Below are 121,896 nucleotides of genomic sequence, written 5' to 3' on the forward strand. Positions count from 1 at the left end.
CAGTGCCTACACTCGCTGCTGCAGTTTGTATGCTGAGTCAGCAGTGCTACTCTCCTGTGCTTTCTCGGTAAAGGTGATCTGCTGGAGTCCCAGTTGTTGAGCCCCCACAGATCTAATATTGATGGCCTAATCTAAGGACAAACGGACCGCTAAAATATTGGACACATATGCAGCCTGACAAAGTCCATTGACTTTAATGGTATCCATTGGGTGTCTTTTCTTTTTAAACTGAAAACCCTGGACAAAAAAGTTGCATGCTCAGGACTTTTTTGTCTAGGGATTTTAGGCAGACACTGCCTAAGAAGAAGCATATGTGAAAACAGGTGACATGTACACGGCCATGATTGAATAGCACAGACAGCACACAGGTGTCATCCATGTGCCGCCTGTGCTTCTGCGTCCCCATTCACAGGGACAAGTGAGCATGGTCCTCAAAATGGACAGGAATAGGACCTATCCTGAGTTTTGCTCATGGTCCCATACACAGAACTGTGAAAATACACTTTCTTATGTATCTCCATAGAATCCCCATAGAAATGAATGTGTCAGTTTGCTAGCTGTGCGTGTGAGACCTAAGTCTGTCCCAGGTCTAAAATCCAGGACCATGTCTATGTGAGTCAGGCCTCCTTATAGTTGAACCACAAACTAAGGATTTCTTTGACCTAAAGCTTCTATAGCATTTTTCTATACGTACATAATTTATTGGAATATACAGTTGTATTTAAAGGGCTCCTATCATTTAGAAGGTATTTTTTCTCCCTAACACATCAGAATAGCCTTAAGAAAGGCTATTCTTCTCCTACCTTTAGATGTCTTCTCCGGGCCACCGTTCGGTAGAAATACCGGTTTTTACCGTATGCAAATTTGTTCTCTCGCAGCACTGGGGGTGGGCCTCAGCACTCAAACAGCACTGGGGGCGTCCCCAATGCTGCCAGAGAACTCTCTCCAGCGCCGCCTCCATCATCGTCAGGAACATCCTCTTCTTGTGTCTTCTTCCAGCGTAGGCGGTGAAACTTGTAGGCCTCGGACCTGGGCAGAGCCGACTGCGCATTCCCACAGGCCACAAGAAAATGGCCACTTACTTACTGTGTAAGCAGCCATTTTTCTTGTGGCCGCGGGCATGCGCACTCGCCTCTGCCCAGGCCTACAAGTTTCACTGCCTACGCCGGAAGAAGACACAAGAAGAGGATGTTCCTGACAAAGATGGATGTTGCGCTGGAGAGAGTACTCTGGCAGCATTGGGGATGCCCCCAGTGCTGTTTGAGCGCTGGGGCCTGCCCCCAGTGCTGCAAGAGAACTCATTTGCATACCGGTAAAAACCGGTATTTGTACCGAACGGCGGCCCAAAGAAAACATCTAAAGGTAGGAGACAATAGCCTTTCTTAAGGCTATTCTGACGTGTTAAGGAGAAATAACACCTTCTAAATGATAGGATCCCTTTAAATATGGTAATAATACATACATACATACACACACACACACACACACACACACACACACACATATATATATATATATATATATATATATATATATATTATATTTTTATTTAAGCACATAGTGTAGTGGTTAGTATGTTAGGCTGCTAAGCGGCCCTTTCACAAGTACAATGTCACCAATCACCGGACCCCCTGGAGACTGAAGAAGAAGCAGGAGCATGAGTCCTATTGTGTCTGAATTCCTCCCCATTGCTTGGTTTCTGCTTGCTGTCAGTGAACAAACAAATTGTAGTTTGCATTCATAAACTGAAAAATCTGGATCTAGTCCTGCTCAAAGCTGAGAATTTATATTCAATGTATGGTAGGTGATACCTGGAGTCCAAGAAAGGAGAGAGATTTGTGCTGCTTCTGTGTTTAGCTCATAAAGAATTACATACTCTGATACAATTTACTTATTACTTCTTTTCATTACTTATGTGGCTCCATCGTATTCCACAGCACTTTACCGAGATAATGTAGCAAAGTTGCTATAAAGAGAGAAAATGGAGAAGCATTGAAGCGAAGACTATTAGAAATAGGAGACGTTTTTATTACATAATGATGAGGCTGTCATAGTCTAATACCCCACTAATGGTCCTATTTCTGTTTCATGCTATTATCTTTGGGATCTGCAAACATTTGCCATATTTCAGTTTGGATTTACTAGGGACAGACTCATTCTCACAGTTAGTCTGAGCTATTCAGAGAAAGCGTCAAGATATTGGGATGTCCATGAGAAGTAAAGTCTGGAGGTCAGACAGGAAGATGGAACACTAACTTTATCCCATTTGGGACTGATGTATAGCTGTAGATATTCTTCTCCCAGAGGTTAGTTTGACGCAAAAGAATATTTTCCCACTCTTTCCTTATCATTAGCTGCTCACCCCAGCAAACCCTTCCCAGCTCTGCAAGCTATGACAGACTTCAATGTATGTGATCTCGAAGACAAAAATAGAACAACAGACACCGAGCAAACCGTAGTGTAGTATTTTCAAAAGGAGAAGATGTTTAAACAAAGGAATGACGCTCATCTTAAAGAGTTGTGAACCTAAGTCACAACTCTGTGCATGCGGTGACAATGTAGTTGAATGGAGCAGCAATATTCCTACCACCTCACAGGCGTACCAACCAAAAGGACCAACAACTCAGATTTAGTGATAAATCTGAAAATCAGGAAATGCGCTCTCCTCAAAGGTTGGAAAATATGGTTTTATTGACGAAATTAAAACTCGCACAACGCGTTTTGGGCGTCTGACCACACCCTTCCTCAGGTGCAACAGTTTCAAGATTAACCCAGATATGAGTGATGATGTTCCTGTAAGAGCAACGTAGAATTTTGGAGTCAGTGTGTTAATGAATCCAGTCACGGTCACTACAGCCTCGTACAGCTGGAGCGCCGCTCTGAAGTGATAAAGCAGGAGCAGCCCTGTCACAAAGAGCAGCAGCCACACGTACACCCAGTATCTGCACAGCCGGCCCTTCACCCGAGTCAGGAGAGAAGGCCCTGAGCATTTTTCAGGGCCTTCTCTCCTGACTCGGGTGAAGGGCCGGTTGTGCAGATACTGGGTGTACGTGTGGCTGCTGCTCTTTGTGACAGGGCTGCTCCTGCTTTATCACTTCAGAGCGGCGCTCCAGCTGTACGAGCCTGTAGTGACCGTGACTGGATTCATTAACACACTGACTACAAAATTCTACATTGCTCTTACAGGAACATCATCACTCATATCTGGGTTAATCTTGAAACTGTTGCACCTGAGGAAGGGCGTGGTCAGACGCCCGTAACGCGTTGTGCGTGTTTTAATTTCGTCAATAAAACCGTATTTTCCAACCTTTGAGGAGAGCGCATTTCCTGATTATCAGATTTATTGCTAAATCTGAGTTGTTAGTCCTTTTACTTCAATGTATGTGAGGCTCTGCATGAATGTCATTATTTTTAGGTCTAAATTCAGAGTTAATACATTTTATAATATATCTTTAGAGCTTTTGAAGCTGTATTTTTCATATACAAAGTTGTAATACCAAACACATACTTGTTTCTTCAGACACGGCACCTTTATTGTCAATGGACTTTGTCCAGTATTGCAGTTCAGCCCTTTGTCAGTAGCTGGTCTTATGTAACAATGCCTTCACACCAGGAATCGCAATTATTTTTCTTTGAAAGTATTCCAATTTCTTACACGCAATGAACACACCTCATACTCACCTGAAGATACATTCTGCTCTGTCATTATGTGTATTCTGCATGTTCAGTACTGTATAAGATTTGAAAATGGCAGAACAATTGTATCTAGAATTTCATTCATGTAGGACAAACTTTGTTCACTGCCTTGACAGAGTGACTTGTCGGCAGCCCTTCATTTCTCCTGGGACATGCTCTATTCCTTGACAAAATGCAACATGCAAAGAAAGAAATCTAGTATTACTGCTTTCTAGTGAAGTTAGAAGCAGTTCCCCCTTAGGCCAAGGCCCCATGTGATTTTACAGTTGCTGGGAAGTGGCGGGGTTCTAGTAAATCCCACCCACACATTGCAGAACAATATGCACAGTGGAAATGCTGCAATTTCTAAAACCATTGCATTTTTGGAAATAGCAGTGTGTCAATTATAATTGAGGCAGAAAGCCTTTTTTATTTTTTTGTATTTTTTGTAACTTTTTATTTTACTGTAATTTTTAGACCTCCTAGTGGTCTTAAACCCCAGAGGGGTCTGATCACTGTTACAATCCACTGCAATGCTAATATAGAGTAGCCTGTAATAGAATACATACAATGACAAGCCTGGGGTCAGCGAATCGCCACAAAATGGCAGGTACCAGGAAAATGACGCCTCAGTCAGCTTTGACCAAGGCATCGGGGGGTTAATGCCCACAGGTAGCAGAGACTCAGCAGCTACGGAGCCTAAGCAGCTATCATCTTTAAATATCTGACATCTGTCGTAATAATACAGAGAATGTCAGTAAAGGGTTAAAACAAATTCAAAGACAAAGTAATCAGTGTGTCATGTGATAACTGTAAGGATATTGAGCTCTACATGAAAGTCATATAACACAATCCATATTGGCAGCCAATGAATTAGTGGATTAAATGGACATTTCAATGTGATCCTTCAGTGTGATAGGATTGGATTTCTTACAGGACCCAGAGCGGACTTCACACACTAGGGGTTGATCTTTACACAGCCCGATTTTTATGTTGAATAAATTCATACAAACCTGTCCAGCCTTGCTGAAATGAACATACGCCCACTTCAGGGTGTTCTGCTGCCATACGGTTGCTTCAGGTTATAAAAAACAATTGCTGCCCTGTGAGCAGGCTAGGTCATGCCCAATATCACACCTCATGCTTCCCTACTTACTACCTCCCTCCTCGGGAGCAACACAGCTGAGAGAGACTTGTGCCAGGTAGATATGCCTCCAGTGCTGACTCTGGCATTGGTGTTGGAGGTTGCTGACCCCTGATCTAGACTTTTGAGATCTGTCCTTTATTGATGGGTAACAGCTCCATTATATATACTGAGGCTAGTCAGTGATTTACTTATGTTTGCACTATGTACAGCTCTCTTGTTTTGCATCAAACAATATACATATATAAATACAATATGGGGTGAGGAGGCAGGGGGATGCAGTCTCTGTGTAGATAATGTCAGACTGAGAGGTGTGAGCATTCCTAAGTGCTCATACCTGGGGAGGGTAAGAGTAAGTTCACATGAATGGGCCTAGTGAGGAGGAGGGAGTGTCTTCTGGCCGAATCGTGAGGCGACTCGGCCTGAAGAATGAGCACCTCGCTTCTTTTTTCTGGGAACCGCAAGAAACGGCTTCTGGAAAAAACTCCTGAGCGGCTCCTATTGATTTCAATGGGAGACGTCGTTTTGGTCAGGATTTTGAGGCAGATACGGCCTTAAAATCTTGACCAAAAAACTATGTGTGAACTTACCCTAATGGTGGGTTTGATCTGGGCTGTTATGTACCAGTTCTCCAGCGACCCAGGAGAAGCTACCGTCATGGTTCTAGTTGATTATACTGTATAATTGTGGCTGCATGTGGCTTTCACTATGTGAGTAGAGACCATGGAGCTCATGACAATGAAAGCCTAATGACTTGATAGATAGTCATAGATAGCCGTAGGGATATTTGGGCCCATGTGAGGCATCCCTGGAGTCTATAACCAGGGTAAAACATATTAAATCAGTAGCACACCTGAATGTAATTCTTTTTTCTCCATAAAAATTCCTGCCTACATTGCAGAGATATTCATTTATTTCAGAATATGTAAGTTAGAAATCTGGAATACAGAGAGTGGCTCCATTGCTCCAAACTGCTACTCCCCACACTGCTCTTTCCTTCCCCCTCCTTTCTTTGTGTGACAGGGTCATGCAAGATTTCAGCTTAGCTCTCTGGTTTTGTCACTCAAAGAAGTAAGGGGGGAACAAGGGCACTCCAAGGCATTGTGGAGCGCAGCAGTTTGAGCAATGGTGATGCCCTTGGTACTCCAGACTGCTCATTTGAATGACATAAATTAATATCTCTACAATGAAGCACTAATTTTCAAGGAGAAATAAGTGTTACATTCAGGTGAGCCTGAGCTATCTAACAGCATTACTGGTTTAATATGCTTCACCCTTGTGACAGACTCTCTTTAAGGCCGGGTTCACACGGAGTTACGTGCCGCGAGATTTGGCACGTAGACGCCGCGTGACCCTTTGCGTGCCGTACACGCTCCCATTCATTTCAATGGGAGCGGGGAGCGTATGCGCCGCGCTAGTTTGCGGCCGTGAATAAATGCACGGCCGCAAACTAGCGCGGCGCATACGCTCCCCGCTCCCATTGAAATGAATGGGAGCGTGTACGGCACGCAAAGGGTCACGCGGCGTCTACGTGCCAAATCTCGCGGCACGTAACTCCGTGTGAACCCGGCCTAAGGCTAAGGCCCCATGTTGCAGAAACGCAGCTTTTTTTTTTATTGCAAATTTTGTTGCGTTTTTTTGAGCCAAATCCAGGAGTGGATTGTTTTCTCTGTAGTACCCGAACTGAATTATTACAGCTTAGCTCCCATTCAAAGGAATGAGAATTTATCTGCACCACCTAGTCTGGCCACTACACAGAGAACAGAGCTCTTTGCTTTCTGTCCCATTCTCTATTTATCAGCTGTTAAGAATAGCTAATAGGTGTCATACCCTCTGTGATCTATTATTAAAGACCTATACTTAGCATATGCCATGAATATATTTAACCTGGAAAACCCCTTTGACCGCTTCCCGACACCGGCTGTACTATTACGAGCGGCTTTCATAGCCAATGGGTCTCCGCTGTTCTATACAGTAGAGTCCCAGCACTAATGCCCATGTTGAGAGTTCTCTCTGATTGCAGGCATTTTATCTTTTTATGGCTCCTGATCCCCCTGTGTGGCCGCACTGCCCCCGTTCCTTTTCTATTGTGAACTTGCTGTGCGGGAGCTGTACTGTTTCTATGGCAGCCAGGAACCTTATCAAGGCTCCCAGGCCAGTCATAGATATATAACTATTGAGGCTTGCCTGTACCTGGCCTTAATAGTTACACTGCGAAACAGTTGTATGACAGTCTATTGGACAGGTAATCTAATAATTGTATAGAGTAAATATAAATATAATAGTAAAAATAAAGTAAACATATACAAATTAGTTATCCCTGTGTTTAAAAAATGCCTGAACTACAAACGGCATAGTGGGAACAAAATCAATATGGCAAAACCACAAAATTTTTCTTCTTACAAGAAATTTAGAAAAAACTCTTTTTTTTATTTTTTAAATTGAATACAGTTACGGGAAGAATCGAGTATCATAATTGTACTCCAGAGCTGGAATAGTTCCTCTAGGATCCAGCAGCTCATGTAGTTCTTGTCCCAGCAGGACCAGAGGTGGAAGCCAGATCATGGTGGTTGAGTTCTGTGTACACAGCATCGGGAAGGCAGAGACGGTAATAAACCATCTCAGTCTTCCATATAGGAACCTTCGGCTGTGGTAACAGCTGGCTCACTGTTTCTGCAAGTGCATGATTTTGTGCAACTTCTTAACACTGCAGTGACGTATAGGTACATTTTTTTACAGGGTCAGGCCCCGTTCCCACGGAAAAACGTGCTGTTCATTTAGACACGTATACACGTCAGAGCGAGGCACTTCAAAACCGATCCCATTGACTTCAATGGGTGCCGGCTTACGCGCACTACACATTGAAATCAATGGGAGGCTTTATAACCATTGATTTCAATGTGTAGCCCGCGTAAGCCGGCACCCATTGAAGTCAATGGGATCTGTTTTGAAGCGCCTCGCTCTGACACGTGTATACATGTCTAAATACGTTACTCCGTGGGAACGGGGCCTTAAGGGTGGACTGCCCAGACCTACTGTATATAGCCTATGAGTGGTCTGGAAGCAGGGGCAAAGTGCACATAACTTATAAAGGCACATCTAAACCAACTAACACATGCATAACTTTTAACTAGGAAGTGTGCCTATATCATAAATAGACACATACAGAAAAGCACTTGAGAAAAATACAACCAAAAAAAGTGGAGGATGAAAAATAACCCCACAAGAATATTAATGTAACTGCAATTATAAAGAACCACTGTACTAGTTTTGAATCTACTGTCATGTTCAGTAAAGATGAATTGCTTTATTTAATCTGGACTTCTCTTGTGTTCCTTTTAAATTGACTCACTTAAGTGACAATACCCTACCAATAGGTTACAATAAAACAAACCCCCAGCAGTGAAAACTATTTGATATGTATTAGATTTCTGCAGCTTTGTGTAAATTAGAGTACATCAATTGACAGCAAGCAGAGATGTTAAAGCAGTCATAAACTGAAATAAAATCATATATACAGTTACAGAAGTATACAAGGCAGCATGTGTCCACCTGTAGTAGGCAGGACTATCTATATGTAATGAATACTGTAGGTAAGGCTGAGACTGATGTCAAGATTAATTTAATTTACTTACCGTAATTAAAGTAGGCATGAAATGTGTGATATCATCCAGCAATATGCCACCTGTTGACTGAAGAGTAAATAGAGAATGACAATACACACCAAAGCAAACAACTGTAAATGTCACAAGTAGTATCTGTCACATACATTCCACATGGTTTATTCTGCATTGTAATCGCCATATGCTGCTGACAGATCACATCAACCTTTGGTCTAGTATTAAACGTTTGGAATTTTTCTCACAGGGATTATTGCTAAACGCATTTACTGTAAACTTTGTGCCTCAGAGCTGTTCTTCCTATTGTAACTGATCGCAGGAAGGTGTAATAATATTTGCAAGTTAGGGCTTGTTCACATCTGCACCCGGTCTCCGTTCTGCAGGTTTCCGTTTCCTGCACAAAACAGAGGCAGGAGACGGAAACCTGCAGGACTCTTTCATACCCATTCATTTGAATGGGTTTGAAAGCTGTCCGGCCGTGAGCGGCGGTGCGCGTTTTATGCACTCCGCCACGAAACCGTTTTTTTAAGTCGGACATGCAGTACTCTGTGTCCAGTTTAAAAAATCCGGTTTCGCGGCGGAGAGCATAAAACACTCACCGCTGCTCACGGCTGGACCTGGTCTGTGGTTTCCATCTTCTTGCATGCAGAAGACGGAAACCACAGAACGGAGTGCCGAACGCAGGTGTGAACCTACCGTTATGGGTATGAATGGTTGGATATACTAGGTTCACACTGGTGTTCGGATTTTCATTTGTGGCGTCCACTTGGGGACCCCACGAACGGAAACCTAATCTGCTTAAAAAAGCAGTTACCTGCAGAAACTATATTATAAACTGTAATGGGGTTCGACAGTTTTCTGAAAAACTGAAAAAGGTGGAAAAATGTCCTTCTTGCAGGACTTTTTTCTCCACATTTTTAAAACAGCATTGGCCTAATGGCCTAATCTGATCAACTAGGAACATGGCTGTACAAAGAGCAGAGGTAGTAGTAACACCTAACACGTGGAACACATAGAAGGTAGATTCTTGCTTATATATTTCTTATTGTTTTTTAGGATCTTCAGGTTATACATCTGTGCCAACCAAACGTCATCACAAAACAATGAATCCCTGATCTCTTTCCCATCTCATTCTTCCATACTTTTGTATCTATGATGATGTTACTTCATCCCTTTTTCCTTGTTTGCTTACACAGATAAGTTTGCAAGCTGAAGAACTTCCAACAGTGAAGGAAATACAACCACGTGACAACCCACAATTCCCATGAAAGGTAAAAGTATAAACTTCTCCTTAGGAGGACATAGCCTGCCATTTTTTTTCAATAATAAATGAAAAGTCTTGTGTTGCCTTAAGAACATCTTCACAATTTTTTGGTAACATTAGAGCATGTATTTAGATTGAAGCATGTAATATATCTATATTTTCTGTACCTGCATAGGTAATTGTTGCTATAAATGCAGTGCTATTCACAGAAAGTCCGCAGAGTTTTCCTCTACCGACTTTCTGCTTCAATTACTCCTATAGGGAAACCACCAGCATTTCCATAGATACTGTATAACTGACATGCTATGATTTCCAAAAACGCAACAGTTTTGTAAATCTCAGTATTTCCACTGCACATGTTTTTCTGCAGAGACTGTAAAACGCTGATGTTTTCACATGGCGTTTCTGCCATGGGGCACTGGCCTTAAAGTGATTTGCTGCATTTCTAATATAAACATACCATAGTAATGTTTTTTTTGCCTCCATGTCTTCTCCTTGGTGTGCAGACTCTGGACAGAATCTATCACCTTCCCCTTCTGGGAGCTCACAATGTAGATTCTTTTTTTTACTTCCCATACAGAGTTATAATCAGCATAATTTAAAGACATTTTCCGTTTCCTGATAAGCCAAGGCAGAATGGTATTTATGTTGGCTTCTTTGTAGTGAACAGATCACTGTGCAGAGACCTGGACTTTGTGAGAGTAACTGAGCATGTGTGTCACTGGCATACCTAAAGTCTTGTGGACCCTGGTGCTATCTTTTGTCCAGGGCCCCCTACCTCATCCCTACAGTGAATTCTTGATAGTGATGGTTATAGGTACTAAGGAGCTTAATCAACCTTAGTGTGGTTATGGTAATCTGTGGGTCACCTTGGTTTATGGACCAGATGGAATCTGAAGTCTCAATACTGGGCCCCCTAAGACTTCTGGGCGCTGGTGGGACTGAACCCTCTGCACCCATCAAGTTACGCCCCCGATGTGTGTCCAACAGCAACGAGCTCAGTACACTATATATGTTGAACACTAGGTGGGGCCATACTATTTAAGTAAATGTCAAAACTCCCTTTTCATAGAAGCATATAAATGCTATATGTTCTTCACTTTTATGATTCATACAATGAATTGAGGTGTAATGGTGCAGCAAACAATTTAGACAGAATCGTTGCATGGGATTGACAGGGGTTAATTGTAAATCATTCCGAAAATTAATAATCCAGCAAATTATGTTTTCCTTAGGCAGCTTTAACTGAGGTTATACTCTGTTGGTTTTCACAGTCCCACTGTGACAGTGCTGTTTTATTGTGTTATTAAATGGCTCCACCATGGGACTCTAGATAAAAATAAACATTGTTTGAAATGTAGAGCGAAATACAGAAATGACTTCAGGTGTAATTAGAGACTATGGCAATAGTTATACAGCATGCTTACACAGATCACCATTGGTATAGGCTTTTTTTTTGGTGCTGACTGCTGATTGCTAAAACCAGTTGTGAGAATTAGCATGTTCACATTCAGACAATGGTTAGGTCTCTAAACAGATATTATAGGATTGAGTAGGATGTCACCAGTCAGCACATAGCTGTTGTCCTTCTGAGTGTTACTGTTACATTCTGCTGTATAGACAGATGCCACTGGTTACAGAGACTAGAATGTGAAGAAGTCAAAAATGAAAATGGTTCTGTTATCTGCAATACAAAAATAACTGAATAAGTCAAGATCACAGGCATTGGCTAGACTAGTTATTGTGGTTATTTCTAGAACATGACATAAATGTAGTTCATCTTACACTAGGTTCACACCTGCAAAACATACGGCACCGATATCTCCAGCACTGTGGCACATACCGGAGAAAGTCAACAGTGTACTGAATTCAGCACACTGTCGGCTTTCTAGTGGTATACAAAGCCGCACTTTTATGAGGACATTAAAGGTACTCTTTAAAGAAGGTGCTGCTCATGGCCAGAAGAATATTTGTACGTTTCAGCCATTCTTATGTGGGTACAATTACCTTACTTGACTTGCAGCAATGAAACAATCTCCTTTTGCACTGCCTTATCTGCAACTCTCCATTGAATTCTACTGTGTGTCTCAGTGAGCAGCTGAAGGCGGTGAATGGTTATTACTTGCAACAGACTATGGGGATGATGCATTATTTAGAGATCCGCCATTGTAGCTTCATGAGGTAAGTGTTCCACCTTCTCAAGCCCTTTGTAGAAGCTACCAAATTTGACAGCAGGGACAATTGCAACATCAGCAATGGCAACTCTTTTTAATATCTTACAGCACACACATGCAGCAAGGGACAGAAAAGGAACACTTTCTACCTCTTGGTTGTCATCGCCCTGGGTTGATGCAAGGCGAACTGGAGAAGGATAAAGATCTGAGTCAATATGGTGGAGGAACTTTGACTCCTAGACTGGAAGAGAAGGAGGAAAACTCTCCTTTGGGGGCAGAGGGGGCCCTTGAAATGTTACATGCACAGCCATGGAAGGAGGCTGACCCTCATTTCTTTCAAGATGATGACTGTGACCACACTGACCAAGAACACCAACAATGGCAGGCTCCTGGGTCCATGCACCCACTTGCAAGCATGGCAGGCTGTATGATCTGCTGCTTACACTGATTCAGCATGTTATTAACAACGAGCACAGAGATGAGCACTGGATCGTTGTGCTCTTTAGACCTTTGATATGAAGCCAAAATAGGGGAATTCTTCCTTGCCTCTCAAAGGGAAACAAAATTGGCATATTGTCAGGATAGGCTGTATACCCAGCTTGCTGCAGCTTTTTCGGAGAATGCTGCAAGTCAGCCCTCCAGCCCCTATGCCATATCAGCATCAGCAGCCAATACACCTGGAACATGATGAAAGACTATATAGCTAAACTAGGAGTTTTATCGACTGCCTAGCATCTGTTTTTCCATAGACACACATGTCACTTTCACTTTAATGTAACTTCAACTGAGTTTGCATTAAACAGCTAGAAATTGGATAGTTAGGTTCCTAGGAGCCCTGAGAGTGTAACTCTATGTTTTAAGACAAATTATTTGCCCCAAAATGAATCTTTGGACCGAACCACTCAAACCTGAAATGAATTGAATCTTGAGAGGTTTACCCATCTCTAGTTACAAGAAAAGTTTTGGGTAAGAAATAATTTGGACTATATATCATGAAATGGTGAAATATGAATGAATTAAATAATTCAGAAGCAGTCCATTAACTTCCCCCAAATGTCAGTAATTTATTTCATGTTGCGGTCTGGATTCTTAGGACTCGGATGTTTAGACATTGGATAAATAGGAAAATTGGAAGACACAATAAGCAGTTGCTGGATTCCTGTTTAAACATTAGACAAACATAGATGCTTTCTTCCAGAGACCTATGACAGTTTATTGCAGCTAAGCCCTATACAAGTGAAGAGTATAAAATCATACAAAACCTATAGTCAAGGATGGCACTGTTTTTAATAGTGGGAGCTCCATGTTCTTGTAGACTAAGGTGGCCTGTATTACAGAAAAATGGGTTTTGCGTATTAAGGATGTCTTTTCCAGGCTTGCTGTAGAGGTGTATTCAAAGTTAGGTGCTGGTCTTTATTGCCAAGGGTTAGGATTTACACAAGTCATATTCTGGGGATAGGTTATCCTATGTCTCACCTAAGTAAGTGGATGAACGGCTGAGAATTACTCTTAGCTATTAGATAGCATATAGTTGACTAATACATTTAATGTCTCACTATTGCTAAATAAATAACTAGGCTCTATGGATGTTCTTGTATAGGGCCATCTCCTGTTTTCAAATTGACAGATCTTTTACGTCAAGTTGTTTTCTTTTGACATCATTATGACATGTATGTTGACATCCAGTGTTCTAAGGCAGAAATGATATGTTAACTACTGAAATATGTAAAGCAGCTGTGATAAACAAATGAGATGATAAAATTATTTTTTCATCCACTAGGGGGACCTCCCTGCACACAGAAATATAATCTAATATTAAAAGGATTGTTCAGTTTCCGGAAATAAATGTTATTGTTCGTATAATGAAAAGTTATTACATTTTCCAACATACTTTCTGTATCAATCCATCAGAGCTCTGTGTTGTAATGAGTCATGTAACTGTGTGCCCATCACATGGCCATGGACTGTCCATCACACCAGTGGGGAGGAAGAAGAGAAGTGACTGAGAAGCAGAGAGAAACAGGCGTTGTGGAGCAGATTAGTGTAAGTTATTTCTCGGACCCCGTTATAGTCTATGGGGTTTGTGTGGTTTCATTAGGTAACCACTTTTTAATGCGTATAGGTTCTCCGAATGGACCCCAAATGCAGATGCGAACCGGGCCAACCAGTGGTGTAACTAGGAATGGCTGGGCCCCAAGGCGAACATTTGACCTTGTCCATTCAAACGATGATCAGATGGGACCCCTGGTGTTGGAACTCCAAGGATTTCTAACTAGCAGGGAAATGGAATAACCCTTTAAAAGGGTTATCCACTGAGGGGTCTTTATTCAAAACCATGACACCAGTCAGGGAAAGCCTGCTACCCTGACCGCTGTCTATATTGCATTACTAGCAGCAGAGACTGTGACTTCTACTTGCAGCAGAGATGGGTACTGAGTCTAGTATCTTTTGAAGGGGGGCAGTGGTTGGGGATTCAGGATATCCCTGACTGCTGTCATGATACTGCAGGCCCCCTGTTCCTTGGGCCTGGCACGCTCGCACTCCCTGCTTCTAAATATTATACTGGCTATTATTAATTCTCCAATTGTTTATATTTGACTAATGCACCTTTCTTTATATTCTGGAGTATTAGCTACTGTGCCTTGTCTGATATTTGCTGCTTGTTTAGTCAACCATATAGCAGCTCCTTACATTGATACCTGCTTATAGACAGGACTTAGGGGAGAGGAATGCTTAATAGAGATGAGCGAACAGTAAAATATTCAATATTCGTTTCGAATAACCCCTCCATATTAGACTATTCGAACGAATATCGAACCCCATTATAGTCTATGGGGAAAAAATGAAAACCAAAAGCAAAAACCCAGCAAAATACAACGCACTGGCCTCAAAACAAATACAAGAATATAGTTCAAACAACTTGAGACACTAAACGTAAAAAATATATATAATTTTATTAATAAATATCACACAGAACAATACAATACATAAACAAACAGGGGAGACATATGGGGAAAAAGATAAATTTCCCCATTGAATAGCAGAGGAGTACCATAACCCTCCCACCAGCAATCACACTGAGTATAACCCCAACTATAAAAGATAATAAAGAGATACTAGGAAATAAGTCAAAAGATGACAAAAGAAGGAATATAATCCCCAGTATAAACTAAATACCTAGTATTACACACCAAACATAGATGAGAGGACTTGATATCAAATGTCCACTAACCATAATAGTATGACCAATAAGAGTAGAAGGTGGTAAATAAGTAAAAAAGTGTACCCAAATAGAGTCACTTTAATACATACCCGTAGGTACCGACATATTTCCTGTGATCCAAAGTAGCAATAAAGATAACAGCAGGGGGAACTCAGTCTGAGGCCGATGGGACTGTAAGAAACGCCTGACGCGCGTTTCGCCTGCACTCGGCTTCGTCAGGAGGCTAATGACTATAGACCAAGATGCGGTATATATAACCCAAATCAATATAATAATAAATTTCACCTGCTCATAAGTAGTTCCATTGCGTCCTTCTCTCAGTCCGGCAAATTGTCCACTGCGCATGACCGCGAGTCACAAGTGACGTCATCACGTACGCGTAGCGTGACGACGTCATTGTGCTCAACAAATGTATTAATAAAGTTTGGCCGGTCGCGCACGCGTACACGCGCCGGCCACATATATCATGATATAAGCGGCCACAGGGACGGACCGCCATATACATGAACAGCTAAGGTACGACAGACACTGAAAAACTGAACAAAACTGAATGTGGGGCTAATGAAATAATAAAAATAATAATAACAATATTGTGGCCCCACTCAATACATAATAATGTCTAATGAAAGTGCATGATATATAAAGGTATAAATAAATAAATAATTTACACAACAAACAGAAATAGATACATAATACACTGATAATATTTAATAAAGTAAACTAGTGTATGCAAGTAAATATAATTTAATAAGATATGTCAAGTGATAGATATACAATTAATCTGTGAATTATAATAAGAATAAATAATAAATATGTGAAAAAAGAGTGAAATAAAGTGCTCAAAAATACTCAAAAAATGTGAAAAATACTGTGTAAATATTTAATAATAATTGTGTATAAAAAATGTATAAAAAGTGCAATAATTCATATATTGTGAAAAATACTAAAATAAAAAGTGGTAAGAAGAATATAGCTACTATTAATAATAATAAATACATTAATAATTAATAATAAAATAATTAGTACATTTGTTGAGCACAATGACGTTGTCACGCTACGCGTACGTGATGACGTCACTTGTGACTCGCGGTCATGCGCAGTGGACAATTTGCCGGACTGAGAGAAGGACGCAATGGAACTACTTATGAGCAGGTGAAATTTATTATTATATTGATTTGGGTTATATATACCGCATCTTGGTCTATAGTCATTAGCCTCCTGACGAAGCCGAGTGCAGGCGAAACGCGCGTCAGGCGTTTCTTACAGTCCCATCGGCCTCAGACTGAGTTCCCCCTGCTGTTATCTTTATTGCTACTTTGGATCACAGGAAATATGTCGGTACCTACGGGTATGTATTAAAGTGACTCTATTTGGGTACACTTTTTTACTTATTTACCACCTTCTACTCTTATTGGTCATACTATTATGGTTAGTGGACATTTGATATCAAGTCCTCTCACCTATGTTTGGTGTGTAATACTAGGTATTTAGTTTATACTGGGGATTATATTCCTTCTTTTGTCATCTTTTGACTTATTTCCTAGTATCTCTTTATTATCTTTTATAGTTGGGGTTATACTCAGTGTGATTGCCGGTGGGAGGGTTATGGTACTCCTCTGCTATTCAATGGGGAAATTTATCTTTTTCCCCATATGTCTCCCCTGTTTGTTTATGTATTGTATTGTTCTGTGTGATATTTATTAATAAAATTATATATATTTTTTACGTTTAGTGTCTCAAGTTGTTTGAACTATGGGGAAAAAATGCTCGTTTCAGGGGATCCCACTTTTCGACTCAGGAGAGTCACCAAGTCCACTATGACACCCCAGGAAATGATGCCAACACCCTGGAATGCAACTGGGACAGCAGGGGAACCATGCCTGGGGGCGTCTAACATGTCCAAGTCACTGTATTACGTCGGGATCCCTGTCAGCTTGCGATATGCGGGAGCTGACTTTTTCCCATAGGAATGCATTGACCAGCGTTGATTGGCTGAATGCCATGCAGAGTACAGCATTCGGCCAATCAACGCTGGTTCTGCCGGAGGCTCGTCTGTGAGGAGACGGAGTCTAAGATCGGATCAGAATGGAGAATGCTGTGGACCGATCTTAGACTCCGCCTCCTCCAGCAGAACCAGCGTCGATTGGCTGAATGCTGTACTCTGTATGGCATTCGGCCAATCAACCCTGGTCAATGCATTCCTATGCTGAACTGTAGCTACACCGGAGATGCAGCCGAGCTGAGCACATGGCCAGCACTGCTACAACGGAGATGTGAACCCTGCTGCACACTCAGCTTTACTGCATCAGAGATGTAGCAGATCTGAGTGTGCGCTGAACCCTGCTGCACACTCAGCTCTGCTGCATCTCTGATGCAGCAGAGCTGAGTGTGCAGCAGGGTTCAGTGCACACTCAGCTCTGCTACATCTCTGATGCAGCAAAGCTGAGTGTGCAGCAGGGTTCAGGGCACACTCAGCTTTGCTACATCTCTGGTTCAGCGGCTCTCCAGTGTAGCAGTGGTTCTCTGGTGTGGTAGTGCTGGCCGTGCGCTTAGCTCGGCTGCATTTCCGGAGTAGCGAGCTGAGCGCACGGCCAGCTCTGTTTCATCTCCAGTGTAGCAGTGTTGGCTGTGCGCTCAGCTCGGCTGCATCTCCAGTGTAACCGAGCTGAGCGCACGGCCAGGACTGCTACATGTTGACATAGGAATGCATTAACCAGCGTTGATTGGCCGAATGCCATACAGAGTACAGCATTTGGCCAATCAATGCTGGTTCTGCTGGAGGAGGCGGAGTCTAAGATCGATCCACAGCAGTCTCCATTCCGATATTAGACTCCGCCTCCTCACAGACGAGCCTCCGGCAGAACCAGTGTTGATTGGCCGAATGCTGTACTCTGTATGGCATTCGGCCAATCAACACTGGTAAAAGCATTCCTATGGGAAAAAGTCAGCTCGCACATATCGCAAGCTGACAGGGATCCCGACCAGAGAGAGCCTCAAAGAGCTGGGTGAGTAACATTCCCACCTAAATAAAGGTAATCCCTAGTTAACCCTGCCAGTACATCTATCCCTGTCTCACAGTCACATAGTTCACAGTCTCAAATTAACCGAATGTTAAATCCACCATTCGTATAAATTGGAGGTCACCTGATTTAGCCAGCCAATTACTTTTTCTGATTTTTTTTTTTTCGATGCCTGCGTTGTCGTAGTTCCTGTCCCACCTCCCCTGCGCAGTTATTGGTCCAAAAAAAGCGCCAAGGAAGGTGGGAGGGGATACGAATTTTTTGTGCGTTTGCCTCGCGGTATGCAATTGGTATCGAATACCTCGAACGGCCTGATATTCGATCGAATATCTATTCGATCGAACAGTGTTCGCCCATCTCTAATGCTTAAAGAGGACCTTTCATCAGATCGGGCACAGGCCGTTTTATATACTGCTGGAAAGCCGACTGTGCTCTGAATTCAGCGCACTATCGGCTTTCCCGATCTGTGCCCCGGGTAAAGCACTATCGGTTCTGGTAATGTAGCGCTTTACAGTCAGAAGGGCGTTTCTGACAATCAGTCAGGAACGTCCTTCTCCACAGCAGCGCCTATAGCACTGTACAGTGTGAGCGGGGAGGAACGCCTCCCTCCCTCTGCTCACAGTGTGTTATGACCCGGTCTCAGCAGTCTCGGCCTGTTAGGTTCAGGCGCAGAGTGTCCGGACGGCATTCAGCGCGTGAATCACCTGATGCACGGCAGGGGAATGTTCACACCAGACATGCGGTTTCTGCTCTGGCACTCGGGCGTGGCTCACGTGGTGAGTGGCCTGGTGGATCAGTGCCTGGTGTGTCTTGGCCTCTGAAGGGGTTAAGTTCCCTGCAGTGCTGAATACTTGACAGGCCATGGGCGAGGCCTTCTCTTACTATATAAGGCTGTTGTACATGCTATCTGATGCCGGTCTTAAACGTCTGTTCCTGTTCTCAGTGAATGTCGGTTGTCTGAAGTTGCTACCATCTGCATCCTGGCCCATCCAGTTCTTGCTCCTGTTCACACAGGACTGGTTCGCTAAGTATTGAGCTTGTATCCAGACACAGTGTTCCGGGCGCAGCGAGCCCTAGGTATTTTTCTGTTTGGAAGTTTGGAATTTTGGTAGGGGTTTTTTGTGTGTGATCCTAAGTTCTGTTTTTCCCTATCCCTTGCTTAGTTCAGTTATTCTGTGTTTCACATTTATTCTCTTCCTATGCTTTTGTGTACTCACGTTCACCGTTAGTCCGCGTCTGGACATCCGTGGGGGGCTTTTTCTGTATCTGCCTCTCCTTCGTAAACGTGAAGCTAGACAGGGGCTCTATTTCCCTTTGCAGGTTAGCCACTTCTCCGGCTGTGCTCGTGCCCATTCAGGCAAGTTAGTCGGGCCCACGGCTACTTCTAGTTGTGCGAGGCAGGGTGTAGGAGGATCCACACTAGAAGTCCAAACTGCTCATACTTATTATTGTTTGTTTTTATATATGTTTTTCCTGTACCGTACTGAGAAGTTATCAGTCCGGGGCCAGTCCGTGGTCAGGGATCCCCAGACCATAACACAGTGCTCGTCCAAAGACGAGTATTATCAGGAGGGGAGGGGGCGTTGCTCCCCGCTCACACTGCTGTGGAGAAGGACGTTCCTGACTGACTGTCAGAAACGCCCTTCTGACTGTAAAGAACTACGGTGCTGGGACCGATAGCGCTTTACCCGGGGCACAGATCAGGAAAGCCGACTGTGCGCTGAATTCAGTGCACTGTCGGCTTTCCAGCAGTATATAGAACTGCCTGTGCCCAATCTGATGAAAGGTCCTCTTTAATATTCACTTTACAATGTAGGAAGTTAAAGAGGCCAGCAATAGATTGGAACCATGTGGACCACCCAATACATCACAGGAGATGAATCATTTTGATTTACAGATAATTAGGTTTGTTCTGTTTTCTTGGTTTTTAGCTGTATTAAGATGACAAGGAATTTTAAAATTAGTTTTGTAATCCTGCAAATGTATTCTTTAATACGTAACTAGACAGACCATATGTTAGCTTCATGAACATGCAAAACGAACAATAAAAAGTAAAAAATGGTTTTCAATCTACCAAGTGTTGTAGAATATAAAAGTCTATGGGAATAATTTGATCCTGCTTTGACCTTTAGTAAGGTATTTATCCCTAATCTACAGATTTTGTGGAACCTGTAGGAATGAAGACAAATCCAACAATACCAAATAGTCGCATTAGGTATCGGATCCCCAAAGATCACATATTGTTGAGTCATGACCTATCCTGTTGATAGGTCATCAGTATGAAAAAATAAATTGGGGCCAGAAAACCCCTTTAATATTGAAAACAGGGATCCCTGAGATTGCTGTTTGACTTGAGAACTAGTGTGCATACATGACCCCAGCTCCACTCACTGTTTTACAGGACTGATAGGAATAACTGTGAAGCTGTGGCTCCCCATTGATCAACTGTGTGAAGCAATAGCAGCATTCCGTAAGCAAAACTCCAGCTGCACACCACATGTGATGTCACACTCATGGTCACATTGGCATTTTGTAGCTCAGTCACATTCAAGATGTATGGGGTTGAACTGCAATACCAAGCACATCCAATGTAAAATGTATGGCACTGTGCTTGGTTTAGTGTGAAGAGGCTATAGTGATGATTTGAATGCTGCAGTTAAACAGCTGCTTATTGGCGTGGGGGCCTAAGTACCATAAGTCATCAACTGATAAGCCTGGAAAAAAACCTTTAACTTACTGAGCAAAGGTAGTAGGGGAGCATATTAAATATTATGACCTATAGGTCATCCATATTTCTTTATGCATGATTTTTATATGACTGTAATCTAATCTCTCAACAGGCATGTAATACTAGACAAATATAAGGATATCTTAATTAATGTGGGTTATTAAGTTATACACTTCACGCTTCTCATATCAATGACTGCAACAAAACCTCTTAGGATTTATTAACAGTATATGAGATGTTCCGCTGCGTGGATATGGAGCATGGAGGCTTTATCAAACCATTCATCGCTCATTGCTTGGTTTGGCCGGGTACCAGGCGCCTCTGCAATATCTTATCGTTCTACTGTCATTTCCTCCATGTTGATGACATTGTTACTGGTGTCAGAATATGTTTGCTGAAGTCATTTCTCACAGACTGCAGATCTTACAGTCCAGTTCAACTAAAGCCGTAGATCAGATGCAGATCTGGTTTCATAATAGAGACAGTGTCTGCTCCAAGAGTATACAACCCAAGGAAATGAATTGCTTAGCTTTTCCTATAACTCTTAAGTAGAAGGTTGTCCTGCGTCCCACGCTAGGCTGTTTCCAAACAAAGTGAATCATGGCGCATCTAATTTCGTATACTATCAGTGACGGGCAAATGTCAGGAGGTTCAAAATCTGACTAATAGACGACAATCTTACAAAACAGAAGCAGTAGAAGTATTTGAGAAGTATTCAAATGTTTGTTATCCTCTTGCAGTAATCGATAAGTACTTTAATGGCCCCTTAGGAATCATGATGTGTATCAGTTATAAAGGACCAGTGACATAGGGTATTGCTATGTAATACAAGAACAGCTAATCCCTATATAATTAGCGATAAAAGAGTATAATTAATGGGTGCTAAGCTCTTCCAACAGACAGCTCCAACAAGTAGGTGCGGGGACACTTGCCATATGCCTGGCATCACTAAGATGGTACTGAATTAAAAAATCTGACTTTTTTTGTTCTCATAACAGTGCCACAACTATCTATAGGTTGCTTGTGGTATTGCAGCTCAGCCATTTTTTTCTAATCCTCTACAATTACAACAAAAAGGTTGTAAATAGAGATGAGCGAACAGTGTTCTATCGAACACATGTTCGATCGGATATCAGGGTGTTCGCCATGTTCGAATCGAATCGAACGCCGCGTGGTAAAGTGCGCCAAAATTCGATTCCCCCCCCACCTTCCCTGGCGCCTTTTTTGCACCAATAACAGCGCAGGGGAGGTGGGACAGGAACTACGACACCGGGGCCTTGAAAAAAATTAGAAAAAGTCATTGGCTGCCGAAATCAGGTGACCTCCATTTTAGACGAATAGTGGATTTCAAATCCAGGTCATATGAGAATGTGAACTTTGTGACTATGAGACAGGGATAGCTGTACAGGCAGGGATAGCTAGGGATAACCTTTATTTAGGGGGGAATGTTATTAAAAATAACTTTTTGGGGCTCTATCGGGTGTGTAATTGTGATTTTTGTGAGATAAACTTTTTCCCATAGGGATGCATTGGCCAGCGCTGATTGGCCAAATTCCGTACTCTGGCCAATCGGTGCTGGCCAATGCATTCTATTGGCGTGATGAAGCAGTGCTGAATGTGTGTGTTTAGCTCAACTACACCGGTGGAGTAGTTGAGCTAAGCACACAGATTCAGCTCTGCTTCAATCAGCGCTGGCCAATGCATTCTATTAGCTTGATGAAGCAGAGTGTGCACAAGGGTTCAAGCGCACCCTCGGCTCTGATGTAGCAGAGCCGAGGCTGCACAAGGGTTCAAGCGCACCCTCGGCTCTGATGTAGCAGAGCCGAGGGTGCACAAGGGTTCAAGCGCACCCTCGGCTCTGATGTAGCAGAGCCGAGGCTGCACAAGGGTTCAAGCGCACCCTCGGCTCTGATGTAGAAGAGCCGAGGCTGCACAAGGGTTCAAGCGCACCCTCGGCTCTGATGTAGCAACCAACAGACAGCTCCAACAAGTAGGTGCGGGGACACTTGCCATATGCCTGGCATCACTAAGATGGTACTGAATTAAAAAATCTGACTTTTTTTGTTCTCATAACAGTGCCACAACTATCTATAGGTTGCTTGTGGTATTGCAGTAGCTTAGCACACACATTCAGCTCTACTTCATCGGGCTAATAGAATGCATTGGCCAATCAGCGCTGGCCAATGCATTCTATTAGCGTGAACTGAGTTTGCACAGGGGTTCTAGTGCACCCTCGGCTCTGCTACATCAGATTGCTACATCTGATGTAGCAGTGCCGAGTGTGCATCAGATGTGTAGTTGAGCAGAACTGGCTCAGCACTGCTAAGTCTCTGCATTCGCATAGGAATGCATTGGCCAGCCTTCGGCCAATCAGCGCTGGCTCTGCCGGAGGAGGCGGAGTCTAAGGTCGGACCTGAATGGAGACTGGTGTGGAGCGATCTTAGACTCCGCCTCCTCCAGCAGAGCCAGCGCTGATTGGTCGAGTTCCGTACTCTGGCCAATCAGCACTGGCCAATGCATTTCTATGGGGAAAAGTTAGCTTGCGAAAATCGCAAACTGACAGGGATTTCCATGAAATGAAGTGACTTTTATGCCCCCAGACATGCTTCCCCTGCTGTCCCAGTGTCATTCCAGGGTGTTGGTATCATTTCCTGGGGTGTCATAGTGGACTTGGTGACCCTCCAGACACGAATTTGGGTTTCCCCCTTAACGAGTTTATGTTCCCCATAGACTATAATGGGGTTCGAAACCCATTCGAACACTCGAACATTGAGCGGCTGTTCGAATCGAATTTCGAACCTCGAACATTTTAGTGTTCGCTCATCTCTAGTTGTAAACAGTGTCCCTATTTCTTTGCATTCTAGTGCAGGGGCTGAACTGTAACAAGAGGCACAGTGCCTGCATAAGAAGATATTACACTCCATGCAGAACATTCTTTGCAGGTGTGTTTAGAATTTCTGAACTATAAAAACTGCTAGTGACTACAGCAATACATATAGCTGGAATAATAGTGACATCTGCTTTTTTTTTATTGTTGAACTTTCCATACAACTTACCCTAACTCAAGTCTTTCACACATATGAATGCTCAGCTGTGGGAAGAGGGAGGAAGCCCCAAGAACAAAATGGGTTTCAACTGCCTGACCATTTGTTATCAGTGGATTGTCGGCAGGGCACCAATACACATTTATTAGATGATGAGGGGGTTCAGTTGAAATATATTTAATGTGTGTTTGCTACTGTAGTCTTCTGAGAGACAGTCACCTCACATACATTCTGAGAAAGTAAGTAACACTGACCATCTCAAGATTGAGTGCTAAATATAGATTTTCGCTGTAGTGGCTCTTCTTTTCTGTGTACGCCCTACAAGAGGTGGAGATTTGCCCTGTCAGTGTCAGACGGGCCCACAAGTCCATCCAGTGTATTTTGCAATTATTTCCAACTAAAATAAATGATGTGTTGTTTCTGAAGAAAAAAACGCTGCAGTGATATCCAGGAATGTGCGCAATTGTTACTGGGCACATAAAGCCGATAAATCCACCTGTACTTGATTAAGAGAACGGACAAAACACTGACTGGCCTAAATCCAGCGCAAATGCTGAATAACATCCCTACAAAGACAGTGATGTACCACAATGTAGTCCGAGATCCTGGCAATAAATTCTCAGGAAAACCACATGAGATTAATAAAGCACAGGCAGGATATCTGGAACGCACATGGCTTTATAACTCCATTAATCCAGCTTTTGAGTGTATGATTTACATTCTTTTCTGTTCTTTTAAGCCTATTGTTCAGTTTTGGCAGCCAGATCATTAACGTGTATTTGTAGAGTTTTGAGCAATGTTTATTTGTCTTACCTGTCTTTTCATGCATCTGGTAGACTGAGTTATCTCCAATTTAGGGTGTATCAGGACCCGTTCACATGTCTGAAAATAAAGAGAAATTTAATTTTTCTCTATCCTTCACATAGGTGTGCTCTAGTATGTACCATTAGAAAGCCGACTTTCCGATGTAACTAGTATTTGTACTATGAATCTGAAATGTGATGTTTTAATGGAGTTCTGACTCTAGCCAGATATTATTTGTGTCTCATAATGAAGTCCATTCTCTGCCATACAGTTCTCATACACAACACCAAGTCTTCTTGGATCATGGACACAGGAACATTCACATAAAGAAGTTTCTTTGGTTCCTTGATTTTGTTTTCAGACTAGAACGTTCAGATAAGCTCCAATTCAGGAAATGAATTGCAGGAACATTGTAACATTATAAAAGTGTATCATGTTTTTATTGAGCTCATTGGCATGGTATGTTCCTTGCTATTATAAACAGAATAAATGTAATATAAATGGTACGTCTGAACTGGACAAAGTATGTGAATACTGCCAAATAGTGGATAATACACATTACGCTATGATACCATAATACAAAGTTATATAACATTTCTACAGCAGACAAAATAATACCACCATGTAGTGCAAAGTAACCATATAGAGTACCTGAGGTAACTGTCTACTTAGCAGTTACCATTGAATTGTTAGTAACTTTTCTCATAACTTACTCTCATTTAATAGAGCATGTGATGCTGGACCAAAATGTAATGCACTTTAATTTAAAAATAAAAATGTAGCTGCTTTCCACTTGAAAATCCTCTCTAAGCCCCACATATGCGCCGAAGCCTGCGCAGTAGCACTCCGGAGGGAAGCACTACTACGCAGGCACAGAATTTGAAGCCATCACGCCGGAAGAAGAGGACGCTGAAGGCGTGGAAGAGCCAGGACCAGAGGGCATCACTGCAAGAAGAAAGAAGAGGTAGGCGTGCCAGAAGATGACGTCAGATCGTGCACGACGTCATCTCCTCCTGCTACTCGTTGACTTGGTGACTCTCCTTTAGTCGAATAGTGGTTTCTCCTGAAAGGAGCCTTTTTTTTCCCATAGACTGTAATGGGATTCGATATTCGATCGAGTAGTCAAATATTGAGGCTCTACTCGAAATGAATATCGAATCTCGAATATTTCACTACTCGCTCATCTCTAATTATTAGTAATCTACCCAGTATAGTTTGATACACTGGAGACACATTAGGTGGCTGAAATGATAATCATCCAACCAGTATCCTTCATTACTGGGCCCCATTACCCCAATAGTGGCTGGAAACAGACGACCAAGCCCATGGGTCAGAGCAGAACAGTGAAGAGCAGAAACCACTGCCGTCTGTTTAGAGTTGCCAAATGTGTAGATATTGTCTGCTGTAAGTTATTGTGCCTCCATATTACTCTGACCAGAAGAGTCTCCTGTGTCTCATTTGCATTGATCATCAAGGGCACCCTGATACACCAGCATGTGGCAGGCTCACAACCAGAAATACCCCAGGGGAGCACATTAACATTACCCAACTGCAACCCCCTCAACACTTTACCACCCTAGGGCCTGTAAGAAGGACCAGATAACAGATTTGTGATTGCAAACCTGGACACAAAGGACCCGCACCTGCCAAATAGATGAGTAAATATACAATTTTTATTGAACAACACACTACGCGTTTCAGGCGTAACTGCACAGGAGGGGCAGTAAGGCAACCATTTGGGTCATTGTTTCAGTCAATTGATCTGACAGTATAGTCCGTTTGTTCTTTTAGCATGATTTGTGTATGATACACACAGGATGGACATTATGGTAATTGTTTTTATTATTTGAACCAGATAATTTACCATAAGTTTTTAGACTTTGTTTATTTCATTTTTTCTCTTCTGGATTTTTGGAATGAACTACAAATGTATTGCGATTAATCTTGTACATAATTGGATGTTGGGTCAAAGTGTTTTATTTTTTAAAACTGTAAGCAACTGAGAGATGCATATGAGTATGCTTTGTTTTTATTATTGTTTTAGAACTTTTACACCTGAAGAAGGGCGGAGTTACGCCCGAAACGCGTAGTGTGTTGTTCAATAAAGATCATATATTTACTCATCCATTTGGCAAGCGCGGGTCCTTTGTGTCCAGGTTTGCAATCACAAATCTGTTATCTGGTCCATCTTTGTACTATACATACACCCGTGAGGTGTGAGGTACCCTGCAGCTGCATCCAATCCTGAGAGGGATCCTTGGCCAAGTGATCCCATCATCACCAAAACAGTTGTGTATACACACAGCTTAAAAGGTGAGCCTGTTTTTTGTCATCTGAAATTATCACTATCAGTATGATCTGCACTATGGGTTGTGTTAGGAGTATTTAGGTTCTTTACTTTCTATTTTTCTTACCTGGGAAGTTTTTGGCTGCGCGGTGTCTGGGGTGGCATCCTGGCGCTGCGGGGTTGTCCTGTCGTGAGTATTGGTGCACACCTTCTGACTTGCACGTGCGCACTGATGGTAGGCAGCTTTATCTCCTGGTTGATTAGTCTGTCCTCCCATTTGCACCTGGGAGGAGTGGTCTCTACTCTGTATTTAAACCCATGCCTCCCATGGTTCTGTGCTGAGTGTCGCTTTTACAGAGCTAGGCCTTAGCAGGAGGAGTAGGTGGTGTTCTGGGATAGAGGAAGTTCCGTGGTTGATTTTTGGTAGGTTTGGGTGAACGAGTTGGTTTGTGTGTTTTCCCTTCTGTGTTCACCAATCCTCCCTCTGTGTAAAATTGACTGTGTGAGTGAATTGCCTTATCCTTTGATTTCAACTCAGTTTCCCTGTGTTTGTTTCCTAGTGTATGGTTCCTTCCCATATTGGTTTGGGGGAATCCTTTCCCACATGTTTCCTGTGTGCTGCTTGTGTTGTTAGTCAGCGCACACCCTTGTCAGTCCCTGTCAGTAGCAGCTTCACTTGTTCGTTAGGGGTGACCCCCTTTAGTCTCCAGTCCCTAGAGGTCTTATAGGGCATTCCTTCTCCCACTTCCCTCTAGGCCTACGGAATCAGTGAGAGAGGAGCTGTCGGGGTCAGGCTTAGCCTGAGTACAGCCGACCCACACCCGTGAGGCAGGGACCGGGATAGCTAGTGGGAGTAGTGCAGGGCGAGATTCCCTACTGCTATCCCTTAGCCCCGTTGCAGCTACCTGGACTGACATAACAGGTTGCTTGGTGTCTTTTCTTTTTGAGATTTAGGGCCTGTAAGAGGATTTGGCGCCAAAGCCATTGTGACCAAAGAAAGAATGAGGGTCTTGGGCATCAGGTATTAGGAATTCACATCACACATACAAAACCCCCAAACTCTTGTATATATACAGTACATGTCTCATTAATAAGAGTAGAATAACATATACAGTTCATTTTCTTTAAAACATTTTTACCATTATTTTAAAAATAATATTCCAGTCATCTATTTTTGTTGTATTAATTGTATTTTTTAAAATTAGTTTTACGAGAAAATCTTTTTTCACATTTTTGTATTTTTAAATATCTGAAAACATGGCAAGTTAAATGAAGCGAAAAGGTTAGGAATAGTCAGAGAAAGTCACTTCCACGTTATTGTATGATTTATTTACATGATTCATCTCTGTTAGATTATGATAATCCTCGGGGACTTGTACTTTCCTTAAAATTAACTGTAATAGATTCAGTATGCCTATAAAGAAATCTAAGGTCTGATGGCTTTAATTAAAAATAATGGAATTCTGAAGAAAATCAGTGAGGAAATAATGACTTTCTAGTGAGATTTAATAACATCTTACAGTACTAAACCCAAAAGTTAAAAGTTTTGGCTGTAGAGAAAATCTTTAGCTAAAAATGTAGCAGTTAATGCATAGTGATGGATATATTCTTCATGGTGATCAGGCAAGTTCATTGGCAGACACACATGACACACACAGCCATGTTCCTGCTGGGGATGGATAACTCTGATCCCTGGCAGTCTAACCCTTTACATACCATGGTCCATAGATAGGGATTTCCTCTCCAGCCCCTCAGCCCTCCTCAATTTGATCACAGGGTGCTGGGGTGTTGCCAAGGTAGTTGGAGATAACAAATAAGTGGAATTAATAGCCACCCTAATAGTCTTTTCAATCTAATAATTACAATAAATATGGAAAAGAAAAAATTGTGAACGTGTCTTTATTTGAGGTACGTAACCAGTGCCGCACCTCCCATGAGGCGACCTGAAGCGAGCGCTTCAGGCGGCACTATGCCAGGGCCTCAGGGAGGGCGGCATTTTTGCTAACCTAAGCCAGTCCAGGACAAGCTGTCCTGGACTGGCTTATCTCCGAGCGGTGGTTTGGGGAGGCTACTGGAGCAGCGCTGCTCCGGCAGCCTCCCCTCACGCTCAGGCAGAGAGCAGGCAGTCTCCGGGCCTACTCTCTGCCGGCGAACGGGGCTAAGCCCCGCCCCTTCACTCGGTCACGCCCCGATCCACCCGGCCACGCCCCCGATCTGCCCCCTCCTCCCGGCGGGGGGGGGGGGGGATGGCGGCGGCTTTCTGCAGTTAGCTCGGGCGGCGAAAGGGGAAGGTTCACCCCTGTACGTAACCTCGTGCTTTAAAGGAGCTAAAACTAAATATTCAGCGCTAAATGTATATACTGGGGTTGTGGTTGCTGGACTAATATCCTCAAGTCATAGTGTCATGCTATAAATAGCACCGCACCCATAACTAGCTGTGTCCATGTCCACCACTTAATACCCCCTGGGGGAGAGAGAAATAACCGGGATCAGCAAGCTTGTCCGTAATATAGGCTTTGCTCAGCCAGCGTCCCTTAGTGCCCCAATATCACGCTACCCAACGACAGGATCCTCAATGGTTAAACTATGATTACACTGGTACATAAATGTAGCTTAAAGGTACACATGGGGAAGCATTTCAATTAGTTACATTCGTATAACTCCCTAACGAGGATTTTAGTTCTCAGCACTCCATCAGGGTTAGCTAATATCTTACTACGGGTGATTCCCTCCTCCAAACTAGATCGTAGCGAGCTACCTCTGTAACATCTTAGTATCCCTAAGGCTAGCTGCCACGTATCTACTTTCTACCAATATAGTACCTAATGTGCGCTACCAAAATAATATAAGGTAATAATATAAGTCTATCCACAGGTATTGCCCATGTTTCCCTACGCGTTTCGCTAATATCAATAGTGATTAGCTCATCAGGGGCTAAAGATAAGAATAAAGGACAGATTTAGACAGACAGCAGGCGACCACCGTCTAGTGCCATCTGCCCGCTGTCTGATCCGGTACCAGAATCCCCACAGAGCGTGGCCGCTATAGCAGCGCTTAAAGTACCAAAGCGCTGAGTGAAGGGTCCGCCCATCCAGGAGCGCGGTCACTCAGAGATTGACCAATCACAGGTCCGCCACTCATTCTGATTCATCGGACCTGGGTGCCGCCTCTCCATATCAAGTGTCCGTCCCCTGGTGCGAACAATATTGACAGGAGAATACGGTGGTAAGTTATAGGAAGGGAGGGGGATATCATGATACTGCCGACAGGCAGATGTATAAGATGTCTATTTGACTTCCAGACGGATGATCAGGGCGCGTTTTCTGGAGCATCTCTTGGGGGATCTAGCACAATTTCACTGCATCATTTCATTACTAGTGGAATTCCCACCGCTTCCAAATACCACATGTATGTGCCGCAGCATGTAAATACGGCACAATGGAATGCCTCTATATGGTGCAGAAATATCCAGCTGTGGTACTACTTATCACTAATGGATTGTACAGTGACCCAACTAGACTGCAGTCCTTAAGACACCCCACTTATACATACTTATCTACCTTGTGTGCACAGTGAGATCGCTATTCATATGCAAGTGAGACTTGTTCATAGGTTTTGTCGTCCTATGATACTGTTGCATAGATGGGTGAGCTATACATTTGACAAATGGCATTAACGGAGCTATATGTAGTCTTGCTATTTGATGTCCAAAATCACCGAGTGTATGCTGCCATCGTGTCCTGCAGTGATGTGAGGGTTCTCCCTTAACATGAAATTTCCACATGCAGGACCACCACTTTTGACTCGAGAGTCCAAATTCGCTGATTCCTACAGATGTTAGAATCATATTCAACTGCGGATCTCGATCTCCTGGTACACTGTACGTTTTATATTCTAAATTAGACTCAATACGTGTTTGGATCACCATGACACCCACTAATGCACTAACTAATGTTAGTGCACTACTAATTGGCCCCTATGTAATTGACAACTAAAAATCAAACCCATTTGCCTTTATAATACAGTGTTGACGTCAATCTCTGATAGATGTTTAACTTTGTGCTCAGTTGCCAGACCTGCTACGTGGATTCAGAGAAACCCTGTACCCATACCACCATCATGTGGCTACTTTATGCCTTAGCGGACATTACTACATTAAGAATGGATGGAAAGATATTTCCTCATTTAAGCCTGCTGGCTTCAGGGTGTTCAAACAGAATATCCATCTGCATTCACGTTGTAGAATCTTTTTCTCAAAGTTACCTCCTCGTATGGGTGTTTCACTATCTCCAGTACCATAAATTTGATGCTACTGGGTTCACCCTCATGGCAACTGTTCACATGGTTTGATATTGGGGTATCAACCCCCCTATTAATGTCCCCCACGTGCTCCAACATCCTACGTCTTAGTTCCCTACTGGTTTTGCCAACATACTGTTTGTTGCATACACACGTAAGTAAATACACTACACCTTTTGTTCTATATGTTGCCAGACACTTCACCAGAAATCGTTTGTTCAGATGATAATTAAAATATTCTTTGCTCTGATCAACAAAGTTGCACGCTCGGCACCCTCCACAGCGTCTTGTGCCCACTGCTCCCGTGGAACCCAACCACGTGGGGTCTCTGTGAGGGGTGTCATGACTTGGCACCAACTGGTCCTTTAGATTTGGTCGCCTTCTGTATGTGATGTTAGGTGACTGTCCCACCATCTTTCCCACATCTGGGTCAAGACACAGAATATTCCAGTGCTGCTTTAGTATGTTCCAGATTTGGTTGCTTGCACAGTCAAATGTGCCAATCACTCGTATTATCGCACTATCATCATCACAGGTCCTGGGGACTAATAAGGAGGATCTATCCTGTTCTCGAGCATGCCTATAGGCCTGTTTTAAAGTACTATCCGGATATTCACGCGATAGGAATCGTTCTCTCAGGTCATCTGCTGCCCTTTTGATTTCTGTAACCTCAGAACAGTTTCTTTTGGCTCTGAGGTACTGTCCCTTCAGAATCCCTCTACGAAGGGAAAGGGGGAGCCAGCTTGACCACCTGAGTAAGCTGTTGGTCGCGGTCTTTTTCCGATGTATCCGAGTGGACAGTCTGCCATCAGGGCCTTTTGTTATTAACAGGTCCAGAAAGGTAAAAGTGGTCTCAGCTGTATCCTGCCAAAGGATGAAGACATCCTCTATAAAGCAAAACCAAACTATTGCTGCGCCCATTTGTGGCTCCAGTTCGTCCGCGAACACCACAGACTTCTCCCACCAGCCCAGGTAAAGGTTTGCATAAGCTGACACACATGGGTTCCCCATGGCAACTTCCCTGAGCTGGTGGAAGAATTTATTATTAAACATGAAAAACTTGTGCTTAAGGACTTAGTGGAGGAGATCAATGGTCAAATCTGTATGGGTAGAGTATTGAGTACCCCGTGTTGCGAGAAAATGCTTAACAGCTTCACAACCTTTATTGTGTGGAATACTGTTGTATAATGACTCCACATCTATACTTGCCAGCATTGTGCCTGGCTCACATATGATCCCCTCCAACTTCAAGAGCACGTCCGTGGTGTCGCGGACGTATGATGGAAGGCTAACCACGAATGGGCGCATAATCTGGTCGCAATAGACGCTGGCGTTTTGCGTAAGTCTATTTATTCCGGACACAATGGGTCTGGCCTTGAGTGGACTGGTCCCCTTATGAATTTTTGGAATCAAGTAGAATGTGGCTATTTGTGGATGAGATGGTAACAGGAATTCGAACTCATCTTGGGAGATCAGGTCGTTTGCTTTTGTGGATAGAAGGAGTGTCTTAAGTTCCCTACTGTATACCTGGGTAGGATTCTCACGTAGTACTGCATACCCAGCTCTAGCTTTGAGTATATTGTCACATAGTTGCACATACTCGTTTGTATCTCGTACAACTATGTTTCCCCCCTTATCGGCGGGTTTGATAGTGATTTCAGGGTTATGTATGATGGCATCTAAGGCAGTACGTTCATCTTTTGTCAGATTATTGTGTAGTGCCGGTTTGATCTCTCTAATTTGATTTGTGACAAGTGTGAGGAAAACATCCAGAGGTCCCATTTCACTTACTGGCGGCATTCTTGTTGATGGCTAGCGTTTTCTTGAACCAATTAGACCATATCATGATGTAGTGGCATATCTATTTCATCCAGCTCCAGTTCCAGTGCCTGTCTAGCCTGTTGCTGGATAAATAATTTTTTCCATTTTAATCGCCTTACAAATAAATGTAAGTCTTTTACCCATGTAAAGGCATCAAAATGTGTAGTAGGGACATAAGAAGATCCCCTATTGAGCACATTTATTTCACCTTCAGATAGCTGGCGATTCGATAAATTGATGACCTGATTCTCCCTGCGATTTAAGGATCCCTCCTGTCGTGGAATACATAATCTGCGGTGGGAGGTCCCTTCGCTAAAAAACAGATGTATTTTAGCTACCCGTATTTTGGACCGGAACCTGAGGCGGCCTCCACCTCAGTTTCTGGACCAAAAAACCCCATGTTAACTTACCCTTAAGTGCATATTTAATTATTACATTTCTACATTTCGCTATACTTTATTAAGGGAGATCTTTAGCCCCCCCACAGGGGTAATGTTATCTGCGTGTGTAAGGGGGGGGGGGGCTACTACCTGTGTGGGGTACTACTAGGGCTCTATTACAGCAAAAGTGCCCTACTAGTTAGTAACAGCCCTATGCACAGGTAATGTTATTAACTGTGGGGGAGCACTATAAGGGCTCGTTCACACGTGGGGCGGTGGGGTAGGAAATGTTAAAAATATTTTTAAAAAGTGAGAAACTAATTTCCCCCAATTCATAGTTTTTATTGTGCTAAAAATAAGATAATAAAAGAAACCCTTACATATATATTGGTATCCCTGCATCCAAACTCACCTGAACTATAAAGTTATCATAATAATAATACATTTTATTTATCTAGCGCCTACATATTCCGCAGCGCTTTACAATTTGTATCATGTTATTGAACACATACCGTGAATACTGTAAGAAGAATACATACAAAACAAAACAAAAACATTGCTGTATTTTTTAATCTCACATCCCAAAAAATAAAATAAAAAGTAATGAAAAAGGTGAATGAACCTCAAATGAATACATAGAAGAACTGTCTGTCATTAAGGGGTTAAAGTGAATGTCTGACCTCGAACATGGTTTTGTTTCTTAATCTAAATATGTTTACGTTTCTTGATATATCTATAAAGTGGTCTATCTTACTGGCACAGTGTCTCTAAATGTAATATATATAATTCTGGCTGTCTGCAGCCCCCACTAGATGGAGTATAGGAGATACTATTGCAACGTTAAACATGCAGTCTGAGCAGGTTATAAAGCAGGAAGAGCTGAGCAAATTAGCCTACAGTTTTGTAGGAATCTTCCAGTTGTCATATATTCCTATAACTCCCTTCTTATTCTGGACATAGGAGTGCAATGGGTGGTCTTACTCAGTTGGCAACTGCTGTCTCTCTATGAATACTCCTATGAGGAAGGCTGCCAAACATTGTCGAAGACTAAGAATTTTATGCTGATGACTTATCTCTAGGATAAGTCATGTAAGAGTAGATTCACACCTGCGCCCGTTCCCGCTTTAGGCAATCCTGACAGTTTCCGTCTTCTGCCTGAGAAACTGGACAGGGGACAGAAAACTTGCAAAGTGATCACCCATAAGCATTTTGTGCCTGTTCACGGCAAAACCTTTTTCTTTTTAACTGGACACAAAGTCGAACATGCAGGACTTTTTGTCCGGTTAATAAATCGTTTCACCGCGGACAGGCACAAAACACTCACAGGTGGTCACTTTAAAAACCCATTCAAGTGAATGGGTTTGAAAACTGACTGCCAGTTTTCTGTCCCTTGTCCAGTTTCTCAGGCAGAAGACGGAAACCGGCAGGATTGCCTAAAACGAGCACGAGCGCAGGTGTGAAGCCGCCCTAAGGCATGTATCACTTTCAGGAGAATAGTAGCAGCAGGAAGGTTCAGGGAGCAGTAGGCACGATGTAGTGACATCACTCCATCACCCTGGCTAGTTTCTCGAGAGCAAAAATGAGAGCTGATTGGTGGAGCAGGGAGTGGATGGCTCCCTGCCTCACCATTGCATTCAACTCCAGTAGAAAGCAGGACATATCTCCCACCATGCCAGACAATACCTGAAATATGTGACTGTCCCACTTAATCCAGATAGGTTATATAAACTAGACATGATGGCTCAGCAGCATAACACAAATAACATCAGTGTTACATCATACAGTACACCAAATTATTAACATATTCAGTACCATATACATTATAAAATGCACAATAAGATGCACAAGGATATATACACAACAGTTATACAGGGCAATCCTGGGTAATAAACTAAACCAGTTGCCCATTTAAGGCCATTGGAAGGTGGTTGCTCCTATTAACTTTCAATACTATAAGCAGATTCCTATCTTCTTATGCAGCATGCAGGAGGAGACCAGAGGGATGCCAGGCTGGAATATTAAAAAATATGGCTCATTTATAATGCAGTTAAGTTCCCTTGTCTTGATAGAGGCAGTTTTTGTGATGGACGATATAGCATGTTATATTTGTTGCAGTCTGAAAGTCTTGTTCCATTTTCTTCTTTCATATGGAACTGGGTGTTTCACAGTTCTTCTTCAAGATATCTGTGATCTTGTATTAATCACGTTGTGGTCAGTGACTGGGATTAGAAAATGCTTGCCTCACATTCTTTTTACAGTGTGTGAAAATCTAAAATTAGAAGCTTGTCATATTTACTCACTCCTTAACAATATATAGTTCCTCTTGTATAATTCCACTCTCCTCTGTATAAATGCCTGAATATTTCACTTCATACTTATTATATTGTGCTTTTTTCTGTGTATTTGTCCTTCAATTTCCAATGAAAGAGTGTGAGCTTGTTTTTTTTCAAATCCTAAAATATTCCTATTTTGTCTCTGGAGAACACAGAGTCAGCTGACATTTCCTGTTTTCTTTAGTTTTGCTGTGTAGACTGGGAAAGGGTCCCAAGAGTCGCCTCATTATCATAAGTGGTGAGGGGAAATTAAAGGGGTATTCCCATCTTGGATATTTACAGTATATTCACTGAATATGCCACAAATGTCTAACTAATGTGGGTCCTAAGTATGGTAAGTATGGCCAGCTGCTCATAGAACTCCATATAAGTGAATGGAGAGGGCCTCACCTGTGTGGGAATAATTCTTTGATGAAAGATTACTGCTCTATTGTACTGCCTAGGGCTGCTCCAGGTGTATGTTGATCTGTAAGTGACCATCAAAGCAAGTTCCTTCAATCCCTACTTTTAGGCTTAGTAAACATAGAGCATGTTTACCGTGATTGTCACTGGCACACAAAGCCAAGTAAGCTCTGCCTTTTACCCAGAGTTGCCTGGTGCTGACTGTGTGTCTCTGATATATATAAACGTGCTCTCTGCTTAGCAAGCCTAAGGTAGGGTATGCAGGGGATCTCATTTGACTCTCACACAAAAATCAACATATAATAGGAGCAGCCCAGATCGAGTCCAGGGAATTATTGGTGCGTCATTTAGAACATTTGGAAAATACTACTTTTTTTCCAATTACGTCTAAAATACAGCTCAGGAAAGCAGCCAGAGACTTTTCTTGGATCCAAAGGTCTTGATAATTACTTTCCCTATCAAGCTTGGTCTAATGCAGTGGTTCTCAACCTTTCTAATGCCGTGACCCCGCAATACAGTTCCTCATGTTGCGGTGACCCCAAACCAAAAAATAATTTTGGTCGCTACTTTATAACTGTAAAGGCTAGTTCACACAGGGGGTGGTATAGCGGATTAATAGCGGATTTAGGCACTAAGAGTGACGCAGGGCGCCGCAATCACTCTCGGGTCAAAACACGCTTGCCACGACTGTCACGGCTTCCCCCCGGAGTCGGCTCAAATTAACGGGCCGACTTCGGAGGTTGCGTACGCCAGGCGGACGCCATGGCTCACCGAGAAGCGGAATCCGCCTGAAGGGCAGCCCGCTTTTTTTTTCCCGTGAGCGGCAGCATGCCGCTCACGCAAAAAACAAGCCTGGCGGTCTAAATAGACCTCCATTGTGAGGGGGCGGATTATGACGTGGATTTCGCGGCATAATCTGCCCCCTCTGTGCCCGTGTAAATGGGCCTTAATTTTGCTACAATTATGATTCGGAATTTAAATACCTGATATGCATTATGTATTCTGAAACACTGCCCATCTTGCTCACACACAGACTGAACCCCTCTATCATTCTCACACACAGTCTGAACCCCACTATTATGCTCGTACACAGCCTGTACCCCCCTATCATGCTCACATACAGCCTGAACCCCTCATTATGCTCACACAGCCTGAACCCCACTATCATGCTCACACACAGCCTGAACCCCACTATCATGCTCACATACACAGTCTGAACCCCACTATCATGCTCACACACAGCCTGAACCCCACTATCATGCTCACACACAGCCTGAACCCCACTATCATACTCACACACAGCCTGAACCCCACTATCATGCTCACACACAGCCTGAACCCCACTATCATGCTCACACACAGCCTGAACCCCACTATCATACTCACACACAGCCTGAACCCCACTATCATACTCACACACAGCCTGAACCCCACTATTATGCTCACATACACAACCTGAACCCCACTATCATGCTCACACACAGCCTGAACCCCACTATTATGCTCACATACAGCCTGAACACCCCCCCCTCCCCATCTTGCTCACACACAGCCTGCACCTCCTCCTCCCCCCCCTCACACACACACTCTCCATCTTACCTTCCAGTCTCCATTCACTGCAGCTGGCTCTTCCTGTGTAACTCGGCACTGTACTGAATAGCTCCGCCCACAGAGTCCGATCACATGGTCGTGACATCATTTCAGGTCCTTCAGCCTACTAGGATCTTCCCTGCTGTGGACAGTAGCGCGGCTTCTCAGCTGCTAAAGCCATCGGAAATATGCATTTTCCGATGGCTTTAGGCGACCCCTGTGTTTTGATCGTTCGACCCCCGCCGGGGTCGCGACCCACAGGTTGAGAACCGCTGGTCTAATGTGTAAATCACTTTGGGCATAAACACTAACTCAAGGAAGTGCCAATAGCTGTTGTCTACAGTCAATGCAAATGCCTGCTGAGTTGTGTTATAATATGAGACTCTTACAGTATCACCACTGTAAATGACCCACTAGATAGGCACAGACATCACTTTAAGGCGTAATTGTGTTTCTCAGAACATTTAAAGGTTAAGCCTCCATAATAAGTCGAGTAAGTTCACAAATTCTTTGTTGCTTTTGTATGGGTTTTCAGTTGGCTTGGAATTGGTGGCACATTGAGTCTCTAATGTTCTTTATTACAGTTGTAGGCCCTTTCTATAATGCTATATTGTGCCTCCCAAACAAGGTATAGCATGAGCTGATAGCACTTTTTTGGGTACCATATTGCAAACTGGTACAACCCAGATCCATAATACAGTCATGTGCATCAGAGCACAGGACCCCATAATATGTAACCAGTGTCTATGTGTATCTGCCTCCACATTATATTACAGTTCTGTTCTAGAAGTACATTACAAATTATTGGATGCTGGATTAAAGGAATTTAACTAAAGGTGTTTTCACATCATACCTATATATATTCAGCAGCATACACGTTGCGACTTTGCTGCGGCGGAAACGCAGGGGAATTTTACAGTACCTTCTGATTAATACCATCCACAAATTACAGAAAAACATTTGCAGCAGACAATGGAAATGCTGCGATTTCAAAAACAGTTGCGTATTTGTAAATCGCAGCATGTCAATTATACATACGGAAACACTGGTATAACTGAAACAGAAACTCTGCAGAAGAAAACTCTGCAGACTTTCTGTGTAAAGCGCTTTGGTTTCCGCCACAGTTTTTTGCACAAAGCTTTTTGGCTGTGGCATGTTATGTGGGGCCTTAACCTTAAAGTGTGCTTGTAATTTCAGATGACATTTCAGGATAAGCTGCCAGTGGCTTTTTTTGTTGCCTCTGCAGGCTCTACCTGTAGTTTGCAGTTTCCACTGAGCTTTTGGATATAGACGTTAGAGCAGCACTTATTGCACACAGTGAGTAAAGGATGAATTGCTTTGTTACGAGGTTTCCAACAATTTAGGGTCTAGCTGAACACCAAATTTTTGGAGGTGCCATTCACTAACCACTTAGGGACCAGATTATAGTAAACGGAGGCCGAGGGTAGGTGAGTAAATATAACAAACAGTCTTCCTCACCACTTCTGGGCTACATCATAGTGTCTGGCAGTCCCTTTACGTCTTCTCTGGCACTATTCCAGCCTCCAGAATGATGTCAGTGACCCCGGTGGGTACCTGATTACATGTGGCACGCTGATGTAATGAAGCTTGTATCTGAGTGTCATATGGAGTCCAGGAGAGGTAAGTACAGTGACGGTTTGCTATGTTTACTTCTCCTGAGCCTCTGCTTATTATAGTCTGGGGTCTGAAGGGACCTCAGAGTACAATAATATAAACTGCAGTGAAACATAATTGTTCGGGAACCCATGAATACTCAGAGAAACAAATTTTGCATAGTTCACTCCAACACTACTCCCTACCTTTCTCTTTAGCTTAGAAACAGCACCAAAATCATATGCAGAACATATGTAGAGAAGTGCTTACTATTTATTTGAATAAAGTACCTGAGATGTAATAGAAACTTCCTATTTAGTTCCAGTATCAGCCTAAGACTGTGTCTCTCCATCTTTCCCCATCAGATCTTCCTGGTTTTTCCCCTTTCCCTCTCAATAGACTCCCAAAGACATGTGCAATGTGATATATGTGACAAGGAGTCCATCACTAGACATAGAGTGAAAATTAGTTTAGCAGATAAAGTGGAGCAGGAAAAAAACCAGAAGAGATGAGAAAGAAGCATTTCTCTTCAAGACATATAACAAAACTTCCTATTTTTGCCTGTACTATTGATTTATGCAAAGTTTGTTGCAATGCCAGTGACCATTTAAGGGGGTGGTCACTAATCAATAAATGAAGAAGAATTCAAGGCGGACATCCTCCTCAGATCCCTCTTCATTTTCCAGCTGCCAAATCCCCTCGGCAGAATGCCGGTACAGGGCATCAGCATTGATTTGGCCTAGCAGAATGGGCTGAAGAAGCGGGGAGTTTCAGCTGCGGCCACCGCGGCAAAATTCAGAGGGATGCTGATTTTTTCCACATCCTGTTGCCTTCTCTGCCTCCCATTGAAAACAATGGGAAGAAAAATCCGGACATAATCTTCCGCTGATTTGGGGACGTTCTTCCACTAATTGTGGTTTTGGTTGTTTCTTCATGTTGGCTTGGCAGCATAGTCGGTTCATGTGCATGTGAAATTTTGAAGTGCGGAAAATGATGAATACCCAGGGGCTCACTATAGAATTGGAGGAAAAGAGCCTGAGGACTATAAGGTCATAATATTCATTGGCTTCAACTGTGAATAGTCCTACGTAGACACGTCCCTGTGAAAAGAAATAAAGAAAGAGAGAGGGTCATAAAGACTGATAATAATACCGTGAAGCAGATGACCAGGGTCATTCAAGTGCAAGTGAAAAAATATGAAAAGCCCCCCAAAACAACTTCTACTGTAACACAACAAGGGACTCAGTGGCTTAACTAGGACCGGTGGAACCCTGTGGCAAACTTTTCACATGGGCCCCCCCCCCTGCCGACCGACGCCCGCTGAAGACCCCGACTGACCCCCTCCCCCCCCACATTCCTGCGCACTCTATTATGCCCCATAGTGGTCCCTGTACACACTATTATATCCCATAGTGGCCCCTGCACACAGTATTATACCCCATAGTGTCCCCTGCACACAGTATTATACCCCATAGTGTCCCCTGCACACAGTATTATACCCCATAGTGGCCCCTGCACACAGTATTATACCCCATAGTGTCCCCTGCACACAGTATTATACCCCATAGTGTCCCCTGCACACAGTATTATACCCCATAGTGGCCCCTGCACACAATATTATGCTCCATTGTGGACGCCCATGAACAATTATTATAGTCTGGGGTCTTTTCAGACCTCAAAGTATAATAATCGGAGACCCAGGAGGGATAAAAACATAAAAATAACCACTGTTTACTTACCTATCTCTGGCTCCCCTGCAGTCCTTGGTGTTGTCGGCCTTCTTTAAAGGGGTTGGCCACTTTCAGACCAATATTAATAAACAAATGTACAATAAAAAGATATACAATTTTCCAATATACTTTCTTTATCAATTCCTCACGGTTTTCTAGATCTCTGCTTGCTGTCACTCATTCTGTTACTTCTGGAAGATAAAACTCTGACCATGGTCATGTGATTTACGGTCCATGGTCATGTGATGAGCACACAGGTGCACAGCTGATTACCAGGCAGATGTCTGATTACTGTGCTGTGACTGTAACGAGCGGCACCTGTGTACTCATCACATGACCATGGACCGTAAATCACATGACCATGGTCAGAGTTTTATCCTCTAGAAGTAACAGAATGAGTGACAGCAAGCAGAGATCTAGAAAACCGTGAGGAATTGATAAAGAAAGTATATTGGAAAATTGTATATCTTTTTATTGTACATTTGTTTGTCAATATTGGTCTGAAAGTGGCCAACCCCTTTAATGACGTCCAGGATGTCACATGATTGGGCCCTGCAACTCTGGTCATGTGACGTCGGGGAGCGTCCAGAAGTAGGCCCGAACCTGTCCGGAGCGTGGAAAGGTAAGTAACATGGTTTTTTATGTTCACTTACCTTTCCTGGACCTCCGATCATTATACATTATGTCTGTGGGGCCGCGGCGTCACTTACCGATCCCGGCCACTGCCAGGATCGGTAAGTAAATAGGGCCCATTACCGGCTGGAGTAACTCCAGCCGGTAACGGGGGGAAAAAAACGCATTGGTGGCGGCTGTCGCCGAGCCCCTAATGTCCCCGGGCCCTGTGGCAGCTGCTACCCCGGTAGTTACGTCACTGAAGGGACTGCATTCACATGGTTTGTTTCGGCTGAAAAAACAAACCGCTAACTAGAGGATGGGGGGGGGAGGGTATGTAGCTGCAGAAGGAGCTATCTAATTGGCTCAGGGCACAGAAAAAAGAACTGAATACCTGCTGTAGTATCATCACAGCCTCCAGCACTTGCAGTCTGTTTATAGGGATACAAGTAAGGCTAAGGAATTATTTAGGTGCCCTGTAATAGGAACAAATGTTATGGGATATTACAGTGCAAATCAAAGTGCACTAACCTCATTACCAGCTGTTAGGGCCTGCCTGCTGAAGTTGTAATTTTGTAACCGCTGGAAAGCCACAGGTTGAAAACCAGCAGTCTAGATACTAGAGACCCAGAGAGCAAACCGATTATACTGTACATTTCACATGATTACACTGACCTCTAGTGGTTATTTAACGATTTATCAGTACTGTTTTATTACCATATTACTCCAGTAGCTTAAAAAAACAAAAAACTTGGAAGTCTTCAGTAGTTGATACCTTTTTTTTAATAGCTAACTAATAACGATGACAGATTACAAACTTTCAAAGCTCTCGGATTCTTCCTCAGATATATTTAAAAACAATTTCTGAAGGATGCTGGACAGCGACATCTTTATCCAGTAGCTTATGCATAGTGTGTGTATGATCTTGGGATGTGCACCCCAGTCTCAGTATTATTTAGAGGTGCATTATCACACATAAATGATCTTATTACTGCATTATCACTGAGATAGATTATATTTTAATTATTTTAGGGAACATCTATCTTCTTATACCCAGGTAGTGTCACTGTGGCAAAACACTAGAGGCTAGTTAAGAGTGTCCCTCTTCTGGATAATGTAGTGGCCTCTCCACATAGTAAATGTAACAAAATAATCCTATTGTACTAATATTATACATGTGAAAGTTTGTATGTTTGTTACCCAGTCACACAAAAACAGCTGCACGGGATTTGGATGAAATTTGGCACATAGTTTGCAACCTGGATTAACACATAGGCTACTTTTTATCCTGGTAAATGGCATGGCTTCATGACTGTTATGAATTTATGAAATAAATATTCTATGTTAAAGAGGACCTTTCATCAGATTGGGCACAGGCAGTTCTATATACTGCTGGAAAGCTGAAAGTGCGCTGAATTCAGCGCACTGTCGGCTTTCCCGATCTGTGCCCCGGGTAAAGCGCTATCGGTCCCGGTACCGTAACGCTTTACAGTCAGAAGGGCGATTCTGACACTTAGCCAGGGACGCCCTTCTGCCCAGCAGCGCCTATCGCGCTGTACTGTGGAGCGGGGAGGAACTCCCCCCTCCCGCTCCTGATAATACTCGTCTATGGACGAGCACTGTGAGCAGAGGGAGGGGGCTAGAGGCTGAAACACGCAATAAATAGGAAAGACCCACAACTGTGCTTCTAACAGGGCAGTGCAGATAGTACAACCATGATATCAGGGGCCTGGAAATGAAGATGAAAAAATACCCACCTGCTTCTGTCTGCAGAGTTCCACTCCCACTACCCACTTCTAAGGGTAAGTTCAGGTGAGGTCTTTTGGCCTGGAACCTGAGGCAGAGGCTCAGGTTCTGGTCCAAAAGCCGGGTAGCCGCGACTGAAAGCCGGTACACTCCAGTCGCGCACTCTCTTCTGGATTAGGCCCAATGAATGGGCACCTCGCTTCTTTTTCCGGGAGCCGGAACAAGCCGGCTCCCAGAAAAAACTCCTGGGAGCCGTTGTTTTGGCCAGGATTTTGAGGCGGATACGGAAATATAGAGGAGACATTTGTGCAATGACTCACACACTATCTTTTGAGCCATTGTGACTTTTTAGGAACACCTGATAGCTTTTTGGCCAATAGACAGTGGTAGGTGAACCTTACAGTGCTGGTTTCATATGGAGAATAAAAGCTTGTACACTTGTGATCACCGTTTAGTTGCTGTAAATGGTGGACATGCAGATAGATCAGAGAATCATCTCACTTCATCATAGGCCATAGGCTTAGTTAACACAGTTCAGAAAAAGCAAAAGGAATTCAATCAATAGTTAGGGGCGTTAACACTACCGTTGGTGACTGTCAGCAGTGTCTGTAGCTATTGTCCGTTATAAGATTTTAGACACTAGCTGAACCATGCATATAAGACCTACATACTATAATTGTCACTAAAGATAATGCCTACCTATAGATCCACCGCCATCACCCATGCACATCGCCTCCTTCCTTCCTTCCTTCAGAGGATAATTCCTCAGGGGATAATAATGCCTACCAAATGATCGCTCCACCGCCATCGCTGACGTGTAGTGCCTGCTAAACAGGTTCCTCAAATCCCCTGAGGAAGCCTGTTTAGCAGACAATATGCGTGGGTGATAGCGATGGATCTATCATTTGGTAGGCATTATTATCCCCTGAGGAATTATCCCCTGAAGGAAGCCTGTTTAGCAGGCGATGCGCATGGGTGATGGTGGTGGATCTATCATTAGACACCCCCGGAGCCATCAGCAAAGGGGGACATGGTTTTGAGATGGGGGAACCAATAACTCCTGCAGTTTCTTCTTCATGCAGTAGTTGTGTAGATTTATACAGACTGGTTCAGCTTTAAGAATATATCTGTGTATATTCAGCTTTAGGAGTATATATTTGTGTATATTCTGCTTTAGGAGTATATATCGGTGTATATTCAGCTTTAGGAGTATATATCTGTGTATATTCTGCTTTAGGAGTATATATCTGTATATATTCAGTTTTAGGAGTATATATCTGTGTATATTCTGCTTTAGGAGTATATATCAGTGTATATTCAGCTTTAGGAGTATATATCAGTGTATATTCAGCTTTAGGAGTATATATCTGTGTATATTCAGCTTTAGGAGTATATATCTGTGTATATTCAGGTTTCGGAGTATATATCTGTGTATATTCAGCTTTAGTATATAGTGCTTAGTGTGTTACTGTAGGGAGGGAGGAGTTAGGAATAGATGTCACTTCCTGTCTCCTCCATCTTCATCCTCTTTCTCATCACAAGACCTGGATGAAGCATTTCCCGCCCGCCCTCTTTTAATCACTATGTTACACTTGCTTTTTTCACATTTTCCTGTATAATGTATTATTGAATCATTGCTTTGTTACTGTAATTGTGTATCTCGCTCTATATATTCAATTATGAGATGACTTTGATGAGTTATTGTTGGGCATTATCCTTCTAAGCCCAAGGGAAGGGCCGTCCTCCAGCCATGGCTCCCTAGAGGTTCCCTCCACAGGGTTTTTTTCCTCTCCTGAGTGCTGTAGGATGACTCTTTGTGAGTTGGGAGTTTTCCATGTTTAGTCAGTCGTGTGTAATAAAGTGTTACGTGCCACATGGTCCATTGGTAAAGTGTCACAGCTTTACTTTTGCGGTTGAGGAATCAGGTGGAAGTTGCAGGCAAATTATTGTGGACTTATTTTAACTAATAGAGGAGGTTAAACCTCATGGTGGTGAACAGGACGAAGGATGTCGTAATAGTAACATCATCCATGGGCGGGCACAGAGGTTAAGCACAGGGTCGTTGGTACCCTTAAAAATGTACTGGCTCTGCTAGAATTGCAAGCCGGAGCGTGCCGCCCTCTTTATTTATTTAGTGCTGTCTGGCCGGGTGCTGTATGTCAGACAGCTGGGGATCTCACAGTATTCGTGAATCCCAATTGTCTAGCACTTCACCTGACTCCTTCTGTCATTATTTTACTTCTGTGAGTTTAATAAAGCTGTGGCCATTTTGACACCCAAAATAAAGTGTTTTGTGCATTTATTCCAAAGTCAATATTTACCATAGTTTGGGTGGTTTTAGGGAAGGAGTGAGGGACATCCCATATCCAAAAGTCATGGTATGCATTATTATATTTAGTGACATTTATAGTATGTAGGTCTTTTCTATAATGAGTTATATCATGTTTTACATTATTTCTGTTGTATGACCTGTCATTCACATGTTATATTTATATCTTATGTGTACAAAAAGAGAAAAACATGGCCCGCACATCCCAACCTTAGGGAGCCTTCACACGATGTAACGCTGCGCTCATTCTGATCATAAAAACACGTTCAGAATGAGCGCGTAAAAAGCAGCTCCCATTGACTTGAATGGGAGCTGGCATACGTGCGCTCCCCATTGAAATTAATGGGAGGCCTTTTCCCTATTGCTTTCAATGTGATACGCGCGTAATACCGGCTCCCATTCAAGTCAATGGGAGCTGCTTTTTATGCGCTCATTCTGAACGTGTTTTTACAATCAGAATGATCTAGTGATTCTCAGCAAATTTTACAATACCGAACATGAGGTTCTTAGTATACATATTGATCAATGTGCATAAGCTCACTAGCCACTTCATGGCGACCTCTTTATGGTGGGTCCCTACTCTACTGGTTGCGGCGCTGCACAGCGACCGCCACAACTGCAACACAGCGCCCGCAGGGCGAGCGACCTAGTGGTCCGGCAACACCCTTGCCCCCCAGGCTCTGGGCCGCGCCGCCTCACGGGAACAGCGCCACAGGAGCAGCAGACACCACGCAGCACCACACCTTGTCAACAGATCTCAAAAATTCACCTTACCATATTGCCCCAGTCAGAGGACTGAGAGCTAGTAGGTGGGTCCCTTTTTGCAGTCTCCTGCTATTTAAAAACACCTTGGCAAAATGGGGGGAGTGCTGGTACCAAGGCAAAAAAAAATGGTGAAGGAAGCTAGTGGGCTTATGCACATTGATCAATATGTATACTAAGAACCTCATGTTCGGTATTGTAAAATTTGCTGAGAAGCACTAGATCAATGTATAAGGTTGGGATGTGCGGGCCATGTTTTTCTCTTTTTATATTTCTATCTATTGATTACAAATCACATGGTAACCTGTATCAATATATTCTCTTCATTGTTTTTCTGTTCTTATATTTCACAGATGGCTATTGCAGTGTGCATATACAGATTTGAATAGACCTCACTAACTATTACATTCCTTTCCTGCCATTTTCTAGATTCCACTGTCTGGTTTTCTATTAATTGTTTTTAAATACATTTTTTTGTCCAATAAAGATTTGTTATACTTTTGATACATAACTGGGTTGAGCACCTTCCATGTGCTTTTTCTTTCTCTTTTTGGATGCATTGATAAATCTCCCGCATTGAGTCAAGCTTATAATATCACATTTCTTTTGTCTTATACGCGATGAATAATGTGGAACCTGTGGCACTTTAGGGACTACAATATCCAGCAGCTGATTTTAGATCACATAGCTGGTGACCCCACTGCCTCTCTGAACTAATGTAAGTTTAGAGACCATAAAACTTTCACACTGCTTATCCTGACCGTAAGTGTGTTCTCGCTCTCCAAACTCTCCATATTCTGTTCTTATTACAATACTTCTTAGTTTTTTGTGTGTATGAATTTGTGTTTCTTTAGATACTTTCTTATAGCATTCCTAATGAAGAGACCCGAGTAGGCTTGAAAAGGATTGCTTTTTCACATTTTTATTTTATTTAGCCATGAAAAACTATCATGACTTCACGACTGCTATTTTGTTTTCCTTATTGTGAGCAATAAGACGTTTTAACTGGCTATCACAGTACCAAAAGTTTGTATTTTAGCAGAAAGTCACTTTAGCAGATACAATAATTGTAGGAAACTCTAAGATGCTCTCTCCTCCACCTAGTGGTAATGTAGAGTGCTGCAGGAGTTTTTATATAGTGACATTTCATGGTATTCAGATTTTGCCTGCTATCTAAAAATTGTTAAAAGAGGCTGAAATTCTGACATTTGAACATGTTTCATTTAATAAGAATCTTAGTTTATAATCTAATCCAGTATGATCCTGGACTTGGTGCCAGCTCCCTGTTGTGTAACTTATCTTTCCTACAATCACCTTCTGTACACATTGTAAATTTCATTTTGCTTGCTGACTGATCCCTCCGAGTGAAATTATATTTGATACCTCGACATGTTTTCGATCTAGATGTTATTTTTTTTATATTTGTTAATGTTTACACAGTACGTTCATAAAGTTGGGATAACAATAAACTTCAAGCCCGTGTCATCTGTTCTTCCACTTCATTAAACATTAATCAGATTCTGCATTTGTGAAGTATTTACTGAGTCATTACCGCATACCCTGTTTTTGAACAAATCTCACGTTCCCATTACCTCACCCTTTGTGGATCTGTTGAATGGAACTTAGATAATCATAGAAACCCTTAGTGACCCAAGTTTGATTTAGTAGATCCACAGAAGTCCAAAGCTCTTTTGAAGCTTATAATATTGATGACATCCAGCACTTGAGCGCCAATGCTGATTCAAACGGCATATTGGTGGGGATGCTAGGTGTTGGTCCCTCACTACTCACTAATCCAAAGGAACCCCTGTAAGAATAGGGCATCTGTTAAAGCTTTGACCTTCCTCCAGAAATCCAAGAAGGCATTAGGATGCATGGGTGCAAGCCACAACTTCTCAATTTCCACCCATTTGGTGTAGGCAGGTAATGCTACAAAGAATGGGATACAGTGCAAGTGGGTCACCCAATAACAATAAAGTAAGTGTGGGAGAACCAGGCCCCCACACCCACTCCCCATCAACATCCTGATTGGGGGTTGCGGTGACGTGTAGCATTCCAAATAAGTTGGAAAATAGCTTTCTGTAGACTCCTAAGTTCTGCACGAGGGACTATGACAGGAAGTGTTTCAAAATAATTAAGCAGTTTCTGTATAAGGGTCATTTTGAATTCCATGATGCAATCTGGTAGGGAGACAGGTAGGGTCTTCCATTTATCTAGTAGGGCCCTAAGCCTAAAAAAGGCGCAGATTGATTGTAGAGTAGAAAGTCACATACGTGGGAGTATTCCTAGATAACGGATGGATGTGGTCCTCCATTAAAAGTTACAATTTCTACAGAGAAAAGAGAGGAGGTTGTGGGGAGTGTTACTGGGGAGCACCTAAGTCTTAGCAGAGGTAATCTTGTGCCCCATAAGACTACTATAGTTGCCGAACACCTGCAAAAGATTAGGCAGAGTGATGTGACGAGAGTCCAGAATAAGGAGCACGTCATCCGCAAAGAGGGATATCTTAAAATCTCTGTCACGGACTCCCACCCCCTTCACGTCTGTTTCTCCACAGATCATAGCAGCTAATGGCTCAATGCTATGGGCAAATATAAGGGGGAGAGAGGGCATCCCTGTCTTGTTTCGTTCTAAATGGGAAGAAGGGCTGAGGAGGAGTGAGGAAGCTTTATCTTTGCTGTAGAAACTATCCAGGATGACTAGCATAAACAACCAGTCAAGACAGTCAAAAGCCTTCTTGGCATCTAAGATCAACAGCAATGTAGGGGTAAAGTGATTGTTGATCAAATCCACAGTCCTTCTGGCGTTGTCACTTCTCTGAGGACAGAGGACAAAACCCACCTGGTCTTTGCGGATGAGAGAGGGTAGACAAACATTCAGGCAACTGGCCAAAATTTTGGTAAAAAGTTCCAGATCAGTGTTTAACAGGGTGATAGTTGGAACAGTCCAGAGGATCTTTCCCTGGTTTGGGACCAGGGTGATATGTGAATGCAGCATAGAGACGGGGGAGCCCAAGAGAAAAGAATTGAACAGGTCTACCAGGTCTATCAATAGTTCACACTGGAAGGTTTTATAGTAGAACTAAATAAAGCCATTGGGTTCTGGAGCCTTACCATTTGGGAGTTCTTTCAGGACCTCCTCCAACTCCTCAGTAATGGGTAAACTAAACTTTTTGAGCTATGACTAAGAAACAACAGTTTCGAGATGCGTCAGCTTGAACAACCCGGTCTGTCATAGAACCACATAATTCCAGCTTGTCCATGTACCATCTGATTTTGTCACCTGCATGTCTGCACTTTTTAAATATGATTTAATAAAAGGCGTTTTTTAAAGAAAAGTGGATATCGCTGGACTCCATATCTATTGGGATGCAGTTTGATAGATTCATGATGATGTTGTATTTGTTCTGCTGATCACTGCTCATTGCCTCTATATCAATCTCCATGCCCTGTTCAGATGTAATTTTGTATGTCCTTGCTTAGTGATGGAGCCAGCAGCTTTCTGTTTCTTTGCTGTATAAAGCAAGTTGCAGACGACCGTATGTATTTTTCAGTCAGCAAATTAGTAATTAGACTTTAGTTTTTGCGTACAGAGTTTCTTCAGCATGTCTTCAGTGTGTCCGCAGAAAATGACAAAGTGTCTTCAGTGTGCCATCAGTGTGTGATCCTAGTTTGTAAAACCATCATAAAAAACACAGGTGACATCTAACTAGATTGCTGGCTTGTCCGCAAAAAAGAACGGCACACTGATGACACACTGAGCACATTAGTGTACCATCCTATGTTTTTAGTCTCCCATAGGCTTCTATGTGCGAGTCCGTTCCTCAAAAACTGAACAGAATAGGAACTGTTCTACCCGATGCAGTGCGGAATCATGATTCGCACACTGATCAATAAAAAATATGGTCATGTGCATGTGCCAATAGAAATGAATGGGTCAGTGTGCTATCCACGAAAAACAAGGATAGCACACGGATCTCGCCCACGGTTGTCTGCAAGGAGCCTAAGTGCCAGAAATCTGGCTGCCCATTGCTTATGCACTTGCACCTGCTTTTCCACCCAGATGGATTTCCCATGAAGGAAACTCTTCCAGTTCCTTAGTGAAAGATCTAGTTAGTTACATAGGGTCACATTCTCTAGGCTGAGCTGTGGATGAATGTAGTATGTACTGAATTGTGACAACATCTAGCTGTCTGGCCATTAGTCAGCGTATCCAGATTTATTCCACATGTTTACGCCTTTGAAAGATATGAAACATCTGCAGTAGTCGTCTTCTGCATTTCCCAGCATTTCCCAGCATACACAAGAATGACTATGAAACTATTTTAATTGAATATTAGGGTCAAGATGAGATTATACGCTTTATATCAGACCAATTGCACTAAGTTTCTGCAATTAACACGACTTGTGACCTTTGTCATTCTTGTAAAGCTTCTCTTGAGGGTTATTAAGTGGAGGCCTTAGACCACATTCACATTGGGCTTTGCCGATACAGTGGAAAGCTGAAACACTGTACCACAAAAAAAAAACTGCAATGAACCACGGAGTGCTGGTGGTTGTGTGCCCTGGCTACTGACGTAAGGCAATGCAAAACTCCATACCCATGGTGCTTCGATACAGTACTAGGACAGATAACCATGTATTTGCTCTCCATGAAAAATAATCCTATCTATATCACATTAGCCTAGGCCAAGTAGAACCTACTGAAACAAAAATGGCAAAGTACTGGCAGTGATATCGTATTCTGTGCAGTAAAAATAGAGAATGAGCACAGTACAGGCACCCTCTAAAGACATGGCACTTGGGGTAGATCGACGCAGACAACAATGGAACTTTTCTGGAACAATTTGAAACATTTTTTGTTCTGTTATTCATGGAATTAATTTCTATTCTTGGCAAAAATATATAACAGAGAGCATAAACAAGCCCTAAGAAACTTTCCAGAAATTCACTAGCTTTAAGATTTGTGGATTGTCTCAAGTAGACTTGGTTAACAAAGTAATTTGTCAGCTAGAGTTTGACAGAGAAAAGATTAAAGCAAAAATTCGCTTTTGAGCCCCATCAAATATAGATTTAATCTGCATAAAATTAGTAAATTTGTAAATAATAAGTAATAAGCTAATAATAAAAAAGTAATAATTCAATACATAAATAAACATTCTGTATATACTGATACTGAATTATATACTGTATCAATCTCAAGAGCTGCACTCACTATTGTGCTGGTGGGATCACTGGGTACATACATTGCATTACTTATCCTGTACTGATTCCTGAGTTACATTTCATATTATAATCTAGAGCTACTGTGTCCATAAAATACCCAAATTAGACTTCATTTTTGGCCCGTTTGCTGTCTTTATGTTCAAAGGATTGGAAGCTGTCAGCACATAGACCCATTGTCGTGTAGGACTGTTTTTCTACATGGACCATGCAAAAAAATAGCAGCTTGCCTTATTTAAGTCCATATTGCAAAGGTCAGCCTTTGATGGCCTTCTGACCCACTTGCCTGTTTGTTAAGGATGCAGCTTAAAAAATTTGCATCCAATTGTCTGAATGAGGCCTTACCTGTACTGATACTGATTAACATCTTTGTTAACTCAGCTTATGTATATACTTACTGAATTATATAGTTCATGCATATATCATCAGTATATTATATTGGTATGTGTGTGTATATGTAATGTATGGAACTGCTCAGGGGTGAGACTGTTTTTTCCCTGTGATTGCAGGACCAGAACACCTGCTGTTTTATAGTAAGGTTTATTGCTTTTGCAACTAGAGATGGGTGACCCGAATTGTACGAAGTCGGGGTCAACCCATGTATTGCAAATTGTTTGTGGAGATTTGTCTTGGTCGAACTAAAATGGCCGCTGCATTATACACTGGATACTCTTAAGACCCCAGAGTAGATTAGGTGGAGGCCCAGGGGAGGTGACAAACGTAAGAAAACATTCATACTCCCCTCCCATTACCTCTTTCTCAGCATCTGGCACTCTCCTGGAGAGTCTTACATCTAGGGTCACCACTGAGGCCTGTGATTGACCACCAGAAATCACATGGGCTCACTCATTTCGCCCCTGTTCATGGCTGAGGCCCATTAACAGACCTCAATCTCGTGCTCAGACCTCGTGCTCATGACATCACCAAGGAAGCGGAGAGAGAGCGCCACACACCACGAGGAGGCCCAAAAGATGTAAGGTGAATTTGAGTGTTTTTTTTATTTTTGTCACCTGGCCTGGGCCTCCACCTATTATAATCTATATAATAATAGTATAATAATGTCACTTTCATTTGACATAACTTTGGCTGTGCTGGATATAGAGAGCTAGAAATTGGATAGACAGGTTTCTAGTAGCCCTGATGGTATTCTACACTATACTTTAAACCATTTTAAGGTGTGGTTCATACGGAACCTGTTCAACCCAAAACTAATCTTGGACCCAAGTCACCACAAACCCAAATCTAATCCTGAGAGGTTCGCTTGTCTCTACTTACAACTCTCTGTCACTATCAGGTCTGTCAAGCATAAAAGAGGGAAGGCTGTAACTGTAAAGTGATCTCAGCCATCTGTAGGTACTCAACTTTGCCAGACAGACAGAGATGGGGCAGCTGTTTACCAGGTGAGAATGAAGTAGTTCATCTTCCACAGCATAAATAAGTAGGAAAGAGGTATCCTGGCAAACATGAGCCAGGGCAATCCACAGTACAAAAAGCTGTGAATTTTTGGAGAACTTTGTAACACTTTGGAGGCCAGCAACATGCTTAGGGTAAGTTCAGATGGGGTTTTTTTGTTCCAGATTTTGACGCAGAATCCGCATCAAAATCTGGCTCAAAAATCCACCTCCCATTGAAATCAATGTTCCCGTTCACGAAGCGACATGCCCTTTCTTCAGGCGGATTCCGCGGCTGATTCAGCCGTGGACGTCTGCCTCGTGACACTCCCTCCCGACTAGGCCCATTCATGTAGGTCTAATCTACAGCAGAATGCTGCGACTGGCAGCCGGCGCACTGTATATACTGCACCGGCATCCAGTCACGGCTAGCCGTTTTTTGGACCGGATTCTGAAGTGCATTCTGCCTCAGAATCCGGTCTAAAAAAACCCATCTGAACTTACCCTTAGCATGTCTAGCCCATCTAAGAATCCCTAAGTTCCATGGAAACAAAAGGACTCTGATCTAAGTTTTTTATGTATTTTCTTGTGTTTTATGTCACTGTTATTTGTCTTTTTTGTATATACCCTTGGGTATTAAATCATTTGATTTAATGGTAACTATGTATACTCTATAAACCCATTACTTTTCTAAAGTGTGTTTTCACCTGGTTGGTCGTGAAACTTGTACATACCGTGTTTCCCTGAAAATAGGACAGTGTCTTATATTAATTTTTGCTCCCAAAGATGCGCTACATCTTATTTTCAGAGAATGTCTTATTTTTTTCAATGAAAAAAATTCACATTTATTATATACATTCACCACAGCACGCTCATATGGTACAAGAGAGCAGGGACATCGTACAAGATAATAGCGGCGGAACAACGGCAGACTGTGTTCTCCATCTGACAGTAGGGGACAACAGGGATAGCAGCAGGCGACAGGACTCTTGATGCTTTGTCTGCAAATTTACAAGTCATGGCTGCTGAAGGCAACATTGGTGACACAGGTGACAGTCGTCATGCAGCTTCCTACATTCAGCTGCTCTGCAACAGATGGTGAAGGTAGGGGCCGACAGCAGTGTTATAAAAAAGAATCCCAGCTGCATGTGTGTGTTCTGTACGGGCATGCTCTCAAACAAAAACTTCATACCTCCCAACCGTCCTGATTTCCGCTGGACATTCAAGATTTCGGTGACGTGTCCCGTGATCCCGGTTGGTGGCAGGTACGTCCCGATTGCAACTCAGATCTGCGTCCGGAGGACATACGCGGCTGAAGCAAGGAGCTGTCACAGCTCAGCTCCTTGCTTCGCCGCTGCACGCCGGCTACTGGCTGTGTAGACGCGATGTGATGACGTCACATCACGCCTACAACTGTGTGCGAGACAGAGAGAGAGGCGCAGAGAGAGCGGCGGGGGAGTGAGGAGAATGTAATGTGTACACACTGAGGTGGAACGTGAAACTGGGGGCAGAGATGGAGGGACATGAATCTGGGGGCAGAGATGTGGAGACATGAATCTGGGGGCAGAGATGGGGGACATGAATCTGGGGGCAGAGATGGAGGGGACATGAATCTGGGGGCAGAGATGAAGGGACGTGAATCTGGGGGCAGAGATGGGGGGACGTGAATCTGGGGGCAGAGATGGGGGGACGTGAATCTGGGGGCAGAGATAGGGGGACATGAATCTGGGGCAGAGATAGGGGACATGAAACTGGGGGCAGAGATGGAGGGGACGTGAATCTGGGGGTAGAGATGGGGGGACATGAATCTGGGGGGCAGAAATAGGGAGACATGAATCTGGGGGCAGAGATGGAGGGGACATGAATCTGGGGGTAGAGATGGGGGACATGAAACTGGGGGCAGAGATGGGGGACATGAATCTGGGGGGAAGAAATGGGGGGGACATGAATCTGGGGGGAAGAAGGGGGGGACATGAATCTGGGGAAGAGATGGAGGGGACATGAAACTGGGGGCAGATGAAGGGTGTATATGAAACTGGGGGAGAGATAGAGGGGGGACATATAATTTACGGGTGACTGTAGGAGGATTATACTGTGTGCAGGCACATGAAAAATTAATGAGAATGGGCGGAGTCAACACAAAAGTGGGTGGGGCTAAATTTGCTGCGGCGCGCGCAGCACATTTTGTCCCTCTTTCGGTGCTTCAAAAGTTGGGAGGTATAAAAACTTTACTATGTCTTATTTTCAGGGGGTGCCTTATATTAGGCAATTCAATAAATCCTCTGCTATGTCTTACTTTCGGGGGGTGACTTATTTTCAGGGAAACAGGGTATGTGAGTGAGGTTTCTAATGAGCCTAGTAAAAGTCATTCATGATGGCAGTGCGTACTTGGGTGCGTGGGCTGTGTTGTTAGTTTGCAGCCTGAATGAGGGGTACGTGCAAGATTGAGTGAGTGCAGTGAATTAACCCCTGGCAGCCATAACCACACAACATGCTCGGACAGTCCATACGTGACAGCCTTGTGCTATACTCCAGATCTATACCCACTATTCTGCTGACTTCAGAGCTGAAATCTCACAGCATCCCCTACTTTTTCTGTTAGGAAAAAAAAAAAACCCTCCCAGCTCCAAATACATATAATAATAAATCCCTGCATCAAAGACATATATCCAGTAATCTAGTAAATTCTAGACATTGTTATCTTTACAGTGGGCATTGTATAGTAATCTGATGTATTAAAAGTGAACATGTATTATGGCAGCCAGGCCAAGCAAGGCCAAAGCAAGCAGCAGAATTTTGATTTAAAAATGTAATTTATTTATATAATAAAAAAATAAATACATTTTTTTAATACGCTATGTAGCAATTCTATACTTGAATATAAACTGTAAAATGATGGTCAAAGATGGACCAACTATTTTGTAGAAATTCAGGCTTTAACTCAAGGAAGTTTTGTAATTTTTACATGAAATTGCATTGATTTACCTCAAAGACAATCTAGAGTCCAACAATTCAGTGGCAGATTTTGTCCTAGATGTCTATGACATGCATACAGGAAAATATTTGAGGTTTATGTTCTCTTCCTTATGTTTTTATGTATAATGGGCACCAATCCCAGCAATGAGGAAGAAGGAAATGAAATGTGATGAGCAAGCTTCTTCCTACTACCTTCCAGAAAGAATGGGTTCCTGAATATACAGCCAGGGTTATTTTCTGGAGCTTTTCACGTAACTATATTTCTGCGTGGCGTTTATTAATGTAAATTCTGTATTTGACAATAGTTGCTGTGTTTCACTAAATGCTGGCCATGTAAGTCAGGGGCCTGACATAATGGATATGTAATACATATCAGTATTGTACATCCGTATGATGTAGGGATCTATTGGTTGGTTCTGTAGAAACACAGGGCACCTTTGTGTTACAGCTGAATACATAACATACAACCATATGAATCAGGTTAAATCCAGTCCATTAGTATTTGGTTCTGTATAAAGTATGAATTAAATAGTATTTAACCACTTCACTACCGAGCCAGTACGTGTCTATTTTTCCTTAATAGCACAAAGTACTAGCATTACACATTTAAAAATAGTTTTCACTCCCTGTTATTATTATTTTGTATTGAAACGTCAGGGTGGAGCTAGAACTTGTGATGTGGGTGTGGTATTGGCATATTATTTTTAAATTTCTTAAAATGATTTGACTTTAATTTTTATATTTTAATATTTTTATTTACTTATTTTTACATTGTGTCCCATAAGGCCATAATAGACCTATGGGGGCATTTTAACAGTATTTTTTTTTTTTATTTTTTTTTTGGGGGGGGTTGATTTCCACTGTAAATTTGATCAATTTTGCCCCAGTTACAGGAGGAATGCAGTCGATTGCTCATAGCTGGTGGGCTGATTTGGGTCCTCTACGACTGAGCAGCTCTAACAGTCTCTGAACCCCAGTGGATCATGTGATTGCCGGGCCCGAGGGTAGCTGCATCGAGGTGGCTTCTATAGCTATGTATACAGCACTCATTAAGCACTGTGAACACAGTGATCGAGATAGCCAAGACGCTTGTCTATAAAATTATGGTAGCAGTGGCGTAACTACCAGGGTAGCAGGGGTAGCGGCTGCCACAGGGCCCGGGCCATTAGGGGCCGGGCGACAGCCGCTACCCCTGCGGGTTTTTTTCTTTTTTTAAAAGGCTGTTACTGGCTGGAGTTTCTCCAGCCGGTAACGGGCCCTATTTACTTATTTATTTGCCGGGATCGGTAAGTGACACCGCGGGCCCCACAAGAACTATCACTATCTTTTCAGACCCCAGAGTATAATGATCGGAGCCCCGGAGAGGTAAAGAAACATAATAAACAGTGTTACTTACTAGAGATGAGCGAACAGTGTTCTATCGAACTCATGTTCGATCGGATATTAGGCTGTTCGGCATGTTCGAATCGAATCGAACACCGCGTGGTAAAGTGCGCCATTACTCGATTCCCCTCCCACCTTCCCTGGCGCCTTTTTTGCTCCAATAACAGCGCAGGGTAGGTGGGACAGGAACTACGACACCGGTGACGTTGAAAAAAGTAGGCAAAACCCATTGGCTGCCGAAAACATGTGACCTCTAATTTAAAAGAACAGCGCCGCCCAGGTTCGCGTCATTCTGAGCTTGCAATTCACCGAGGACGGAGGTTTCCGTCCAGCTAGCTAGGGCTTAGATTCTGGGTAGGCAGGGACAGGCTAGGATAGGAAGGAGAAGACAACCACAACAGCTCTTGTAAGAGCTAAATTCCAGGGAGAAGCTTGTCAGTGTAACGTGGCACTGACGGGCTCAATCGCCGCAACCCAGCTTTCCCAGGATCCTGAATGGAATACACTGTCAGTGTATTCCCGTATACCCGATATATACCCCGATACCCGTTCCAACGGTGTGCCCCCCCACCTTCACCCCAGAAATACCCTGCAAGTCCCCTAGCAATAGAATTGGGGCTATATACACCCACAATTTTTACTACTGGTATACAGTGCCATTGTCTGACTGGGAATTCAAAGAATATATTGGGAATACAAATACCCTCATTTCTTGCTACTGCCATATAGTGCCAGTGTCTGACTGGGAATTCAAAGAATATATTGGGGTTACGTGCACCCACAATTTTTACTACTGGTATACAGTGCCATTGTCTGACTGGGAATTCAAAGAATATATTGGGAATACAAATACCCTCATTTCTTGCTACTGCCATATAGTGCCAGTGTCTGACTGGGAATTCAAAGAATATATTGGGGTTACGTGCACCCACAATTTTTACTACTGGTATACAGTGCCATTGTCTGACTGGGAATTCAAAGAATATATTGGGAATACAAATACCCTCATTTCTTGCTACTGCCATATAGTGCCAGTGTCTGACTGGGAATTCAAAGAATATATTGGGGTTACGTGCACCCACAATTTTTACTACTGGTATACAGTGCCATTGTCTGACTGGGAATTCAAAGAATATATTGGGAATACAAATACCCTCATTTCTTGCTACTGCCATATAGTGCCAGTGTCTGACTGGGAATTCAAAGAATATATTGGGGTTACGTGCACCCACAATTTTTACTACTGGTATACAGTGCCATTGTCTGACTGGGAATTCAAAGAATATATTGGGGTTATAAATACCCTCATTTCTTGCTACTGCCATATAGTGCCAGTTTCTGACTGGTAATTCAAAGAATATATTGGGGTTACGTGCACCCACAATTTTTACTACTGGTATACAGTGCCATTGTCTGACTGGGAATTCAAAGAGTATATTGGGAATACAAATACCCTCATTTCTTGCTACTGCCATATAGTGCCAGTTTCTGACTGGTAATTCAAAGAATATATTGGGGTTACGTGCACCCACAATTTTTACTACTGGTATACAGTGCCATTGTCTGACTGGGAATTCAAAGAATATATTGGGGTTATAAATACCCTCATTTCTTGCTACTGCCATATAGTGCCAGTTTCTGACTGGTAATTCAAAGAATATATTGGGGTTACGTGCACCCACAATTTTTACTACTGGTATACAGTGCCATTGTCTGACTGGGAATTCAAAGAGTATATTGGGAATACAAATACCCTCATTTCTTGCTACTGCCATATAGTGCCAGTTTCTGACTGGGAATTCAAAGAATATATTGGGGTTACGTGCACCCACAATTTTTACTACTGGTATACAGTGCCATTGTCTGACTGGGAATTCAAAGAATATATTGGGGTTATAAATACCCTCATTTCTTGCTACTGCCATATAGTGCCAGTTTCTGACTGGTAATTCAAAGAATATATTGGGGTTACGTGCACCCACAATTTTTACTACTGGTATACAGTGCCATTGTCTGACTGGGAATTCAAAGAGTATATTGGGAATACAAATACCCTCATTTCTTGCTACTGCCATATAGTGCCAGTTTCTGACTGGGAATTCAAAGAATATATTGGGGTTACGTGCACCCACAATTTTTACTACTGGTATACAGTGCCATTGTCTGACTGGGAATTCAAAGAATATATTGGGAATACAAATACCCTCATTTCTTGCTACTGCCATATAGTGCCAGTTTCTGACTGGTAATTCAAAGAATATATTGGGGTTACGTGCACCCACAATTTTTACTACTGGTATACAGTGCCATTGTCTGACTGGGAATTCAAAGAATATATTGGGAATACAAATACCCTCGTTTCTTGCTACTGCCATATAGTGCCAGTGTCTGACTGGGAATTCAAAGAATATATTGGGGTTACGTGCACCCACAATTTTTACTACTGGTATACAGTGCCATTGTTTGACTGGGAATTCAAAGAATATATTGGGAATACAAATACCCTCATTTCTTGCTACTGCCATATAGTGCCAGTGTCTGACTGGGAATTCAAAGAATATATTGGGGTTACGTGCACCCACAATTTTTACTACTGGTATACAGTGCCATTGTCTGACTGGGAATTCAAAGAATATATTGGGAATACAAATACCCTCATTTCTTGCTACTGCCATATAGTGCCAGTGTCTGACTGGGAATTCAAAGAATATATTGGGGTTACGTGCACCCACAATTTTTACTACTGGTATACAGTGCCATTGTCTGACTGGGAATTCAAAGAATATATTGGGGTTATAAATACCCTCATTTCTTGCTACTGCCATATAGTGCCAGTTTCTGACTGGTAATTCAAAGAATATATTGGGGTTACGTGCACCCACAATTTTTACTACTGGTATACAGTGCCATTGTCTGACTGGGAATTCAAAGAGTATATTGGGAATACAAATACCCTCATTTCTTGCTACTGCCATATAGTGCCAGTTTCTGACTGGTAATTCAAAGAATATATTGGGGTTACGTGCACCCACAATTTTTACTACTGGTATACAGTGCCATTGTCTGACTGGGAATTCAAAGAATATATTGGGGTTATAAATACCCTCATTTCTTGCTACTGCCATATAGTGCCAGTTTCTGACTGGTAATTCAAAGAATATATTGGGGTTACGTGCACCCACAATTTTTACTACTGGTATACAGTGCCATTGTTTGACTGGGAATTCAAAGAGTATATTGGGAATACAAATACCCTCATTTCTTGCTACTGCCATATAGTGCCAGTTTCTGACTGGGAATTCAAAGAATATATTGGGGTTACGTGCACCCACAATTTTTACTACTGGTATACAGTGCCATTGTCTGACTGGGAATTCAAAGAATATATTGGGGTTATAAATACCCTCATTTCTTGCTACTGCCATATAGTGCCAGTTTCTGACTGGTAATTCAAAGAATATATTGGGGTTACGTGCACCCACAATTTTTACTACTGGTATACAGTGCCATTGTCTGACTGGGAATTCAAAGAGTATATTGGGAATACAAATACCCTCATTTCTTGCTACTGCCATATAGTGCCAGTTTCTGACTGGTAATTCAAAGAATATATTGGGGTTACGTGCACCCACAATTTTTACTACTGGTATACAGTGCCATTGTCTGACTGGGAATTCAAAGAATATATTGGGGTTATAAATACCCTCATTTCTTGCTACTGCCATATAGTGCCAGTTTCTGACTGGTAATTCAAAGAATATATTGGGGTTACGTGCACCCACAATTTTTACTACTGGTATACAGTGCCATTGTCTGACTGGGAATTCAAAGAATATATTGGGGTTATAAATACCCTCATTTCTTGCTACTGCCATATAGTGCCAGTTTCTGACTGGTAATTCAAAGAATATATTGGGGTTACGTGCACCCACAATTTTTACTACTGGTATACAGTGCCATTGTCTGACTGGGAATTCAAAGAGTATATTGGGAATACAAATACCCTCATTTCTTGCTACTGCCATATAGTGCCAGTTTCTGACTGGTAATTCAAAGAATATATTGGGGTTACGTGCACCCACAATTTTTACTACTGGTATACAGTGCCATTGTCTGACTGGGAATTCAAAGAATATATTGGGGTTATAAATACCCTCATTTCTTGCTACTGCCATATAGTGCCAGTTTCTGACTGGTAATTCAAAGAATATATTGGGGTTACGTGCACCCACAATTTTTACTACTGGTATACAGTGCCATTGTCTGACTGGGAATTCAAAGAGTATATTGGGAATACAAATACCCTCATTTCTTGCTACTGCCATATAGTGCCAGTTTCTGACTGGGAATTCAAAGAATATATTGGGGTTACGTGCACCCACAATTTTTACTACTGGTATACAGTGCCATTGTCTGACTGGGAATTCAAAGAATATATTGGGAATACAAATACCCTCATTTCTTGCTACTGCCATATAGTGCCAGTGTCTGACTGGGAATTCAAAGAATATATTGGGGTTACGTGCACCCACAATTTTTACTACTGGTATACAGTGCCATTGTCTGACTGGGAATTCAAAGAATATATTGGGAATACAAATACCCTCATTTCTTGCTACTGCCATATAGTGCCAGTGTCTGACTGGTAATTCAAAGAATATATTGGGGTTACGTGCACCCACAATTTTTACTACTGGTATACAGTGCCATTGTCTGACTGGGAATTCAAAGAATATATTGGGAATACAAATACCCTCATTTCTTGCTACTGCCATATAGTGCCAGTGTCTGACTGGGAATTCAAAGAATATATTGGGGTTACGTGCACCCACAATTTTTACTACTGGTATACAGTGCCATTGTCTGACTGGGAATTCAAAGAATATATTGGGGTTATAAATACCCTCATTTCTTGCTACTGCCATATAGTGCCAGTTTCTGACTGGTAATTCAAAGAATATATTGGGGTTACGTGCACCCACAATTTTTACTACTGGTATACAGTGCCATTGTCTGACTGGGAATTCAAAGAGTATATTGGGAATACAAATACCCTCATTTCTTGCTACTGCCATATAGTGCCAGTTTCTGACTGGTAATTCAAAGAATATATTGGGGTTACGTGCACCCACAATTTTTACTACTGGTATACAGTGCCATTGTCTGACTGGGAATTCAAAGAATATATTGGGGTTATAAATACCCTCATTTCTTGCTACTGCCATATAGTGCCAGTTTCTGACTGGTAATTCAAAGAATATATTGGGGTTACGTGCACCCACAATTTTTACTACTGGTATACAGTGCCATTGTTTGACTGGGAATTCAAAGAGTATATTGGGAATACAAATACCCTCATTTCTTGCTACTGCCATATAGTGCCAGTTTCTGACTGGTAATTCAAAGAATATATTGGGGTTACGTGCACCCACAATTTTTACTACTGGTATACAGTGCCATTGTCTGACTGGGAATTCAAAGAATATATTGGGGTTATAAATACCCTCATTTCTTGCTACTGCCATATAGTGCCAGTTTCTGACTGGTAATTCAAAGAATATATTGGGGTTACGTGCACCCACAATTTTTACTACTGGTATACAGTGCCATTGTTTGACTGGGAATTCAAAGAGTATATTGGGAATACAAATACCCTCATTTCTTGCTACTGCCATATAGTGCCAGTTTCTGACTGGGAATTCAAAGAATATATTGGGGTTACGTGCACCCACAATTTTTACTACTGGTATACAGTGCCATTGTCTGACTGGGAATTCAAAGAATATATTGGGGTTATAAATACCCTCATTTCTTGCTACTGCCATATAGTGCCAGTTTCTGACTGGTAATTCAAAGAATATATTGGGGTTACGTGCACCCACAATTTTTACTACTGGTATACAGTGCCATTGTCTGACTGGGAATTCAAAGAGTATATTGGGAATACAAATACCCTCATTTCTTGCTACTGCCATATAGTGCCAGTTTCTGACTGGTAATTCAAAGAATATATTGGGGTTACGTGCACCCACAATTTTTACTACTGGTATACAGTGCCATTGTCTGACTGGGAATTCAAAGAATATATTGGGGTTATAAATACCCTCATTTCTTGCTACTGCCATATAGTGCCAGTTTCTGACTGGTAATTCAAAGAATATATTGGGGTTACGTGCACCCACAATTTTTACTACTGGTATACAGTGCCATTGTCTGACTGGGAATTCAAAGAGTATATTGGGAATACAAATACCCTCATTTCTTGCTACTGCCATATAGTGCCAGTTTCTGACTGGTAATTCAAAGAATATATTGGGGTTACGTGCACCCACAATTTTTACTACTGGTATACAGTGCCATTGTCTGACTGGGAATTCAAAGAATATATTGGGGTTATAAATACCCTCATTTCTTGCTACTGCCATATAGTGCCAGTTTCTGACTGGTAATTCAAAGAATATATTGGGGTTACGTGCACCCACAATTTTTACTACTGGTATACAGTGCCATTGTCTGACTGGGAATTCAAAGAATATATTGGGGTTATAAATACCCTCATTTCTTGCTACTGCCATATAGTGCCAGTTTCTGACTGGTAATTCAAAGAATATATTGGGGTTACGTGCACCCACAATTTTTACTACTGGTATACAGTGCCATTGTCTGACTGGGAATTCAAAGAGTATATTGGGAATACAAATACCCTCATTTCTTGCTACTGCCATATAGTGCCAGTTTCTGACTGGTAATTCAAAGAATATATTGGGGTTACGTGCACCCACAATTTTTACTACTGGTATACAGTGCCATTGTCTGACTGGGAATTCAAAGAATATATTGGGGTTATAAATACCCTCATTTCTTGCTACTGCCATATAGTGCCAGTTTCTGACTGGTAATTCAAAGAATATATTGGGGTTACGTGCACCCACAATTTTTACTACTGGTATACAGTGCCATTGTCTGACTGGGAATTCAAAGAGTATATTGGGAATACAAATACCCTCATTTCTTGCTACTGCCATATAGTGCCAGTTTCTGACTGGGAATTCAAAGAATATATTGGGGTTACGTGCACCCACAATTTTTACTACTGGTATACAGTGCCATTGTCTGACTGGGAATTCAAAGAATATATTGGGAATACAAATACCCTCATTTCTTGCTACTGCCATATAGTGCCAGTTTCTGACTGGTAATTCAAAGAATATATTGGGGTTACGTGCACCCACAATTTTTACTACTGGTATACAGTGCCATTGTCTGACTGGGAATTCAAAGAATATATTGGGAATACAAATACCCTCATTTCTTGCTACTGCCATATAGTGCCAGTGTCTGACTGGGAATTCAAAGAATATATTGGGGTTACGTGCACCCACAATTTTTACTACTGGTATACAGTGCCATTGTCTGACTGGGAATTCAAAGAATATATTGGGAATACAAATACCCTCATTTCTTGCTACTGCCATATAGTGCCAGTGTCTGACTGGGAATTCAAAGAATATATTGGGGTTACGTGCACCCACAATTTTTACTACTGGTATACAGTGCCATTGTCTGACTGGGAATTCAAAGAATATATTGGGAATACAAATACCCTCATTTCTTGCTACTGCCATATAGTGCCAGTGTCTGACTGGGAATTCAAAGAATATATTGGGGTTACGTGCACCCACAATTTTTACTACTGGTATACAGTGCCATTGTCTGACTGGGAATTCAAAGAATATATTGGGGTTATAAATACCCTCATTTCTTGCTACTGCCATATAGTGCCAGTTTCTGACTGGTAATTCAAAGAATATATTGGGGTTACGTGCACCCACAATTTTTACTACTGGTATACAGTGCCATTGTCTGACTGGGAATTCAAAGAGTATATTGGGAATACAAATACCCTCATTTCTTGCTACTGCCATATAGTGCCAGTTTCTGACTGGTAATTCAAAGAATATATTGGGGTTACGTGCACCCACAATTTTTACTACTGGTATACAGTGCCATTGTCTGACTGGGAATTCAAAGAATATATTGGGGTTATAAATACCCTCATTTCTTGCTACTGCCATATAGTGCCAGTTTCTGACTGGTAATTCAAAGAATATATTGGGGTTACGTGCACCCACAATTTTTACTACTGGTATACAGTGCCATTGTTTGACTGGGAATTCAAAGAGTATATTGGGAATACAAATACCCTCATTTCTTGCTACTGCCATATAGTGCCAGTTTCTGACTGGGAATTCAAAGAATATATTGGGGTTACGTGCACCCACAATTTTTACTACTGGTATACAGTGCCATTGTCTGACTGGGAATTCAAAGAATATATTGGGGTTATAAATACCCTCATTTCTTGCTACTGCCATATAGTGCCAGTTTCTGACTGGTAATTCAAAGAATATATTGGGGTTACGTGCACCCACAATTTTTACTACTGGTATACAGTGCCATTGTCTGACTGGGAATTCAAAGAGTATATTGGGAATACAAATACCCTCATTTCTTGCTACTGCCATATAGTGCCAGTTTCTGACTGGTAATTCAAAGAATATATTGGGGTTACGTGCACCCACAATTTTTACTACTGGTATACAGTGCCATTGTCTGACTGGGAATTCAAAGAATATATTGGGGTTATAAATACCCTCATTTCTTGCTACTGCCATATAGTGCCAGTTTCTGACTGGTAATTCAAAGAATATATTGGGGTTACGTGCACCCACAATTTTTACTACTGGTATACAGTGCCATTGTCTGACTGGGAATTCAAAGAGTATATTGGGAATACAAATACCCTCTTTTCTTGCTACTGCCATATAGTGCCAGTTTCTGACTGGTAATTCAAAGAATATATTGGGGTTACGTGCACCCACAATTTTTACTACTGGTATACAGTGCCATTGTCTGACTGGGAATTCAAAGAATATATTGGGGTTATAAATACCCTCATTTCTTGCTACTGCCATATAGTGCCAGTTTCTGACTGGTAATTCAAAGAATATATTGGGGTTACGTGCACCCACAATTTTTACTACTGGTATACAGTGCCATTGTCTGACTGGGAATTCAAAGAGTATATTGGGAATACAAATACCCTCATTTCTTGCTACTGCCATATAGTGCCAGTTTCTGACTGGGAATTCAAAGAATATATTGGGGTTACGTGCACCCACAATTTTTACTACTGGTATACAGTGCCATTGTCTGACTGGGAATTCAAAGAATATATTGGGGTTATAAATACCCTCATTTCTTGCTACTGCCATATAGTGCCAGTTTCTGACTGGTAATTCAAAGAATATATTGGGGTTACGTGCACCCACAATTTTTACTACTGGTATACAGTGCCATTGTCTGACTGGGAATTCAAAGAGTATATTGGGAATACAAATACCCTCATTTCTTGCTACTGCCATATAGTGCCAGTTTCTGACTGGGAATTCAAAGAATATATTGGGGTTACGTGCACCCACAATTTTTACTACTGGTATACAGTGCCATTGTCTGACTGGGAATTCAAAGAATATATTGGGGTTATAAATACCCTCATTTCTTGCTACTGCCATATAGTGCCAGTTTCTGACTGGTAATTCAAAGAATATATTGGGGTTACGTGCACCCACAATTTTTACTACTGGTATACAGTGCCATTGTCTGACTGGGAATTCAAAGAGTATATTGGGAATACAAATACCCTCATTTCTTGCTACTGCCATATAGTGCCAGTTTCTGACTGGGAATTCAAAGAATATATTGGGGTTACGTGCACCCACAATTTTTACTACTGGTATACAGTGCCATTGTCTGACTGGGAATTCAAAGAATATATTGGGGTTATAAATACCCTCATTTCTTGCTACTGCCATATAGTGCCAGTTTCTGACTGGTAATTCAAAGAATATATTGGGGTTACGTGCACCCACAATTTTTACTACTGGTATACAGTGCCATTGTCTGACTGGGAATTCAAAGAGTATATTGGGAATACAAATACCCTCATTTCTTGCTACTGCCATATAGTGCCAGTTTCTGACTGGTAATTCAAAGAATATATTGGGGTTACGTGCACCCACAATTTTTACTACTGGTATACAGTGCCATTGTCTGACTGGGAATTCAAAGAATATATTGGGGTTATAAATACCCTCATTTCTTGCTACTGCCATATAGTGCCAGTGTCTGACTGGGAATTCAAAGAATATATTGGGGTTACGTGCACCCACAATTTTTACTACTGGTATACAGTGCCAATTTCTAACTAGGAATTCAAAATGCGCAAGGCTCCCGGAAAGGGACGTGGACGAGGCCGTGGGCGAGGTCGGGGGAATGGTTCTGGGGAGCAAGGTAGCAGTGAAGCCACAGGGCGTCCCGTGCCTACTCCTGTGGGGCAGCAAGCATTGCGCCACTCCACAGTGCCAGGGTTGCTTGCCACATTAACTAAACTGCAGGGTACAAACCTTAGTAGGCCCGAGAACCAGGAACAGGTCTTGCAATGGCTGTCAGAGAACGCTTACAGCACATTGTCCAGCAGCCAGTCAGACTCTGCCTCCTCTCCTCCTATTACCCAACAGTCTTGTCTTCCTTCCTCCCAAAATTCCGAAGCTTTACAGAACAATAACCCAAACTGTCCCTGCTCCCCAGAGCTGTTCTCCGCTCCTTTCATTGTCCCTCAACCTGCCTCTCCACGTCACGATTCCACGAACCTAACAGAGGAGCATCTGTGTCCAGATGCTCAAACACTAGAGTCTCCTCCATCTCCGTTCGATTTGGTGGTGGATGACCAGCAACCCACCCTCATCGACGATGATGTGACGCAGTTGCCGTCAGGGCATCCAGTTGACCGGCGCATTGTGCGGGAGGAGGAGATGAGACAGGAGTTGGAAGAGGAAGTGGTGGATGATGAGGACACTGACCCGACCTGGAAAGGGGGGATGTCAAGCGGGGAAAGTAGTGTGGATGTTGAGGCAGGTGCAGCACCAAAAAGGGTAGCTAGAGGCAGAGGCAGAGGTCAGCAGCTTAGGCGAAGCCAGGCCACACCCGGAATCTCCCAAGATGTTCCAGTTCGTACCCAGCCCCGAAAAACTCCCACCTCGAGGGCACGTTTCTCGAAGGTGTGGAGTTTTTTCAAGGAATGCGCCGAGGACAGATATAGTGTTGTCTGCACAATTTGCCTCTCGAAATTGATTAGGGGCTCTGAGAAGAGCAACCTGTCCACCACTTCAATGCGCCGTCATTTGGAATCCAAGCACTGGAATCAGTGGCAGGCAGCAACGGCAGGACAAAGGCCGCCTGCCGTTCACGCCACTGCCACTGCCTCTGCCACTGCCTCTGCCTCTGCCACTGCCACTGCTGACTGTGCTGGCGATGCACTCCAGAGGACGAGCCAGGACACCACTTCATCTGCCTCCGCCACTTTGTTGACTTCTACCTCATCCTCCCCTGGTCCTGTCTTATCTCCTTCTCCTGCACCATCAAAGGCACCATCAGGCGTTTCTTTACAACAACCCACCATCTCTCAGACATTGGAGCGGCGGCAGAAATACACTGCTAACCACCCACACGCGCAAGCCTTGAACGCCAACATCGCTAAACTGCTGGCCCAGGAGATGTTGGCGTTCCGGCTTGTTGAAACTCCCGCCTTCCTGGACCTGATGGCAACTGCGGCACCTCGCTATGCCGTCCCTAGCCGTCACTACTTCTCCCGGTGTGCCGTCCCCGCCTTGCACCAGCACGTGTCACTCAACATCAGGCGGGCCCTTAGTTCCGCGCTTTGCACAAAGGTCCACTTGACCACCGACGCGTGGACAAGTGCATGCGGACAGGGACGCTACATTTCACTGACGGCACACTGGGTGAATGTAGTTGAGGCTGGGACTGCTTCCCAAACTGGCCCGGTGTACCTCGTCTCCCCGCCTAACATTCCTGGCAGGGACACGAGAAGAACACCCCCCTCCTCCTCCTCCTCTACCGCCTCCTCCTCCGCCACCGCCTCCTCCTCCGCCACCGCCTCCTCCTCCGCTGTTAGATTGACCCCAGCTACGAGTTGGAAACGTTGCAGCACTGGCGTTGGTAGACGTCAGCAGGCTGTGCTGAAGCTGATCAGCTTGGGGGACAGACAGCACACTGCCTCCGAGGTGAGGGATGCCCTCCTCGATGAGACGGCAATATGGTTTGAGCCGCTGCACCTGGGCCCAGGCATGGTCGTTTGTGATAACGGCCGGAACCTGGTAGCAGCTCTGGAGCTTGCCGGACTCCAACATGTTCCATGCCTGGCCCACGTCTTCAACCTAGTGGTGCAACGTTTCCTAAAGAGCTACCCCAATGTTCCAGAGCTACTGGTGAAAGTGCGGCGCATGTGCGCCCACTTTCGCAAGTCGACAGTAGCCGCTGCTAGCTTAAAATCTCTCCAGCAACGCCTGCATGTGCCACAACACCGGCTTTTGTGCGACGTCCCCACACGCTGGAACTCAACGTTTCAGATGTTGAATAGAGTGGTTGAGCAGCAGAGACCTTTGATGGAATACCAGCTACAAAACCCTAGGGTGCCACAAAGTCAGCTGCCTCAGTTTCACATCCATGAGTGGCCATGGATGAGAGACCTTTGTGACATCCTACGGGTCTTTGAGGAGTCCACAAGGAGGGTGAGCTCTGAGGATGCGATGGTGAGCCTTACAATCCCGCTCTTGTGTGTTCTGAGAGAATCCCTGATTGACATCAGGGATAACTCAGATCACACAGAGGAGTTAGGGATAGCATCCGATCCGTCACAGCTGGAGAGTAGGTCCACACATCTGTCCGCTTCACTGCGTTTAATGGAGGAGGAGGAGGAGGAGGAGGAGGAGGAGGAGGAGGAAGAAGAGTTGTCCGATGATGTGATGGTGATACAGGAGGCTTCCGGGCAACTTCGAATCGTCCCATTGTTGCAGCGCGGATGGGTAGACATGGAGGATGAGGAGGAAATGGAGATTGAACTTTCCGGTGGGGCCAGAGGAGTCATGCCAACTAACACTGTGGCAGACATGGCTGAGTTCATGTTGGGGTGCTTTACAACCGACAAGCGTATTGTCAAAATCATGGAGGACAACCAGTACTGGATCTTTGCTATCCTTGACCCCCGGTATAAAAACAACATCTCGTCTTTTATTCCGGTAGAGGGGAGGGCCAATCGCATCAATGCTTGCCACAGGCAATTGGTGCAGAATATGATGGAGATGTTTCCAGCATGTGACGTTGGCGGCAGGGAGGGCAGTTCCTCCAGTAGGCAACCAAGTTCTCACCGGTCCACACAAACGAGGGGCACACTGTCTAAGGTCTGGGACACCTTGATGGCACCCCCTCGCCAAAGTGCCGCCACGGAGGGTCCTAGTGTCACCAGGCGTGAGAAGTATAGGCGCATGTTGCGGGAATACCTTTCCGACCACAGCCCTGTCCTCTCCGACCCCTCTGCGCCCTACACGTATTGGGTGTCGAAGTTGGACCTGTGGCTTGAACTTGCCCTATATGCCTTGGAGGTGCTGTCCTGTCCTGCCGCCAGCGTCCTATCTGAGAGGGTGTTCAGTGCAGCCGGTGGCATCATCACTGACAAGCGCACCCGTCTGTCAGCTGAGAGTGCCGACCGGCTCACTTTGATAAAAATGAACCACCACTGGATAGAGCCTTCATTTTTGTGCCCACCTGTGTAAAGCACCCCAACATGAAACTCCATGTCTGTACTCAACCTCTCCAATTCCTCCGCATCCTCATACTCATCCACCATAAGCGTTGCACAATTCTGCTAATACTAGGCTCCCTCCAACATGATTTCCCCCAACTCTGCTGGTTAGAGGCTCCCTCCACCCTGATTTCCACCAACTCTGCTGGTTAGAGGCTCCCTCCACCCTGCTTTCCCACAACTCTGCTGGTTAGAGGCTCCTTCCACCATGAATTTGCCCAAACTGGGCTGTTTAGAGGCTCCCTCCACCATGAATTGGTCCAAACTGGGCTGGTTAGAGGCTCCCTCCACCATTAATTGGTCCAAACTGGGCTGGTTAGAGGCTCCCTCCACCATGAATTTGCCCAAACTGGGCTGTTTAGAGGCTCCCTCCACCATGAATTTGCCCAAACTGGGCTGTTTAGAGGCTCCCTCCACCATGAATTGGTCCAAACTGGGTTTTTTAGAGGCTCCCTCCACCATGAATTGGTCCAAACTGGGCTGGTTAGAGGCTCCCTCCACCATGAATTGGTCCAAACTGGGGTGGTTAGAGGCTCCCTCCACCATTAATTGGTCCAAACTGGGCTGGTTAGAGGCTCCCTCCACCATTAATTGGTCCAAACTGGGCTGGTTAGAGGCTCCCTCCACCATTAATTGGTCCAAACTGGGCTGGTTAGAGGCTCCCTCCACCATGAATTTGCCCAAACTGGGCTGTTTAGAGGCTCCCTCCACCATGAATTTGCCCAAACTGGGCTGGTTAGAGGCTCCCTCCACCATGAATTGGTCCAAACTGGGGTTTTTAGAGGCTCCCTCCACCATGAATTGGTCCAAACTTGGCTGTTTAGAGGCTCCCTCCACCATGAATTGGTCCAAACTGGGGTGGTTAGAGGCTCCCTCCACCATTAATTGGTCCAAACTGGGCTGGTTAGAGGCTCCCTCCACCATTAATTGGTCCAAACTGGGCTGGTTAGAGGCTCCCTCCACCATGAATTTGCCCAAACTGGGCTGTTTAGAGGCTCCCTCCACCATGAATTTGCCCAAACTGGGCTGGTTAGAGGCTCCCTCCACCATGAATTGGTCCAAACGGGTTTTTAGAGGCTCCCTTCACCATGAATTGGTCCAAACTTGGCTGTTTAGAGGCTCCCTCCACCATGAATTGGTCCAAACTGGGGTGGTTAGAGGCTCCCTCCACCATTAATTGGTCCAAACTGGGCTGGTTAGAGGCTCCCTCCACCATTAATTGGTCCAAACTGGGCTGGTTAGAGGCTCCCTCCACCATGAATTGGTCCAAACTGGGGTTTTTAGAGGCTCCCTCCACCATGAATTGGTCCAAACTTGGCTGTTTAGAGGCTCCCTCCACCATTAATTGGTCCAAACTGGGCTGGTTAGAGGCTCCCTCCACCATGAATTGGTCCAAACTGGGTTTTTTAGAGGCTCCCTCCACCATGAATTTGCCCAAACTGGGCTGTTTAGAGGCTCCCTCCACCATGAATTGGTCCAAACTGGGTTTTTTAGAGGCTCCCTCCACCATGAATTGGTCCAAACTGGGCTGGTTAGAGGCTCCCTCCACCATGAATTGGTCCAAACTGGGGTGGTTAGAGGCTCCCTCCACCATTAATTGGTCCAAACTGGGCTGGTTAGAGGCTCCCTCCACCATTAATTGGTCCAAACTGGGCTGGTTAGAGGCTCCCTCCACCATTAATTGGTCCAAACTGGGCTGGTTAGAGGCTCCCTCCACCATTAATTGGTCCAAACTGGGCTGGTTAGAGGCTCCCTCCACCATTAATTGGTCCAAACTGGGCTGGTTAGAGGCTCCCTCCACCATGAATTTGCCCAAACTGGGCTGTTTAGAGGCTCCCTCCACCATGAATTTGCCCAAACTGGGCTGGTTAGAGGCTCCCTCCACCATGAATTGGTCCAAACTGGGGTTTTTAGAGGCTCCCTCCACCATGAATTGGTCCAAACTTGGCTGTTTAGAGGCTCCCTCCACCATTAATTGGTCCAAACTGGGCTGGTTAGAGGCTCCCTCCACCATGAATTGGTCCAAACTGGGTTTTTTAGAGGCTCCCTCCACCATGAATTTGCCCAAACTGGGCTGTTTAGAGGCTCCCTCCACCATGAATTTGCCCAAACTGGGCTGGTTAGAGGCTCCCTCCACCATGAATTGGTCCAAACTGGGGTTTTTAGAGGCTCCCTCCACCATGAATTGGTCCAAACTTGGCTGTTTAGAGGCTCCCTCCACCATGAATTGGTCCAAACTGGGGTGGTTAGAGGCTCCCTCCACCATTAATTGGTCCAAACTGGGCTGGTTAGAGGCTCCCTCCACCATTAATTGGTCCAAACTGGGCTGGTTAGAGGCTCCCTCCACCATGAATTGGTCCAAACTGGGTTTTTTAGAGGCTCCCTCCACCATGAATTTGCCCAAACTGGGCTGTTTAGAGGCTCCCTCCACCATGAATTGGTCCAAACTGGGCTGGTTAGAGGCTCCCTCCACCATGAATTTCCCAAAACTTGGCTGTTTAGAGGCTCCCTCCACCATTAATTGGTCCAAACTGGGCTGGTTAGAGGCTCCCTCCACCATGAATTGGTCCAAACTGGGGTTTTTAGAGGCTCCCTCCACCATGAATTGGTCCAAACTTGGCTGTTTAGAGGCTCCCTCCACCATGAATTGGTCCAAACTGGGGTGGTTAGAGGCTCCCTCCACCATTAATTGGTCCAAACTGGGCTGGTTAGAGGCTCCCTCCACCATTAATTGGTCCAAACTGGGCTGGTTAGAGGCTCCCTCCACCATGAATTTGCCCAAACTGGGCTGTTTAGAGGCTCCCTCCACCATGAATTTGCCCAAACTGGGCTGGTTAGAGGCTCCCTCCACCATGAATTGGTCCAAACGGGTTTTTAGAGGCTCCCTTCACCATGAATTGGTCCAAACTTGGCTGTTTAGAGGCTCCCTCCACCATGAATTGGTCCAAACTGGGTTTTTTAGAGGCTCCCTCCACCATGAATTTGCCCAAACTGGGCTGTTTAGAGGCTCCCTCCACCATGAATTGGTCCAAACTGGGGTTTTTAGAGGCTCCCTCCACCATGAATTTGCCCAAACTGGGCTGGTTAGAGGCTCCCTCCACCATGAATTGGTCCAAACTGGGGTTTTTAGAGGCTCCCTCCACCATGAATTGGTCCAAACTTGGCTGTTTAGAGGCTCCCTCCACCATGAATTGGTCCAAACTGGGGTGGTTAGAGGCTCCCTCCACCATTAATTGGTCCAAACTGGGCTGGTTAGAGGCTCCCTCCACCATTAATTGGTCCAAACTGGGCTGGTTAGAGGCTCCCTCCACCATGAATTGGTCCAAACTGGGTTTTTTAGAGGCTCCCTCCACCATGAATTTGCCCAAACTGGGCTGTTTAGAGGCTCCCTCCACCATGAATTGGTCCAAACTGGGCTGGTTAGAGGCTCCCTCCACCATGAATTTCCCAAAACTTGGCTGTTTAGAGGCTCCCTCCACCATTAATTGGTCCAAACTGGGCTGGTTAGAGGCTCCCTCCACCATGAATTGGTCCAAACTGGGGTTTTTAGAGGCTCCCTCCACCATGAATTGGTCCAAACTTGGCTGTTTAGAGGCTCCCTCCACCATGAATTGGTCCAAACTGGGGTGGTTAGAGGCTCCCTCCACCATTAATTGGTCCAAACTGGGCTGGTTAGAGGCTCCCTCCACCATTAATTGGTCCAAACTGGGCTGGTTAGAGGCTCCCTCCACCATGAATTTGCCCAAACTGGGCTGTTTAGAGGCTCCCTCCACCATGAATTTGCCCAAACTGGGCTGGTTAGAGGCTCCCTCCACCATGAATTGGTCCAAACGGGTTTTTAGAGGCTCCCTTCACCATGAATTGGTCCAAACTTGGCTGTTTAGAGGCTCCCTCCACCATGAATTGGTCCAAACTGGGGTGGTTAGAGGCTCCCTCCACCATTAATTGGTCCAAACTGGGCTGGTTAGAGGCTCCCTCCACCATTAATTGGTCCAAACTGGGCTGGTTAGAGGCTCCCTCCACCATGAATTTGCCCAAACTGGGCTGTTTAGAGGCTCCCTCCACCATGAATTTGCCCAAACTGGGCTGGTTAGAGGCTCCCTCCACCATGAATTGGTCCAAACGGGTTTTTAGAGGCTCCCTTCACCATGAATTGGTCCAAACTTGGCTGTTTAGAGGCTCCCTCCACCATGAATTGGTCCAAACTGGGGTGGTTAGAGGCTCCCTCCACCATTAATTGGTCCAAACTGGGCTGGTTAGAGGCTCCCTCCACCATGAATTGGTCCAAACTGGGGTTTTTAGAGGCTCCCTCCACCATGAATTGGTCCAAACTTGGCTGTTTAGAGGCTCCCTCCACCATTAATTGGTCCAAACTGGGCTGGTTAGAGGCTCCCTCCACCATGAATTGGTCCAAACTGGGTTTTTTAGAGGCTCCCTCCACCATGAATTTGCCCAAACTGGGCTGTTTAGAGGCTCCCTCCACCATGAATTGGTCCAAACTGGGTTTTTTAGAGGCTCCCTCCACCATGAATTGGTCCAAACTGGGCTGGTTAGAGGCTCCCTCCACCATGAATTGGTCCAAACTGGGGTGGTTAGAGGCTCCCTCCACCATTAATTGGTCCAAACTGGGCTGGTTAGAGGCTCCCTCCACCATTAATTGGTCCAAACTGGGCTGGTTAGAGGCTCCCTCCACCATTAATTGGTCCAAACTGGGCTGGTTAGAGGCTCCCTCCACCATGAATTTGCCCAAACTGGGCTGTTTAGAGGCTCCCTCCACCATGAATTTGCCCAAACTGGGCTGGTTAGAGGCTCCCTCCACCATGAATTGGTCCAAACTGGGGTTTTTAGAGGCTCCCTCCACCATGAATTGGTCCAAACTTGGCTGTTTAGAGGCTCCCTCCACCATTAATTGGTCCAAACTGGGCTGGTTAGAGGCTCCCTCCACCATGAATTGGTCCAAACTGGGTTTTTTAGAGGCTCCCTCCACCATGAATTTGCCCAAACTGGGCTGTTTAGAGGCTCCCTCCACCATGAATTGGTCCAAACTGGGGTGGTTAGAGGCTCCCTCCACCATTAATTGGTCCAAACTGGGCTGGTTAGAGGCTCCCTCCACCATTAATTGGTCCAAACTGGGCTGGTTAGAGGCTCCCTCCACCATGAATTTGCCCAAACTGGGCTGGTTAGAGGCTCCCTCCACCATGAATTGGTCCAAACTGGGTTTTTTAGAGGCTCCCTCCACCATGAATTTGCCCAAACTGGGCTGGTTAGAGGCTCCCTCCACCATGAATTGGTCCAAACTGGGGTTTTTAGAGGCTCCCTCCACCATGAATTTGCCCAAACTCTGCTGGTTAGAGGCTCAATCCACCCTGATTTTCAAAACAAATGTTGGTGCCAACCTCAACTTACTACAAGGGCCAAATTCACTGCTGGTGACAAGCTCTCCTCACTGCAAGTGCCAAATACACATGTTTCAAGGTGTTTTCCTACTGTCAGAGAGGTGGTATTGAGTGTGTAAAGTGTGTAGTTGTTAGGCTGTGATGTTGGGGTAATAGAGGGTCTTTGGTGTGTTAGATGCCCCCAGACATGCTTCCCCTGCTGTCCCAGTGTCATTCCAGAGGTGTTGGCATCATTTCCTGGGGTGTCATAGTGGACTTGGTGACCCTCCAGACACGGATTTGGGTTTCCCCCTTAACGAGTATCTGTTCCCCATAGACTATAATGGGGTTCGAAACCCGTTCGAACACACGAACATTGAGCGGCTGTTCGAATCGAATTTCGAACCTCGAACATTTTAGTGTTCGCTCATCTCTATTACTTACCTTTCCACGCTGCTAGCAGGCTTCGGGCCTAGTTGTGTGACGTCGTCTGCGTCCCGGGACATGTGACATGAGTATGTCATTAAAGAAAGCCGACACCACCGAAGACAGCAGCGGAGCGGGAGATAAGTAAGTAACAGTGTTTTTTTTATGTTTGTATCCCCCCAGGTCTCCGATTATTATACTCTAGGGTCTGAAAAGACCCCAGAGTGTAATAATTGTTCAAGGGTGTTCATTATGGGGCATAATACTGTGTGCAGGGGCCACTATGGGACATAATACTGTGTACTGGGACCACTATGGGGCATAATACTGTCTGCAGGGGCCACTATGGGGAATAATACTGTGTGCAGGGGCCACTATGGGACATAATACTGTGTGCAGGTGCCACTATGGGGCATAATACTGTCTGCAGGGCCCCCTATGGGGAATAATACTGTGTACTGGGGCCACTATTGGGCATAATACTGTGTGCAGGGGCCACTATGGGGCATAATACTGTGTGCAGGGGCCACTATGGGACATAATACTGTGTACTGGGACCACTATGGGGCATAATACTGTCTGCAGGGGCCACTATGGGGAATAATACTGTGTGCAGGGGCCACTATGGGACATAATACTGTGTGCAGGTGCCACTATGGGGCATAATACTGTCTGCAGGGCCCCCTATGGGGAATAATACTGTGTACTGGGGCCACTATTGGGCATAATACTGTGTGCAGGGGCCACTATGGGGCATAATACTGTGTGCAGGGGCCACTATGGGGCATAATACTGTCTGCAGGGGCCACTATGGGGAATAATACTGTGTACTGGGGCCACTATTGGGCATAATACTGTGTGCAGGGGCCACTATGGGGCATAATACTGTGTGCAGGGGCCACTATGGGGCATAATACTGTGTACTGGGGCCACTATTGGGCATAATACTGTATGCAGGGGCCTCTATGGGGCATAATACTGTGTGCAGGGGCCACTATGGGACATAATACTGTGTACTGGGACCACTATGGGGCATAATACTGTATGCAGGGGCCACTATCCTACTAATATTATAAGTGTGAAAGTTTGTGTGTTTGGATGTTTGGATGTTTGTGAGTTTGGATGTTTGTTCCTCAATCACGCTAAAACGCCTGGACGGATTTGCGTGCAATTTTCCACAAACATAGTTTTCCCTTAGGATTGAGTCACAGGCTACTTTTGGTGCCACTAAACAACATGGCTTCCTAGCAGGAGACTCACAAAAGCAGGACTCCTAGCCCCAGCTATAGACTCACACACACTGCCTGGCATTTCCTGCCTCAACCTGCCTGCACACTCCTTACTGTCACCTCAGGAGTAGCCCTCACTCTACTCACTCACATTTTATATATAGCTTTCCACTATATAACACATCACATTGTCTGTATCTGTCACCTCAGGAGTAGCCCTCACTCTACTCACTCACATTTTACATATAGCTTTCCACTATATAACACATCACATTGTCTGTATCACGACATACACAATACAACACATCACATTGTCTGACACAATACAACACATCACATTGTCTGTATCACGACATACACAATACAACACATCACATTGTCTGTATCACGACATACACAATACAACACATCACATTGTCTGTATCACGACATACACAATACAACACATCGCATTGTCTGTATCACGACATACAATACAACACATCACATTGTCTGTATCACGACATACACAATACAACACATCACACTGTCCGTATCACGACATACACAATACAACACATCACATTGTCTGTATCACGACATACACAATACAACACATCACATTGTCTGTATCACGACATACACAATACAACACATCACATTGTCTGTATCACGACATACACAATATAACACATCACATTTGCTAGCCCACCAAACTTTTTAAAGCACTTTTACAGTTTCACACGCCTGTGTCCGCCCAATTCTCAAATCACCGCAGACGAAGTCGCGGGTAAAAGCTAGTGGGACATAATACTGTGTACTGGGACCACTATAGGGCATAATACTGTCTGCAGGGGCCACTATGGGGAATAATACTGTGTACTGGGGCCACTATTGGGCATAATACTGTGTGCAGAGGCCACTATGGGGCATAATACTGTGTACTGGGGCCACTATTGGGCATAATACTGTATGCAGGAGCCTCTATGGGGCATAATACTGTGTGCAGGGGCCACTATGGGGCATCCCCGCCATTCCTAGTTACGCCACTGGATGGTAGTCTCACGTTCAAAGCTGTAGAGGATGGTAAGATATGGAACATGAAAGGCAAACATTCAAAACATTGTTACCCTTTTGCTTGTCAGTGTATATACAGATACATATGCATATTCTTATATACTATATATACACATAAATTTGCATGCAATACATATACAGAGATATGTGAGTGTATGTGTGTGTGTATATATATATATATATATATATATATATATATATATATATATATACACTCACCGGCCACTTTATTAGGTACACCATGCTAGTAACGGGTTGGACCCCCTTTTGCCTTCAGAACTGCCTCAATTCTTCGTGGCATAGATTCAACAAGGTGCTGGAAGCATTCCTCAGAGATTTTGGTCCATATTGACATGATGGCATCACACAGTTGCCGCAGATTTGTCGGCTGCACATCCATGATGCGAATCTCCCGTTCCACCACATCCCAAAGATGCTCTATTGGATTGAGATCTGGTGACTGTGGAGGCCATTGGAGTACAGTGAACTCATTGTCATGTTCAAGAAACCAGTCTGAGATGATTCCAGCTTTATGACATGGCGCATTATCCTGCTGAAAGTAGCCATCAGATGTTGGGTACATTGTGGGATGGACATAAAGGGATGGACATGGTCAGCAACAATACTCAGGTAGGCTTTGGCGTTGCAACGATGCTCAATTGGTACCAAGGGGCCCAAAGAGTGCCAAGAAAATATTCCCCACACCATGACACCACCACCACCAGCCTGAACCGTTGATACAAGGCAGGATGGATCCATGCTTTCATGTTGTTGACGCCAAATTCTGACCCTACCATCCGAATGTCGCAGCAGAAATCGAGACTCATCAGACCAGGCAACGTTTTTCCAATCTTCAATTGTCCAATTTCGATGAGCTTGTGCAAATTGTAGCCTCAGTTTCCTGTTCTTAGCTGAAAGGAGTGGCACCCGGTGTGGTCTTCTGCTGCTGTAGCCCATCTGCCTCAAAGTTCGACGTACTGTGCGTTCAGAGATGCTCTTCTGGCTACCTTGGTTGTAACGGGTGGCTATTTGAGTCACTGTTGCCTTTCTATCAGCTCGAACCAGTCTGGCCATTCTCCTCTGACCTCTGGCATCAACAACGCATTTCCGCCCACAGAACTGCCGCTCACTGGATGTTTTTTCTTTTTCGGACCATTCTCTGTAAACCCTAGAGATGGTTGTGCGTGAAAATCCCAGTAGATCAGCAGTTTCTGAAATACTCAGACCAGCCCTTCTGGCACCAACAACCATGCCACGTTCAAAGGCACTCAAATCACCTTTCTTCCCCATACTGATGCTCGGTTTGAACTGCAGGAGATTGTCTTGACCATGTCTACATGCCTAAATGCACTGAGTTGCCGCCATGTGATTGGCTGATTAGAAATTAAGTGTTAACGAGCAGTTGGACAGGTGTACCTAATAAAGTGGCTGGTGAGTGTATACTGTGTATATATATATATATATATATATATATATATATATATATATATATATATTAGCTTTTACCCGCGACTTCGTCTGCGGTGATTTGAGAATTGGGTGGACACAGACGTGTGAAACTGTAAAAGTGCTTTAAAAAGTTTGGTGGGCTAGCAAATGTGATGTGATGTGTTGTATTGTGTATGTCGTGATACAGACAATGTGATGTGTTGTATTGTGTTAGACAATGTGATGTGTTGTATTGTGTCAGACAATGTGATGTGTTGTATTGTGTCAGACAATGTGATGTGTTGTATTGTGTATGCCGTGATACAGACAATGTGATGTGTTGTATTGTGTATGTCGTGATACAGACAATGTGATGTGTTGTATTGTGTATGTCGTGATACAGACAATGTGATGTGTTGTATTGTGTATGTAGTGATGCAGACAATGTGATGTGTTGTATTGTGTCAGACAATGTGATGTGTTGTATTGTGTATGTCGTGATACAGACAATGTGATGTGTTGTATTGTGTATGTCGTGATACAGACAATGTGATGTGTTGTAGTGTGTATGTAGTGATACAGACAATGTGATGTGTTGTATTGTGTATGTCGTGATACAGACAATGTGATGTGTTGTACTGTGTCAGACAATGTGATGTGTTGTATTGTGTCAGACAATGTGATGTGTTGTATTGTGTATGTCGTGATACAGACAATGTGATGTGTTATATAGTGGAAAGCTATATGTAAAATGTGAGTGAGTAGAGTGAGGGCTACTCCTGAGGAGACAGTAGGAGTGTGCAGGCAGGTTGAGGCAGGAAATGCCAGGCAGTGTGTGCGAGTCTATAGCTGGGGCTAGGAGTCCTGCTTTTGTGAGTCTCCTGCTAGGAAGCCATGTTGTTTAGTGGCACCACAAGTAGCCTGTGACTCAATCCTAAGGGAAAACTATGTTTGTGGAAAATTTCACGCAAATCCGTCCAGGCGTTTTAGCGTGATTGAGGAACAAACATCCAAACTCACAAACATCCAAACACACAAACTTTCACACTTATAATATTAGTAGGATACATAAAACAATCCGGTCTTCTGGTCGGTCCACACTGGAACCTTTCTCAAGTGCACTTGGGAAAGGTCCAAGTGTGGACCAATACGTGGCGTAGTGCTTTTTCCAATAAAAGGACATTTTTCCATCAATACAATTTGCTGGCAGACCGGATTGTTTTTTCTATTGCAAACCCTTTTGCCTGGAGAGGGGTTTCTGCTGTGCAATTTATGGGAGGATTCCCAGATTTGCTGGTGCTGCTACAATTGTTTTTCTTTAAATAAATAAATAAATAATATATATATATATTTCACTATATAATGTTGTGTAAAATGACAGTGGGAGAGTTACTCAGTATTATTAAATAGATTCACAGAATGGAGTAACTAAATATAACTTGTAATAGAACTTGGCTAAAACTGAATCAGTACTAAATATAAAATCCAAGGTTAAAACCATTGGGGTGGTTCAGTATAAATGAGAGACCAAATATGGAATGAAACCTCCATATCATCTCATCGCAACTACATTCCCAATTACAGATATTGTCCAAATAAAGTTGCTTATGCTAGGAAAATTGACAGTGAAGATAGGGTTCCTACACTCCAAATACGCATCGCCAGATTGTGTCTAGATAATGTCTGACTGTTGTGCTGTAAAAAGTGGACCCAGGGGAATTTCCAGTGGCTGATAAATGACTAAAGCCTGTGGATATATTACAATTCACCTCCTAGAACTGACATGATAGTAGGCTGGAGAGTGTAATGGTAAACGCTCATCACAGCCTCAGCTGAACCTCAAGGATATCAGGCATAGCTCACCAGGGATATATAGTCCCCAATGCCCAAAACGACTTCTCCAAGACAATGAAGCAGGAATCTACAATAGTATATAATACATAAACCTCTACGCGTTTCCCCCTATTCCCAGGATCATCAGGAGGTGGCTAAATAGCTAGGTAGGTAGCCATGGACAAGATGTAGATTGCAGTTAAAACTGTGTTTCCTGAGGCCCTAGGCCCTAATGGTAACATCACCTCTGTTGAGATATCTGAGCATGATATATGCGTTTATCTATATGTCCCATTAAGCCAATGGGACTAACAATACGATAGTAACTGAACTCCATCTCCCCTGTTCCTTCTCTTTTATCCATGGTTGTAACAATTTTGGAATATGTGGGGTTAACTGGTTTATACTATGTTATGCTGTCTGGTGTGTTGTGGGCACCATTTTTCTATCTTAAACTATATGCCTGCCACAGAATGGAGGTCACGATATGAATATTTAGTGTAATTATCAACAATTACTGCTCTTCACCATCTTTATCTAGTGTTGCTGTGCCACTGTGTTGTTCACACACTATTCACACCAAAGCTTGTACTACTTTTTGTGCAGAAATCGGGCAAACGCCATTATAGTCTATGTGGTCCGCAGGTTTCCTAAAGTATCTTCTTTTTTAAGTGGATTAGGTTTCCGTTTGGGGGTTCCCCAAGTGGAGCCCCCAAATGGAAACCCAAACACAGCAATGAACCTAGCGTCACACATCTGTTAGTATCCTGGATCTCCTCTATATTTAACTGGAATAAACACTACTTTCCAGATGTTTTTCACATTTATGGAATTGTTTTCTTGTGTCCACTTCATTCATTTAGGATAGATGATAGAACTATTCGTGCAGCGCTGTTAGGTGGATGTGGCATCTACATTTACCATAGCGACCCATCCTGCCTTACCGATAATGCACAGGGGCATGACCAAATAGGATATGCCACATTATGGAAGGTTTGGATGGAGACGTGACTTCTAGGATATATATCCAGCCGGACACCCCAACCGCGAAGCACAACTGAGTACCATTGCCCATCATCAGGGCCTTGAGCAATGCAGTTTTATCTGCAATCTACATCTTGTCCTTGGTTACTTACCTTGCTATTTACTACTTATTGAGTATAGGGGAAAAAGCATAGAGGTTTATGGATTATATACTCTGGTAGATCCCTGCTTCATTGTCTTGGAGAAGTGTTTTTGGGCAGTGGGGACTATATTCCTGGTGATCTACACCTGATATCCTTCAGCTGAGGCTGCGATGAGCATTTCCCATTACACTCTCCAGCCTACTGTCATGTCAGTTCTAGAAGATGAATTGTAATATATTCACAGTCTTTAGTCATTTTTCAGCCATTGGATATTCCCCTAGGTCTGTGTGTGTTGGGATTTATGTGTCCACTTTTACAGCACAACTGTCAGCCGATATCTAGACACAATCTGGCAATGGTTATTTGGAGTGTAGGAACCCAATCTTCAATGTCAATTTTCATAGCATAAGCAACTTAATTTGCACAATATCTGTAATTGGGAATGTTGTTGTGATGAGATGATATGGAGGTTTCGTTATGTATTTGGTCTCTCACTTATACTGAACCACAGCAACGGTGCAGTAGATGGATGCTGCAGGGGGGGGGGGAGGGGGGACTGCCTGGAAAAGCTTGATACTCCTACAACCAGAAACTAGAAACCGGGAAGTATTGCATGAGCCTGAAAATATGAGGAATGGTAAAAATGGTCCAAACACACATAAAGGCATTCACTTATGTTGATTAATATAACAAGCATTTTGTGCCTTTAGTCATTGTACCTCTCTGCATCTCTTCCCTCGTCTCTGTCTACCACCCTGCCCATCCTTTCTGTTCCACCAATGTCCGTAGACTTATACCTCTGCTGTCTGAACATCTCACTCCCAGCTCTTTCTCAAGTTCCACCAGTGCTGAAATGCTCTACTCCTGACTATTAGATTAATACCCAAATTCAAACATGTCCTAAAAGCATTGTACCATTGGGTGGGCCATTGTACCAAACAATCACTCTTACCCCTGGTGCCAGCCCTATTGTAAGCAGTGACCCTCATTTCCATTGTTTGTTATATAATATTGCTTTCTCTCTCTCAATAAATGTGTGTGTACATATATGCAATGCAAAGGGTGAAAGCTAGAGAAGGAGTACCACCTTATTAGAAGTTTCAGCAGCAAAACCACTCAATTTTAGGTATTTTTGTTACGCCATCATTTACATGACTTGCACTGCTAAGGGGCCCCCTGAGGTTCTGTGCCCAAGTGCCCACACAAACTTGGAGCTAGATCCTGATAAAAATAATATACAGTAAGGGTCATCTGGGGTCAGATAACGATATAGGACAACTGAATATTTTTAGCCACGCTCTTTTATAAAAGTCATATATAGCCATATGTTTTCAGTTATGGAAACACCAAGAGGCATAGCTAAACGGGAGGGAGAGCAGAAGTTGTGATGTCTGAGGAAACCCAAAGCTCCCACTGCCACATAAGAAAACACCAGTATTATAAATGGTGAGTCCATATGCATACCTAATCAAAAAATCAAAAAAGGCTTTATTGGCACTTCCGAATATACATTTGGCATTGCCAAAGCAAAGAAAGTGGTTGGAATGAGAGAGGGGGTGGGGGCAGGCTTGGAGAGGGTGGATGGGTGGAGGTTGATTTGGGGTATACAATAGTCCTTAGGGTATCATCGTTCTCCTCCTATGGTGGCAGGTGGACAATGGAAATGTGGGTATGGATGGGTGTAGGGTCGGTGGGCGGGTGATTTGGGGTATAATAGTCCTTGGGGTCTCATCTTCCCCTCATTTAGTGGCAGGTGGACACATATTGGGCAGCAATATCCACAGCAGACTCCTCTTCTCCCAGTAGAATGCAGATGTGAAGACCGGGATGTGGGCAGAGAGTTTTTGGAAGTAAACGACCCTCACAGCTGAGTATTTGGTGCAGTGTAGCAGGAAGTGGGCCTTGTCTTCTAGGGCCCCTTGGTCACAGTGTTGGCACAGTTACCTATGTAAATAGCCTCAGTCTCTATAGAGTTCATACTTTCTAGTATACCTTCATCTGAAATTGTGCTGTTAGCTGTGGCTCTAGATTATCAGTAATCCAAAATGTGTTCATGGATGCAATTTTTTTGATGTCTTTGGTCACTTTATTATCTTTATTTTTTTCTTGTGACCAGCTGTTGCTTTGTAGTCTATGAGATTTTTGTAATCCTTTCCAAGTAGGTTTTCATGGATTAGAAATACATTGCTGATTTCTTTCATAATACCAGACACAAGGAGCATTGTTTCTGGAGGAAAGTGGTCATGTTTCGCTAATCCTGGACAACTTTTTAAAATAAATCCCTTTTTTTACAATGGGTCAGATTTATGAAAGTGTTTAAAAGGACACTGCCGTTGTTACCTATCGCAACAATTCATAGCTAATCTTTAATTTTTTTAAGATCACTAAAATAAAGGAAAGCTGTACTGTGTTTGGTTGCTACAGAATGTCAGTTTTCTTCTTTTTCTTTGTTCAACTACAGCAAACTTATTATGGTTTTGGTTTTTTTTAATCAATTTTACTTTCTAACTGTAATGTAGACAAAAAAGGGGATCTGTTTCTTTAAGAAAGAATCAAAGCAGTCGTGTTCATTTAATTTGTAGATTGCATTTCTGTTCTACCACAAGCCGTAAGTGTGCACCCAACTCCACCACTCGGAAAGTCCCTCAGTGAGGTTCTCTGATGTTTGGCAGTTCCCCATAACGGATAAACTACAAATGGGATTGTGTTATGTGATCTTTGAACAGGATTGTATCAGCATCATCTACTCTTGAGTAATATTTTTACCCTTAGGGATACAAATTACTGTCACTGTATGCAATAGTTTGGTTTCTTAGTATTTTATGCAGAAGTTAAAGAAAACCTTTTAGACTCTAAACCACCCACAGGTCCATATCCATCAGTAGTTTAGTGCCCCAAATAGTCCTATTCTAATCCAAATAGTCCTACTCACCAAACCTCAGATGCATTTGCAGTGGAGCCAAGGTATAATTCCCTGGCTTCAGTGAAGAGTTATGTAAGGATTGGGAATATCGATGATAGGTGAGTATAAAAGATTTTTATTTGTAATTGTGGTAATGAATGGTGATAGAATAGGGCTATTTAGAATACAAATGCACTGATACATAAGAACTGTGAATGGTATAGTGTACCAAAATTCCTTAACAAGTTCCCTTTGAAAAGTCCCTTAGACTAAGGCACCAGGTAGCGAGCCGCAGCTGAAAAGTGCTGCAGAAAAGACCACGGCGGAAACACATTGCGTTTTTTTCTACAGCACTTTTCAAAAGTTTTCCTCTTCTGACTTTGTATCTCTATTATATGTATACGGAAACCACCAGTGTTTACATAGATATAATTGACCTGCTGCAGATTTTTTTTTTCTGAAATGTGTGGATGGGATTATCCAAAATCCCATCCACTTTGCAGGTACTGTTTCCAACGCAACGCGGACCTCAGCCTTAGTGTTGGAATTTTAGTTGATCTCTTGCTCAAGGGATATATGCTATAACTACTGAAATAGTATAAACAACTAAGTTGAGTAGGTCAGCTGGAAAATTGTAGCTTGACTTCTCCTTTTAGTAAAATTGAAACCTCCAATTTGCTTAGATGTAGGGTTAGACTCTAACCCTTAACAGTCAATTGATTTACTCAACAAGTTGGGTTATCTATCTTCCACTCTTTGTCACACACAGTTGAATATGACTCCTCAGTCTCAGCTTATTTGCTAGACCACCTCCCTTATCTAGCTCTAGTGGTAGGGTTAATGACTCAGTCTTTGTTCCTAGTCACCCCATTCTCTTCTCATTCTCTCTGTATGAAAAGTGTAGTTGCTAAGCCATGATAAGAGTTGGAGCAGAGCTTGATAAGTGACTCTGTTATTTCTGTATATAAAACTAAAGATAACTGTGCAGTTTAAAGAAAGCCTGGAGTACACTGCTGGCCATAGCTAAAGACTAGGAAGTGCAGGAGAGAGGAGACAGGAGGGCAGGAGAAACTCTGAGTTGGAAAAACCCCTTTGATCTGTTATTCATTGCAAAGCTATTAACAGTTTTATAGCATCTTGATGGAGTTTCTCTTTAAGCCACTTGTCCCTTTTTTATTTTTTCTAAATTACCACTACTTCAGCATTAAATTAACAACAAAATTATCACTCTTAGTTGTATCAGTCTAATGTATTTGTTGAGAGAGCTACTTACAGTTAGAGGCAGTGAGCAGACAACAAATAAGACGGTCATGATAGCGAAGAGGATAAGGTGATCTAGTTCCTCCATACCAGCTTGCTTTACATTCATTGGCTTGAGTCCAACTTTATTACCTATAGCATTCCTGTTGGGTTGCCTTCTGTGCATCTTGTAAAGACGCCTCATGATGTCCACGTTGAAGATAACAATAGCTATGATCAGCAGCCCCATAACTGTGCCATAAAGTACCGAATAAAAAAGATGACTTGGCTCAGAGTTCTTCACTGTCATTTGGATAAAGCACCAAGTTCCAGGACAATACTGTACAAAATTTCCAATGCCAAAAAGGGGCAAGGAGCAAAATCCAAGGCTAAAGATGCAGGACTTTAGAGGGACTAAAATCCCAACTTTGTTAGTAATATAGCTATGGTAAATAAATGGTTGGGCCAATGCAAGCCAACAGTCTAGGACCATAGCTAGAAGAATGAGGGTTTGAGCCAGCCCAAAGAAGGTCATGCAGAAGGCAAAATATTGACATAGAGAATTGCTGCCAGACAACTGGACTAGCGTTTGGTTTTTTGAATAAGCACCCAACACCACGGGACATACCATTAACTTCCCCAACAAATTTACGATTGTAAGACCAGTAACCAGTAGGTAGAAAATGGATTTCTTCTTCTTTTTTATGTTCTGCTTGTTGTTCCATAGTATGATAAGAGCAATGACGTTACCAAGTACACCAATGGTGAACAGCAGACTGCTTGGTAAACCATAATAATTCTCCTGGATGGTTTTCCTTGAAGAGCAAGGATACAGCTCCATGTGAAGGCTAAAGATCTACAAATAAATGTAAGTACTAAATTGAGTCAATATGAAGTTCTTGTCTGCAAAACTGCCTTTTTTAGTGTCCTCCCACAGATTGACTCATCGCAAATGAACGATAAATGGAGGATACCATGGAAGTGCTTAATATGCTTTTACTCTCAGATAGATTGTGCAACAATAATGGAAAATAAATAAATTGTCCTCCTTATTTGTGAATAATAAAGCAGAACCATTCTGGAATCAGACATCTTTACTGCAGAGTGATAAAGCTAATGGAGATTTCTATTTTTCTGTCAAAAACGGTGTCGCTCATGTTCATAGACTACATCTGATATTCCAGTTCATGTCCAATCCATTTAAGTGAATAGTGGCTACAAATGGAATCGTAAATATATGGAAAGCTCTTATACTTCTAACTTCTGCTTAATCTAGTCCTGGCTTTGGCTCAAAAAAACGCAACAATATCTGTAACAAAAAAAGCTGCGTTTCCACAACATGGGGCCTTAGCCTTATAGTAATGAACAATGGCAAACCTGACACTGTATTTAAAAAGTTGCTTTTTTGTCAAATAGAATAACAAGAAGAGGCAAGACAAACAAAAAGAACGAGAGATAAAACTAGCCAAGGCATCGGAACCAGACAGGCAACTATGCACAAAATCGGAATCCAGAAGAATAGTCAAAGCTAAGGTCAGAATACAGAATATCAGAGAGACAGTAATACACTAGCAGGCTCTAAGAGACTAATAGCAAGCACTCATGTGTGGACTAACGGGCTGTATATGGAAACCCCTTAATCTCCCCCAGATGTGATTGGAAGGTAATATGTCAATAACAGAGCAACTATGTTAACTCTTAGCAGACCAGAGGCAACTCAGAGTACTGGCTGGACCGACACACAAAAACAAACTCTCAGCTGTGCTAAAACAGAATACATAAAGAGGTCCAGGAGCAGGGCATTAAAAGTGGACATGGCTCCTGTGCCGTACTATGCGGCTGTAGGATAACGCAGAAGTCTGCACAGGGAAGGATGCTACACCTATGCAGTTTTCTTTACAAATGTTCCCAAAAAGGTTGGGCTTTCACCCCAAATGTTTGGGAGGTTCACCACGCATAAACCATTATTACAGGTGAGTAACACTGTTTATTATGTTTGTCACCTTCCCTGGACTTCAGCATATTATACTCCAGAAGTTTTGGTTAGGACCTGTGTGATCTCACAAGATTTACCCAGCTCATACTGTCAGTGCCACCCAGCAGGCTCCACTCTGAAAATATAGAGTGCGGGCTCCCGGGTTGAGTTCCACATTAAAATGAATTTGTCCTTACAAGTATGACAGCTCCACCTGTGCAATCTAGGAGATCTTCCGGAGCAAGTGGGTGATCTCACGGATGGAAGAGCTTTCACTTTTGGTGCTTTATACTTACCCTAAGTGTCGGTGCCTTGGGTCTCTTTTACTAGAGATCCTAACTAGTCACACCTCTGAAGCGAGACCTCCTCTCCCCCTGGAATGTTTAATGTACCATGACTATGTATTTCTTATGTTTATTGTGTACTCTACATTTTGTTTGCCTACTCCCGAGTTGGGACAGATATCAGTTGATATGCTAATTCGCCTTGTTTGTTCCATTTGCTATGCACGTCTTACTTTTATGTTTTGCTGTACTTTTGAAATTCAAATTTAAACTTTGAAAATCAATAAAAATATATTTACAAAACAAAATGAATTTGCCATATCCGTGTCCAAGCTTCCTGCTTCCTCAATTCCTTCTGTAATATAATATGTAATATTATCCTTTGCAGTGACTACCTTACAGAGTGTACTATTATCTGTAAATATAGAGAGTCTTCTCTGCAAACACTCTACCAGATCATTGATACAAATATTTTAATTAAGAATAAGGGCCACATGCTGATCCTTGTGGCACACCACTGGTGCCTGTGACCCTATCTGAGTATGTACAATAGGTAATAACAAAACTATATTTCCAATCTACGATCCATTTGTAAATCCTGGTAACCATATTTTGCTAGAGTCCCAATATTCTTGTCTTATGTACCAACCTTTTATGTGCTTGATACACTACATCTACAGCCTCTAGTCTAATCTAGTCTAGTCTGGAGCTTGCCTCCTTATAAAATCTAATCAGATTAGACTGACAGGACCGATCCCTTTAAACCCATGCTGATACTGTGTTATAAGGCTATTATCATTGAGATACTCCACGATAGCATTTAAAGGGATCTTATCACTCACACACAATTTTTTCTAGGTACCATGTCGGAATAGCCTTAAGAAAGGCTACTCTTATACTACCTTTCGTCGTCTTCTCCGCGCCACCGTTCGCATACAATCCTGGTTTCTCTCGGTATGCAAATTAGCTCTCTTGCAGCACTGGGGGTGGGTCCCAGAACTCAAACAGCACTGGGGGCATCCTCAATGCTACGAGAGAACTCTCTCCAGCGCCGCCTCCATCCATCTTCATTAGCAGCGTCCTCTTCATCCTCTTCTTCCGACGGTGGCTTATAACTTCTAGGCCTCGGACCATTGGGCAGAGCAGATTGCGCATGCCCACAGGCCACAAGAAAATGGCTGCTTACAATACGGCTGAATTTGATGCTGAGTTTGAGGCAGATTCTGCCTCAAAATGAGCTCCAAATTCTACCTGAAACCAGCCTCCATTCATTTCAGTGTGAGGAAGATACTGATTTTTAACTCTTGCTGCATTTTGCAGGTAGCAGAATACAATAAACATCATGTTCTATTCTTGGGAAGATTCCGACTAATAATTCCCATTGAAGTAAATGGAAGGCAGAAAATGGGATATTCCAGTTGGTTTGTATTGATGATCAATCATCAGACTAGGTCATCATTATGAGATCAGTTGGAGACCCCTGCTGATCAGCTATTTGAAGGGTCTTTGGCGCTTATGCAAGTTCCGTAATCCCTAGACTATTTACATTGTACGTGATCTGTTCACTTCTATAGGACACGGCTGTAATTACATTGCATGGCAACTATAAACAGATAGTGTGCAATATGAATAGTGAAAGGGTTTCGGCGCTCTCAGAAGCACCACAGTCTTTCAAATATTTGACCAGCAGGGTCCCTGGGTGTTGGACTCCCACTAATCTCTTATTGATGACCTATCCTTAGCATAGGTCATCAATACCCCAGCTATTGTCTCCCCTGTAAATACATCACCGGCAGCAGAGATCTGCACTTATGTATGCTGTCTGGAAAGTTCAGCACAGTGACCTTCATTCACAACAGAGATGAGTGCAGATCTCTTCTGGTAGAGCGGTAGTATCTTTAGAAGTAAAACAGTGGTCGTGCACTAGGGCAACTCCAACTGGCCCCCTACCACTTTTTAAACCCCTGACTGTTATCTTTATTGGAAGTGTAGACTTTCACCTCCCATTTGCCATCCGAGTAGTTGAAGTCCCCAATAATAATTTATCAGCAAGGACTGCATATTATATGCACAGTGTATTCTGCAGAATCTTATTATGTTTTACTGTTTGTGCAAGCCTTTAAGGAGTGCCAATAGAAGCAAATCTATTCCTGTTTCTTATTCCCAATAACCAAGCACATGCTGGCCTGAGGTCATTGGAGTAACTTGAACAAACAGTTCATGATCTACTTATGCACGCAGCGAGGTATAGTGTTCTCATTTAACACCTCACTGTATACAGCTATGCTCCATTATAAGATACGGGTAGAGTATATCTGATTGAGAAGTGCTGAAGAACTATAGAAACTGCACCAGGCTATTGGCCTCATGTATCAAAAATGTTAAAGAAAAAAAAGCCTGATCATCCATTGCAACCAGAATGTGCAGGATGCCTGCCGGCACCACTACAGGGAGCTTACCTCATCCTGCTAAAAGGACAGCAATCTCCATCCTGTAGCTCTCTAGTTCTTCTGAAACTACAACATTCAGCATGTCCTGACCGCTCTACACTATGGAGTAGATATTACGTGATAACATACCTAGAGGAGTTGTGCAGCAAGTGCTATGCTTGGCAATCCCTTCTACAAGTGCAATTGAAGAGCCGCTGTCTTATTTTTAACCAGGCGTGATGTGCATATAGGAGACATTATAAGGAAATATTGTTTATCAAGATACCGTACCACCAGTTATTTTCCTGTGAATTTGGCTGGGATGTCTGCCATGATTGTCATGAATAATGTCAATAAACTCGACCTCAGAAGGATTACTTGTAACCACCACTTTCCATTATAAATTGAATGTTTACGGTTTTGTTATCAGAAAGGGTGGCGCTATGTATACCAAGGGACTATGAACGTGGAGTTACATGGACAAATTAATTTATCTCTGCTGATAAAAGGAAAGTTTGAGGATACACCTTTTTATTCGCAGTGTAATATCTATGTGTAGGTTATAAAACCATGTCTAACTCTCCGACTACACAGAGAGGTTCTCATCAGCCACTTCATCTTGGTCTATTATAACTCAGGTCATTCCTTTTCCCATTTTTCACCATGCCATGAAAGTTTGCATTTGTCTTCTTAATATACCTTCTCCCCATGTAATGACCCCTCCATAGTCTTCACCTGTAAGAGTAAATACACACTGAAAGAATGGATACCAACTGCGCATGTTCATACTGAAGAAGAAAAACTACTGCTGATGTAAGCAAAGGCAGCATGTTGAAAAAAAAAAAACAATGGGATGATATCATGTTGTATTTGCCAAACCTTACCTTGTATTATAATTCATAAAAGTGACTATAAAAAACTTTATAATATATAATTAAAGAAGTATGACACTTATTAAATGCTGTCCCTCTTATTTCACTCAGTCTGTGCATTTGTATATAATCTGTCTCTGTTCACAACATCACACACAGAAGTCTATGGAGAAATGAGGGCGGAGGAGGAGGCTGCTGCCGGCTATTTAATCAATGTGTTACTTCATTCTGTGCAGCAGTACAGCCTTCTCTTAAAAGATAGCAGTGTCAGAAGAGCTCTCTCACTCACACTATAGCAACGCTTAGCAACAGCAGTCTTTTTTTGAGTGTTTTCCAGCGGGCTTCTCCCCCCTTTCCTCTCCATAGACTTCTATATAAATTGTAACTGGCCTTGATAAATGGAGAAGGAAACATGTTTCTTATAATAGTCATCTCTACTATTCATTTATGAAAAGTTGTTTTATACGTGGAGGTATGTTTTAATGATATCTCTAAATTAGTGCAATGGGGCTTGAAAGTGATTGTAGAAATTTCCCTTTCCATATCGTCCCTAGGGGATGATATGATGTCTCACAGTCTAACACATGATGTGAAGCAATTGTGTATGTGGCTATATAATCAGTGCAGACAGTTTTGTATGGTCATTTTGAACACCTTTAAAATCGCATACTCTGTTTTGGCGGTAATTGTGTTACAAAGTAGTCTTGGACAAGACACCGCTTGTTTATGGTCTGACCTTTACTCAAGTGTTTTAGCTGCCTGTGTGCTTTTTAGTTTCTATCTTATTGTAAAATTTTCAATTGATCTATTGCCGCAAAGAAAGTATTTTGCTTCTTTTATTCAGCAATAGCGCTACAATTTATAGTTGTACAGCCATCTAGATTACATGTAGGTTAGATGTTTCTGCAAACAATGTCCCATATTTATTATGCCTTGTATGTCAGTTATCTGATGTGCAAAGTAAAAAAAATTGCAACTTTTTCAAATGTGCACCTCCTTTGTCACTTTCCCAAAAAGAGACTGTGTTGAAGGTATGCAGAGGTGGGGCTATTGGCCCCGCCATATTTACTATCCTTTGCGCCAGAAATCTGGTGTACATGACATGAGCATTTCAGCACAGGCGCATAGCTCAGCGGAGGGTGCACTGAAATTTCCCCATTGTGGGACTATTAAAGGATTATCTTATCTTTTATCTTATTTATATAGAGGTGTGCGTCTTGTCATATATGAGGAGGAGAACTCTCCTCCGCTTCAGGGCAATTCGGAGTAATTCCAGTCTTTATAAATCTGGGCCACTAAGTCTATATATTTTCTCCTTAATACCAGTTTTATTTAAGATGTTTCTACAAAGGCGCTAGAATAGAATAAAGAATTCTCAGTTAAAGGCAACTTGTCAGGTTCTTTGGGCTCACTAAACTACCAAAATGCTGTTAAGCCACTTGGGTTTAGATTCCCAATCTCTACCAACAATCACTACCGGTATACTTAGTAGTCAAACACTGACGATCCCATTTGTGTGCAGTGCAGCTGAAGTCAATACACTTTGCTTCACTGGTTATGTGCCTGAAGTGCAGAGCAGGTACAATGAAGTAAGATGTACGTACCTCTGCTTCACTGCACACAATGCACATGTTCCAGAGTCCCTCAGCAGACTCATTTCATTGGACATTGGGGATCTTTAAACTTTGACTACTAAGAATACCTATGATAAGTAGAGGTAGGATACAGAGGTTTGGGTCCTCGAAACCCCATCTGCTTAACAGCGTGCTGGTGGTTTAACGGTCCCAAGCAGCCTTTAAGTAGACGCCGCTCTCATTTGCTTCATATACACATAAAATGTATTTCTTATTTTCTTTTACTACTCCTTTTCAGCAGGGTCAATATTAGAAAGACATGCTAGTATACGGTGTCATATCCATAGCAGTCCCATACAATAACACAAGCTAATACTGTTTTCTTTAAATCACATGTCTAATCTAGGGAGTTATGTGACAGTATTACTACTTTACTCATATATCTTGGATATATGGGAGGTCATAATGGTTATATGTTTGCCTTTTATGCTACTATATTCCATCCAAAGTTGAAAGTAGCTGTGATTCAGACTGTCACCTTGGACATCCTTGAACATGGTCTATTTTTTTAGCGGTAGCTGTACTTCCTATTATCTCAGAACTGAAGACAGGAGACTTCTTGATTCTGTACATTTATTTGTAGAAATGTGGATAGTGATAGATGGAGAGATAGATGCACCTGTAGTAGGGTTTATTAAAAGTGTTTTTCCAGCTAAAAATATTGATGACCTATCCTAAGGACCTGAACACCGGACTGCTTAAAGAAGGTTACCCATGTAACCCGGGGAACACCCTTGACTATAATGTGGTCTGTCTAGTATTGTTTTTAAACTGAAAGCTGTTGAGGAAAGAGGACCTCTGTGACGGAGCCTTATATTAGTGAAACATCTTTAGGGTAGATCGTCAATATTTTTTGCAGCAAAAACTCCTATAAAACTTTGTTTCCTCAAGTGATATTACTGGTTGCTTTCAAGTTGTTGTCAGGGTCTGGGGTTGCTAGGTGGGGTGGCATAGACACACAGGTCCAGTTTCTTTTAGTCCAAAACAAAGGTAGAGTTTATTTTCACTCAAAAATATAGTGCAGCAACAAAAGGAAAACAATACAAAAATAAATCCCTGCCCGGCTAGGCGCTAACTAAACATAGAATAGGTTACCTCACCTAGAATAACAGAAATCCAAAAGCCAGTTGAGTCATTCAGGACACAGCTCCAAAAAATATGACCTCTCTCTTTCACTCTCCAGCCAAGCTCTGCCAAAGTGTTGCTGCTAGAGCTGACTTCTTAAGCCTCCTTGACGAGAAAACTCTCTGCAGCTGAGTCGCTGCCGGAACATCCCCAAAGTGTGGACTGGAGGGGGGTGGAATAACAAATCCCACTACCAATCCTACTTGTCATTCCTAAAAATCCAGCCCAGTACTTAGCATTTACCAAAATGCTCAGCAGACAAATGTCTGCTGAGAACAAACATTCCTGGAGTTTCCTCATCTCACCCACCTGAGTAGTCTGGGTAAGATGTACACCCCCTCCATTACCTGACCAGCCATCGGCTTACAACGTGTACTATGCTAAGAAAAAAGATTTTAACGTTAAAGGAGTATTCCTATAAACATAATCATATATTCTACTAGAAGCCTCATCGCCTCCATGTACCAGCTCCTTTCCTCTCAGGCGACTGGTTCTCTTCGACACCATTATATGGCTAAATGGGAAGAGGCGGTGGGTGTAGCTATCTCCCCGGGACAGTGGCAGATTGTCTGGTCTCGCGCTCAGAAATCCTGTCGGTGCATAACCTTTAGGGAAATGCAGTACAAACTCCTGATGCATTGGTACCACACACCGGCCCTCCTTCATGCCTTGAATCCTGCACTTCCCTCAGAGTGTTGGCGCTGTAATGCCACGGTGGGTACCTTGTATCACATTTTTTAGACTTGTCCTCTTGTCCTAGGTTTCTGGCGGGAGTTTAAAGCCTTAACAGATTCGTTTTTTTTGTTTTTTTTTCTACAAGGGGTCCCTTTAGATCCCCCTAAGTACATGCTGAACCTCCCTCCCAGACACCTGGGAAATAGGACTTCCCGTCTGTTCCTTCATCTCTGTACAGCTGCGAAGACTCTCATTGCCAAGCATTGGAGGAGTGTGAACACTCCCTCTGGTATTGAGCTCTTGGCCCGTATTAAGGACATGAGGAGTCTCGAATTTTTGACTGCTAGCCTCAACAATACTCTAGATGCTTTCCACTCTATTTGGTCCCCCTGGGATGCTCACTGTGCATTGCGTGGTCTCTGATCCTACATCTCTCTCCCCCTTTCCCTCCCTCCCCCTCTTGTTTCTGTGTGTTTGTCTTCCCCTGTTCTCTTGGTTTGATGTTTTATTCCTTCAATTTAATACTCTGGTCGCTACTCAATTCGGGTCTGGCGGTTATGTCTTTCCCCTTTCTCATTATACTTGTTGGACTTATTTATCTTCCTGTTATGTATAAAAATCCTCAATAAACATTACAGTTACTCAAGTTAGAGGACTAGTCATGTAGCTTTCAACCAAATCTTGAGGTGGAGGATGTTGATTTCTCTTGTAGATATCTCATCATATTTACTCAGATGTATTGTTACAGATGTTAGAGATGAGCGAACACTATTCGAAACAGCCATTTCGAATAGCACACTCCCATAGAAATGAATGGACGTAGCCGGCACACGGGGAGTTAAGCGGTCGGCTGCCAGCAAAGTCTGCATGCCGGCTGCTTCCATTCATATCTATGGGAGCATGCTATTCGAAACGGCTGTTTCAAATAGTATTCACTCACCTCTAATGATGGTCTAATAATTTCTTCCATCATGTATAAAATATAATATATGTATAAAAAAATCAATGCTATATAGTGATCATGAAAATTTAACTACAAATTATAGGAACTAGGTTCTTGGAGATGGGACACTGAACCAGGGATTTATTCTGGTAGCCAACTTGGAACTGAGATAGAACTTCCCCCTAATATGGGACAACTAGTGTCCAAATCATAGTGTTTTTTGCCTTTCCACGGATCAGCGCTGTAGGATTATAAGTTGTACTTGAAGGATCTGCACCTTTTCCCTAATGTATTAACTATGTATCCATCATGGAAATTTCTGTGGTTTTTCTATTGTCCTCAAACACAAATAAGTATGAAACCGAGTAGTCATACCAGTACATTTAGTTTTGTCCATGCATTTTAATTGCGATACAATATATGAATAACTTACATAATCAAATATATGAATAACTTACTCAATCAGGTTTCATTGTATTACCACACACGGTTGTTGACCAAGGGCTTAGCTTACTTAGAGCCTATTTACATGGTTTTATGTGAAGTCTGTGTTCCCTTATGGGATTGGATCTTAGAGGGAAGAAAACAAACCATTTCCAAAGAGATGCTTCTCTATATTTGGCAATAAAAGTAATATGGTAAGGAACACAGACACAAACAAGAATTGTCTACTACTGTTCCCACCTTTTTATAGTTACAGCTATCCAGTCCATATTTCTCTAACCAGTTAATATCCATATGGTCCCGCTGATGAAGAGACTTGTATTAAACAGAGAGACCCTTCATTCACATCTGCATTTGGCATTCTGATATTCCGGTATTGTTTGGGTAGTCCGCATGGGGACCCCCGAACAGAATACCGAATGCAACTGCAAGCACTGTGCAGTAAAAGCACATGGACCCCATAGATTGTGAACTACTTTCCTGTCCGCATGATCCCTGCGGAGATCTGGCGGCAAGCACACGGACCTCATTTATAGTCTATGGGGTCCGCGTGCTTTCACTGGCACACCGCTTGCAGTTGCCTTCGGTATTCCGTTCGGGGGGTCCTCAAACGCAGATGTGAACGAGGCCATAATATAATATGACCAGCATAAACACTAGGTGCAGTCTTGGCTCAACCATATGCTTCTCTTAGATCTTTCCTGCCTTGTAAATTATTACATTATTCCTATTAGTCTCCTAATACTTAGAATTCACAACTTTGCCCAGATTTTACAACTTATTTCTTTCTTATCATTCCTTATATAGATGTCTTAACCCTTTATCTTTCCTCAAATTTTTATCATGGGCTCAATTTTTTATGATGCAAATTCAAAACAGTAGTGCAACATCTTAGCAAAAGTCTCCATAGGACGCAATTCACATCCCAGCTGCTGAATTTCTATGCATAAACAGACATAGCATTCAGATCTGTTAACAGAGTATTACAAATTCATGGTGTTTTCATTATTGATCATCTCATGTCGTTCATTTTGGGTTATGTCAAGCCAGGAGGAGGAAACACGTGTAAGTCTTCACAGCTGAATCTTCTTGTGAGCAGATGGAAATTCATGGATAAATGTCCCATTGTTTCTCAGGAATAAAGAAGGCATGCATTCTGCTCGTAAAATCTTGGCAACATTCACTGCTTTTCAGTAGATTTATACATTGTAAATACAATATTGAAGGGGAAGCATCCTCTGCATGGATGAGTGTCAGCTCCTTTCCATAGTCACCTTACAAAATCTCATCTTCTTCAGTAGGTTACAATGTACTTTTGGGGCTCTCATCTAGCAGTTGGCTCGGGTTGTTGCTTGTCGAGTGAATCCTGCTGCAAAGTTTATGCACATGGGTGTGAAATCTTGATGTCCTACAGATGATAAAAATCCATGGATCCACTATAGAATTCATTGAGAGAAACCTCAAGACTATTAGGTCAGCATATTCATTCTTCCCTCCTGTGAAGGCTCCAATGTAGACTCGAAACTGGGGAGGAGAAGATGGAGAGTTCTTAATGATAGTTATCTGGCTGGAAACATTTCATTTAGCAATACATATAAAAGTAATTGTAATTTTCTAAATTTTCATTACATTTATTTTGAATATATAATATAGTTATACATGAAGAGTACGTGTTCCTAAAATCAAATCAAATGATTCCTGGGTAGATTTATTTTATTTTTAATTATTTCTTATATTTTATGTATTTTTTTACATTTTATTTTTTTTATCATGAAACTCTATTTATTGATACTGATGTGACTGCTCCCATAGGAAAAGTCCAATTGTACTGGTCCTACCATGTCACATCTGCCTATTAAAGCATGCTTATCAATAGTGCTGTATGAGATATTGTCATTCAGGAGTCTGGAAAAGCCAAGTGACCTATATTCACACAAATGTCATAAATGGATGTTTCTTTTTTCTATGAAGGATTTGTAAAAATATATGCCTATTGGGTGCAAAATGGCTGTCAAAAATGGACATTTTAGGGGCAGGCTTCATGCCTACTTATCTGACGTCCTTGACGCCACATGGATGCCTTATGTGTTGCGAAGCAAGCCCCGGCACAATGACATCCCATACATCATTGAAGATGGCCAATGTCAGCAGGGACTGCACCGGAGCTAGGGAGAGGTAAGTAACAGTGTTTTTTATGTTTGTATCCTCCCCTGCATCTCCAATTATTATACTCTAGGGTCTTTTCAGGGTCGGGGGGGGGGAGGCAACCATGTCAAAAGTTCACCACGGGGCCCTGCCATTCCTAGTTACTCCACTGCCTTATATCTATACTTCATATTAGTTATAACCCAAAACAACTTAATGATGAACTTGGGAAAATGTCTTATTTGTAATGTTAATTACTCTATTAAGGATCAATGTACACATTGCAGATTTGCTGCAGAAATTTCTGTGACTGTCCTAACAGTTTGAATGGATTTTGTAGAAAACTCTGTGCCTGCAGCAGAAACAACCACACTTGGACACATGAAACTGATTTCCACTTGCAGAAACATCTGCTACAAATATGCAAAGTATGATTATATCCTAATGGTTTGGTTTATAAAACCCATTTAGAAATTGAGCTAGCTGAGAAATTCTGTGGTTCAGGACCCTCAAGTATTAGCCCAAGTGTAAATCTGTATAACAGGGTTTACTTGTTTCATAAAATACCTACTTGCTCTGCTTTTGATCCGAGTGAACAATTGTGTATTATTATATTGTTTTCCTAGTGTATATCAGATGTAGTGAGAATCTCTTACACTGGAAGACCATCATGTCTTTCTACTACACATTGGCCATTGTTAATGCTTTAGTTCCCCTGTAGTGGCGCTGAAAGGGAAGTGAAAACTTGCTGCTATCTTCTCCTATAAATGATCACCAGGATTTTAGCAACATAAATAGAGATGAGCGAGTACTGTTCGGATCAGCCGATCCGAACAGCTCGCTCACATAGAAATGAATGGACGTAGCCGGCACGCGGGGGGTTAAGCGGCCGGCCGCCATCAAAGCGGAAATACCAGGTGCATCCATTCATTTCTATGGAGCGTGCTGTTCGGATCGGCTGATCCAAACAGTACTCACTCATCTCTAAACATAAACTATGAATTAGTTCATAGGTGTAGATGCTGATCCACAGCGGACAACACCTTAGATTACAGTATAATATGCCCTACTAAACAGATGGAAGTCCATTGAAGGCCAAGGGGGTGAAAACTTGTCAAAATTCAAAGAAACTAGGCTGAGCCATATCAACCACTCAGTTAAGGGCTCGTTCCCATGATGTAACGTGCCGTGAATTCAGACACGTATACACGTGTCAGAGTGTGAGCGCTCAAAACAGATGCCTTTCACTTCAGTGTGTGCCGGCTCACGCGCATTACACATTGAAATCAATGGGAGGCTTTTTAGCCCATTGATTTCAATGTGTAGTGCGCGTGAGCCGCCACACATTGAAATGAATGGCATCTGTTTTGAGCGCTCACACTCTGACACATGTATACGTGTCTGAATGCGTGGCGCGTTACATCGTGGGAACGAGCCCTTAAGCCTAGAGAGCTTAATGTTGTGACTACTTACACTATAGCGCCTTGCACATAACCTTGTTCTAGGTCAGAGTGCTATCTGGGTCCCATGTGCATGCCAACAGTCTCGACCACACAATACGGAGCAGGTCCAATTCCTGTCTGATATTGCGGTCGCTCATCTGCGGCTCCTGTTCATTAAATGAACAGCACGGCCAGCGGCTAGTACACTGTCGTATGCAACCCGTCTTACATAATTGTCCCTCCAATTGAATGGCCATTTAAGGGAAGCAGAATAAAGTCCTTGCCATCAGCCATGATGTTCAGTCATACTACTTAACATTGTGAGGTCTTTGCTGTCATTTCCATAGGGCAGACAGACGGATGATATTATCCAGCACTCTACACTATAATTCATGGTTTGCTTCTAGAAAGAAGAAGAATAGACCTACAGCTGCCAACAATTGACATAACAGCGTTCTGCCAAAGAAAACAGAATTTAATATAAGAATAACTATATTCATCAGTAAAATTGGAACAGGCCCCAAAAACATGTTTTGTATAGCAGGTATTTCTCAAGGAAATATGATCAAGTTACTTAATAGAAGGTGAAAGAAAGGTAAAGAGAAAGAAAGGCAAAGAGACAGTGAATACCTAGTGCAAACAAGTCATCAAGACTGTCACTGCTTATCGAGATTGATAGTATAAGTCTGGCAGGTAACCTGCCAAAGGCAATAAATCTTTCTGTCTGTTTCTTCATATTTGTCAGCACTTCTAATTGGGATTTCCAATGAATTTCTGTGTAGCTATGTCTTGTTTGTATTGGATTGTTTTCCTTATATTGATTCTGGCATCTTCACCAATGCAGTGCTTTGCACATCCAGGGGGTATCCGTCAGACCTGAACAATGGAGAGCCTAGGGTAAGTAGGAACCTATCCTTAGGCTTCAGGGCTTTGGTGCAATCTCTTTTGGCTATGCTCCTGACTGGATTTTTCCCCCTTGTGGATTAATGCAGAGGTGTCACAGTAAATTACCTTTTTAATCTAAATAATGAATTGGCATTGATAGTGAATGAGGTGCCCATAAAACTGCATGTTCTATCATAATTTTTCATTAGTGATAGACACATCTTATAAAACAGCTTGGGAATCTTGGGAAACATTTCCTAAGAATTATTTGTGTAGTACATAATAAATCGCATATGCATTAAGGAAAATAATTATATATGAGCTCTTGTGCCAGCTGCCTCTATGGGTTACGGGAACTTTTTTTAACTTATTTTTTAACTTTTATTCTGGTTTCCAAATTTGCTGTGGCTGTAAACCACATGCCAGGGTGAAGTCATTTTGTAATTTCCAAAGAAGGCGTTTCTGTGGTTAGAGCAGCTTTCACAATATGTTTACTGTAAGTGGACTTAAAATGATTATTTTTATGTGGTTAGCATTCCTCTGGGTGGTCACTGATGGGGTCAATAAATTAGCTGAAGATAATCTCGGGGAAAGTAATCTTCACAGAAACACTAAAATTACTGTAATTGTGTCAATATCATTTGCAAAAGCTAGCCGGCTTCTGGGTGATCAAAGGGGTCTAATAATATTAGTAAATTGTGCCCAAACTCACTCAAGTTTATTAGAAACATATTCCCTCGTAAATTATGACAAAAAGGAGACACTGGAATCCCCATTTAAAACACAAAGACACACATAGTTCTTGCTATGAAAATCGCAGTGACGTTGTAAAGCTCCATCCACATTTTTAAAGGGATCCTATTATTCAGTCACATTTTTTTCTCATTAACACATTGGAATAGCCTTAAGAAGGGCTATTCTTCTCCTACCTTTCGTTGTCTTCTCCGCACTGCCGTTCCGTAGGAATCCCGGTTTTTGTCGGTATGTAAATGAGTTCTCTCGCATCACTGGGGGCGGGCGCCAGTGCTCAAACAGCACTGGGGGCATCCCCAATGCTGCCAGAGAACTCTCCAGTGCCGCCTCCATCTTCTGGAACAAGGTCTTCACTGCGTCTTCTTCTGGTGGTCTTCTTCTAACTGCGCATGCCCGTGGCAACAAGAAAAATGGCCGCTTACACAGTATTGTAAGCGGCCAATTTCTCGTGGCCTGTGGGGATGCGCAGTCGGCTTGCCCTAGGCCCGAGGCCTAGAAGTTAGAAGCCACCACCGGAAAAAAGACGCGGTGAAGACCTAGTTCCAGAAGAAGATGGAGGCGGTGCTGGAGAGTTCTCTGGCAGCATTGGGGACACCCCCAGTGCTGTTTGAGTGCTGGGGCCTGCCCCCAGTGCTGCGAGAGAACTCATTTACATACCGACAAAAACCGGGATTCCTACGGAACGGCAGCGCGGAGAAGACAACGAAAGGTAGGAGAAGAATAAACTCTCTTAAGGCTATTCTGACATGTTAATGAGAAAAAAATGTGAATGAATGATAGGATCCCTTTAAAGGGTCCTCCTGTTTGACCCTACTAATATTATAAGTGTGAAAGTTTGTGTGTTTGGATGTTTGTTCCTCAATCACGCTAAAACGCCTGGACGGATTTGCGTGCAATTTTCCACAAACATAGTTTTCCCTTAGGATTGAGTCACAGGCTACTTTTGGTGCCACTAAACAACATGGCTTCCTAGCAGGAGACTCACAAAAGCAGGACTCCTAGCCCCAGCTATAGACTCGCACACACTGCCTGGCATTTCCTGCCTCAACCTGCCTGCACACTCCTTACTGTCACCTCAGGAGTAGCCGTCACTCTACTCACTCACATTTACATATAGCTTTCCACTATATAACACATCACATTGTCTGTATCACGACATACACAATACAACACATCACATTGTCTGACACAATACAACACATCACATTGTCTGTATCACGACATACACAATACAACACATCACATTGTCTGTATCACGACATACACAATACAACACATCACATTGTCTGTATTACGACATACACAATACAACACATCACATTGTCTGTATCACGACATACACAATAACACATCACATTGTCTGACAAAATACAACACATCACATTGTCTGTATCACGACATACACAATACAACACATCACATTGTCTGTATCACGACATACACAATACAACACATCACATTGTCTGTATTACGACATACACAATACAACACATCACATTGTCTGTATCACGACATACACAATAACACATCACATTGTCTGACAAAATACAACACATCACATTGTCTGTATCACGACATACACAATACAACACATCACATTGTCTGTATCACGACATACACAATACAACACATCACATTGTCTGTATCACGACATACACAATATAACACATCACATTTGCTAGCCCACCAAACTTTTTAAAGCACTTTTACAGTTTCACACGCCTGTGTCCGCCCAATTCTCAAATCACCGCAGACGAAGTCGCGGGTAAAAGCTAGTAAGAAATATGTCTACTTAAATGTCCACAATTGGTTCACAGAGGTATAATCAAAACAGGATGTATAATGGATATTTGCACTGCACTTGCTTACATGATAGAATTTATTCTTTCACCCCTACACCTTCTTTGGAACCATTTATTATGTAATCCTTCAAAATCCCTAGTGAATGAGTGTGGGCAGTTGCATACCTCCAAACATTTGAATCGCCCCTAGCGGGATATTTTATGGCCCTCTAACATGTCCAAGAATGCCCATTGTGTTCGGAAGTCATTATGTCCAATACACCAAATATCAGAGGTGTAACCTGAAGCTCCTGAGTCCAAAAATCATTAACCTAACCCCTACTTACCACAAGACCTTTATAATAATGGCAGTGAGGACTTATGGTTCCACCATACACAGGGTCACAGGTGCAACTGTTATGCCTCCACCTTCTATAACTACACAGACTGAAGGACCTAGAGCCCACCAGAGGAATTTGTTCTGGGGGCCCACCCAACAGCTTCCTGCTAATAACCTACAATATTGGCTCCTTCACTGATATCTTACATATGTGCTGACTATCCAGTGTTACTGAGTATGTTCCCAGTGTAGTCATCACCTATAGTTCAGTGCACGCTCTAATAGCTCCATGTACAGTACTGTTTGCGGAATGACATGGCCATGGAGCACTACACGTATACATACCTCCCAACTTTCAAAGGACAGAAAGAGGGACAAAGTGTGTGGCGTGCTATGCACGCCATGGCAAATTTAGCCCACTTCTACATTGACTCCGCCCACTCTCATCCATTTTTCTTTGTACCCCCGCACAGTATAATGCTCCTTCAGTTACGCTAGCATTATATGACCCCATATTATAATGTTCCCCTCCAGTTGCCCCACAGTATAAAGTCCCTTAAAGTTTAAATTGGGTGCAAATAGGGGGAGGACATTAAACAGGGGCATCTGGAGGGGAATATTAAACTGGGGGCAACCAGAGGCAGACATTCCCCCCTGAAGCTACCCCCACGGTTTACTGTCCTCCAGTTGCCCCCAGTTTAATGTCACTCTCCATCTGTCAACAGTTTAATGTCCCCCTTCATCAGCTACCAATTTAATGTTCCCTCCCTTCATCTGCCCCAGTGGAACACTTTAGTATGTTCTACAAACCCTTTGGGGATTCCGACCTTCATTCCGCTTCAAAAATGCCAAGAGAAAAGTCCTGCAAACAGGATTTTCTCTTCTCATTTTTTGAGCGGAAACCAGGCAGACCTGGTTATAGTCTTTGTGTTCTTTACTTTGTAAGCAATTTGGGTTTCTTTTTTGTGGATCTCTAAGTGGACCCAAAGAATGGATACCCCAACGCAGGTGTGAATCTAGTGTTAGAGTTTTCCCTTTAGTTCAAGAAGTCCAAATTACACGTGTAAGTATCAATTATAATAAGATGCATTTGCGGTACGAATGTTGTTAGCAGAACATTCTGAGGTCAGTCAGTGCACAGATCAATAGCATTAAAGCTAAATTGGCTACTTTTCATCATTTCTGAGTCAATTTACTTTAGCCTTAAGTTTCCTAAGATACATTTTCTGAAGGCTTTTAATTTTTTCCAATTTACTGGCAGCTATGTAAATCATGTCAAAACACTACTTAGCATTATTCTGTAATTCTTTAATGCACCATTATCAACTGTACAAAAACAGTATGGGGGAGGAATTCATCAAATACCGTGCAGCACTTTTCTGACATAAAATAGTCACAAATTGGTGATTTGTGATTATTTTAATTGCAAGTGGCAGTTTTGCCTCACCAATTTTCCAAAAGTGGAGTAGTTCATAGGTGGAGTCACGACTCACTCAATATATAGCATCTACACTACAAAAGCGGCATAAATAATGCATGGGTGCTGGAGGGAAGCATCTAACTTATGATCATTAGGTAAAGTGGCACAGGAGACATTGAGGACAAATTATACCAGTGTTAATTAATACCTCCTTTCGTATCTATATATTCTCTGGTGCAGATGCAGGAATAACCCCCAACTGGACCTGACAATTTAATGTGATTATAATAAAGGTATGTTATATGCTGTACATAGAACACTACATCTCACAACATGACCTAACCACTGGATATGACCATAATACAATTCTATTATACTATATACATAGAACACTACACCTCCCAACATGACCTGACCACTGGACATGGCCATAATACAATTCTATTATACACTATACATAGAACACTACACCTCCCAACATGACCTGACCACTGGACATGGCCATAATACAATTCTATTATACACTATACATAGAACACTACACCTCCCAACATGACCTGACCACTGGACATGACCATAATACAATTCTATTATACTCTATACATAGAACACTACACCTCCCAACATGACCTGACCACTGGACATGGCCATAATACAATACTATTATATACTATACATAGAACACTACACCTCCCAATATGATCTGACCACTGGACATGACCATAATACAATTCTATTATACTCTATACTTAGAACACTACACCTCCCAACATGACCTGACCACAATACAATTCTATTATACTATATACATAGAACACTACACCTCCCAATATGACCTGACCACTGGACATGACCATAATACAATTCTATTATACTATACATAGAGCATTACACCCCCCAACATGACCTGACCACTGGACATGACCATGATACAATTCTATTATATACTATACATAGAACACTACACCTAACCAACATGACCTGACCACTGGACATGGCCATAATACAATTCTATTATATACTATACATAGAACACTACACCTAACCAACATGACCTGACCACTGGACATGGCCATAATACAATTCTATTATATACTATACATAGAACGCTACACCTAACCAACATGACCTGACCACTGGACATGGCCATAATACAATTCTATTATACTCTATACATAGAACACTACACCTCCCAACATGACCTGACCACTGGACATGGCCATAATACAATTCTATTATACTCTATACATAGAACACTACACCCCCCAACATGACCTGACTACTGGACATGACCATAATACAATTCTATTATATACTATACATAGAACACTACACCTCCCAACATGACCCGACCACTGGACATGACCATAATACAATTCTATTATATACTATATACATAGAACACTACACCTCCCAACATGACCTGACCACTGGACATGACCATAATACAATTCTATTATACTATACATAGAACACTACACCTCCCAACATGACCTGACCACTGGACATGGCCATAATACAATTCTATTATACTCTATACATAGAACACTACACCCCCCAACATGACCTGACTAATGGACATGACCAAAATACAATTCTATTATACTATATACATAGGACACTACACCTCCCAACATGACCTGACCACTGGACATGGCCATAATACAATTCTATTATACTATATACATAGGACACTACACCTCCCAACATGACCTGACCACTGGACATGGCCATAATACAATTCTATTATACTCTATACATAGAACACTACACCCCCCAACATGACCTGACTACTGGACATGACCAAAATACAATTCTATTATATACTATACATAGAACACTACACCTCCCAACATGACCCGACCACTGGACATGACTGTAATACAATTCTATTATATACTATATACATAGAACACTACACCTCCCAATATGACCTGACCACTGGACATGACCATAATACAATTCTATTATATACTATACATAGAACACTACACCTAACCAACATGACCTGACCACTGGACATGGCCATAATACAATTCTATTATATACTATACATAGAACACTACACCTCCCAACATGACCTGACCACTGGACATGGCCATAATACAATTCTATTATATACTATACATAGAACACTACACCCCCCAACATGACCTGACCACTGGACGTGGCCATAATACAATTCTATTATACTATATACATAGAACACTATACCTCCCAACATGACCTGACCACTGGACATGACCATAATACAATTCTATTATACTCTATAGATAGAACACTACACCTCCCAACATGACCTGACCACTGGACATGACCATATTACAATTCTATTATACTCTATAGATAGAACACTACACTCCCCAACATGACCTGACCACTGGACATGGCCATAATACAATTCTATTATATACTATACATAGAACACTGCACCTCCCAACATGACCTGACCACTGGACATGGCCATAATACAATTCTATTATACTCTATACATAGAACACTACACCTCCCAACATGACCTGACTACTGGACATGGCCATAATACAATTCTATTATATACTATACATAGAACACTGCCTGACCACTGGACATGGCCATAATACAATTCTATTATACTCTATACATAGAACACTACACCTCCCAACATGACCTGACCACTGGACATGACCATAATACAATTCTATTATACTCTATACATAGACCACTACACCTCCCAACATGACCTGACCACTGGACATGGCCATAATACAATTCTATTATACTCTATACATAGAACACTACACCTCTCAACATGACCTGACCACTGGACATGACCATAATACAATACTATTATATACTACTAGAGGGAGGACCCGGCTTCGCACGGGTATATTACATTTTATGTTTGTGTAGTGGCCCCATAAGAAATGTCCAGTTTTGCACTGATGTATTTTGTATGTGGTTTGTGTGTATGTCCATAAGCGTCCTGTGATTATGTGTATCTCATTTTGGATATCAGTGAAAAACCTGTGATCAATTGTTATGGATACCTGGAGTAAAGCTGTATCTAATCCTTCCCCGTGTAGTACTGTGTTTAGACGCAAGTATCTAATCCTTGTTGGTGTGGTACTGTGTGCAGATGCACATATCTAATCCTCCGGCGTGTGGTACTGTGTGAAGATGTGTGTATCTAATCCTCCCCCGTGTGGCATTGTGTGAAGAGGCACGTATCTAATCCTCCGGTAAATGAAACTGTGTGCAGACGTGCATATCTAATCTTACGGCATGTGGTACTATGTGCAGACGTGCGTATCTAATCCTCTGGCGTGTGGTACTGTGTGCAGACAGGTGTATCTAATCCTCTGGCGTGAGGTACTGTGTGCAGATGCACGTATCTAATCCTCCCCCGTGTGGTACTGTGTACTGAGACGCGTATCTAATTATCTGGCATGTGGTACTGTGTGCAGAAGCATGTATCTAATCCTCCAAAGTGTGGTACTGTGTTCAGACGCACGTATCTAATCCTCCCCTGTGTGGTATTGTGTGAAGAGGCGTGTATCTAATCCTACGGCATGTGGAACTGTGTGTAGACGCATGTATCTAATCCTACAGCATGTGGTACTGTATGCAGACGCGTGTATCTAATCCTATGGCGTGTACAACTGTGTGAAGATGTGCGTATCTAATCGTCTGACATGTGGAACTGTAAGCAGACGCGCGTATCTAATCCTACGGCATGTGGTACTGTGTGCAGACGCGTATATCTAATCCTCCCTGTGTGGTACTGTGTGCTGAGACGTGTATGTAATTCTCTGGCTTGTGGTACTGTGTGCAGAGGCATGTATCTAATCCTCCAAAGTGTGGTACTGTGTGCAGACACACGTATCTAATCCTGCCCTGTGTGGTATTGTGTGAAGAGGCGCGTATCTAATCCTACGGCATGTGGAACTGTGTGAAGATGCACGTATCTAATCTTATGGCATGTGGTACTGTGTGCAGATGTGCATATCTTATGCTCTGGTGTGTGGAACTGTGTGCAGATGCGTGTATCCAATCCTTTGGCATGTGGTACAGTGTGCAGACGCATGTATCCAATCCCCCGTCGTGTGGTACTTTGTGCAGACGCGTGTATCTAATCCTTCGGCATGTGGAACTGTGTGCAGAAGTGCGTATTTAATCCTCTGGTTTGTGGGACTGTGTGCAGACGCGTGTATCTAATCCTCTGGCGTGTGATACTGTGTGCTGATCTGTGTATCTAATCCTCTGATGCGTGTATCTCAGTTTGGATATTAGTGTTGGGTTGTGTATGTGGAGTGACCATGTGTATTGCAGTTGGAATAGGAGTGAAAGACTTGCAGGTTTGTATTGGCTAAGGGGGGGGGGCATTGTGTTTGGAATGCTGTATCTCAGCAACGGTATGTCCGAGTGAGTTGGAGTCTCGTCTTAAACCTTCCCGGATACCTGAAGTATCTCTGTGCCAAATTTGGTGAAGATCGGTCCAGTCGTTTGGTTCGCATTAGAGCACAGACAGACAGACAGAAATTCATTTTTATAATATAGGGAGATACATAGAACACTACACCTAACCAACATGACCTGACCATGCCACGTGAGCCAGGCCAGTGTCACAACACTTTTTCAAATTGCAGCTTGTCTGCTGCATGTATTTTCCCGTAATTTGCTGGGATTATAAAACACTGCAGTTTTTAGGCTGGAGCTCCACATAGCATAAACTCCACAGCAAAAAACACAGCGTTTTACAGGATCTGCTAATCCCATCCACCCATCCACAGATTGCAAAAAAATATCTGCAGTGGAAATGCTGCGATTTCAAAAACGCTCTAATTTTTGTAATCGACAGCATGTCAATTATAGCTACAGAAACGCTGGTGGATTCTCCATAGATATAATAGGAACAGAAAGTCTGCCGTGGAAAACTCTGTGGCCTTTCTGTATAAAGCGCTGTGGGAAAAAAACGTTATGCATTTCTGCTGCAATCTTTTCCACATTGCTTTTTCGCAGCAGTTCGCAACATGGGGCCTTAGGTATAGGCTGAGAACCCACTTTGCTGAAATGCTGCTTTTTTTGTTCCAATTTTTGCTGCAGTTTTTTGAGCCAAAGCCAAGAATGGCTACAAAAGGAACGGGAAATATATAGGAAGTTCTCGTACTTCTAAGTTCTGCTCCATCCACTCCTGGCTTTGGCTCACAGTACCGCATAAAATCTGCTACAAAAAAACCCTGCGTTTCGGCAATGTGAGGCTTCAGCCTTAAGATACAAATGACCATTACCGATATGAGTATATCTGTGAAGTCTGTTGATATATATATAGTAACTAGAGATGAGAGAGTAGTATTTGATCTAGTAGGTATTCGATCGAATACTGTGGTATTCTAAATATTCGTACTTGATCGAATACTACTAGCTATTTGCAATAAATTTCGATTCAGAACCAGCGTTGATTTGCCTAATGCTCATTTGTGAGGAGGCAGAGTCTAACATCGGACCACAGCAGTCTCCATTGTGGTCCGATTTTAGATTTCGCCTCCTCACAGACAAGCCTCCGGCAGGACCTGCGTTGATTGGCTGAATGCTGTACACTGGCCAATCAATGCTGGTCAATTCATTCCTATGAGAAAAAGTAAGCTCCCTCGTAATAGCAAGCTGCCAGCTCTCCCGACTAAGAAGGACGAGCCTGCTGCAAAACCAGCGCTGATTTGCCGCAGGCTCGTCTTTGCTAGTCAGGAGAGCTGGCAGCTTGCGATTACAAGGGAGCTTACTTTTTATCAGCGCAGCTGCAAGCGCTGTGCAGTTAAAGCGCACAGACCCCGTAGACTATAATGGGGTCCGTGCGCTTTAACTGCTCAGCGCTCCTCCTAAACACTCTCCTCCTGCTACTTGTGGACTTGGTGACTCTCCTTTAGTCGAATAGTGGTTTCCCCTGAAACAAGCATTTTTTCCCATAGACTATAATGGGATTCGATATTCGATAGAGTAGTCGAATATTGAGGCTCTACTCAAAACGAATCTGGAATATTTCACTGTTCGCTCATCTCTAATAGTAACTCATGACATCCAAACCTCATAAAGGTAATAATAGAAACAGTTTCTTTACTAACAATGAAAACAGTGGAAGATAATTTCTGTTCTTATTAAATAATGTAATATCTTTTAGATATCCCATCAGTAATACTCCGCCATGCAACTTCAGGCACAAAGAGTCCAGTATGAATAAAGCAGCAGGACACACACAACACAAAGCAAATAGAAACGGATTAAAACTTCAGATTTCGTTTCTTTGGATTTCTCGTATAGAATTTCAGATAATCTGTTGAAACGTGTCTTTGTAAGGGTAGTCTATGACACGTAGAGTTCTGTGACTTTATAATCTTAAAGGGGTTGTGTCATTACTGACAGGAGGTAGTGTGAGATTGTTGGAGGTCCATCTCCTGGGACCCCCAGTCATCAGAAGAATGGGGGCCCAAATTTCTCCCTGTATTCTCTGTGTGAATGAAGAGCCAATATACTTGCATGGCAAAGCAATGAAGTTCCAGTGTTACCTGCACTTCTATGCTGTTGTCTGACACTGCAGATAGTGAATGAGTGTCTGACACAACCCATTTAGCATATTATTTTGTGTAGCACTTTTTAGCACTTCCATTAATGTTATGAAGTTAGGAAGCAATCCAATGAATTTAAAACAAAAAAAAATTAAATAAAATCAAAACATTGTGCTGCAGTTTATGCTGTGTTTAAAGGGGGAATTTTCACCTAAGAGGGGTTTCTGACTTAGTGTAGAGAGGGGTCTTCTATACAGGGCTTTTATCACAAAGCAGTTATAAGGACCTGGCACATTTATACGTTGTATGGTCAGTCCACTGTTTGACTGAAGGACCTAGAGAGGAACTTCCACCAGAGGAACTTGTTCTGGGGTCCCACCCAACAGCTTCCTGCTAATTGTCTACATCACAGCTCCTTCACTGACATCTTACATATGTGCTGACTATCACATGTCTGTGCACATCCCAATAGATCCATGGCCGGTTCATGCTGTATGTATGTACTGTATGGGGAATCACATAGTCATGGAGCACTACATGTATGTATGTATGTGCAAGATGATAGTCAGGGAGCTGTGATGAAGGCATAGCACACAGGGCTGCTAGTAGGAGTTTTAAGCTCTCCTTCACCCCTCACAATATAAAATGAACCCCTGAGCCCTTCATTGTGGCCCACATGGCGTATAACACTCCACACAGTATAATATGCTATCCCTTCCCCTACACAGTATGAGAAGCCACACACATTTTAATGTGCTCCATAGTGGCCTAACACAGTATAATATGCTCCCAGCACTGCCTCCTCAGTATAAAGCTCTACAGTGGCCTCACACAGTATATGTTCCGCAGAGGGCCCCATAGTAGAATGCTCCACAGTGCCCCATTAATATAATGCTCAACAGTGGACCCACACAATATAATATTCTCCCCAGAGACTGCTCCAGTATAATGTTCTACAGAGGCTTTACACATCCTTGAGCAACTTTAGGCAAACCACTCAGAATTCATTTTGATTAATATTTGTAAGGTCCACCTGTTCGTTTCAGTGCTATTATTATACTCTGGGGTCTCTTCAGACCCCATAGTATAATAATTGGAGGGGAAGTGAGGGAAAATAACAAGAGGGCCCAGAGGGCCACCTAGTATAGTGCTTCACAGTGGTGCCATTCAATATAATATGCTACCCAGAGCCCCTCCCAGTATAATATGCTCCCAACAGTGGCCCTACACCCTATCATACGCTCCTCAGAGCATCCCCCCAGTATAATGCTCCACAGTGGCCCCACACAGTATAATATACTACACAGAGCCTCAAACTGCCTCAGGTGAACCCCTCGAAATTCATTGACAAGTATTTGTGAAGTTCGCCCGTTTGTTTTATTGGTATTATTATACTCTGGGGTCTCTTCATACCCCAAAGTATAATAATCAGAGGCCCAATGGAGGTGAGGGCAAATAAACAGTTATACTCATCTTGCCTTACCACTCCTAGACATCCTCACCTTGTTCTGCTGTCTCCATTGGCTTCTTCTTCAGGCCTGTGGTTGACATCACATGTTTAATGACTTCTGCTACAGGCCAGAAATGGCTAAAAGATGACACCAGATCGCTGGGCGCCCAGGAGAGGTGAGTAAAAATGTTTGTTATTCTTACAGATTTCCTCTGGGCAGGCTTCTATTGAAAAGAGGTTTCGTGCAATGTTCTGTTATCGATGTGATCGAGTCTGACTTTGGGATTCAGAGTCATCAGGCTCCGGATCCTAGGGGACAATTGTCCAGTCTGACCTCTCAGGGGGCGCTTTATTACTAATGTATACTCCAGTTTCCTGCTGTACATCCTGTTTGAATGTTTGGATGTTTGTGAGTTTGGATGTTTGTTCCTCAATCACACAAAAACAGCTGAATGGATTTGCATGAAATACCCCGATTAAAACATAGGCTGCTTTTTATCCCGGTAAATGACGTCACTACATGACCGCAGTGAAGGAATTTAGGTTCACACTACACTAAAGGACCTGTGATGATGTCATCACAGGTCCTTGAGCCATTTTCAGATAGGATCATGCTAGGCAGTGGGTGGAGCAGCACGCTATTTTGTGGGCGGAGCTATATAGTATGAAGCTGGACAGTGTGAAAGCTGAAGAAAATGGAGTCTCATAGAAGATCAGGAGAATACAGAACATGCAGGCTGTGTGAGGGCAAGAGGACTATATCGGGTGTAGAGTTTCAGTGAGTACTACAGGGAATTGTTGTTCTGCCTCTGATGGGGGAGGGGGGAGAACTTTGGCACATTTCAGCAACATCCGTTCAGCTCTTTGTAAAACAGAAGCTGCTCACACAGTCACATAACAAAACCCCTGTAATCACAATTGCCCGATGTAGCAGAGTTTAGGCAGCGCTGTAGCACACCTCTATAGGCTCTCCATATGCAAACATGTACATACAGCTGGGTATCCTATGTATATGCATCGATGTAGCAGAGCCGAGACGCGGGAGCAGGCTGATCAAACTGTGGCAAATTTCTGCAACATCCTTTCAGCCGTTTCCAACACAGAAGCTGCTCAGACACTGACATAAGAACACCTCTCTAATCCAAATGGCCAGATGTAGCAGAGCTTAGGCAGCGCTGTAGCACAACTGAGTACGCTCTCCATATGCAGAGATGTACATACAACTGAGTATTCTGCGCATATGCAGCGATGTAGCAGAGCCGAGACGCGGGAGCAGGGGGATCATCCACAACATCAATTGGCTAAATATAAGCGGCTCATCGCCAACACTAACCCGCAGACGAAGTCACGGGCAAATGCTAGTTAGTAATAAAGCTTAAAGGGGTTTTCCCAGGAACATAACAATATCTAAAATGCTAGACAATTAAAATATAATATAAATTTTGCAGTTTTAAGGATTTTCTCTAACCATCTTAGTGGTGACAGTCTGTTGTCCTCAATGGTTGCCAATGGATACGACCATGAATGCAGGAACTTTCTACACCCTGAAACTCACAATAAGGGTCAGTCTCAGACCATGCAAAGTTTCTGCATTCATGGTGCACTCACTGGCAATCATTCAAGTCAAGAGACCTTCACCAATAAGGTGATAAGAAAAAACCTTTAAAGGGGTTGGCCACTTTCAGGCCAATATTGACAAACAAATGTACAATAAAAAGATATACAATTTTCCAATATACTTTCTGTATCAATTCCTCACAGTTTTCTAGATTTCAGCTTGCTGTTCTTCATTCTGTTACTTCTAGAGGATAAAACTCTGACCATGGTCATGTGATTTCAGTAAGCCGAAATCTAGAAAACCGTGAGGAATTGATACAGAAAGTATATTGGAAAACTGAATATCTTTTTATTGTACATTTGTTTGTCAGTATTGGTCTGAAAGTGGCCAACCCCTTTAAAACTGCAAAATTTGTAATCATTTATATTTGCAAAAATGTATAACTTTTAATTGTCAACGAAACTAAATATGGTTATATTTGTGGGAATTCCCTTTTAACCACCTTAACCTTGAAGGGATTTTGTAGACTTCATGTTGCTGTAGATTTTGTCATTCACACAGGATGTTGTTTCTTACACTTCTATAAGATTGCTTCATATGTGCCTATATCAGTAGTCAAACCTGTAGCAGAAGTTTGATCTTAAAAGGTGTCTTTCCATAGAAGCCATGGACCAAAAGTGACTCATTCCTTAGATCATTGCAGGTCTCAGCAGTTGGTACTAACCCTGAGCTGTACGAGACACAGCCTATGGACAAGGGTACCATTGTTTCTCAAAAAATCCTCTTAATCTCAAGGAAAAATACCAAAAAACGCATGTGACTTTAACTCGCAATCTGACTGTCAAGGCATAATTTGTATATATTTTACAGAAATAACACGGCATCCTGATATGCTTAGATATGGCTAGATTGTTAGATATTGTTCTTGTAAAGTTAAAATGAGACTTGTGGGACTGAAGATTAGATATGTGATAAGGAAAAACAGGTACTGGGTGATACAGATCAGAAATGTGCATTAGGCGTGGTACCTGCATAAAGCCAGATAGCTTGAAGGATAAGATCACATCACTTTCTCTTTTCTCTTCATCATTACATCTTTGTGTGTACTCACTTACAGCATTGTTACAGTTTTAGCACGTTCCTACCATCATAAAATACAACGTCCTACGAAGTTGGTGCCGCTATTCTCTGATCCATAGTAGATAAGACAACAAGAAACACTGTGGGTTTTCTTCAGTTAAGATGTTGGAAACCTATTTTTAGGCTAAAGCTAAGGCCTCATGGGATGACCCACAACTATAAACTGTGGGAAAAACCGCAGCTGGAACGCGTCACGGTTCTGCCCTCAGCGCTTTAAACAAAAAGTTTGCAGAGTTTTCCTCCACGGACTTTCTGTTATATTTATGGGAAGCTACCGGCGTTTCCGTAGATATAATTGACATGCTGCGATTTTCATGCAGCCCACTGCAATAGTCTATACAAAGAGGAATTGAGCCCACAGAGAGTACTAAAGAGGTGCAATGCTTACATAAGTCAATGAATGCATCCTACCAATAGAGCACCCCAAGTCTAAACAAATAGTATCCCAAAAAGCCTCAAACAATTCTGGTCACTGAGATCAACAAACTGATCTATCTCACATTGTCAGCTCTTCTTTGTGGCTGAGATGCAATACAAGATAGAACAATTTACAAGACAGGTGCTATTGCTTCAATAGACAAGCAGACCCATTTCATTAATCCTTTATAACCTGTTTAATGAAGCTGCCAAATCTCCCTCCTCTCCAAATGTGATACTCATTTCTATTACCTCGTTAAGCAATAATAACTATCTATACTGTGCAAATATTTTAGGCAGGTGTGGAAAACAGGTCACGAAGTATAATGCTTTCACATATAAACATATTAGTAGTTTATTTTTGTCAACTAACATAATTAAGTGAAGGAATAAAAGAGAAATCTAAGTCACATCAATATTTGGTGTGACCATCCTTTGCCTTCAAAATAACCTCATTCCTTCTAGGTCAACTTGCAGACAGTATTTGAAGGAAACCGGCAAGGTGGTTGCTACAAACATCTTGAGAACTAACCACAGATCTTTTGTGCAAGTAGACTTGTTCAAAACCTTCTGTCACTTCATGTAATCCCAGACACACTGCATGATATTGAGATCAGGCCTCTGCAGGGGGCTATATGATCATCTCCAGGACTCCTCCAGACGGCGATCACACCAAATATTGATGTGATTTAGATTTCTCTTTCGTTCATTCACTAATTTTATTAATTGGCAAAAATAAACTAACATTTCTGTATTTGTAAGTATTTTTACATTGCAGCATCTCCCACATGTTCCAAAATCCTTTGTACAGTAATGTATGTATATATATATATATATATATATATATATATATATATATATATATATATATATAGTATATACTGCACCCCTGGAGGACACCACTATAATAAAATGTTGTGTGATCACTGCTGTGACATTACACTTCAATCCTGATAAAGGAGCCTTGACGGAAACCATAATTAAGAGTACTTTCACAGATATCACACTGTTTTCCAAGAATTTTATGTCATACTTCTTGTGGTCCCCAAAATGTCCAGAATTTCCAGAACTGACAACTATAAAGCTATTTGCTAATTCTAGTTAACTCCTATTCAGTTCTACTTTTGTGTGGCGTAAATTTGCAACATCTAAACTACACAGAGGGTTAAACCATGTTGATGGCACAATGTTTTTCAGTGTAATTGTAGCAGAAATTTGTACAACAATTTGCACATATATTTGGCAGGAGTTAATACGTACAGTTAACGGAAGGGAGCAAACCGAGAAAAGGATTGTCATTACTGCCAAGAGAATTAGGTGATCTAGCGTCTCCATTCCAGGTTGCTTAACAAATTCTTCCTTTGGTCCAATTTTGATGAAATTCCTCTGGTTCTGTATTTGGTACATCTGGTAAAGGAGTCTCATGGTACCAACATTGCAGATGATAATGGTTACAACCAATACTCCCATTAGTGTACCATACAGCAAAGAATACGCAAGTACCTTAGGCTCTGAGCCCTCCACAGTCATTTGTATAAAGCACCAGGTCCCTGGACAATACTGCTCAAATTTCCCAATGCCAAAGAACGGGAGTGAACAGAAGATAGCACTGAAGATATATACAATCACTGGGACCAGCATAGCAAATCTTTTGGTGATATGCATATGATAAAAGAATGGGTTTGCTAGAGCAATCCAACAATCCAGAGCCATGGCCAGAAGAATAAGCATTGGGGCCAATCCAAAGAAAATCATTAAGAAGCTGAAGACATTGCATAAGGTCCGATTCTCAACCATCTCCACCAGCGTTTGGTTTTTGGAGTAAGCAGCAGACACCATGGGACTCACCAAACATTTTCCCATCAGGTTGGTAATGGTCAGACCAGTGACCAAGATGTAAAATACAGAGGTACTTTTCTTTGATTGTAACTTGTGTTGCCATAGTATGAAGATGGCGATGATATTTCCTAGCAGACCAGCAGAAAACAGCAAGGAGCTGGGTATCACTGAATAATCCCCTTGGATAGCACGGCTATTAGAACATGGGTAAAGCTCCATGTGAAGACTTAGTATGAAGTTATGACTTGTCCAGGGGTCAGAAAACGTCTGCAAGGTTCTGAACGACTCATCTGTCTGAAATCTGCTTTTCTTTAAGTGTGCTTCAGCTCTCAGGATATCTAAAAGAGGTGGGGAGTAGCAATTGACATGTAAAATAAAGAAGGCATGAGAAGGCGTATCTTATTGTGCTGTAACTGGACTGAGGCCAACCAAGTAGAGTTTACAAAGAGGAAGTGTTGTAAATCTAACCAGACTCGTTTCATTGAACACTGAAAAGTGTAATATTGGATTATGACATTATAGATTCTACTGAATTCTAACGGAATTATTCTTTGGTTTCTGAAGGTAGATTATGTATTTAGGAACCAATGTGTCATAGTATTAACAAGCTCGGGGAAATGGATATTCATTAGCCCAGTTAACTCTTCATACTTACAGCAACAGCTGAAGCTCTGTGCACTATATAACAGACATACTACCAGTCTTATACACTCACCGGCCACTTTATTAGGTACACCTGTCCAACTGCTCGTTAACACTTAATTTCTAATCAGCCAATCAAATGACGGCAACTCAGTGCATTTAGGCATGTAGACATGGTCAAGACAATCTCCTGCAGTTCAAACCGAGCATCAGTATGGGGAAGAAAGGTGATTTGAGTGCCTTTGAACGTGGCATGGTTGCCAGAAGGGCTGGTCTGAGTATTTCAGAAACTGCTGATCTACTGGGATTTTCACGCACAACCATCTCTAGGGTTTACAGAGAATGGTCCGAAAAAGAAAAAACATCCAGTGAGCGGCAGTTCTGTGGGCGGAAATGCGTTGTTGATGCCAGAGGTCAGAGGAGAATGGCCAGACTGGTTTGAGCTGATAGAAAGGCAACAGTGACTCAAATAGCCACCTGTTACAACCAAGGTAGCCAGAAGAGCATCTCTGAACGCACAGTACGTCGAACTTTGAGGCAGATGGGCTACAGCAGCAGAAGACCACACCGGGTGCCACTCCTTTCAGCTAAGAACAGGAAACTGAGGCTACAATTTGCACAAGCTCATCAAAATTGGACAATTGAAGATTGGAAAAACGTTGCCTGGTCTGATGAGTCTCGATTTCTGCTGCGACATTCGGATGGTAGGGTCAGAATTTGGCGTCAAAAACATGAAAGCATGGATACATCCTGCCTTGTATCAACGGTTCAGGCTGGTGGTGGTGGTGTCATGGTGTGGGGATTATTTTCTTGGCACTCTTTGGGCCCCTTGGTACCAATTGAGCATCGTTGCAACGCCAAAGCCTACCTGAGTATTGTTGCTGACCATGTCCATCCCTTTATGACCACAATGTACCCAACATCTGATGGCTACTTTCAGCAGGATAATGCGCCATGTCATAAAGCTGGAATCATCTCAGACTGGTTTCTTGAACATGACAATGAGTTCACTGTACTCCAATGGCCTCCACAGTCACCAGATCTCGATCCAATAGAGCATCTTTGGGATGTGGTGGAACGGGAGATTCGCATCATGGATGTGCAGCCGACAAATCTGCGGCAACTGTGTGATGCCATCATGTCAATATGGACCAAAATCTCTGAGGAATGCTTCCAGCACCTTGTTGAATCTATGCCACGAAGAATTGAGGCAGTTCTGAAGGCAAAAGGGGGTCCAACCCGTTACTAGCATGGTG

The 121,896-nt window shown here is 42.7% G+C and overlaps 2 protein-coding genes across 2 annotated transcripts; both read right to left on the minus strand.

Moving 5' to 3' along the window:
* Nucleotides 1-40,192: 40,192 nt before the first annotated feature.
* Nucleotides 40,193-88,752, minus strand: LOC142214473 (prostaglandin D2 receptor-like). Its single transcript, XM_075283419.1, has 2 exons — nt 87,943-88,752; nt 40,193-40,522 (listed from the first exon to the last, which is right to left on the minus strand). The coding sequence occupies exons 1-2, from the start codon at nt 88,747-88,749 to the stop codon at nt 40,193-40,195; spliced, it is 1,137 nt and encodes a 378-aa protein (XP_075139520.1). The 5' UTR covers nt 88,750-88,752.
* A 10,726-nt stretch (nt 88,753-99,478) lies between these two features.
* On the minus strand, nt 99,479-120,270 carry LOC142212705 (prostaglandin D2 receptor-like). The gene is made up of 2 exons (XM_075280690.1): nt 119,420-120,270; nt 99,479-99,813 (listed from the first exon to the last, which is right to left on the minus strand). The coding sequence occupies exons 1-2, from the start codon at nt 120,215-120,217 to the stop codon at nt 99,592-99,594; spliced, it is 1,020 nt and encodes a 339-aa protein (XP_075136791.1). The 5' UTR covers nt 120,218-120,270; the 3' UTR covers nt 99,479-99,591.
* Between the last annotated feature and the right edge of the window lie 1,626 nt (nt 120,271-121,896).

The sequence above is a fragment of the Leptodactylus fuscus genome, chromosome 7 (assembly GCF_031893055.1).
Source record: "Leptodactylus fuscus isolate aLepFus1 chromosome 7, aLepFus1.hap2, whole genome shotgun sequence".
Classification (NCBI taxonomy): Eukaryota; Metazoa; Chordata; class Amphibia; order Anura; family Leptodactylidae; genus Leptodactylus; species Leptodactylus fuscus.

Bases quoted from the DNA above. Each gene is read 5' to 3' on its own strand.
- LOC142214473 (XM_075283419.1), bottom strand. From the start codon at position 88,749: ATGGAGCTGTATCCTTGCTCTTCAAGGAAAACCATCCAGGAGAATTAT. The intron at 40,523-87,942 runs GTAAGTAGCTCT...TTCTTTTCACAG, and splicing joins TCTGCTCACTGCCTCTAACT to GGACGTGTCTACGTAGGACT.
- LOC142212705 (XM_075280690.1), bottom strand. From the start codon at position 120,217: ATGGAGCTTTACCCATGTTCTAATAGCCGTGCTATCCAAGGGGATTAT. The intron at 99,814-119,419 runs GTACGTATTAAC...TCTCCTCCCCAG, and splicing joins TTTGCTCCCTTCCGTTAACT to TTTCGAGTCTACATTGGAGC.